At 45.3% G+C, this 144,179-nt stretch overlaps 1 protein-coding gene across 1 annotated transcript; it reads right to left on the reverse strand.

Moving 5' to 3' along the window:
• Positions 1-21,472: 21,472 nt before the first annotated feature.
• On the reverse strand, positions 21,473-93,183 carry PELI2 (pellino E3 ubiquitin protein ligase family member 2). Its single transcript, XM_050975330.1, has 6 exons — positions 92,988-93,183; positions 68,144-68,273; positions 36,897-36,998; positions 31,807-32,004; positions 31,320-31,508; positions 21,473-27,558 (listed from the first exon to the last, which is right to left on the reverse strand). Exons 1-6 carry the CDS (start codon positions 93,062-93,064, stop codon positions 26,983-26,985), a joined length of 1,272 nt encoding a protein of 423 aa, XP_050831287.1. The 5' UTR covers positions 93,065-93,183; the 3' UTR covers positions 21,473-26,982.
• Positions 93,184-144,179: the final 50,996 nt, after the last annotated feature.

The following is a 144,179-nucleotide window of genomic DNA, read 5'->3' on the forward strand; positions in this document are numbered from 1 at the left end:
AAAGGGGGAAAAGGATTTAGAAAAAAAAGGGAGGGGAGATAAAAAAAGAGTGGGGGAAAAAAGGAGGGGAAAAAAGGCACTCAAAATAGTGGGAGAAAAAATACAGAGGGGAAACCAGTGGGGGACTCCAGTTTTTGAGGGATGGAGAGGCTGTAAAATTGCAAACTGCCTTTGGGCAAGAATATTGTAGAAGGTGTGAGGTTAGTTAATCCATACCCCAATCCCAAGGGGCCATCAGGGGGAAGGTGGGATCTGCCCCTCACCCTGGGAGGGAAGGTGAGCCCCAGGTGCTTGGTGCTTTTTTTCAGGATGTTACAGGGAAAAGAGAAGCTGGGGAAGTTTCTCCCCCAGGCCATAAATGAGATTTTTGTGCTCACAGGAACTCCCTCAGAGCAGCACAGGGGTCACCCATGCAGGCCTTTGGGGCTTTGGTCTCCCCAGGTCCTTTCCTTGTGGAAAGAGGCTGATTTGCACATTTCCAGAATTCCTAATAACCATGGCACTGGATATTTTCCTTCCTGAAAGAGAACAGAACCTCAGGTTAATTTGTTTTTCCCTTCTGGCATTTCCCAACCCAATCTGGACATGGAGGATATTGAAGGGGGGTTGGAACTGGATTTTCCTTTAGGTCCTTTCCAGCCCAAACCACTCTGCAGATTCTATCACTCTGCATCCAATAAAATGTTTGGAAATGGCCCTGGTGAAAATCCAGGGCACTGAGCTGAGGATCTGTCCCCCAACAAAGCTGAATTTTACACGGACAAAGTAAATTAACCAGGAAGAAAAAGAATTGCCCAGAAAATTCCTTTGCCTCGTTGTGGCAACTGAAACCAGCATGAATGTTGATTTATTGATTAGGAGAGGTATTTCCATTGATAAAACAGCAAGGGCTTGTCTGCAGGGCCAGTAATGCAGCACACACCTGATGGCTCCAGGCTGGCAAGTCCCTTATCAGCACCTGAAATTCAGGAGGGAAGGATGCAAAGGGGGAAAGAAACCAGAAAACTTTCTTTTTTCTGCAAAAAATAAGCAGGTTAAACCTTCCAGCAAAACTGGGATGTCATGAGCCAACCTTGCAAAGAGCCAAGGAGTGAACCAGGCTGGACTCAGAGCGGGGACCAGGGGGAGCAGTGGGGTCTTGGGCACATCTGAGGCTCAGGGATCAACACCAACACCATAAATCCCTCACACATCCCCAGAAGCAAAGCAATTTTCCCCAGGGATCCAGGTGAGCAGCTGGAATCAGGCAGAATTTCCCAGCAGGAAAGGTGGGAGCAAATTGTAGGGAGAAGGGGTGATGCTTTAGGGCTGGAGAGGAAAAGCACAGAGGGTGTGTGAATAAACTTGGAATGCCCTTCCCTAGATCCAGTGGGTTTGTGGGTGTGTTTTGTGGCAAAATTTGGTTTCTGGAAGGCCCTGAGGGTGTTAGGTCAGAGCTCCTCAGTGAGGAGATGCTTTTCAGTGAGGAGAAGCAGGGTTTGCTCTGGGCAGCTCAAAGTGGGATGCCAAAAAGAAAAAAAATAAAAAGGGTCAGGAGGCAAAAATTTGGGAGCTGCCAAAAGCCTGGGACAGACATCCCATGGGACAGAGCCTGCCAGAGATTTATCCCAGGTCCCTGCAGCTCCCTCTGCTCTGTGGCTTGTCCAGAAGATCCATCACTGGATCAGAGGAGGAGGAAAATCCCCTTGCAAGGCAAAGGCAAACCCATAACCTGCTCAAGGCTCACTCTTAAGACAGGTGAGGGAATAAAAGTATTTTTTCAGAATAGGATGCAGAAAATAAATAATTTCTGAAATTAATTCAGAAAAATTCTGAATTAATTCAGAAAATAAATAATTTCCATCATGGCCCAGGTCAAGCAGGCAGTGTAGAAAGGACGTGCCTGGCCAGGGAAATCCACAGAACCTCCCCACAGTTTGATCCAACTCCTCACCAGATTTTCAAAGTAAGGAGGGAACTGAGCTTCTTGCACAAAATCTGCCCCTGGGATTATTCCAGGCTGGACCAGCCCAGAGAGCAGAGGAAAGCAAGAAAACCAGTCAGTTTTCTCAGCCCTGTGCATCCTGTGGAGCTCCTGGCTGGAGTCCTGGATGGACTCTCATTCCCAAATGGATCCCTGGAGGATGGGGTACCCTGTCTGCCACGGAAAAAGGGGATGCTGTTGTCTCAGCAGGCAAATCACCCACAAACTGTACAAGCCACAGTTAGTAAAGGATTAAAACATCTGATCTATGCAACGGTGATGGTGAAAATGGTTTGAAAAACGGGATATTTGGGCAGGGGGAGAGAGCTCCTGCAGCATCTCTGGGGGCTGGGCTGTAGGAGCCCTCCAGAGGAGCCCCAGAGAAGTAAGACATCATTAATAAATCAATGACAGGGAAATGAAAATGGAAGTGGATGAATCAGCGAGCTGATGGGGTCAGGGATGCAAACCAGCGCATCTGCCGCGCTCGCTCTCGCTGCATTAACAAACAAGGCCAGCGGCTCAGACACGCTAATGCTGGGAATAATGAACCTTCAAGACCGATTAGAGCATAAATCACTTTTTTTTTAAAGCTTGGCCAGGCCCTCCCCGGCTGCGGGGAGACAAGGTTCTCTGAATCCCGGGAGCTTCCCGGCAGTGCCGCTCCCGCTTCCAACCTGCTCGGGGACACGGAGCCGCCTTCATCCCTCCGTTCATCCCCAGGCAGGGAATGCCTGAGCCCTCCACACTGCCTGGGTGGGATCATCCTCGTCCTTCCACACTCACATCCTGTGAAAAACGCCAATCGCTTGTACTTAGCATTTTAAAAGTTTAATAGTAATATAATGGTTATAAAAATAATAATATAGTTAGAGTAGTAAAAATTTGGGCAATTGGGATTTAGGACAATACGAGACAATAAAAACAAAGAGTGACAGACAGTCCGGGCACCTTTTCTGGGCAAAATAAGCCCGAAAAAGGACCCACATTAACAGAGGATTAACCCTTAAAAACAACAGCCTGTTGTATATTCATACATCTCATACATGATGCAGAAATTCCATTCAAACACAGGATTCTGTCTGGGCAGTGTCAGCTTCTTCCTCTGAATCCTCACAGCGTCTTCAGGGCTGAGCAGGGTGGGAAGAATTTAATTTCTTCTGATAAGAGAGCAATAAACTCTTTTTATCAGAAAGATTTAGGTGTCCTGTGGCTGCTATCTCAGTGTGAGTCCTTTCTTTAAAAAAAGTATCCTACATAGCATAGTTTCTATTTTAACATTATTTTATAACCTAAAACTATATTTAACACACTACTTAAGAAAATTAATACAGCATCACTTTCTAACATAACACATCTAATATTCGTTTTAATATTTGCCAAAAGCCAATCATAAAATAGGCATTTTTCACACATCCCTTGGGGGTTTATTTGGACCAGAGAGCAAAATAACCTGCTCGTGTAGAATTTTGGATATTCAGGGAAAGGAATTATGCAAGACTCCATGGGAAGTCCTTTCTGCCCACCTAGGTGGGGAAAACTCTATGGTAAGTCTTTCCAATGCCCTGGGGATTTCCCTGAGGGGAAAATATTCAGATTCCACATGCTCCGTGGATTTTGGGGAGGAAGACAAAGCAGCTTTTCCTTGGAGGGAGCAGCCCCAGCCTTACCCCACAGGGTGTCCCTGGGGACCTTGGGGCTGGGAGCAGGGACACAGGGGTGGCACACAGGGCATCCACAGCACTCAGCTGGCACTGAACAGCCCCAGATCCTGAATTCCTGCATTTGCCATCCCTCTCCTGGCCCCGTGTCCCCCGTGTCTCACTGCCATCCATCACGGTGTGCTCGCAGCTCCCACTCCTCCATCAGCTCCAAAACCAGCCAAAAACCCACCCTCCCAGGGCCTTTTGGGGACAAAAACCACCAGACACCCCACAAAAACCACCCTCCCAGGGCATTTTGGTGTGGAAACCCAGGAAATTCCTCTGGCTGTCCTGGATGGCTCAAACCCCTGCCCAGGGGGCTCAGAGACCTTGGCACAGAGCCCAAGACCCCTGTGCCTTTGATTTAGCCCTTGGAAAAAACAATTTCCAGCCTTTATATGAAGAATTACAAGTCAAAAGAGTTTAAGTAGAATAATAGTTAGTTTGTCACAGGGTGAAAAATAGATTTTTGGGGTTTTTAGAATGAGGGCTTGGGGTCCCAAGATGGAGGAATTTGGGCATGCCTTGTCCTTTTTTCTTCTTCTTCCCAGCCTCCATCTTCTGGGTGATGTTGGCACTTTTGGATTGGTTTAGAGTAGAAGCTCACTGTCTAACAGAGGTGATAGGTATTGAGAAATTATTGTAAATAATATACATGTAGTTTTTAGTATGAAAGATAACACTGCCCTAAGGATGGACAACCCAACCTGCCAGAGAGACCAGGGGGTTGGAGAAAGAATTTTATAGGTAAGAAACAATAAACAACCTGGAGAACAAGAATAGAAAAGTTCTGACTCCTTCTTCGACTGCCAGGCTGGGGAAAGAGACTTCCTAACTCATCTCAGGGTCACTCTGGCCAGCAAAAGTCCCGAGATTTTGGGGACAAAACCACGGGGTCACCCAACACCCCACAGCCCATGGATGTGCCCAGGGGGTCTCCCCTCTTGGATGCTCCCTGGTTTCCCCCTGCAGATCCCCACCTCCTCCATCCCCTTCCCTGGGCACAGCAGTCACTCCTGGGCAAACAGGAGATCCATAAGCTCATCCAGCTCCTTCCCCCCAGGGCTGGATGGAGACACAGATCGGATCGTTGTTGCTGCTGCTATTTTTGAATGCCTGGGAAGTGCTGGGATATGGCAGCAATGGGGTCACTCTGCAATCCCTGCATCCCTGAGCTCTGCTGGGAGGGAAGGAGAGGCACAGCCTGCCCGTGGAAACCCAGCACCCAAAACATCCCTGGGAAGGAGCTCTTTGTGACCCTGCAGAACTCGCCTGGAAGGAAAAAGAGAGGAAGGAAAAAGAGGAAGCTCCAGCTGTTGGGATGGGGATTGAGGCATCCATCCCAGCTGGGAATACTCTGGAGCTGACCCTGGGCTCATCCAGACACTCAGCTCCTCTGCTCAGCCCCAAAACAACATTTCCCCCCAGTTATGGTTATGGCCACACCACCTGCCTGCACAACCCAGAGCAGTCAGAGCTCCTCCAGCCTGGCTAAATCACATTTAAATGAGGGCAGGCCCCAGCCCGGGGCTCTGCAGCTCTGGGATTACTGCAGGACAGATTACAGAGCCATCACCATCCCACACCCACCACCAGCCCGGGGTTTAAGCACAAAGGCTCTGAACTGCAGCCCTGGTCCTAGATTCCACGGGCTGGTGTCTGCCAGGGAAAAGCACTGGGAATTCTCCGTGGGCAGGGAAGGCTGGCAGGGCCACTGCCACTGCCAGATGGTGACAGGAGGGTGCTGGGCTGGGCACCAGCAAGGGGATGGTGTCAGATGAGGCAGAGGCCAGGAGCTGCTGGGGGATATCAGTCTCTGATCCTGAAGGAAGAGCTTTGCTTTCCCTGTTACAGCCTCTCTTTATTCCCAGTGTTTGTGTATTGTATTCCCTGGGTGCCCCTATGAAGGCAGGAATGATGAATCTGACTCCATGTTCTCAGAAGGTTAATTTATTGGCTTATGATACTGTATTATATTAAAGAATACTAAACTATACTATACTAAAGAATACAGAAAGGATGCTTACAGAATGCTAAAAAGATAATAAAAAAAACTCCTGACGAGAGAGAGAGAGAGAGAGAGAGAGAGAGAGAGAGAGAGAGACAGCTTGGCCCTGACTGGCCAAAGAGTCAAAATAATTTACAGCAGAACCCAATGGAACAATCACCTGTGGGTGAACAATCTCCAAACACATTCCACATGTGAGCACAACACAGGAGAAGCAAATGAGATAAGAATTGTTTTCCTTTTTCTCTGAAGCTTCTCAGCTTCCCAGGAGAAACATCCTGGGTGAAGGGATTTTTCATAAAATGTGAATGTGAGATGTGTGTTCCCTTTGAAAGGCAAAGGAGCAGCCAGCCACGCTGGTTCATGAGGAGGAACATCTTGGAAGAGCCTGCTCGGGCTGTGATTACCTGTTTGCAAGTGATATTAATCACTGAATCAAAAACTAATTATGTGGTTCACCAGTTTTCCCTTCTCCTTCGACAGCTCTGCTGTGAAACCCTTGGACTTGACAAACAGGGAGCCACAATCTGCCACTGCTGTGACACAAAATTCCTCCTCCTCCCAAAAAGGGACGGACCAAGGGATTTAGGACAGGCCTGGAGGAGTTGTGGGAGCATTCCAGGGTTTCTGTGTCAAACACAAACCTCTCTGTGATGCCTGGGATGTGATGGGAAGTGTTTAAAAATGCATATTCTGACCTAAAAAGAGCTCTTTGGGTGTGCTTTCTAAAAAATGTCCATCTCTGGAATCTAAAGGACCCCTCTGCTTTCCTGGCGTGGCAGGGCAGGTGATCCCAAAGGATCTGGGGGCTGCTAGAGGGGAGCCCCAGCAAAGCAACAGAAAGGGAAAAATGGGAGAGAAAAATGAGAAAAGGGGAAAATAAGAAGGAGGAGGTTAAAGGTAAAGAGAGGGAGGAGGAGAGGGAGGAGGAGAATGGAGAAAGAGAAGGGAGAAGGAGAAAAGATGAAAAGGACAAGAGGAGAAAAGGAGAAAAGGGGAAGGGAAAGAAGAATGGGAAGGAGAAAAAGAAAAGGAAAAGGGGGAAAAAGGAAGGCTCAAACATTTTGCAATCCTGGAAGCAAGGCAAGGGTGGGAGCAGCCAGAGGGACCACTGGGGCCCAGCAGGGTCTGAGCACCTCGAGTCACCTCTGAGCACTCACCGAGGAGCAAGCCCAGAGCAGCTCTGATTAAGTGGGTTAATTCCCATCCCTAAATGATTATTTTATCACAGCAGCAGCAGCATTCCATGGCAAGACACAGGCCCTGCCTCCTCTGGCTGCTCCCCAGCCTTCCCCCCAAGAGCTCCAATCTAGGTCAGAGCCACGCTTTGTACATCTTTCAATATTAAACAAAACTCAGGCGCTGCGAATAACTCATCTGCAGGGGGGTGGGGGTGGCTCCTGCTCCCATCCATCAGCTCTCTGGGAAAGGCAGCCTGGAAAAAACCTGGAGAAAAGGTTGTGGTGCTAGCAGGGTCTCAAAGCTGGCAGAAGCTGAAGGAGTAACGCTCTGCCCTGTGAATATTTGGGGTAACAGAGTCATTAAGGTTGGAAAATACCTCTGAGATGGAGTCCAACCATTCCCCCAGCACTGCCAAGCCCACCCCTGACCCATGGCCCCAAGTGCCTCATCCACAGCTTTTAAATCCCTCCAGGGATGGGGATTCAATTGTGCTCAACCTGGTGCCATAGGATGCTGGTTTTGTGGCAGGAAAAACCCAAGAGTTCATTTTCTGCCTGAGCTCCAGGGGCTGCACCAGGGGCAGAACCACCTCCCCAGGCAAAGCTTTCCCCATGGCACCAGAGTGGTGCTTCCAGCAGAGCCAAACCTCCAGGGATCACATCCCCAGAGCACAGGGAGCTTTGGGAGCACTGAGCACAGGGAAAAGCACCAGTTCCCTGTTTCCATGAGCAGTGACACTGGAATTGCCATGACAGGGCTGCTGGTGAGTGTCAGGGTGCCCAAGGTGTGGCTTTGCTGCTCCCTGCCCATTCCAGCACCTGTCCAAAGGGGTTCCAGACTAGATCAATCCAGCCTCAATTTTGTGCCTGTTGCAGGGAGAAGGACTCTCCTGTCGAGGAAAATGCACTGGCTGCTTTTCATCCTGTTGATTTATGGAGCTCGTGGTTGAAGAGATGTTCCTCTCCTCTCCAAAGGGAGCAGGGCTGACAGCTCCATCCATCACCCAGCCTGTCAGGAGCCCAGTGCTTTAAATGAGCTATTAAAGAGAGATCTAGCTGGTTAACAGTCATACAGAGCAGGAATCAGAGAGTTTACTTACGTCAGGGCCTGCTGAAATTAATTTCCTTTTAATGACCAGGCACCGGAGGGAGAGATCACTGCAGGCTGGAGGTGCAGAGATAGCCTGGCACCGTGTGAAACACCTTCCTGGGCCTGCTCTGGAGGGAGAACCTGCTTTCTTACTCTGGAGGAGGCTAAGGAACAGTCTCAAACACCCACGGTGCTGGGCTGGGAGAGGGAAGTGGTGGCACTTTCACTGTCCCCACCTGGGGACCCTCTGCGACCCAGGATGAGACACAGGGACACACTCAAAGTGGGCACGTGCAATTAATCAGCTTTAAATATCTTCTGTGATGGATCAACAGCACCTGTTTGGCTGCTTCTTTCCCCAAAATAGATGTTCACTGCTTAAAAAAACGAGTGTTGCCACCAGTGTTGGAGATTAAAAGGTTTTTTGCATGATTAACCCTTGAAGTTGCCTCTGTAAGCCCTGAAATTCCAGTGTTACAACAATTAGTGCTGTAATATGAAGTTTATTGAGCATGTACAGCTAAAGAAAGAAACAAGACCTAAGTGTGATTATCTGAGTCCGACAGAAGATTGAAATTTAATGCAGGAACTGTAATTATCCAAAAGGAAGTCTATTGCTCCAGGATAAAACTGTCAAAACAATGATGGGAGCTCCTACAAATCACACAGAAAATCAATAATGTGAATTCTGCATCATAGCTGGAGAATTTGGAAATTGCATTTTGACCTTAATTTATGATGCAGCCATTCAAAACATATTTTAAAAATGGGCTTTAATGCTTCTTCATAATTAAAAATTGAACTGTTCCTGCTGGGTCGGGACCACAGGAGGGCCAAGTGCTGCTGTGCTCTGCCCAGCAAAGCCCATCCCATCACAAAAGCCCCACCAAAACAACCTGGTTTGCCTTTATGGCCTTTTTTACCCCAGAGTGGGCAGGCACCAGTGGTTCCCAGCCATTAAAATGCTGCTTTGCAGCAGCAGACACACTCACTCACTGCTCAGTGAATATTTAATTCCTTCAGAGCAGCAAAGTCCCTTCCAAGCTGGCCCTGTTGGCCACATTGGGATGTTGGGATAGGGATGCCATCACCCCACAGCTAAATGCACAAGTGATGTTGAATCCCCAGCCCCAAACTCCAAAGGTTTGGCTCCACAAAAGCACAGACTCACAAAAGCTCTTGTGGAGATTTTGAGATGCACAGGTGAGTATCAGGATCTGCAGCCTCTGTTCCCAGGGGCTCCAGGAGAGCTGGAGAGGGATTTTGGACAAGGGATGGAGGGACAGGATACAGGGAATGGTTCCCAGTGCCAGAGGACAGGGATGGATTGGATATTGAGAAGGAATTCCTGGCTGGGAGGGTGGAGAAGCCCTGGCACAGGGTGCCCAGAGCAGCTGCAGCTGCCCCTGGATCCCTGGAAGTGTCCAAGGCTGTCACTGTCACATTTCCTGGAAAAATCCTTTTGCCAGGATTTCTTCTCCTGGGCAGCTGAGAAGCCTCAGAGAAAAATGAAAGCAATAATTATCTGATTTGCTTCTCCTGTGTTTTGCTGCTTTGGAATGTGGTCTGGAAATTCTTTATCCAACATGTGAATTGCTTCGTTGGATTCTGCTGTGAGTTGTTTAAACTTAATGACCAATCACCACCAGCTGTGTCAGACTGGAGAGAGAGTCATGAGATTCATTATTATCTTTTAGCCTTCTGGCTGTATCCTTTCTCTGTTCTTCAGTAAAGTTTAGTATAGCATTGTTTAATTTCATATAGATCATAAAATAATAAATCAGCCTTCTAAGAACATGGAGTCAGGTTCATCATTCTTCCCCAAGATGGGGGACCCCAAAAATACCACACAAGGCCAGGCTGGGCAGGGCTTGGAGCACCCTGGGGTAGGGGAAGGTGTCCCTGTCCATGGCAGGGGGTGGAATGAGAGGGGCTTTAAGGTCCCTTCCAACCCAAACAAAATATTAATATTAATAATAGTAATAGTGTTGTAATAAAAACTGTAATAATAATAATATAAAGGACACAACACGAGGGCAAACAGCTCTTTTTGGGAAGAGATGGGGCCAAGTGAGGGGTCATGGGCACAGTGGGGAGCAGTTGGGCAGCGAGGGAAGCTCAGGCAGACAGTGATGAATGGGCAGGGGGATGAAAAGCTACAGCTGTATTTATTACCACTGGTCATTTCTGACAGCAGAATGTTAATAAGAATACTAATAGTCAATATTTCTTCAGGAGAGGCTCCATCCATTTTTAGCAGCTTGCTGCTCCCTGCAGATGAGTTCCTCATGGGCTGCTCCTTGTGGCTGCTGACACGATGTGATGAAATCTGTGCTCCTCCAGAGCAGTGGCACAACTTTATTGGGCTTTCAAAAATCCAATTTTACTGTGTCCAATATTGTGAGTTGATTAAACCTGATTTGAATCGACAAACGTCCGGGAGGGTGGGTGGTAGCTCACTGTGGAAGAAGGGAGAGAGTTTAATAAACAGGCTTGGGAGATAAAAATCTGCTTTTATTCCAATAAAACCCTCATGTCAGAAAGCTGATGGTAGCACGAAGGGTGAGAGAGAGGGGATGAAAAAAAAGACATTTTCAAGCCAGTGAAGACTCAAAGATACTGAAAGTACAGGAGATTAAAATGGAAAATCAGCCAGGATGGCAGGACCTGCTTGCAAGAGCTGGGGAGAAGGTGCAGAGCTGGGGGTGCTGCAGGGCAGCTCAGCAGGATTTCAGTGTGCTCAGGAAAAAGGTGAATCCTGGGAGAGAACAGCTTTGATTGAGCTCAAGGTAAGCTCAACCTCCCTCCCCACCTGCAAAACCCCAGCTGGGCTCAAAAATGGGCTGCAGCTTTGGCTTGGGGGGATGTGGCACAGCAGCCAGAGCTGGGACACAGCCTGGGATGGCCAGAGGGAAATGCAGGCACCCTCTGCTCCTGTCCTGCACCTCCAGCCAGCCTTGCTCAGGGTCGGGGTGCAGCTCCTGGGGTGCTGGGCATCAAATCCCACCCCAAAACCCTCATCATCTCTCCCCTCCTCCCCAGTGCAGCTGCCTGGCATCAGAAAATTCCTTTTCCCCTGGATGTGTCCTCCCTGTGCCCCTGCTCCATCCCTAAAAGCCTTCAATTCTGCAGGTTAAACTGCTTGATCCAGGAATATCCCCTTGTTTTGTACTCCCTCTCCCATAAATCCAGAGATCCTTCACCACTCAGAGCCCTGCCTGAATATTCACTGGCAGCAGTCAGAGCATGATAAATTCCCTCATCCCTCTCTGCAACAGCCACATACAAACCCTCCCTCCATGACTGAGGTGGAGGTTAAACACAAATTTAAATTAAACACAAATTTAAGGGTTAAACACAAACTGAGCTCCCTGTGGGAGATCCTCTTCCCAGAGCTCCCCAAAACCTGCTCAGCAGCACCTCAGGGAGGGGATGGCAGGAATGTGCAGGGCTGAATCCATGGAAAACTATACCTGGAGGTGAGGAAGGAGAAAATCAGAGCCTCAGCTCCTGCCAGAGCCTGGCACAGTTTTACTGCCCTGCAAAAATAAATTTTCCTGCCCTCTGCAGTCATCTCATCCTTATAATTCCACTGGCATCCGTGAGCCCCTGGCTCTCCCAGGCAGCTCAGGACCTCAGCCAGGGATGCTCCACACAGCTGCTGTGCCTTTTACACCAGGAGAACCTACAAAACCTACAGGCCTTTTGCAGAAAGGTTTAAAAGGGTTTTTAAAGGGAGTGAGGATACAATTTGCTGTTCCCAGTGGTCCCAGAGGGATGATGAGTCAGGTGTCACATTCACATTTTCTGGAAAAATCTCTTCACCCAGGATTTTCCTCCTGGGAAGCTGAGAAGCCTCAGAGAAAAAGGAAAACAATTCTTATCTCATTTGCTTCTCCTGTGTTGTGCTCACATGTGGAATGTGTTTGGAGATTGTTCACCCACAGGTGATTGTTCCATTGCATTCTGCTGGGAGTTGTTTTCACTCTTTGGCCAATCGGGGCCAGGCTGTGTCAGGACTCTGGAGAGAGTCAGGAGTTTTCATTATTATCTTTTTAGCATTCAGTAAGTATCCTTTCTGTATTCTTTAGTATAGTATAGTATAGTATAATATTCTTTAATATAACATAGTATCTTAAAATAGAAAGTTAACCTTCTGAGAACATGGAGTCAGGTTCATCATTCCTCCCTTCTTCTGGGCACCCTGTAAATACAATAGTCAGGATGGATGAATCCTCCAGGAGGATGCTCCTGGCTCTTGGGACAAACTGCAACCTGTGGGTCCCTTCAGGCCACCAAACACTTGGCTTTCCCCACATTCCTCTGCCTTGGCACCTGGTTGGGTGAAGGAGGCATTTGGCTGTGTCCTGCCCCTGGATCTGGGCATCCACAGAATTCACAGAATCCCTGGGTTGGGAGAGACCTTCAAGACCATCCAGTCCAACCCAGCCCCAACCCCTCAACTCAGCCCTGGCACCCAGTGCCACATCCAGGCTTTGTTAAACACACCCAGGGATGGGGACTCCACCACCTCCCTGGGCAGCCATTCCAGAACTTTATCACCCTTTCTGTAAAAAACTTTTTCCTGATATCCAACCTGGATTTCCCTTGGTGCAGCTTGAGGCTGCGTGCTCTGGTTGTGTCAGTGCTGCTGGAGACAGAGCCCAGCCCCAGCTGAGCACAGGCACCTTTCAGGAGCTTCAGAGTGATGGGGGCACCCCTGAGTCTCCTTTTCTCCAGGCTGAGCCCCCCTCCAGCTCCCTCAGTCATTCCTCACAGGGTTTGAGTTCCCAGTCCCTCACCAGCTTTGCTGTCTCCTCTGGACATGTTCCACTGTCCCAATGTCCTTCCCAAACGGAGGGCCCAGAGCTGGGAACAGCGCTCCAGGTGCAGGATCAGATTCAAGGAAACCCCCGTGGCAGGGAGAAATGATGAGAAGGACTCCATGATATCAGAAAGCTAATTAATTACTTAATTATGCTATATTATTCTACACTTTATTACATTACATCTAAACTGAATCTGCACAAGCACCCAGCTCCACTGCACTGCCCAGAATCTCGTGAGTGTCTGCTGACCAACAGGATGCACATGCCCTTGGTCCTGCCAGGCCAAGGAAACAAAGCACCATCACTTTGGGTAAACAAAACACCACTTTGGGTAAACAGTCTCCACGTTGCATTCTACTTTGGCACAGCACAGGAGCAGCAAATGAGATAAGAATTGTTTTGATCATTCTTTTCTCTGCTTCTCTCAGGTTCAGAGAATGTGAATCCCACAGTGCAGCCTCAGCAGTGCTGAGTTCAGGGGAGCAATGACCTCCTGCTCCCACCCACATTTCACAGTTCCTCCCTGGGAGGGTGGGCAGGCCCTGGCACAGAGCAGCTGGGGCTGCCCCTGGATCCCTGGAATTGTCCAAGGCCAGGCTGGACAGGGCTTGGAGCAGCCTGGGACAGTGGAATGTGTCCCTGCCATGGCTGGGGGTGGAATTTGATGAACTTCAAGGTCCCTTCCAACCCAAACCCAGCTCTGAGTTTAGAGAGATGCAATTGGCACCAGCATTTCTTTACTGCCCCCTCCCCACCTTTCCCCTTGGCTGGACAGAATCCAGGCCACAGAGCCAGATGGAGGCACCAGCACCTGGGGAAGGAGAGCAGAGCCCCAGGCTCCCTCCCAGCCTCACACTTGTTTTATTGCCCCTGTGGTTATCACAACCTCAACATCCCTCCTTTTCCATCCTCCCCCACCCTTTTCCCTCACCATCATATTTTCCCTGCATCCCTTCCAGCTCCCTCCCCTTCTGCCACAAAGCCAGGAATGTTTCCAAATCCCTCAGCCCAGGAGTCAGCCCTCAATGGGTCTGATGTGCTCAACACCCACTGAAACACATCCAACCCCTCCAGGTACAATCCCAGGGCTCTGGGCACCCACCCCAACAGAAAACAGGAGAAATTCTTGCCAGGAGCTTCACCCCCCAGCCCTGGCAGGGTTAAATGTCCCTGTGCCAACCCTCCTTGGTGCTCTAAGGCACAGGATAGCATGGAAGATCCCACTTTGGTTTATGGTTCCCTTATGGATGAGAGAATCCATCCCCAGAACCCAGCACAGGTGTGCAACAGCTCCAGATCTTTGTGTGGATTTTTAGCACTTTCAAAAAAAAAAACCCCAAAAAAACAACAAACCAAAACATTTGATGCCCATCTCACAATTAGCAAAGGGCATTTTCAACCCCACTTTTCAAACTACCCAATCTTTCCTTGGTGGGGCACAGATGAGGGGTGTAAATCTCAAAACTTCCCTCTGCTGTTTTCTGTAAGAAGAGGCTTGAGCAAAGCTTTTGATTTCTCAGGGATAAAGTTTCATGTTGGAATCATTTTGCTGCTTTAAGTGTTGCATTTTGGAGGGTCCATAATCAAATCCCTGGCAGGGAAGGGGGAAAATTAAATGAATCCCCTCCGATTTTGACCACAAATGCTCCAGGGCTCAGATTTTTCACCTCATCTGAGAGCCAGCCCCTGCCCAAACACATCAGGTTTTCCTGGGAAAGCTGCATTTTTACACCCACCATTGAGCCAACAGCCCTGGGTCCATCACAGCAATCCCAAATCCCTGCAGAAAACACTGATTTTTTATTTTTATTAATTTTTTTTTTTTTTTTTTGGTCTGGCAGGGAGGATAAAGAGGGAAATGACACAATTAGTAACTCTTCTGGTGAGAAGGAGCTGTGGTTTTTTTTAGGGAACCAAACAGCATCCCTGGCTCCAGCATGGGCATGGGACAAATCCCTGCCCTGATAAGGAGATCCCCTGTCCCCCCACATCCCTTTTCCCCCCAGCACTCCCCTCTCTGCCAAGTCCCATCTGCACAGAAGGTCACTCAGCTCATACTTTTTTGTTGTTTATTCCCCTATTCCATTTTCCTGTCCCCAAATCCCTCAGCATTTTGGAGCCAAACCAAAGCCCTGCTATAGGTTGGGTTATTTTTTTCAATTACTCATAATTAAGTGATTCTTGGCAGGGAGGATCATGGAAAGAGCATTATCCCACAGACAGGAATTCAGCTAGGAATTTCCTCTTAGCCTCCTAACCCTGAATACATCTGGAAAAACCTATAATCACTTTATTGCAGCAGTATTTCCTTGGGAATTGAGCCCCCCCAGGACCTTTATCACAAAACCAACCTCGAGCTGCACCTCTGGCTCATTATTTGCTCAGCTCCACTTTTTCTCCAGGAAAAACCCTCCAGATTCTTTTTGGGAGGGGGTTTGAGCAGCCTGGGACGGTGGGAGGTGTCCCAGCCCAAGGCAGAGGGTTTGGAAGGAGATAAATGAGATTTAAGGTCCCTTCCAACCCAAACCATTCTGGGATTTTGGGGAAATGAACCCCAAATTGCTGCTCACATCTCCTGACATCTCACAGCATTTTAGGAAGATCAGGTGGGTCTGCTAAGGATGCAGGAGGCTAAACCAGCTCCCATTTTGGACCACAACCCAAACTGCTCAGAGGAGCAGTTTACCTGGGGTGGGCTTCTTCCCAACCCTCAGTGCCTCTGGGTGGGGAGCACAGGATGCCCAGAGAGGCTGTGGAGGTCTCATCCTTGGAAGTGCCCAAGGCCAGGTTGGATGGGGCTTGGAGCAACCTGGAAGAGTGGAACTGGATGATCTTTAAGGTCCCTTCCAACCCAAAGCATTCCATGATTCCATGGAATGGTCAAACATCACCCTCCCTTTAAACCCCCCAAGCCCAAAGGAGCAGAGTTCACACAGCTCTGACTCCCTGAGCTGCTCTGAGCCCATCACTCACTGGAGTTTAGCACCACATTCCCAAATAAGCCAAGGAAAAGCCTCTATCCAGGACTGTCAGCTCTAAATATTCATAAGTCATGAGACTGCCTTCAAAGTTGGTGGATTTTCAAAAAAACCTCACTCATACATTGCTATTATTCAAAATTGTCTTAATTTTTTTTTTAATGTTCTATATTTGGCTTTCTTTTGATGTGTGCTCTCTTTGGGGTTGTGTTTCCCCCTGCAACCAAGTGGGCTTTAAAAAATGGAAAATAAAAGATAGCTGCAATTCTGATACATTCACACAGCTCTAGATGTTAATCCTTGAAACAAAGCAGGACAGGAGAGGGGTAAAAAAATCAGGGTGATGGCATAATAGCTGGTGGGGAGCTCCAGGAATCAGCCCCCACATCCAACATCCTGCCTGGAATCCAGGGTGCTCTGGGGTCCATGTCCTGTGCCAAGGGCAAGGACAGGGACCAAGGTGGGGGCTCTGCCAGGTTCCTTTTTGTTCTGACAGATTTGGATTTGCTAGAAAATCAGGAGCTGGCCATAAACCTGCAGGTAAAACTCTAGGAACAAATTGCTTGGGGTGGCAGGGATGTGTGTGGAATGAGCCAGGAAAGAATGAGTATCCCAGGAAGTGGAAAACAGGGACAGGGACAGGGTAACAAGGACAGGGACAGGGAGAACCCCCCTGTCCTGGACTGCAAAGCACTGTGTGTCCTATGTCCATCTGTCAGAGCTGGGGCAGTTCTCTGCTGTTCATTGGCAGGTTTCTTTATCCCTGCCACAGCCAACCCTCCCTCCAGGAGATCTCTGCTGTCCATGGCCACTGAGTGTCCCTGCAGGGCTGATCACATTCCACCATCCCATGGGGAGATGCTCCACCCAGGGGAGGAGCCAAGCATTCCTACCTGGATCCAATCTGCCCTGGGAACAGCCCAGCAGCCTTTGCCCACTGCATTCCCAGAGGAGCAGCTTTCTGCTGCCCTGCATTCCCAGAGGGAGAGCAGGCCCATCTCCAGCAGCCCTGGAGCTGCAGAGGAAAACTCCCCCCTTGTGCAGGATCCCTGCTCCAGCAGAACCACAGCTGGCACTGCAGGAGGGCTGAGCCCCCCTGGGATGGGACTGTGCCACCACCCTGAGACCCCTGGGATGGGACTGTGCCACCACCCTGAGCCCCCCTGGGATGGGACTGTGCCACCAGCCTGAGCCCCCCTGGGATGGGACTGTGCCACCACCCTGAGCCCCTCTGGGATGGGACTGTGCCACCACCCTGAGCCCCCCTGGGATGGGACTGTGCCACCACCCTGAGCCCCCCTGGGATGGGACTGTGCCACCACCCTGAGCCCCCTGGGATGGGACTGTGCCACCACCCTGAGCCATCCTGGGATGGGACTGTGCCACCACCCTGACCCACAGGGTGCCAGCTCCTGTTCTCAGTCTGGCAGTGCTGGTTTGTATCACTGCATTGTTTATTTTGTTTTTATTTTCTTCCCTATTAAAGAACTGTTATTCCTGCTCCCGTATCTTTCCCTGAGAGCCCCTTAATTTCAGAATTACAACAATTCAGAGGGAGGGGGTTCACATTTTCCATCTCAGGGGAGGCTCCTGCCCTCCTTAGCACACACCTGGCTTTACAAACCAAGACACCCCATTTTCCCCAGCAGCTTCCTCCAGCCAGGATAAGAAAAAGAAAAACTGCTCTGGATCCTGCTCTGATCCCTGCTCCCTTTGCTGAGGGAATTAAAGGAAATCCCCAGGCATCCCAGGGAAGGCAGCAGTGCCCCCCTCCCACCACATCCACATCTCCATCCCCAAATTTGAGCTCATCCCAGGTCTCTGCCTCGTCCTCACTGCAAAACACTTTGCATAATCTGATGAAATAGGATGGGTGAGTTGCCTGGCAGGGCAGGGGAGCACCCAGCTAATCACCAGGGAATAAAAACCTCCAGGACTGGTGGATTCTCCATGGAGAGGCTTTACCTTGTAAATCCTGGAATAGAGTAAAAAAAAAAAAAAAAAAAGACAGAAAAGTGAAAAGCAAATGTTGGGTGCAGAGTGAGAAACCTCCCAGAGCCAACACAGTGCTGTTAATGACATCTAATTAATTAATTAATTAATTGTGGATAGCAGGCAAGTTCTGGAAAAGAAGAAAGGTGGTTTAGTGTGGATCCAGGATTGAATAAAGCAAAAGGAATCACCCAGGTTTTTCCCCACCAAATGTTTGTTCCAGGTGGAAAAGCAGAGGTATTAGTGCAGGACTCAGCTCAAAGGATAAAGAAATGCAAAAACCAACTGGCTCCACTGGGAGGATGTGCAGGAATAAGCACCAAACACGAGTGTTCTCCTTCCTCATGAGCTCTACCAACAGCAGGGAATTCCAGAGAGGAATTCCAGGAGGATTTTGAATAGGAAAAACCCTGACATTGGAAAGCAGAGCTGCAAAATCCTTACACTCAATGAAGCTGAAGGTGTTTTCCAGCCTTAGTGATTCCATGAGGGAATGGGGCCACCAGCCCCAAATTTCCAGGAGGGGGAATTTGGCAGGTGGGAAAGGATTCCAGCCACATGGGAATCCAGGGGAGCCTCAATCCCACCAGGATCAGCTCAGCTCAGCTCAGCAGCAACTCCCAAGAGTTCCCAGGTGCCTCGTGGGTGGGAAGAGGGGGATTGCAAGGCTGGGATGTGACCCCACACTCCAGTGTCCCACTGAGCAGCTCAGCAGAGCCACATGCCCAGATCCAGCAAGGGGACCTGAAAAGGCACAGAAAAAGAACAGAAATGGTCTCAAGGGCAGAGGAAAAGCTGAGTGGGAAGAACCATAAGGATCTCATCCTGCTTAAGGGAAAGACTGACAGGGGCTGGGCTCTGTTTATGGGCAGACACAGGCTCAGCCCAGAGCAGCTGTGGCTGCCCCTGCATCCCTGGAAGAGTCTAAGGCCAGGCTGGACAGGGCTTGGAGCAGTGGAAGGTGTCCCTGCCATGGCAGGGGTGGGATGAGATGATCCTTGAGGTCCCTTCCAAGCCAAACCATCCCAGGATCCCTCCAGGCCCACTCACGGGTGAGGTTTGCTGAACCACATCTAAAGCCAAAACACTCCCTGTGTACAGACCCAGCCTGGACAAAGCTCAGCTTAATCCTCAGCTGGGCCCTCTCAGGGAATTACTCTGGCCTGTTCTCCCTTCCTCCAGCCCTTCCCTGGCTCCTCACTCCATTTAATCAGGGAGAAATAAAGAGGGGAGGGGATGCTCCACAGCCCCCAGATGTGCCAGATGTTGCTCCCTGCTCTCCCTGCCCAGCTGAGCTGGATTTGGGATCTTGGCTCAACAGGCACCTCAGCCCAAATCCTGTCCCCCTTGGAGCTGAGGCTGTGCCCCCTGTCCCTGCTCACACAGCTGGCACACAGCTGGCACTGCAGAGCCACAGCTGGGTCCCAGCAGCCTGGCAGGGACAGACACCATCCCTGAGGAAACCCAGAAAGCCACACAGCACCTCCCATTTCTGCTCCCTGGCTCCCTTTCTGTTCCCATTCTTGTCTTGCAGAGGACAGTTCCTACCAGAATTGGCAGATTTGGGCTCAGTTCAAAGGTCAGGCTCCTTTAAAAATCCAGCATTTAAGGGCAATACTCCCCCAAGAGTATTTCTTTGCATTTATAATTATTTAATTATTTACAGGCACATCTAGGATTTTAAGCCTTGATGTAACTGGGCTTCTACTGAATTCCCTTCTGCTGTGAAGTCTTTTCTCATCTCCTGTCTTCAGACAGGAGTTTTCAGTGAGTGGAAAAGAAAAGAACTATCAGGCTCAGACTCCTCTGTCAAACTTCTGTCTGCCTCAGTTTTACATGAAAGAGATTTCTTAAGTTTCTTCCTAAAAATATGCATCCATGCCTTGAAAGGCAAAGAAAAGCAGGAGCCACAGATGCCCTGGAAAGCTCTGTCAAAGATGATTTCCCAGCAGCACAAGCTGCAGTGAGTGAGCAGTGAGATTTTACAGCCAGGTAACACAGACAGGAATCGATGCTCCCTTCAGAGAGGAGTGAAAAAAGAGACCACAACATCTTTAATCAGGGAGCTGGAGGGATGAGGAGAGAAAAGCAGCCAGGGAATGGGATCATTAGGATGATGTGTGGTCCTGTTGTCTTGCATAAATTGAATGGAGAATAGGCTGAAAGCTGAAGGTTTCAATAAAAAACAAACCTGTGACAGAACTGATACAAAATCCACACAAACTGCACAACAAGCTCAGGTCAGTGCTGAGGGTGCTGAGGTTGCTTTAGGGGAGCTGGGACACTTCTGCTGCTCTGGAGCCAGGCTGGAGAGCTGGGGGAGCTCACCTGGAGAGGAGAAGGCTCCAGGGAGAGCTCAGAGCCCCTGGCAGGGCCTGAAGGGGCTCCAGGAGAGCTGGAGAGGGACTGGAGACAAGGGATGGAGGGACAGGACCCAGGGAATGGCTCCCAGTGCCAGAGGGCAGGGATGGATGGGAGATTGGAATTGGGAATTCCTGGCTGGGAGGGTGGGAGGCCCTGGCACAGGGTGCCCAGAGAAGCTGTGGCTGCTCCTGGATCCCTGGAGTGTCCAAGGCCAGGTTGGATGGGGCTTGGAGCAGCCTGGGATGGTGGAAGGTGTCCCTGCCCATGAGATGAGTGATTCCCTCAGCCCCCTCCCCAGGCTGGGGCTGCAGCAGCAGCAGCAGCTCAGCTCTGAACTCTCCTTGTTCCTCCCTCTCAGCCTTTGCTCCTGCCTTGAGGCTTTTCCCCTCCCCTGAGGAGCAGCAGAAACTTCTCCCTCACCCAGGCTCTCATCAGAACTGCCCCAAGGCTGCCTTGGAACCCTGGGGTGGTTTGGGTTGCAGAGGACCTCAAAGATCATCTCCAACCCCCAGCCTTCAACTGCTTTGAAGCAGCAGGGCCCTGCCTGTCTGCTCCCCTGGGCACTGCCTCTCTCCCAGCCCAGAATTCCTGCCCAGGAATGCCCCAGGAGCACACCCCTGCCCTCAGGAGTGCATCTCCAGTGTCCTGGGGTGAAGCTGCACAGAGCAATCCCACAGGAAAGGGTTCACTGCTCTGCTGGGAGGGGAGCACAGTTACACCCAAATATCCCAAACTCACCCAGAGCACTGCCCTGGAAAGGATTCAGCACTCTTGACTTCCATGGAAGCACAAGAGCCAGCTGGCAGCTGACCACATCTAGAAAACACTGCAGATATCCTTATTTCCCTTCCTTGTGCTCACACCAACACTTATTTTTCCAAGCCCAAAAAAGCTGACAATTCATTTTAGCTCCTTTAAAAAAAAATGAAGCTTCTGTACTCACAGGGACCACCTGCAAAAAGGGGATGCAGAATACACAGATGGAAAACAAACCACTGAATTCCCATTATGGAAATTAATTTTAAGAGTCACAAAGCATATTATTCCTGGAAATTGCTTTTATTTAGCAATTATGTCAACACTGCAAGGAGGCAGCTGGCACTGAAAACAAACAGTTCAATTTAAAAATCAGGGAAGGGAATTAACTGAAATTCCAGGGCACTCACACCTGAACACGCTCCACTACCTCCAATATTGAACAATCCTCAATCAAAGGCTTCAGGTTTTGTTTGCTGAGTAGAAAGGGGATAAAAGAGTAAAAGAAAGCATTTATTTTTGAAGTTGTTTATATGGTTTTTTGCAAATCAAAGTCAAGCTCTGACAACCAACCAGCAGGGAAAATAAACTGAAGGAGTCAGTGACAATACTGAGATAATATTTTAATTTGTTTTATAATTTTTTTTTCCTGTAAAATGGCTTGTACTTCCACAGGTACAACAGCAAAAGAAATTATTCCAGTCCATTTCACACGGTGTATAAAAAGACCAATTTTACAAATATACCCAGAAGTTGAACAGCTGCTCACACTGCTTTGAAGGTAAACATCACCCTCCATCACACAGGGCTCGCTGGGGGAGAGGCTTTTCCTACAGCTGTGCTGCCTTCCAAGGGCTCTCCATGGTGGATCCAAGAGCCACTCCCATCCCTAATCCCCAGGACAGCAGCAGGAGGGACTCCAGGTGACTTGGAGACTGGCTTGCCCACCAGGAAAACATAAATATGCCCCCAGTGAGGGAATCTGGACAGACACTGGGGTTTGTTTCTGGTGTTTGGGTGTCCAAGCAGCTCCAATTTTTGTTCTGCTGCCAATAAATGAACACTGAGCAGCACAGACAGTGAAGGTCTGTCTCTACTGCCTGCCCAGGGTCACTCCACTGCACTCAGTGGGACAGCAGAGCCACTGTGACTCCATCCTAGACACTATCCCCTCTCCTCCCCCCACCCCCCAAAACCAGCCTTACCTTCTACATTTGTCCTTTCACCTCACAACACTGAGTGTGCAGACTTGGGACCAGTGCTTAGAAAACCCAGAGTAATGAGAATAATCTGTCAAAAGACACTGCAAAACCACCTGACTTGTGTTTTCCTTGTTTTCCTTCCAAGCTGTATTTATTTGTGTACCTGCAACTGTGTGGAGAAATAGAAAATGAAGAGCCAAGGACTCACAGGAGGGTGAAAACTGAGGAAATGAGGAGGAAGAGTCAGGTCAGTTTTCCTACCAGGCTAAAAATGGATTTAAATGCCTGTCAGTCCTCACCACAGCCACATCCCTACCAATGGTTCTCTAACCACAGGAAAGTGTCAAGACTGGGATGGAGGAACAGACACATGATGCTCTTGGAGAAGTTTCCTTCCACTCCCAGAAGAATGAAAAATGGTGAGGAATCCACCAGCTACTGCAAGAGCACTAAACAGAGAATGACCACAGCCCTAAAATGTAATTAAGCACTAAACCATAATTAAGTTCTGTTATTGCAGTTTCTCACTATGACACACTCAGCAGCTCTGGCTCCTCTCTCAGGCTCTGAAGCCAAATTCCAGGAACTGCCACTAAAACACCAAGGAGTGTCCACTGGAAGGTCACAGAGCATCCCAGAACTTCCTAACAAACTCAGGAGAATCCTTTGCAGGGCATGGATGAGGTCTGAAAGCAGGAACAGCTGCAGTCAGATTTCCAAGCAGTTCCTTTGCTTCTGTCCCTACTGGAACCAGCTCAACCATGGCTTTCTTCTCTTCTGATCCCCATTCCCACCCTCACAATGGAAAAAAAAGATTCCTCTTTAATTACTTGACCTGTACAGTGCTATGGCTGTAGCTTGATGCACAAAATTTGAACAAAAATTACTGAGTAAAACACAGTCTCATGTGAACTCTCCTGTACAACTGGACAGCAACTCCCAGTAAGAACAGTGTTCACCACTCATTTTATTTAGACTTCATCACTCTCCCAGAAAGCTGCCAGGGAAAAGGGAAGGGTTCCAGCTCCAGTGTGCATGGATTTGACAAATATCATCTTTTTAAAAAAAATCAGACTAGAAAAATACTTTTAGTTCTAAGTTATGCAGTCAAAGCTGCTTTTGAGGCATTCAGATAGAATCAACAGTAAGAGGAGATAAAAAAATCCTTATGGAATACACTGCCAGCATTGGGAATGGGATGCAGGGAACATCATAACACTGAAATACTGAATAAACCTGAGGGTGCTTCTCAAGTACACTGACTCGAATTTTATCTATCCACAAACTCCTTTTACTAGAGAGGTACCAGAGCAGAGGAGGTGTTTATGGAGCTGGGGAAGGTGAGGGCTAAGAGCTGAATGCTCCATCATTCCATCAGAGCAGGGTTTGAGGAAAATCATGTCACAAACTTTTCTGCCTCCCCAGCAAATCCAACTCTGCAGGACTGACCCTGGATTTGAACAGCAAGGTCCCTGAATTCCACACAAACCTTGGGAAATTGCTGCCCAGGGAAGAATCCTGTCCCTCTGCTCAGCCCTGCTGAGGCACACCCAGAGGGCTGTGCCCAGTTCTGGGCTCCTCAGGACAGGGGGGACACGGAGATGCTGGAGGAGGAACAGCAGAGGCAAATCCTCCCACGAGGGTGAAGGGAGTGGAGCCTCTCTCAGGAGGAAAGGCTGAAGGAGCTGGGAATGCTCAGCCCCAAGAAGAGACAACAGAGGGGACCTCATCAATGTGTATAAATATCCAAAGGGAGTGCCAAGAGGATGGAGCAGGCCCTGCTCTGTGGACAGGAGGAACAAGCAGGAACTGATGCCCACAAGTTCCACCTGAACACGAGGAAGAACTTCCCTGTGCAGTGACTGAGCCCTGAGCAGAGACCAGAGAGGGTTTGGAGTCTCCCTCACTGGGGATATTCCAGAACCCTCTGGACACAATTCCATGCCCTGTGCTGCAGGATGGCCCTTCTTGAGCAGGGAGGTGGGACCAGATGAGTCCCTGTGGTCGCTTCCAGCCTTGCCCATTCTGGGATTCTCAAAGTTTTCCTTGTGTTATACAGAACTGCCAACAGCAAAAGGAAAAAAAAAAAAATCTTGTTTAAACAATTTCAAAGAGCCACTTCCCTTGGATACAAACCATCATCCAGTGTACTGCTTCACACAAGGCAAACAAAGCAAGCCTGATGGTGTGCTGTGTTTCCAGAGAGGATTCTTCCAACACCTCACATTCACCTTCCACAGGGAGCAGAAGGGAGATGAAGCCCTGAAGCAGCAATTCAACTGCACGGTGAAGGGAAGGGGTGAAGCAGCTGGGGGAGGGAGGGAGGGAGGGAGGGAGGTGGTGCCTGGGTGTTTCCAGTCTGTGGGGGCTCAGAGGAGACAAGCCCATGTGCAGACCCTGCTGAGCTCAGCCTCAGGGAATGCTGCACAGGGAGGGAGCAGCAGGGCCTGGACGCAGCCAGGAGCATCTCCTGGGTGTGAGTCCAGCAGGGAGGGAGGGAGGGAGGAGTGAGGCTGCCTCTCCCAAATGAGGTATCTGCTAACCAGGAATGACTGTGGCACCTGAGGAACCTGCAGGGGGGCTCAGGGGTGAGGAAGAGGCACCTCTGGGGCTGGGTTTCTCCCCCACCTGGCTGGGCTGCTGCTCTCCGTGGAGATGAGCCACAAGACTGGGAGAAAGGACTTGGAATATGGAATCACAAGAGGATCTCTTTGAAAAGGCACTAGGAAGAAGCATATAGTTGTAGGTTAACAAGGTTTATCCTGTTTCCAATCACTGAGTGGGACAAAAACTGTACAGAGTTTGGGGCTTTTAGAGAAAAAAAAATGCTGCAGAGTTGTATTTTTTTTAACAGCAAAAGCATAAAAAAAAGTAAAGCTATTTTCAAATTATTAAAATGCTGAACACGTATACAGCAAAATTATACTAAAAACAGCAGCAGACAAAATCTATCCCCATTGTCAAGGGACATGTAAAATGTTTATAAGGTTAACTATAAAACAATTTTACAACCAAAATATGAACAGGCCAATTCAAGTATATATATATACAGAATATATTAAAATCATATAAATTATATATTTATACAAAGGGCACAAATATAGCAAAAAGCTATAGTTGATTAAACAGAACTGAGCTTGAATGATCAATTTCATCTAGAGACGTTATAGATTTCTCCCAAATTATTTTTTTAAAACCTGGATAGATTGATACCTCAGATACCAAGAGTACAGAAAGCATAAAGGAAAAAAAAAAAACCCACAAATCAGAGAGTTATCATTCTGCATGAAATGAGCCTAGCAGTGGGCAGGGTACACCTCATATGAAATTCTGATTTAATTATTTCCATAGTAAACATTTATCAGCTCTCTTAAAAAGTCACGAATTTCAAGTGATCCACTTCAGATGTACCACCCCAGTGCATATATTTGATTACATTTGAATGTTGTTTGATTTGCAAACATTTGGGGGAAAAAAGAGATACAAACACAACTCAATCTGCAAAAGAAAAGGTGACAGATGGCAGCAAGTTGAAAAGTGAACAAAAATGCTCAGCTGAACTGGAAATGATGCTCTCCCTTCTAGTGAAAATGCCTTAAAGTGAGCTTAAAAAAATTATTTATTTTAAATTGCTTTTTTTCTTTATTTCAAAACATAACAGCAAATAACCACAATGCACTGAAGCTCTTGAGAATCTCAACAGTCCCAACCATGGGCTCAGATTTAAAGACAGACTAAGTGCTCCCCTGAATTCAGGTTTATGGAAATAAATTCTGTACCAGCTGTACCTGAACCTCCTGCTGTGGCACCACCCTTCATCACTGCAGCAAGGCCTGGACACACCTCTGGCTCCATCAGGGTGCCCAGAGAAGCTGTGGCTGCCCATGGATCCCTGGAAGTGTCCAAGGCCAAGCTGGACAGGGCTTGGAGCACTCTGGGACAGTGGAAGATGTCCCTGCCATGGCAGGGAGTGGGACTGATGAGCTTTAAGGTCCCTTCCAACCCAAACCATTTTGGGAATCTGTGGCCTCCACTCACCCAAAGGTCCTGGGGAAGGAGCACTGAGGGCAAGCAAAGCAGAAATACAAAGGCCAGACCACACACACAGAGAACATCAGCTTAAACCCCAGAGCTAAGTATGGAAAAGAGCAAAGTGGTTTCACCAGATGCAGGTTAAATGGGAAAAAAAAAAAACCAAAGCAGAAAATAATGAGCCATCTCCCATACCTAATAGCCAGTGGATATCTACTAGACTGAAAGGAAATCAATGCAAACAGGATTTCCTCAGTTTCAAGTAATCTTTGATGCCTTTTTGGCCAGCTGTGTTATACCATAATAGATATTTTAATAGCTTTTATCCTCTACACTTTAGGCAGCTAATTTTTCTCTTACATATCCAATTATCTCTAGTGAACATTCACCTATGGTTGTCCACACATTCTGTATTTGCTCCTTGAGAAACTATTCAAGTTAAATTATATTGCAAATTAAAGACAGATACATTCTGTATGTTCCTTCTAGATTTGAAAAATAGGTTTTAAAGGCTTGTCAAAGTTTAGAAGAAAAAACCTTTCCATTAAAAAATCTTAGCTTAAAAAAATCATTTTAAGACACCTTTTTCTGATCCGGGGTACTAATAAAAAGATTACAAATATACTACAATTTGACCAAGAAGACTCCAAGAATATGCTGCTTTCGAGCATGCACCACCACTGATATCTGTCGAGTTCCAGGTATCAATGTATCCCAATCCCACCACGGTCCCTCCATCTCCTCATCGCTTCCCCCATCCCCACCCTACCTCCCCCTGTATTAACAACATTATAAAAAAAGGTAAAATCTAGAATTAGTGGCAAAAAATCTTCACAGTAAACCGTTCAAAAAAACTTTTATTGTGGTCGTTTCCTTGCGGTTCCTCAGTCGATGGGGCCCTGAAAGATGAGCTTGACGCAGTTGTCGCCGGTGAGCTGCGTGGCGCAGAAGGGGCAGGCGGCGTGGAAGGCGTGAGTGCCGTGAGGCAGAGGGATCTGAGCCCAGTATTTGGCAGTTTTCTCGGAGCACACGTGTCCACAGGGGGTGAAGGCGTGCGTGGGGGGCCCGGCGTCCACGTAGAAGCCGGCCTCGCAGCCCAGCCACAGAGGCACGTAGCGGCCAACGGTTCTGCACATGGGGCACTCGCGCTCGTTCACCTCCGTGTCGCTGCGGTGGCCCCAGTTGTGGTAGCCGTGCACGTGGCCGCAGCTGAGGTAGGCCCAGGGCTGCTTCTCCTCCACGTCCTTCTTCACCACGTCCTTGCGGGTCATGCTGGGGAAGGCCAAGGTGTTGAAGCCCACGGGGCACTGGGGCCGGGCGGCGTTGATCTCCTGCCGCAGCGCCTCGATGTGTTTCTGCGTCGGCGAGTGCAGGAGCCCGTCCGCCGTCCGCCACAGCAGGGTGGCCCCGCACAGGTCGATCAGGGAGCCGTCCTGCAGGACGTTGGTCTCGTTTTCTACCTGGTGGCAGGACACAAAGAGCTTTTACAGACACTGTCACCGAGATATTTTTTGAAAAATCCCTTCGTCACCGTGATATTTTTTGAAAAAAAATCCCTTGGCCATGGTTTCTTCTCCTGGAAAGCTGAGAAGTCTCCAAGAGAAATGTAAGCAATTATCTGATTGCTTTTCCTTGTGTTTTGCTGCTTTGGAATGTGGTTGGAGATTGTTTGATGGGTCTCATGTGAATTTTTTTAATTTAATGACCAATCGCGGTACAGATGTGTCAAGGCTCTGAGGAGTCACAGGTTTTTATTATTCATTCTTGTTAAGCCTTCTGATGTATCCTTTATTTCTTTAGTTTAGTTTTAGTATGGCATTCTTTAAATACAATATAATATCATCAAATAATAAATCAGCCTTCTGATGTATCTTTTCTCTATTTCTTTAGTTTAGTTTTAGTATAGCATTCTTTTAATACAATATCATCAAATAATAAATCAGCCTTCTGATGTATCCTTTCTCTATTTCTTTAGTTTAGTTTTAGTATAGCATTCTTTTAATACAATATAATATCATCAAATAATAAATCAGCCTTCTGATGTATCCTTTCTCTATTTCTTTAGTTTAGTTTTAGTATGGCATTCTTTTAATATAATATCATCAAATAATAAATCAGCCTTCTCAGAAGATGAAGTCAGATTCTCATCTCTTCCCTCATCCTGGGGACCTCACATAGACCACACAGACACCACATAACTTTTCTCAGCATTAACCTGCTTAATTTTGTCTTACTGTTGTCCTGAATCCACCTCACCTCCTAACCTACATCTAGGATTATAACGAGCACTGCTCTCTTATTCTGTGCTTGTACAGGGGATTTGCATTTGCAGCTGCAATATAAATTATTATACAGTCCTTGGGCCCCTGAGCACGCATTTTTTTCCTCCAATATTGATTCTCTGTGCCTTTGTCATATTTCAGTAAGTCCTGATAGACTGAAGAAAAGACGTGCCATTCCCTGAGGGCTGCATTAGCAGATTCTCTCCTGGAATTCTTTGCCTACATAACACTGACAGAAGCTGCTCACACACTAAAAAAAAATACTGGACTAAAAACTGCCACCCAGGACAGGCCAGCTGTCCTGCCTCTCAGAAGCCATTTTTTCAGGGGTTGTGGCAAGGGTCAAGCATTTTGCAGAAGCATGAGCTGCCAGAGTGGGTCTCAGCAGCAGCACAGGTACCTGCATGGCTTAGCACTGCAGCAGACAGAACTACCAGTTGAATTTCTCAGGTGACAAATGTGAAGTCACACAGGCTCAGTTTATGAACAATTACCCACCCCACTCATTAGCCCTCTTATTTAATGAGGTATTCCAAGCAAACACAGCCCCAGCATGCACTGCCTGAAGGCTTCTCTCTGATTAAAAGCAGGTACTTACAACATTTTCAAGGGATTATGCCAAACACACATTGTACTTGACTGAAATATTCTTTATTTTAATGTCACAAACATATAAGCAATCCATGCTTTTGCTATCAGTTCATTAATGATGAATATATATTAAAAAGGCTCTTTATAAAATTAAAGAGAAAAACACCTACTTCCAGGCTTTATGCACAGAAAGTATGCAGAAAATACCACTAAAGCAGAACAAACAGCCAAATACAAACAAATCCATGAAGTAGGTCACATGAAATCATCACATCTGCCTAAGAATACTATGAATGACAACCAATTTAGCATTTACATTTTAATCCAGTTTAAATTCACAGATTAACTATGGATCATCCTTGCACAAAACACCTCAGTGGTACAATACAGACTACAGATGAGAGGTCAGCAGTGCCAAGTAATCCCAGCAGAAAAATGTAGTGGTTCAAGTAGAGATGAGAGAAGCCTTGATCTGATGCTCTTTTCAGATAATTCCTTCACAAACAGTAAAACAAAAAGCTCCCTCATATGCAACGTGTTCAATTCATTATACAGCCTGCATTTGGTTTTATGAACCCAATCAAGGAATACTGATCACATCAATACCAGTGTGCCATGCAATTTTATTTAGATGAGAATTCAACTCCTTTTGGATGCAGGGAGGGGGATTCATTTGTTTTGCTGTGCCTCTCTTCAGCAGCACTAAAAAGGTATTTTGCTAACCACGTACAAGGCTGCAATTGCCACATCATCTGTCCAGGTCCCCAGGCAATGTCTGCCTGCCACCATCAGTGTGACAAAGCAATTTATGTCCTGAAGGGTGTCTGCTGAAAGCAGAGCAGCCCAGCTCTATTCCCCTAACTCTTTCTGTAGTCAGTTTTCTGCAAAGCCAATGGCAGAGTTGCAAAGTCAGTTCACTGAACTTCACTCCTGGTTTTATGTGTCACAGGTCCCTGGCAGCTGAAATCTCTCACTTCTGGCAAAGCTCATCCTGCCTCACAGGAGAAAACAGAAATACACTTCCAGGGCTTCTCTCATCTTCCCAGTGGCAGGTAAATCAAACAGAAGCTGCCTTACCTAAACTGCTTTTGCACAAAAGTGGACTCTTCTGACAGTACTGCAAAGGAAAGCTCCCCATGCAGCAACTTCCAGACATCCCCATGTCCCAGGAGAACATTCCAGAGATAGGGATTCCAGAGCAGAATTTATTTTGCTTTTACACTCTGCTATTTCTGTTGGAAAAGTGGCATTAGCAGAAAGCTCTGAGTGTTCTCCCACACACTCAGTGCAAAATCTGCTGTAACACACAGATTTACACACTTGCAGTGCCACAGCCACCCTGTACCTGCCTGCATTCAAAGCCAGGAAAACAAATACCCTGTCACTGTTGAGTCAGAAGTGACACTGATAAAGAGTGACACACTCCATGCATTTTCAGAAGGCCAATAATTTTATTAGGAACTCATTCCTTTTTATACTCTGGGTCTCTACAGCTGGACCTGACTGGTCCTTTAATCAGAACACCATCACTATTGGCTAATTATGAAGACACCCATTTGTAAACAACCTTATAGGAAAACAGCTTGTCACAAAACACCACCTTTGGATTGTTTGCTTTTGATTATCATCCTTTCTCTGCAGCTCCCTGAAACTTCCAAGACTGATTCATGGGAAAGCTGATCTAGCTTTCTGCCTCTCTGACCAGACTGTCACATCCACAGCACCCCTCCATTAATTTCAGTCACTTCCTGTTGGAGTTCTGGACATTGGAAATTTTAGACTTTCTGTACAAACAGACCCTGACTTCCTGGAGAACACCACATTTGACCTGAAGCTGTGGAACAGGCTTCCAAAATTGATTGATAGCACTGAGATTATGGGTATGTAGTTGGTTAGAAGTGTGTAATATCACTGGGTGGAAAACTCAGAGTTTGGAGTTTTAGAATATAATAATAAATAGGAAGCAAGATAGAAGTTTTAGGGCAGAAGCAGGTTGCTCTTCCTTACCTTCTTTCTTCTCCGTGGGTTTGGGTGGTATTTTGTAGTTGGACAGAAAAGTCCAGAGTGGGGACTTTGAGAGATTAGTTATCAAGTTAAAAATGAAAATAATTTAGGTATAATTTCTTAATTAGATAGTAAGACCTTATAGCAAGAGACAGTTAACCATTTTTGTGCCTTGTTAATGAAAAACTACAGAACACACTGCTGTAAGACTGTGACATTGATAAAAAATAATAAACACCTGAGTGTTTAATGAGTCTGAACGTGAACTATCATCTCAAGTACCTTCAATCCCAACCTCAACAAAAATAAAAATTAAAAAAGACCCAAACCAGCTCCCCACTCACCAGTTTGCCCCTGTGCTGAGCAGACCTGGTCTCCCGAAGCGTGTAGACATCCCCACAGACAGAGATCTCCCTCCACACCCCAGGCTTGGACTCCTCTGTGAAGCCTCCCTTGGGGTGCATCACCAGCACCCCGTTGGTTGTCAATCCATCCATGTGGCCATCAGGGTTTTTCCACTTGGCTGCTTTCTCCTACATGTGACAGTGACAGTGACTATCAGAAATACATCAAACCAACCTAAAGAAAATCCTCTACCAGTTCCTGAAGTGCAGCTTCATTGTTAAAGACAATTATGAGCACAAGTCTCTGCTGGTGATAACTCAGGCACATAAAACTGCAGTTTCTACTTAACACTGCAGCTGGTGCAGTGGAGTAATAAAAGTCTAATGACAGTACAAGTTATCAACAAGTACAAGGAGATTTGGGGGCTTGAAAGTAACAGAATATAAACAAGAGCTTGCTTGTAACATCGTTATTAGAAGTACTTACACCAAGAAATATATTTTTAGACGAGTCAAAGCCAGCTGCAAAGATCCTTGCTGTGTATGGGGGGTTCCTGTCACAAACAATCCTGCAGGCAAATCGGGAGATGGTGCTCTGGGTAATCTGGGTTTCATCACTGTTCTGATTTCCTGAAATAGTGTCTGTTACTACAAAGTCTATGGGGCTTTCTGTAGACCTCCCAACCTGCAAAAAAAAAAAAAAATAAATAGAAATTAAGATAATGGTATAAATAGAAATACCCACAGAAATATGAAGCATTGAGAACACAGTTTTGCCAGGTTAATACTGATGACATCAGCAAACTTCTGTCTACTGAATTTTTGGATGTTAAGATCCAGCCAGAGACTAACTTGTATTTCCACATTTGTCCTAGGCTGAAATACATCACAGACATGGAATGACAAATTTTCACTTACCACAAGTGATGTTCAGGTTTGCTTGAAACAGATCAACACAACTATCTGTTTCATAAGAGTACTGTCACCAAAAAATGTATTATCACCTTGCTATTTCCTCATCCAACCACAGCAAATTACTTACCACTACATTCTGTCAGTTAGGAAAGCACTATCCTGGATTGACAACTTTTATTCACATTTTCCAGTTCCAAATACATTTGCCAAGAAAATAAAGGACTTTTTTTAGACCCAGAACTTGGTTATTTTGATATGTCATAACAAAGAGCTACCCACCTTCATGTTTTCAGGATCTGTAGTCCTAGAAAAGAAGAGTTGTCAGGCAAAACTCACCCTATGTTGAAATTTATTCTTAATCATGCACATGTGTGACTAACAGGATTTAAAAACTTTCTTGAGTTGAGCAGAAATGAAACACACCCAGCAGTGTGTAGACAGGAAGACTCAGTAGACTCAGTAGTAGGCATCAAGATTTTTCTGTCTTGTCAGCTAAAAATTTTAATTCTAAATCTGGAAACATTTGGGACAGAAAACTTCATGACTACATGGATGGAAGTATCTGTCTGCCAGACAGACAGTGAGGCTTTATCAATATTTCTACTAATTAATGTTACACCAACTTTGAGCTTAACTGGGAAGGTGGAGCTGAGGAACAAGAAGTGGAACAGAATATTAATTTTACAGACACCTTGTGATCAAACAGAATTAGGAATACTCTTCACATGAAACTACCTTCAGTTATCAGGAATCTACACTGATATTAAATAACCTCCTCACTAAACATGATCTCCCTGTCCCCCAAGAAGCTCCATTCTGCTCAGATCTTGATGGGGAGTGGGGAGCCATGTATGGTTCTACCATTAACAAACATGTCTGCAAACTAAACCTGCTGTAAAGAAACATTGCTCAAGAGTCAAGGAAATGAATATTATCCACACCTAAGCCCTGTGACAACTGGATTGATAGGAATAGTGCAGGGAACTCTGCTGTGCTTCTCCTTCAAGCTCTGTTTGCAGGCTTGCAGTCTAACAGATGTCAGAATTCCTGTCTCCAGTGACACATCCAGTTACTGTCTCCACATCACAGGGCTCAGCACAGGCAGAAAATGGGATCAGCTCCCTACACAGGAAATACTCAACAAGGCCTAATCAAAAGTCTACATTTCAATTTCTCACAGAAAGTGTCTACTAGAATACCCAGGAGAGAGAGTTTAGAAACTATTTAATATGGGATATTCCTGATTTATATAACTTGACAACTTGAAGCTAAATCTTATAAAGCAATATTCTTCTTCCTTTTACAGTATTATTTCTACCAGGCTTTTATTTCCCATCCAAAGCAATTCCTGTTAAGAGTCAGAACTGAGCAGCAGCAGGAACCTCATGAATAACTTTGGACTATTCTCCATCTGTATGTGGAGTCTCTTAAAGGATAATCAATAACAAATATGAAATTAATTTGTTCATAACAAGTTTCTGCCTCTTGCAGTCTCTGAAATAGATCATTCTCTCAAAGCTTTTAGATGCAATTAGAGAAAAATCTGCCTCATTTTTCTTTAAAGGATGACAAAGCACACAAGTGTATGCTCCCAGCCTTACATCACACTAATCATTCACCATGAAATTCCAATTTCTTTAGCTAGAACCATTAAGATCTATAAACAATGCATCTGTGTGCTTTTTTAAATCTCTAGAATGATGTGTAGTATTTTATATAAACACTTCAGTACTTATCTCATTTGTGTCACAAGTATGTCTATGCAAAATCAAATCTTTTCAATATTTGGTTTTCTTCCCTTTTCCACTTGAGAAAGCCTTCTAGAGGATCAGTCTCATGTATTGTGCTACTTTTCAGCTTTTGAATTTATTTGAAAAAGTGGCCTTCAAAATCTAGCAATTTTCCCAAGCTCTGTATTAAATCATGAATTTGGGTTTGAGATCACCTGAAAAGCAAATGCTAAGGAATAAATGAAAAACTTGATGCCATCAACATCCCCCCTCATCTGCTGTTTGCAGCCAGACCACAGTCACTGCAGACCCACTCCATTATTCAGAGCTGCTCTTTACACACTTCATTACTCAATTTTCTCCCATTTTCCACCACAGCATAGCAGACTTTCTTCTTTCTGGCAACTTCAGGCTGTACTTTGGGACCCTTCTTGTTAACTGTGTCATCTGATTTCCCCAAGTTACTTCCAATAAGAACCCATAAATGTGCCAGGTGCTGCAGAGGCAGCAGGAGTTGTGTCCTCTGCAGGTGATTGTTAAAGCTGTGTCAGAGGCAGGCAGTGCCTCTGCTGCTGTCAGTAAAACCCTGCTCCTGACAAGGCAAACTGCCAGCACAGAATTTAACAGCTGCAGGTTCTTGGGCTTCAACAGAATTTCACTCTGGTGAGAGTGAGAATTGGATTCTGCATCTTCTGAAGGGTCATTTTTCAGAAAAAAATCAATGCTTTGTATTGAATGTACCTACTTCTTGTATAAACTTGTGGTTATTTAAGGTAGGAGCTACACATTTTGGGTTTTGTAGTGGCATGAGCAGATATAATCAACCCATTTTCACCCCATCAAACCATGGAGGAACAGGTTCAACTTCACTTAATACATCATCAACAGAATGGTTAAACTCTCAGGAAAATCTTCATTTATAGCAGCACAAGGATGCTGGAGCATATAGAGCCTGGGAGATGCTAGAAGAAAACATTTGGACATTGTTTTTGTAATTAAATGAAGAAATCTGACCTGGATGTCACTGAGACAAAGGTGCACAGCAGCATTTGCACATAGATGTCATAATATAGTTACATTTAAAAACCCAAAAACCAAAACTACAAACAACACAGCAGAGCAACAGCTCAAGAAGCAGACTGGGAACAAAGAACAAAAAGCCAAGTGATCTGCCCAGGATAATACATGTTAACTGCAGTCAAAGTGGGGCCTCAAGGCTCAGGATAATTCTGTGGTCCAGGAATTATCCTTCCCTTTTCAACTTCCACATCCTACACAAGCCAAGAACACACATTTAAAAAGGAACATCAAACTCCAAGCATGTCTAAGTGATGTCTGACCAACAATGAACCTCTACTGTGTGGATCAACAGACATGAATTTTGTCATCATGTACCACAGGGCTGCACTAAACATCCTCAAGGAACTTTTCTCCAACAGATTCATGAGAACAGTTACAATCTAATGGCTCATATAAATAATGGAAACCTCTCCAGCTGCTCTGGCACTGCTTCAGGGGGGAATTATTGCCACAGTCCAGCAGACCACTCTTGCAGGCCAATGCATGGAATGCAATCCTCAGGAAAGAGCCAGAGAGCAGAAACCTGAATCAGGACACAGCACTCGAGGTCACACTGAGATCAAGTCACAGCAGGACCCCCCACACACCCCAAGACTGAAATGGGGTCTTATTCCCCCCTAAAAAGCTGTACCCACCACTAGGACACTGTGCAATAGATGTCTATACAGTGTGCCCAGAAATAGCAGCTGTTCTGCAACTCTTTATTCATTATTTACTGTACTCAAGAAGAGGAAAAATCCAGCTTTCAAAAATGGCTTTTCAAAATTTATATACAGGGGAAAATTGTGCTGTAGCTACTCAAGAGCTGAACAAGCATCACACAGTAACCCCAAAGGATAGGTTTCATTTTTCTTTCACTAGTCAACACAGAAAAACCTATTTCAGTTCATCCTGGCTGTTCAATCCTTCATTCTGCAGCAAATGAATAAGACTGGGTTTTAATCAATTCCTATTTGGACCTAATAGTTTCAGACACACTGGAAAATTTAATATAGAGCACAACACAGAAGTCAAGAGAAGCAACAACATCTCCAAAGAGTTATTTCCTCTCTGTCAACAGCACTCAGCTGCTGACCCTTTTAAATATGAAAGGCTGAAGGAGGAGGGATAACAATTCCTGGTGAGATGCTTGAAACAACACAGACCTGACCAGTCTAGAATGAAAAAGGTTGTTTGGCATGTTGGGGTTCCCCAAGTTTGAAGTCTAAGTACACACAGAATTTCTGCTCTCTCTTATTATACGTAAAAATATGGCACAGGAAAGTCACTTAGGTTACTAGATTGGTAAATGATGCAGAAAAACACAAATGCAGACAAGAGACACTGAGCACGTGCTGGACAGTAGATGGGAGCTTAGAGAAACTCAGCCCACACCATCTGAGGGATCTGCACACCCCTCAGGAACTCACCACAATGAGTTGAAATGATAAATATCATTTATCACTGGTTTGTCTCCCCTACTGCTCAGCTCCTTTTACTTTCCTCCTTCCCCATCCCATGTCCTACTCCTTCCACTTCCTTTTTACTCCAGCTACCTGATTATCTGGAGGGGTTGGCTGTCATTCTGTGCTCACTCATGAATCCAAACACAGCACTTTTCTCTCCAGTACTGTTTGCCTTTGGAGAAAAGGCAGAGTACAATTAAAGGAGTAAGGCAGTAAGAATATTAACAGATGCTGCTGAGGGTTTGCAAAGAGCAGAATAATGCAAAATTTCCAAGTGCTCCCATATGAATGCAGCTGGGTCAGGCTGTGCAAATCCCACAGGTCACAGAGAATACCCAGAGGATAAGGCAGAACTGGGGTTTCTTATGTTACTTTTAAAAAACAATCCAAGTATTTTAGAGCCTTACCTGAAACATGTCTGTATCTCTGTCATGAATATATTCCACTACAACTGTCTGGGTCCTGGATAATGTGTAAGAGATGCTGTGGTGGCCTTTTGAGCTGATTGCCTGTAGATAAAAAAAAAATATGTCTATTACACACAAAAATATTGTAATCAAATCATTTTTCTACATAAACACCTTTGCTGTGATCAGGAAAAGCAGTGTATTGTAACATGTTATTACAAGGTTGGGTAAGCACATACAATAGTATTTCTTTTGTTTGTTTTTAAAGGAAAACCCCAAGCTGCAGTTGTTTGTTTCTAGTTCAGAAGCACCCAATACTTTTTTTACATTTTTATATACATTTGTACATAGAGAATATCATTTTTATACGGTATTTTGTATGTAAAAAATATTACCTTTTTTTCCAAACACCTTTTTTCTCTGAAATTATATTCAATTCCTAACCCTTGCAGCAACTTGTACCCTAGCAAAGACCTGGAGCAGAGGGAGCTTTGACTTGTTTATTTTTGAAGTGAGTGAACAATAGAACTGATTTCCAGTTAAAAGCCAGGACTTCAGGTTAAGTAAATTTCTGGTTATATCAGAAAGAGCCCAGCAATTTTATATAACTGGTGACAACATCCAGACTTTCAGTGTGGTTTTCCTCATTAAAGGGTACTTCTTACTACCTGTCAAAGTAGACTGGTGACTACAGATATGGATTTAACATCCAAGATTAAAAAGGGTTTCAGTATTTAAAAGAAGACAGGAAGAGGACAGCTCCTGTTTATCTCACCCACACTGAGGGAAACGAGCTGAGAAACTGAATCTCCTGGCTACCAGGGAAATAGATGTAAATATAAAGGTCCATATAACCACACACAATTCTGGAAGGTAATGACTGTTACTGCTCAGAAAACACTTTGCAGACACTTAAACAATGAATTAATAAGTTAATTAAGGCTTTCTCCTGGTTCCAGTTCAGGGGATAATTTCCTCCAAGAAGTTCTCTGAGTTGCTCCTTTCCTTTGTTCTGCTTTTCACCTAAAGAATTCACGGATAGGGATGGTTAAACTAAACAACTAAATATATTCTTCTCATCTGCCTGCCATTCCTCACAAAAGCCTAAATTATGCCAAAGCTCCATCAATTATTGAACAAATCATTAAAAATCCTTCTGAATGCTGGAGGTATTAAAAACATCTATGTGCATACTAAAAGCCTACTAAGGGTTAGCAAGAGTATTTGACACAGAATTATTGAAAACACGTAATGGAAGAATTGTTTCTTGCAAACCTCATGCATTTACAACCACACAATGCTTTTACAATGTGCCTCTTGCTGGAAGTTCTAGCACCTGTTCTAGTGGAAAATGTCCTTGCCAATGGCAGAGGGGAGGAACTGGAATATCTTTAAGGTCCCTTCCCACCCAACCATTCTATGATTAGGCAAGATGCCCTTTCCCAGTACTTTTCTGCAATAAAGCTTTTAACAAAACTAGACAAAGTCTAGGCATTGTAACAGCTGAAAAGTGATGTAAACACACTTGGTAATCAGTCATAGCCACATTCTGATTATTTATAGTGTTTTGTAATAACCACTACAGTGGCACACAGTTCCAAGAACAAATGGCACCAAAATGCAGTTTGGATTAAGCCACTAACATTCTGTGACCTGCCAGGACACTGAGCTGTGCTCTCCAAACTTTTTCCTCTGTGCCTGTTTGACCATTAAGAAAGGGATCTCAAACCCTAAGCAGGTCTCAGGTGTTCCAAGGATACAAAAGAAATAAACTGATCGACAGGAGATCCTCACACCTAAAGATTTAAGCTTAATATATCAATAATCAGCTCATACTCATTCTCACCTATCAGCATTTCAAAGATCAGAAAGCAAGAGCTTTCCTACACAAGATTTCACTCATTTCCACAAATCTCAGTTTAAGCTGGAATAGAGCAGAGGACAGACTGTAAAAGTGACAGTCCTGACTGCAGCTCCAGCCACCAGCACCCAGACAAAACTCCCAGGCAGGGACGTGTGCCCCAAGCTCATCCTCGTGTCAGATAAGCTCCTGCATCACTTGGAAGCTCTGCTGAGAACCCAAGTTGAAAGTTTTAAAGTTTTAAAGTCTGATGGAAAAAACACAGAGGGAAACACACAAAAAGGACTTCCTGAATTACTGAGTCAGGTCGTGCCCTACGCCTACAGAGCTCAGGGCTCAGATATATTAATAATCCTGACCAGGGTCAGTGTGTCCTCTGAAATTCCAGGGTAGGACATAATCTTCTTTTCTCTGTGTGCTCCTTTCCCCTCCCAACTTTTCTTTCCCATCTACTCCCCCTCCTCTTTGTTTTCCATTATTTATACCCAGTTCTTTTCAGTGAAGAAATGCTACATTTAATTTCCTGGAATTGTGTAATCATTTTTGGAAAAAGCCAAGAACGTTATGAGAAATGTTTCAACTTGTGTGCTTTCACAGCTTGCTCAGCACCAATAGTTACTCCAATTCAGACACTTTACAGATATTTTAAGTGCTGGTCTCAAAGCAATTGGCAACTCCAAGTCAAGAAATAAAAAAAAAAAAGTGACAAGTAACAGTATTTTAGGAACTACACAAAACAGTGGAAGTTAAGACTCCTAATAAAACACTATTGCAAGTGGAATGCAGACACAGGCAAAATCATGAAGGATTTTAACTGCTTGAGGAAATATAGAACCACACTACTACAAGTCCCAAAAGAGTCTGGAGATGATTGCACAAATCTGGGTTTTTTGCAACCAAAATAGTGAGTTTGCCTTTTTACTGCTTTTAGCATTCAAATTTTCAGACTGTTTTTCCTGTCAGCAGGATTCCCTCCTCAAAACCCCTCAATGCTGTCACATAATTGCCCTGGTGTAGCAACTGCAGGGTGAGAAAAGCCCTGACTCCCACACAAATTACAGCAGCTTCACAAGCTCTGACTGAGAAATTCAGAGTTTCAGGCTGGACAATATCACGTCCACCTTCCAGGCAGGAAAAAGAACAAGAAAAAACAAGAACCTGGCACTAAACTTCACCTCTGCCTCTTATCCTCCACTCCAAGGCTGCCAAGATCCACCAGAGCAACACTGGGTATTTTCAAAGCTTTTTCTTAGAATCCACTAAGCTTTTGAATGAGTGCAATTGTAGAATCATTTTAGTTTTAAAACACTTTTAAGATCATCAAATCCAACCCTAAATCCCAGGATTGTGATTTCACCTGAGTAGTGAGGGAAGGGAAATCTTTCTTCAGGCACTTCCAGCATTTGGGGCTCCTTTACTGGAGCAGTTTGTTCCTATTTTTCAGGTTCTTAAAAGTTTAATGAAAATTATAAATTGAACAGGAAAAAAAAAAAAAAAAACCAAAAGAAACCAAAATCCATGAATTAGTTTCCAGCAGATACAAATGCTGGAAGAACCTCACTAACATCCATAGCCTGAGCCTACCAAGCCAATCCAAGCCATGTGGCTCCAGGCTGGCCACAGAAAATCCCACTCCTGGTCCAGCAGGAATGTTGGGGAAACACAGGCTGGGTGAATTCAGCTGCTACACAACACTTGGTTTCCTACATTTAACTGTCTCAAAGTGCTGAGTTCAAGTAATTTCCTTTGGAGGAAACAGAGAGCAAAGAGAAGATGAACTGACAATAACCCTGTGGAGGAACAGGGGGAATAAACAGCAGCAAGAGATTTTTCCAGAATAATTCCACTGCTAGTGACTATGTCCACAGTGGGGCTGAGGGATTTTTAAAAGTCCAAATGCCAAAGAAAAGCAGGAAGGGAACCCAGAGTGCCATATTCTACGTGGCATGAAGGGACAGATTTGGCCAGCACTTCTCCAAGACAGGGCTCGTGTTTGCACAGCAATCCATCCACCCATGGGATTTTCCCAGATGGAGGCTCCAAGCCTCACTGGATGCTGAGCCTGCTCTTAAGGTGAGCAGGAAGATTCCTCCCTATTGCTCCAGGCAAACCCCACAGCTCCCCCCATTACCTCAAGATTTGTGTTCTGGTGATTTTGGATCAAAACTGCCTGATTTTAACAGAGACTGAAAGGAGAAGGCCCATGACCTCACAACAACAAGGCCCAAGCAAATGTTCCTTTTTACTTTTTATTTTTCATTTTTCAACTTTGCTAGTAGCTCAAGTTTCCAGTTATATCCTTCCTGCTGGCTGGAATTACACCTGGCCTTGTTTTTTTCCCTGCCTCCTTACACACACTTCTTCATTCTTGCTCCTTTCTCTCCGTTTTGAGAACAAAACCTCGTTCCAGCACTTTGCCCTCACAATCAAAGCAGCAGCTAAAGGCTATGACTTACAAATCTCTCAGGTCTCAGAGGAGCCAAGATCAAATAGAGATCAAACAGAGTCTGCTTTCCCAGCAGCAACACTGCAACTCTGGCAGCCCCTGGAATATCTCAGTCTATCTGAATTCTTTGCTCTCCACTCACTCCCCTGGAAAGGGGATGCTATCAGTTTTATCATCATTTCAAGAAGGGAGAAAATCAAATTGCCTCACCCCATGTAAAGGCACCTCGTTGATAAAGGGAATAAGAATGTATAAAGGTTATATTTAAAACCAGTGTTTCTTAGTGCTCTGCTTTTTTAGCCAAGATACAGGAAAAAAAGGAGGGAAGAAAACTAGAACTTAACAAATCTTCAACAGATTATCCCCAAGAGCAGAAATAGCTCTTTAGTCAGAATTTCCACCTTTTTCTCCTACACTGAATTTATATCTGTGCTCAGCCAGATGTTCCCTGCCTGGGATCATGTCCTGGTGTGCCACAGCAAAGCCCTGCACACTGACAGAGCTGCTCATTCCCCTGAGTCACCTCCAGCCCCAGAGTTCAAGAACAGGTCAGGAGCTCATGGCACGATTACATCAACTTAACACTGTTAAGTCAAACCTTCCATGTCAGTAGCCTGTCAATGAACTACTAAAGCAGATCCCAAAATTCTCAGAGCCTTTACTTGCAAAGCTTGCAGGGAACAAGTCTAATCCACGTCTAGAAATAGAGATTTTATTGCTTCCTCCTGGCTTGCAAACCATGTTTCCAAGGAATGAAAAAAAAAAACCTCTGCATTTGGAAAGTTAAAATTAATTCCCTTGTGGCAGGTGAGCCCCCCAAAGAGTGCAAGAAGGACTTAACGTTATTATGGTCACTAACTCTTGTGCACTACAGCAGAAATAAAAGCTAAAATCCATTAAGAAAGAGGCAGATGTCTCACAGGAAGGGCTGCTTCATCAGAATAGGATTTTTAGTTTAGTTAATTAGGTTGGATTAGGACAATAAAATGATTTATGGGAACACTTTAGTTTTCTTTGTTGGGAGTCGAGCTGACCGACACTGCAGTGACGTGTTTAAAATTAATGACAGCAGAGCCTTCAGGAGTTAAATGCTTTCAGACTTGGCTGCCAGCCTTCCATTGCTTTTATAAAAAGAGAACACAAGAAACACTCAGGGATGTCAGACAAAAGATCTTGCAACTTAAAAGGAAGCTTTAGCCAGCAAGGAAGGAAGCCTTCAAAAGTGAAGAACACATCCCATTTCCACTGGATTTTTGGACAGACTGGCTGCCAGAGCCAGCAGACTCTGAGTTATAGTAAGAAAACGTAACAAAAGCTCCTGAGCATGAGCCACTGATATTTTACCCACATCAGAAAAGTATGTCCACCACTTGGGAAGTTTCCCAGCAAATTAAGACAAATGGCAATTCATAGAACATTAGCTAAAGATTGTTTGCAATTTTACTCTGTCTCAAACCTAACAGTAATTGCCCAGAATTGCTGCTTCTCTAACACAGCATTTCAATAAATTTACACTGACCTCTGCCTACTGATACAGCTATTATATATATACTGCAATTTTCCTACAGCCTTCTGCAAAGAAAGACACATTATTATGGAAAACTTAAGAATTTATTTAATGTGCCTGTAGGAGAGACTGAAATATCTGAATCAACCAGAACCACTGGCCAGCTCTTTTAACTCTGCATCTGCTTCCTGCACAGCTCCATACAATCCCATTCTTCCAGGATTTTCCCTTTCCTTATAAACATTGCAACTGCAGCAACATCTATGCAGTCATTTTTGAAATATCAATGTTAACACCTTGTCTGTCTCTAATACTTCAGCTGTCAATATTCTCTTGACAACTAAATGAGTGTTAGGAAATGGCCAAAAAAAAGACCAAGAGGCAGTAACTCCCTGTAGGGAAGGAAATGTGCCACCCCAAAGAAATTAAATTTTGTCACTTTGAAATGACCTAAGTGAGGCACTGTCTGCAATCCCTGTCACAATGAAGGAGCTGAAGCGTGAAAAGAGCAGGTCACCCACCCCACTTCCCTTTCCTGAATGCAGATCACCCCCCAAAACTCAAAGTCAGTGACTACACAAAAACAAAGTCAGCACAGTGTGGTTTATTTACACTTCACGTTTTTATGGCTTTTGAAGCACTCCCAGGTTTGTTCTGTGCACCCTTTCCTGCTGAGGCTGGAGGGGACAGAAGGGACAGCACATTTGTCTGGAGCACACATCAAAGCCATCTGCTCCAAGTGCACATGTGGGGTTGTGTGTTGCCACTGGAGCACTTCACCATTTATCAACTCAACAGGCAGATGTTAAACCCTTTTCTCCATTTGCTGAATCTGTGTTGTTCTAGACAACCAGCCAATACCACACACAGCACCCTCTCCAGAGAGGCAGCATCAAAGCATGCCATTCCCTAATTCTCTGGTTGGGTCCTGCAGCAAGGAAGGAGACAGAAAGGGAAAAGTTTCCTAGATAGGAAACTTTCTAGTTTTCCTAGATAAGCTACTGCAAAGCTAAGTCAGGGCTGATAAGACACTTGGCTATACTCTGCTTTTCAGAAGAATGTAGAGTAGGCTGCTCCTCAAACAAAAGGGAGTACTCAAAACATCTTCAAAATGCACAGGAGGTGTTGGTGAAACTGCACAGATTGAAGTTAGGGGTCCAAACCATCATTTTTGCAGCCACTGACCAGACCAGAGTCCCTCCTCATTCCTAGGACTCCTGAGCAGCTCTGCAAGCCCAGTTGTTCCCCCTAATAAGTAAAAGCAGCTCAAAGCAGACACCAGTTTGTACCAACACACACCAACTTCATGACACAGTAGCTCAGGAGCTGCTTTGTAAATCACCAACTTTTGGTGGTTGTGAACCAACACTTTACAGAACCAACCTATGAATCATATTCCTCCCAATCTCACCTTTTCCCTTTTCCAGCCCTTAAGATCTTTATTCCCTCCTTCCATTTTCTTCTGTAACACTATATTACAAGCGATCTTTCATCCATCTTTGGAATTACCTGTGTTTTTCCTCCTTCAGTCAGTTTGCTGAATTTCCTGCCCCAAACAGACCAGAGCCAGAGACAGCTCAGAGGCATCACACAAAACTACAGCAGTGTCAGATACATCAAACTACCCAAAGCATAAATCATCCTTCCCAAAATCCAGAATGCTCCTCTGGACACATCAGAGCCTGCATATTGCTGTGACACTTTATCACAGCTGCTCTAGAGTTGCCTGCTGGGAATCCTGTGTTGAGGACAATTTCAGCTGCTTTGGAGCCTCAGGAGACATTTCTGTTTATCACTGTCCTATGCAGAGCTTCATCTGTTTCATAGGAGACCTTCAGTGGTGTTTATTAAACTGTCACATGCAGATTTTCTGGAAGTTTTGCTTTTTTTTCATATTTGCAGTCAACAATAATTTAGCCATACTTTAAAAAAAAAAAAAAAACTCACACTACTTCTTAATTACTCCAGCAGGGATTCTCTTTTCATTGTCTTAACTGATCACTACAGACTATATGGGGATCTTCCACTGTATTATAGATTAGATTTCCATATTCCTCTCAGTACAGATTACACTGAAATTATTAACATCATTTTTTGGACACCAGTGAGACCTTCCCTCACATGTGACATTTTGGAAAGCAAAACTTCTGACTTCAAAACTCCTGGCATTAATTTCCTAAGAGTAGGATTTCTCCAGGAAGACTACAAGACTATAGATTTAAACATGAAGGCATAAACATGATTTTATCACTGCAGCTGGATCACATCCCCAAAACTCTTGACACACCCACAAAAATATCAGTAATTAGAGAAGGATGCAACAGTGTTTGTAACTGAACATTCTGGTGCCAACAGTCTACAATTCATTTATACACATCAGAACAAAAGCAGCAGATGCCTGGCTACACTCATGTATTTGGGTATGCCAAGCACACAAAATAGCCACAAATTAGAATCCTTAACTAAAAGCCAGACCAAATAAAAAAAAAAAATTAGTAATAAAGTCCCCTCAAGGGCTTCTATCAATCCACAGCCTGAAAGATTTGTACACTCAGCTCATCAGCAGTGAATGCTTCTGTGAATCAAAGCACCCCTGAGCACCAAGCTGTACCTGCCTGCCAAGGAGAGCACACAATAACACCAGGAGAAGCTGCAGATCATTCCAGCTCCCAGAAACCATAAACTGCATCTGACATGAGTCAGTTTTACATTAAGACAGCCAAAGACTCTCCAGACAGTTACCTTAACAGACCTGTTAAGCAGCTGCACAAAACTCTCTCAAGGGGGGGGGGAAGCAAATTCATCCTGCCAAAAAGCCACTCAGTGCTTCTAGAAAGCAGTTACATTTTATAGAGCCCATCAAGGGAGAGAAGCTGCTTTCTAGAAATCACACTATGGAATATTGTCCTGATAGAAAACACTCTGACAAAACAAACCCAAAAGCAATCAGGTTCTTTTTTACTGGTCTGGGATTGCTGCAGGAACTGCAACAAATCATTGCAAACTGGACTTTGTGGCAATTTCCTCTGTGGAGACTTTCAGTAATATAAAAATATCCTGTAGAATAGTTCAACTGGTGCTTGAACCAAGTAGGGCAAACTTGACAGTAGCTCTGGGCAAAAGTATGTTAAGCCCACTTTTCAAACAGAGCATCCTTACTGCAAGGGATTTCTGGGGGCAGAAGTCACAAACCAGGTAAATCTGTAGGATCTGGCTCCTACAGGGATTAAAGGGATGATCTGACCTCTCAGTTCACTAACAAGTTAACAGCCCACATCTTGCATGTTGGAAAAAAAAATTCATTTTGGGTTTCTTCAGCCCTACAAGTGCACAGTGAACACAGTATTTGTAACCTTTCCAGTTCTCGTTTATACACATTACCAACCATCTTCCTGGGCAAAGTTCAGAGCTTACTCACATTCCTTACACACAACTTAGTGTATTTAAAAACACTCACTCACTCTGAACTGTGTTTAACTGAGCTACTTAAGTGATTTAAGTCAACAAGATAATACATTAAACAGCAGTCAGAATTAAACCCTGATTTACGTGCTGCACTGGAGTTGAAAAATCAGTTGCTACCAAGTGGGAAGCAAGGAGCTTTCCTCTCCACACGTGCAGTTGCAAAGCTCATTCCTGAACATAAGTGACTGCAAACCCCTTTGGTGCTGTCTCTGAATCTGTGCCAAACTGAAAACAAGGCTGGCCCTGATTCCCAAACCTTTCTAAATTATACAAGGGAGGAGAAAAAAAGACCATCTCTGCAGCCAGGAGGTGTCAGGGCTCTGGAGGATGTGGGACCAGCACTGCCTCCTCACCCTGCAAACTGAGAAACTCTGTGAGAAAGCAAATCCCATTCTCAGTCACTCACCAGAACCACAACAAAGTGCTCACAACCAAATTTAGGATTCGTTTATCCCAGAAGGTTTTGTCCCTGAGTGTTACTCCAGAATTTATCTAAGACACCAGCAAGGTGCACAAAACACAAGCAACACCAGCAGAGGGAGGTTCAGCTGACAGCCACATATTTAATTTCAGCATCTCTGTGTGTTTACTGAACTTCAGTGTGGAATGAGGGATTGGGGAAAATATCAATACCAACAGCACACTAGTGAGCAAAGCAAGCCAAGCACAAAAGAACTGGCTGAGAGCACTTGAGCCAAAATACAGGTCACATCTGCCACTAAACAGCTTTGATAGCAGTGTGCAGCCAAAAGGAATTTATAGGAGAACCCAACAGTCACTTCCTAATACAGGCTGGATATTAGGAAGAAGTTTCTTACAGAAAGGGGATGATAAAGTTCTGGAAATTGTCTGCCCAGGGAGGTGGTGGGGTCACCATCCCTGGGTGTGTTTAAAACAGACAGGATGTGGCACTCAGTGCCAGGGTTTAGTTGAGCTGTTGAGGCTGAGTTGGACTTGATGATCTTTAAGGTCTCTTCTAACCTGGTCATTCTGTGAATTCTGTTGTAAATATGCCACATCTTCAGCCACCATGCCCATGGTTTATAAAATCTGCCCCATGGTTTATAAAATCATGGAATTGTTTAGCTCCATTTCAAACCCCAGGGTGTGAAAGGGTGAGCACAGGGCAATTAAGAGGCAGGAAAAATCCCAATCTGCAGACAGGCTGCTCACAGAGCAGCCACATCTGCTTCTCTCCCATCAGATAAAGACCACCACAGCCCATTACTATTCTGAGTTGGTAGCAAAATCCTTCCCTTTACAGCTTTGGAATGGAATAAATTTAGCTTACTCTAGATTGTACTGAAGGATATTCTGCAGCCCAATTCCCAGTGTTCAGAGAAAGTAATTAGAGGATTAGTGGCCTCTATTGCTCTCCCTTCCTGTTATTTTCATTGTGTTCTCAAATTTGAATCTTCTGTCGTTTTTCAGTGAGATTGATACAGACAGAGGAGAGGAAGGGAAATTTATTTCCCTAAAATTTAAATCTATCATGCCAGCTTAAAAATTCAAGCCACAAAGATTCGTTTTAAAATTTATGATCCTGGAATTTGGGTTTAGCAGGCTCTACTAGATGCATCCACATCAGGAAATTACCACTTATCTTTTCTACAGTTTATTAAAATTTAAAGCAAGCTTTACAGGCAACTTGCTTTCTATTCATATGTAATGTCAGATAAGAGAACAGCTCATCAGAAGCTCTGCACTTCACACAACATGATTTCAGCATTGATATGACCTGCTTTGCCCCTCTCCAAAGCAGGCTGGCTCACACACAAGTGAGGCACAACTCCATCCCATATTAACACTTTTTTCCCAGATGTATCTTTAGTAATAAGACCCAAATTATCTGAACACACACACAGACAGAAAGATTATAATATTTAAAATTATACTTTTAAATTTTTTTTATTTAAAATAATGAGGTAGAGCACAAATCTAGTGTTGCAGAAGTAAAATTATGGGATATGTCACTATTTCTATGAAAAATACAATTTTCCCAGTGGCAGGTGGGATTTGGGGCTTTATAGTGAATGAAACAAACACCGAGTAACAGTCTTAAATAATGACACAATGCACTTAGCAGGCCCACAGTGTTAATAAGGCACAGTTTTAATTAGGGTTATAGAATATCCAGTGCTTCCTAGGATAAAGCAGCCCACATTTATGTGGAGAACAGGTTCATGAAATTACATACAGCAAAAAGCACTTCAAAGACCTTTTTTTTCCCCCCTCAGCATGCCTGGATAGAAGTTCTTGACATAAAAATTAATTGTGTTTCCCAGTATTAACTGATTTAAAGCATGGTTTTAATTTGGTGTCTTAAACTACTTGATTTCTTAAATCAGTTGTTTAAGCTCAGTTTTAGCAAGGAGGAAGGAAAATCTTTGCTGTGTTGATTCCTCTCCTGGCAGAGTTCTGAATCCCAATCTCATGCCAGTTAAGGGTACTTAGCACATAGCACTAACAGGCTGCCCATAATAAAAATGATAAATGTGTTCAATGTTATTGGTTAATTTAAGAAAAAATCATGAATGTATACCCATGTTCCTGAGAGCTTTAAGAGCAGCATTTGACATGTTTCAAACCACTTCACTATCCACAATTTTATAGGTTTACTGAGAGCAGGACTTGGAACAGCCATTACACATTTCACACACAGCTCAAGAGATCACTGCTTACTCACCCATCATTTTTATGCTGGAGATTAGAAGAAAAAAGTTTCCCTTCTGCAACCCTCTGCCAACAACCCCATTTTGAATTTCCAGAGAGCTGTCCCATAAATCCCAGAATCATTTAAATCATTTCCCCTGTCCCTTTCCTCTGCACCAACCTCCATTTCCAGACCTACCTGCCCTTTACAGTCTCTTGACTAAACACCTACTGACAGCTGTTACATGATTTGAAAAACATCTATATATTCCTATTTATATAATTAAAACCACCGAAATCACATGCTTTGGGTGGAATTTTAGTCACATTCCTGTGCACTTCTGGAATATTTGGATGGCATCCAAAGGAAGCCCCAAAACACTGTGGATAAGTGAATTAAGAAGCAGCTCTGGTGACTCCTTGGAGCAAACACTGCCTACAAATAAATTATCAAATCATCTCATGCAGGCTGTAGAAAAAATCATGAGTAATCTGCTTTTTCAAATAAACAGCAGTGGCTGCAAAGATCAAATTGCAAGAACTCTGCCACCAGTCTGCTGAGCTAAGAAAGCAATTGAAGAATAGTAACCGTGGGAATCTGCACTGAAATCAATTGATTCTTTCACAAGGTATGAACTGTAAAGCTACAAAACCCAGCAGGAAGCCTAATTAAAGACAACAGATGAAAATGGCAATCCAGATCAAATGCCAGATTAAAAAAAAAATAATTAAGAGCTTACATATTTTTAGAGCAAATATAATAAATGGAAATCCAAAAAGATAATCTCTTCAAAGTCAATATAAATGAAGAGTATATTTAAATTCACATTTAATATAATTATAACTGAAAAAGAAATTATCCATTTTTCTAACAACCACCCAGCAAGCTGGTACAGATTCACTGATCCTTAAAAACAAGAAGTTAATAGCACAGCAATGCTGCAGAAATGCAGACCACAGAGTGCAGTGCCAACACAAAAATTCTTTTTACCTACAAATTGTACACCTATAGTTGGCTTCACTTAAAGAATTACTGTCAGAAAACTGCAGCAAACCTCTCTGGGGTTCCACAAACATTGAAGGAGAGGTTGGAGTGTCTCAATAACTGAATGCACTCCCCACTTGCAGCATGACTTCCAACTACCTCTGTCTCAGTGTTATCTTCTCCTATCAAAACATTCATTTTTGCATTGACCTTCCAATGTTTTATTAAATCTCTGGGATAATGGCATGTGTTCTTTAACAAGCAAGGTAATGTGTAGAAAATATTTCACACCTAAAAGGTGTTTTATTCAGCTACATTAACCCATCCTGCTCTCTCAACCTCTACTATTATTATTAATACAGCTATTACAAGTAATAGGTAATTCAGAACACCTTTCATTACAGTATCTCATTCTGACCTTTTCATTTCTGTATGTGGCAACTGATGTAAAGTTATTTCCACTCAGGAGATTTGCCCTCTGACTGTTAAGTCAGGTCAGGGAGTGTGGATAACAGGGATTTTAAATGATGGCACAGAAGCCATAAACCAAAATTTGTGGTTGATTATAAACTACATTTTACACTTCATACAGCATCATTCCAAATTTACAATTCCCCAGATGAAACAGAAACTCGAGTTTGAGGTCTTTTGCTATTGGATTTTGTTGTTGAGCCTCTGTAGGAGTAGCAAATAATCCCCTTAAATCTCACATCTGCTTTGCCTAATGAAGCACCAGGAACAAAAGGCCCCAAGAGCTGGGAGGGTTTCCCTGCATCCATCAAGGCTCAGGGCTCTCACCCCCTTCCCTGATGTCTCTGCAGACAGATCTGGAGCTACAAATCACATATGGGCTCTAAAGATGGGATCTTCCTTTAATCTTCCCACACTAATGCTTCCCAGGTTTGTTTTTTCCCCACATTATGTACACAGAGACTTTCACTACAAGCATCATCATTTTCTACACCTTCAAAAAAAAAAAAAGGTTCCATTTTAGCACTTACTGACAAACAGCTCTAATTTATTTTTACAACAGCCATTACCCTCCCATTCCAAACACTGCCTGCTACAACACACAGGAATATTTCCCATCATTTTCAAAACCCTGCAGTTACTGGGATACAACTCACTCCACCCTCCACCCAGACCCTGAAGACAACAGTGAACACCTGCTTCAGAATAACCAAATACTTTTGCACACTTAATATTTTCTCCAAAGAAGCACAAAGAAATTATAATTTAGATTTTTAAACAGATTTACCTAATCAGGTTAAATTTTCCCCCTACCAGCTATTTTCCAAAGTCACCCTCTTGTCCCCCACATTGGTGTAAGTGCATCACATTTGGCTAAAATATGTCAATCTGCTTCATGCTAATTTGATTTCACCAATGAAGTGTAAAATACATTAAATTAAAAGAAAACCAGATTTCTTCAAAGAAATCAGTTTTCATACAGCAGCATGTGGAAATTCCTAGGCAGCTGCTGGAGTTCAGAATCAAATTGAGGTACTTTGTGCCAGGTTTCTTGGGCAGTTGTGGTGAGTAACTTGTGCAATAGCTCATTTCAGCTGCCAGTTTTCATTTGCTGCTATACCAGGCAGAGTCTCTCCATTCCCTCCTTCAAATCAGTTTTGCTACTCCTGTTTGAATCCTCTCCAGTATTTCAGAATCCTTCTGAACACCTGACAGCAGATCTGTACTGGATAAAGCAGCCTCATCAACACAGACTCTTCAATTCCACAATTCCCTGCTCATCCCAGTCCAGAAATCCGATTTTACAGAATTACATTTTTACCAGTTGGAGAGAACTCTCATTTCCAAGGCACAGTCCCTGTTACAATACCCACAGGCTGGTACTGAAATCCTCCAAATATTTCACTTTGCTAGTATTTTGGTTATAGTTAATTCTAGCTAATGTGGTTTAAAAAAAAGCCCATTTTTAAATGAACAAGCAACTCCATGCAGCTGTTTCATTTTATTTACCCTTTTAACACTTGAACTGCTACCAGTTTTATCAAATGAAATTTATGGGGTTTGTTATTTGGTGTTTGTTGTTTTTCAAAGGTTTTCTTTCATGTGATGCATTTAATGTTGGAAAATTACTTACTTCTATGGAAATCTCATTAATAACCAGCTCAGGAATTCCAATTTCACAAATAATTTACTGGGATTTAAATTCATTAATAGCCAGCTGATAACAGTGAAGATAATATCACCTAAAGCTCCTTTCCATTTCTCTTTTTGACTTTCCATTCCAGTGTTCAGTGGTGCCCTATTCCCATCCTGCACAGGGACCTGCTCTCTCCTTATCCCTTTCCAGCTCTTAGAGGACCATTAAAGCTCTTCAGGAATTCCCCACTGTTCTCACTCCAGCAATCAATTACCAAGCCAGCAGGTGCTCTCTCCCTCTCTCTTTAGCCACTTAGGATCCTTGGGAACACACTCATTTGGAAAATGGTATTTCTAGGAAGTCCTCAATAAACCAGGACTCACCTTCTAACCCTGCAGTGAACAGACACCTGCTGTTCTGCTGTTTTCCCCAAACACAGGGAGAAAATGTGTGCAGAGGGATGAAAAGGCAGCAGGGAGGTGCTGTGCAAGCTTTGGGAAAGGCACAGCCAGGCTCTCTCCTGCTCCCAGCCAACGTAGAATGCCTCATTACAGAAAAGGGAACCAATCTAACCCAAATGGATGAGGAACTGATCCCTCCCTCATGAACGCGAGGATAAATAGTTTGGAATTCCTCATTCCTCTCTACTGCATCCTCATACACTTTCTCAAAGCGTCTTTTATTATACCAACATCTCATTTACACCCAGCAAGTCACAGAAATGTCAGATTCCTCACATTATGATGTAGGCAGGCAAGGAATTTTTGGGACTTGAGCCTGCTAAATGAGTTTCTCCCATTTACTGCTTACCACAGACTTTTCACCTGGGTACTGTACCTTGTCTTTAACCTCAGTGACAAATCCCACCCCTGACCTGCTGGGGTCATCCCTCATATAATTCATCTTCCATTGAAATGCAACAAAATAATGCACAACACCAGAGCATTTAATTTTCACTGGTTTTTATGCATTTTTCCCCCCTCTCCTTGCTGAGAGCATCTGAGAAAGCCAGGATTTGCATCCTGCCAAATCTATATATTGACATCTTCTCTTTTAAGTAAAATATTTTGAATAGAACTCTCCACATTACCAAAAATTCTAAAAATAAATATTGAACAGTAGCTAAAGCTCACTTTCCAGGCAGAGAGCTCTGTGAATTGCAGGTAGCTACTTAAGTACATTATTCTCAAAATATTATAGACATTCCCTTTACAAGGAGTTATAAATGCATGAATAAACTATTCAGTTCCCCTGATTCGCACTCAATACATAAATGCTGGTAAAGATATCACTATGAAAAAAAGAACTATGTCCTACTAAAATCTATGAGCCAAAAAAGCATTTATTTGTTAAAAAAAAAGATTTAAAGTGTCTTGAAACAACAGGTGAACAACAGAGACAATTTTCTGCAGAGGAAAGTATAAATGTAAGACAGTTTTTGTGTCTGTAACCAAATGTATCCTGATTACAGTTTCCTGCTATCACTCAAGCCTCAGCTTTGATAGATAAAATAGTCAAATTAAAGGAGGTTTAAGTGTTATGAAAAGACAAAGTACTACCTGAAGAAGGAAATATTAACTATGAAGTGTAACTTACAGTCTGGAGGGTCTGAAATATTAAGTACTTGCCCTCAGGGTTGGATCAGCAAATCTAAAACTTCAGGAAAGCCTGCTTAAAACCACACTACTACTCCATCATGAAATTGTTGTTAGAGGCTTTAAGAGTTAGAGCATTATGTGCCTGTCAAATTGCATTAAGCAATACTAGAAACAGAGCAGTTTAAAGCCATTCTGGGGCTGAAGTGTCCCTGACTTTGGCTGACAGCAGTGGAGGAGCTGATGCAGCAGAACTGTCAATACTTCTGCCACATCACTACTGTCTCAGGCTGGAAATGGGGGTGTGCATTCTATTCCCATCTGTGGGGCAGCTATCCTCTGTTCATGGGGCAGTTTTCTTTATCCCTGCCACAGCCAACCCTCCCTCCAGGAGATCTCTGCTCTCCATGGCCACTGAGTGTCCCTGCAGGGCTGATCCAATTCCACCATCCCATGGGGAGATGCTCCACCCAGGGGAGGAGCCAAGCATTCCTACCTGGATCCAATCTGCCCTGGGAACAGCCCAGCAGCCTTTGCCCACTGCATTCCCAGAGGAGCAGCTTTCTGCTGCCCTGCATTCCCAGAGGGAGAGCAGGCCCATCTCCAGCAGCCCTGGAGCTGCAGAGGAAAAGTCCCCCCTTGTGCAGGATCCCTGCTCCAGCAGAGCCACAGCTGGCACTGCAGGAGGGCTGAGCCCCCCTGGGATGGGACTGTGCCACCACCCTGAGACCCCTGGGATGGGACTGTGCCACCACCCTGAGCCACTCTGGGATGGGACTGTGCCACCACCCTGAGCCCCCTGGGATGGGACTGTGCCACCACCCTGAGACCCCTGGGATGGGACTGTGCCACCACCCTGAGCCCCTCTGGGATGGGACTGGGCCACCACCCTGAGCCCCCCTGGGATGGGACTGTGCCACCACCCTGAGCCCCTCTGGGATGGGACTGGGCCACCACCCTGAGCCCCCTGGGATGGGACTGGGCCACCACCCTGAGCCCCCTGGGATGGGACTGGGCCACCACCCTGACACACAGGGTGCCAGCTCCTGTTCCCACTCTAGCAGTGTTGGTTTGTATCACTGAATTGTTTCTTTTATTTATTTGTTTATTTTCTTCCCTAAAAAAGAACTGTTATTCCTGCTCCAGTATCTTTCCCTGAGAGCTCCTTAATTTCAAATTTACAACAATTCAGAGGGAGGGGGTTTGCATTTTCCATCTCAGGGGAGGCTCCTGCCTTCCTTAGCACACACCTGGCTTTACAAACCAAGACAACTACCAGACAAGTATCCAATAATACAAAGTCTGTCTGAACTCGCACAGATTCTCCTGTTACTACAACAATAGCAAGAAAAAAACCTAAAAACAAACCCCCAGTTAAATGTTCCATCAGCAGGGATGAAATAGTACACATACAGAGAGAAAATAATAATTTGTTGTGTCTGTTGAATCCTGAACCTCACCTTGCCAGGACACGGCAGCGGGGAGAGAGGAGCTGCTGTAATGAAGCCCCTTGGGAGTACAAAAATAGAAATAATTGCAGCTTTGTCTCACTGCACATCAACCTGACTAACTTCTGTTAGGAAGTTCAAACATCATTTCACAAATTAATTCAAGATTTTTAGTTTTAGAGAAAAACAAACAAAAAACCCACACGGCACTCATGGGGAAGGCATTCAGAAAAGAACAATGAGTTGTAAGAACAAAAGGCAGACATTCCTCCTGGAGGGAAAAAAAAGCTGAGTTGTTACTATGAGGCTTCTCCAGTGCAAACACTCCGGGAGAAATGAGCTGAAATTCATTCCTGACCTGGAAAGATTCATTTATTTGTGACACCAGGAGACGACACATCAGTGCTGTGCCACCAGACACACAGAACCATGACTGACACTTTCTGCTCAGACTGGCTTCAGGAAAATAATAATAGTTTTGAGGAAATGAGAACTATGAAAGAACAGCATGTATCCTACATTTTTCCCTTCAGCAGCAAAAGGCCTCAGTACCAAGGAAAATATCAAGACAGAGGAAGAGTTTGAAGTGTAACATGTAATTTTTAGTGCTTGTCTCTGGGCATCTCACTTAGCAAAGCGTGAAAAGCACTGATTTTCACTAAGGCTGCAAGAGGTGATCTAGTGTAACTAATATTCTAATTACAGAATCATGTCTCTCAGGCCAGGATTCCCCTTCACAGAAACGTGAAAAAACAGCAATGCAACAAAATCCTATCATTTCCTGCTTTCCAAAGTTCAGATCTGTTTATTCATGAAAATTTAATCCTAGGGCTCAGTGAAGATTTTAGGATTTAAGCCAGAACCATCAGGGCTCTGTACTACTTTTATGAATACAGGCATTCAAAACAAATGATGAAGAGGTGGATTTGTAGTTTTGTATTTTTAGATTATCAACAATCTTTTCTGGCTCTAATAGTATATGGAATATAGCATAATATTATGAGGAATACCCTGTCAAGACATCCCCACTATTCTGCTGGTGCACTGCTGCAATTTGTGTTCAGAGACCAGCAAAGAAACTCATTATGGCAAAAACAAGGTTCTCCTTTTGCCAGCTCAAGAGAAAAGAAATAAAAATCAAAATATTACCAACATGGAGTGACAGACCAACACAGTGCAAGTGTTGTCACAAAGGAAAACTCGGACACATCAAATCTCACAATTCCTGAGCATACCAGCCTGTTTTTACTTGATGTGTATTCCAGTAGGAGCAAGGCTCTACACCAGTAGTGAGTGCTAAGCACAGTGTATACATGTTTTATATATTAAATGCAAAATGAGAAGGAAAATTCTCTTTTAAAGTCCCAGGAGTACAGTTTTAACATTTTTCTTTCCAAAAAGAAAATGTTCAGCAATGTTTTCCTAAAAAGCTCCAAGGCATCTCACTGCTAGGCCAAGCAGAAAAAGCAAAATCCAACATCTAGAGTCCTGGTGTCCCTCACTTCCCAGGGACAAAGGAGCGGAAAGGAGCAGCACAGGACAGATCAGTGGCAGGAGAGGGGAGGTTTGATGGGAGGGAAAATAACTGCAGGACTTTAACCCAGGCTTACAAACCAATTCATGAAGTCTATTTCTTCTTTACACTCTGTATTGTGTCTGCATTTATAAGATGCAGAGGAGGTGATGCATAAGGGGAAGGAGACAAAGCACAAGTTTCAGTGTCAGTTTATTTCCACATTAAATGTCATCCTCTCATAAGAAGTTCATACTACACATCCTTCCACAACCAGATTCTTCTGTCTATTATCAAAGAGCTCATCTCAACCCCTTCAGCACCAATTCTTGATGCTTTAAAATCCTGGTAAAGTTGGAATTAAGTCCCAGCCCAACAATTCTGCAGCAAGAACACCACATCAGAGAACAAGTCTCACTGTTTACACAGACAACCAACCCATCTGCCACTTGACAAGGAGACACAACCTGCCTCAGACAGGTATTAATCTTAGTTTCTGCCAAAAGCACTTTAATAGAACCACAACCCCTATTTTCAAGGCAAGGTGTTTTCCCCCCCGTGTAGAGCAAAACATACTTTTGGTATAAGAAACTATTAATAGAGAACTAGTACAGCAAGGCACAATCAGAAATTAGATTAATACAGTACTGATGATGCCAAAACATTCAGCACATTCTTGGCCTTTCCACTTTGCATGCAATTTCTTGCTGTTGACAAAGTTATCTCAGTGAATTCCAAAGGTGAATCTTATTCCATTTCAAGTCTCCATGAGCCTGCATGAAAAAGCATTCAATCATCATCATACTGCCTATAGTTAGCAGGCACTAAATAAATAGATTTTAAAGTAGTGAATGCTTCATGACAAAGAATTATAATTGTAAATTACATTCTCCCTCCCAATAAGTCTTCTTTAACACTGCTCATCTATTTCAGTAATAAGAGGAACACTGTATCTAGATTCAAGCATAAACAAAGAAAGAAAAACAAAATAAAGAAAGCACATAAACAGCAAACCATGTCTGGAGACAGTGAATACATAATATTTGAATAAGGAGGCCTTCTGTTTCAAAGAAAATCTCCTTTTTATCTTCAATGTTCTTCAAATACACATTGATACACAACAGGAAAAAAAGTTATAAGTGATAAAGAAGAGACATCATGTACCTGTAACAAGTGTCCTAAGTGCTCTCTCCTTCCTGTTCATCAGACCTGAGAAACACAATACTGAGATAATCCTGGAACACTGGACAGGGGGATTAGATACACAGATTCTGTGATTTATGAACTTCTGCTGGTGCTGGCAACACATTTCACAAGCTGGCAAGTGAAAGCTGGGAAAGTACTGCTAAAAGACAGCCCATGCACTATTTATGCACAATTAACAAATGATTCTGGATATGACATTTCCTTGAAGACAACTTCCTTGACTTCAAAACAGAGAGCACCAAAATCTTGGCTGGAGTTCAGAAAATGACTCTGCAGACACTCAAGGTTTTGGCAGAAAAATGACTGAAGGACAATGGATTCCAAGCTGTCAAACATCCCATGTACACAAACTGGCTACAGTTCCTTCTGGAGTGACCTTCAGCCAGGCTTGTATCAGCAACTAAGATACCAAAATTGGTATGGCCTTCTGGACACAGCTGAGTCACTGCAGCCTTGACCTAATCCATGTGCTCTAAAGCAGCACGTGCTGCTCAGCTGAGCTCCCCTGAGCCTGCAGAGACCAAACCTGCCCAGCCAAGCCTTCAGCATCTTCCCACCCAGAGCAAATGTTCCAACACAGGCTCCAGCCTCAGCCTCCATGACCCTGACACTGCTTTCTCCACTGGGCTGCCACAGGGATGGATGCTCTCCACTGCTGGACCTTGAGCATTGCTGGGGGTTTTTTCCTAATGCAAAGTGCATTATTCAGAATAAATGTAGGCAGAATTGTTACCCTTGAGCTGGGAGCAAGACTCTTTGGGTATCAGAAATCATCCAGTTCACATTACTGTTCCACCACCAGTGCTGCAGCCAAACATTGCCTGGTAAACACGGAACAGAATGGATTACAGTTCCATGGAAACTCTTACAGCATCCATTTGTGGAGGCAACTATCACCTCTCAGCCTTTGCATAGCCCCAGTCCAACCTGAAGCAGAAGCATCAGTTGTTACATTTCAAAATCTTCTCCTTTTCACAGATGTGTTTGAAGCCATCAAAGCCTTGGACTGAGGAAGGTGCCTCCACACTCCTGTTTCAAAGTAGGTAACTCACTGCCACCAAGTAAAAAGCAATTATTACTTCAGCCTGGAATAACCTCAGTGCATTCACAGAGCCACACTGTATGATGGTGTTCCCCCTTGGCATGCTGTGTTTGGAATGCACATATAGATTTTTATTTAGCATTATGGCTCAATTTTAATCAGAGGATTCCTACACAGAATTTCTCAGCAGCCAGAAAAATCAGAGCCCTACCTCTAAATTTAGCAAGTGCATCTTCATCTGGAGATGAAAAAAAGGTTCCTCAGAAAGAGCCTTGTTTTTATATGCATCACATAATGGCACAGTGATACTTTCAAGCCCAGCAGTATTTGCTACCAGAATGCAAAGATACCAAGAGACATCATTAAATAACCAAGGTATTTTTAACCAAAGCAAAGGAGAGTTGGAGAGAGCGTTTCTAGTAACAGGAAGATCATAACACAGGGATATTTTAAGACATTCAACATGGGCTGTCTCTCCAACAAAATTGCAAACATTTTGTTTTGACTTCTGCAGTTTATTTATTATACTTAAGTAGCAACAGAGTCAATTTTTGTGACAAAACACCTAACAAAGATTTGAGAAAGCTTGGAGGAGGAGGAGAGATGAGTTAGGGAGAACACTTTATGTGCTTTATTGCAAGTTTCACAATCCAGCTTTCCAAGGCCAGCTCTTCCTTGGGAACAATCTGGGAGCAGCTGCCCATGCTGAAGCAAGGTCAACTTTGTCCTCCCTGCCTCCCACCTGGACCACCAAGGCACTGCCTCATTCCTGACCTTCAGCACTGGAAGATTCTTTGGTGGGCTGAAGAAGAGACAGAGGGTGTGGAAAACCAAATGCTAATGCAGAGATAACAGGAGGAAAAATTTCTGCATGTTTTACACTGTAGCCTCTTGTCCAAAGTTAATAAAGGTAAATGCCATTATAGGAAGGCTAAAAGTCAAAAGTAATCCATAAAGCCTCCCCAAAATTTCTTTCAGACCCCCTTCCAGCTTTTGTGCATTTGCTCTCACTGTCTTATTCAACATTCCCTCCAAACCTCTGTAGAAAATTCAAAACTAGTTAAGCTTGTATATTTACATCCATTGCCTCCAAGGTACAAACTAGAGAAATCAGTCCATAGCCACTGAAAGGTTTCTTGATCATTGACACAATTTTATTGGCATTTATGAAGTACAGAAGTAGTTCTGCTTTAGTAATAATCGCAAACTCCTTAAAACCTCAAGCACAAAAAAGCACCTCTCCCTCACCTTCTCTAAATATGATTTCTTTAATTGCCTCTTCTGGAATTCTGGACTCACACAGCCGAAATAAAGCTGAAAGAAACAGCAGCAGTACTGTCAGGAAGAGAATTGTCTGGGGAAGGAAAGAGAAGCTCTGATCCTCAGAGGCTCCAACTCACTACTCAAAGAACAGCTTCCACTGAATTTCCCAAAGACTTGGAGAACAAGCAAGCTGCTGCAGGTTCAGAAATTCCCAGGTCACCAGGGTGTAAATGTGTATGCTCTGGTCCCATGAAGCCCTGTTTTTCAGAGGTCATCTGATACTTCAAAACAAAGCATCTTCTCTGTTAAACTTCCCTGGGCTTTGAGGTTAGCAGTAAAACCTAGAAATCTGCATTGCTGTAGTGCAAATATAAAATGTGGTTTATCTCACCAGGGAAGTTCCATATTCTTTTCAGATTCCCCTGCTCAAGAACACCTCTGACCAATGCTGAACAGAACTGTTTTAGGCACAAGAGTTTTCCAAGCTGCAAACTGGGAGTGCTTTGTCATCTAAGCATTCCATCAGTTGTGAAGTCTGGGAGGAGAAACAGAGCTCCTTCAGCTTCATGAAAGAAAACTAAATCTGTAGAAATCAAACCTTACTTGCTTCCCCTTTTCTTATCCTGGGTTAGGGCAAAAGAGAAAGGAACATGTCTCTCAGTATCTTAAACCTACAATGAGAGGTTCCCAGGAAAACCTCTGGGACCACGAAAGTGGTACTTGTTGTCAACATCCAAGGCTTAGAGTGCAACAATTCAGGATGACCCCAGTTTGAGACAGATCCCTGCTCGGACACTGGCCTCGTTCTCAGGCCACAGTACCCAGAGTGAGAGTCCCAGGATATGTGCAATGCTCAGCTTGGTGCACCAAGTCCAGAGTTGTTCAGGTGGCCAGGGAGTGATACCCCTCCCTGGAACCAAAAAGCAGAGAAGAAAGCATCCATCATTCCCTGGCTGTGGTGAACTCAGTGGAAGGGAGATCTCTCAGAGCTGGGGGAAGACTGAACAGAGCAAGCTGAGAATGCTGGGCCTTTAATGAGCTTCCTCAAGTCAAAGCGATAGACATCTGCTGCTACTGAAATTAGAAGCCCAAAGTATAGATTACCACAAGCATTATCTCACAGCAGGCATCTGCAGAGTCCAGAACTTCTTGAAGAACTGGCAGAATCACTGTGGACAAGAGACATGCAGAATTTCAAGGCAAGTCTGTACAGAACACACTCAGTCTGACACAGAGGTCACCTAAGTACAAGCTCTGATGTAGGTCCAGTGGCTGGACTCGTTTATTTTCATGGAAGGACACCTCAGGGATAATCAAAAAAAGAAGATAATCATCTTGTAGAAGCAAAGCCACAGTGCTGAAGAATTCTGGATTGCTTTATGACTGCCAGAGAATTTCTGCAAGCAGAGCTGAAGGACTTGGAGCATCCAGCCAATAAGCACTTTGCTGGGGATACATCCCTTCTAAAGAGATTATCTGGATAAAGTACTCCCTGCTTTCTCCTAAAATATTTGTGAGGTCTTTGGTGTTGAATAGGAGCAAACCAGCAGGATCTCAAAACAAAGTAAATCTACACCCAGAAGAAAGCATAAACATGTCTCAGACAAGAGACCTACAGAGTAGAAAGAGGAATCTTTGAATGTCACAAGAGAGTCACCCCTCTTAGTTCTTCTCTTGGCAAACAGCTAACATTACTCACTTTACAGATGGAGTCATAAGAGACTCCCAAAAAGAAATATTTAGATTTTGTTCTTTCCATCAACAAAATCTCTAAGCACTCTGGAAAACAAGTATTTTCTAATTTGTAAAACAGGAGTAGCAGCTGTTTGTTTCTTTGGAAAGTTGCTGTTGGCCCATGATGCTTCAATTGCTTTCTGTGTTTTCAAAATAATTGCCCCTCTCAACAAAGCCTTGGAGCAGAGAAGTCTCATCTCCTCTTTGATGCAGTTCCAACTCCCCTGTTCCAGGAGAGCAATTCCATACTCTGACTGAGTATACACTACCTGACTTTTCCAAACCACAGTGTTCCATCCATTTAAGACAATTTAGTTTGAGATAACAGGAAAAGCATATCCATCATCAGCTGCCACTTTCCCTTTGTCACAGCACTTTCTTCTGAGCATGAAACAACCTTTACAGAGAAGAGGAATTCCTGTATTACAGCTGCTGACAGTCCCAGGCTCTCACAGTTGGATACAAGGCTCTGCAGTCATGAGGCTGTTCCCAGCTGTGCTCCAGCCCACCCAACCCCTGAAAACCACAGAAGATCCCCACCACTTTAATAATCCAAAGAGAATCTCAGGGCTGCCACCTTGCAGGGTGAGTTATCCCCAACAAGTCCCAAAGACAGTACCAGCACACAGGCAGAAATACTGTGCTCAGGCCATCCAGCTTCATTTGAGCCACACCAGACTGGGGAGTTTTCCTGACCTTTAGGAAGCTCAGAGCAGCCCAGCTCTCAGGAGACATGTAATTCTAAGATCAGGTTCATTCTAGCCAATTGAGAGTCCAAACACAATAAACATGAAACAGGGCAGAGCTTCACCACAACAGCAGGTGGTCCAAAATTTCCACTCTAAATTCTGGGGAACGGTGGGGAAGCATGCAGGAACCAGTCAAACTGGAACAAGACAGTTTTAAACAAGTCATGCTACATTAAGCTCAAGCTGTGAAATGTTCATCTTCCAGTGAAACAAGTGGCTCTGCCATCTCCAGTACAATCCTGCTCATTACTTTTCCCGTGGCATAAAGAAACCCAGGACATTCCATGATGGGCAGCAGGGTTTGTAGTATCTGACCTTACACTACAGCATTTAAACCTCAGCTGAGATGCAGCCTCTCCTTTTCTTGGTTCTGCATTCTCACAAGCCCAAACCCCCCAGGTTATTTCTGACATGGTCAAGGAAGCTGCAAAGTGACAGGTCCTGCACAGCAGTGCTCCCACAGCCTGGCTCCCTGTGGGAAGCCAAGGAAGCGTATGGGGAAATGAAATGTTCCCCAGTTTCCTGATACCAGCCTGGTGATCACTGCATCTTCCTCTGCTTTCAAAGGGCACCACATTCAAGTAGAATCTGCTCTAAAATATTGATTTAGAGCAGATGTAGTTTAAAGAGAGTTTACAAGGAAAGCATTTTTTGATCTTTTTTTTATCCTCTGAAGGGAGAGCATGAAAACAAAAAGCAACGTTAAGTCATAAAAAAATAATTGTTGTAGACCTCAGCAATTTTTAATTCCCTTCCTTCACTAAACATCTGGGTTTTGTTAGAAAACACTATAAAATGATTTTCCAAAACCTTTGACACAGACCCAAAAGCTCAGGAGGGAGGGTTTCAAATCAAATACTGGTTGTTATTTATTCAGCCCTACCAGTGAAACTGGTGTAACCATTTTCTCCTGCCCAAGCATTCCCTGATATTTGCAAGGGTACAGGGGCTGAGAGTTAGCATGTTAAGAAGCTCACTTAATAGAAAGAAAGGACATTACACCAAGGAAACTATTATTCAAGCAGACTTAGTCTGATGAGCCAAGAAAAAGCTGCTTCTGCACAAGCCAGGGCTCTTGAGACACCTATGCGATTAAGTTACTTCAGAACAAATTAGTGCTCCATGAACTGATTAGACCATAAATAAGCCCAACAGGAAAGAGAGAAGCCACTGACAGACACAGCATCCTCCTGACAGCAGCTGAGCTCTACAGCTCTCATTCAGCATGAACACCAAAAAGCTGTCAGTGCCAAAAGGATTTGTGGCCTTTTTACTCCCAATTCAAAGGACGTCAAAGCAGATGCAATATCTACAGTAGATAACTAATCACAAGAATCCTATACTTTCATTTTCTCTCGTCACTCAAAGCACAAATTGCAGCTCTCCCCGACCTAATAATTATTCGTATGGCTGTGTTTTGTTCTTCTCCAGCAGCAGCAGGAAACTTGATTAGAGCTGCAGGAACCCAGCCAGTGACTATCCAAGCTGCTGTTGTGATAGCACAAAGCAGAAGCCAACTCGGCAGGTAATTGGACTTGGAAGTCAAGAGAGATCTTCCTCAGTCAGCTTGAAATAGTAATTTATAGGGGAGAAAATAGGTTGCCTTTATCTACCACAGGTTACCAAAGGAAAACTTTGATCCTAAGAAAGACAGACATGATAAATACCAAGACACACCACCATAAAGAGGTTTTAAAGGTGGAGTTTTTTAAGTCTTCAGCAATTCAAAAAGCATTTGGAATCTTCTCTGGAGTCACTATAGACATGCAATCACTTAGGAAAACCCAACATTCCCTTGTTAAAAAGGAATACTCCAATGCTCAGCAGTTATACTCTTCTGCCCACTGACTCAGTACTTTGGAAAGTCTAAATTACCATCCACGCTGTAACAAGGAAATTCAGTCATGTTTCCAGAGTAATCCTGGGAATCCTGGAGGGCTACTGTCAACAATTCCTGCTTCCTATTACCATGCTTCAGGTAATTCAAATGTACATAAAGCCCCTTCTTGATTTCTCTAAACTTCAAGCCCATGGAAATAATTCTGAAACATCAGAAGCCAACAGAGAAATCCAAATGCTCACAGAGCCAAAGTCATAGGGGATTCCAAGACCAGAGTTCCCAGTAACACCAGTGAGCTCAGTGCTCACACCAGCTGCCAGCACCCCTCTCACATGGGACTGGGGCAGTTCTCTCCCACTGTTCCACAAAAAGAATTCCAGCTAAAAACACCCAGCAAGAAGCCAGGGCTGGTCATGAAGAGGAGCACTGAGGAGTGAAGGTTCACCTGTGCTTGGACAGGGTAAAGTGTTAATTTAGTGACGCACTGAATCAAGAGACTGGAAGTGTAATGGAACAGGAACATCCACACTCTGCAGGAATTGAGATCATACAGTTTTATTTCCACAGCATATTATCGATCTGCTTAAGATCTGCTAGAAAAACAAAGTGTCCTCAAATATTATTCCACAGTGGTATTAAACCAGTTTCATTTTCAGACACCTCTTTCCCTGTTAGACTCAAATATCCCCAACCAAAAAAAAAAAGTCACAAACCCCCAAAACACAAAAAAACCCTTATGAAAGTCTCCCTTATTCCTCCCAAAACCCAGTGAAGTCCAGTTCAGCATCCCATCATTCCCAGGTGATTTTCTAAAGACAACCTTTTATCCCACTCTCACCTGAAGTTCAGCACTTACTGGAGAATTTCTGTCCAAGTAAATCCTGAAATCATTTCAGACACCAGCAGACAATGACTGGAGTTTCACAGCATTAAATATTCTACATGAAAACAATAGTTAACACAACTCAACTAAATGAAATAAACATTACAATTGACCTCTGACTTTGTTAAACAGCTCCAGTAGCTTGAAAACAAAATCACCAACCCTAACTATGTTATGATGAGCCAACAGCAAACTTACACCTGTGAGTTTGGTAGTCAGAGGAAGATCTTCACTAATTCTACTATCATGACTGATAAACCCTCCTCTTCATCATGAGACCCACATCAAGAGGCAAGGAATGGCCTCTCCTGTGATGAGATCATTTTGAAAGAAACTCTCTAATTCAGCAAAGGGGATTATTAAAATCTTGAGGAAGATCCATACTCAGTTAATGAAGACTCAGTCCCCCATTCCCCAAACCCCTATCCCAGACATGCCCACACAGACAAGCTTAGGAGAGCAGAAGAGTTTTACAGTAAAAACAATTTTGACAATGCTGGGGGGAAAAAAAAAATCAAACAGGGGAAACCACAAAGTTTCCTGAATGGTGCCTAAGCACAGAGTTAATAAAATAGGTTTTAAAGTCCAGTGCATAATGTTGAAGAGATTCCTCTGTATTTTAACAATGACAACAACTCTAAAAAAACTTGAGACTTAATACCCTATGCACTGCTTTTCCCCTAAAAATACCCATATACCCTCAGAAGGCCAAATATTTCTGAATTTTCTTCAGCACCTCTGAAAACAGATTGGCAAAAAACAAATGCTCAGTGGAAAAAACAAAAGGCAGTGATTCATATGCAATTAGCTCAGCTAAATTTACTACTGAAGCCATTGCTACTCCAGCTGTCCTTGACACCTGCACAGCAGGGACAATGGAACATGACAAGCATCCTCTTTCCATCTATTGCAGTGTTCAGGCTGACACACGAACTTAAAATTGGTGACAGCTACAGTTCTTGAGCTGCTGCATTAATGCAATCAGCACAAAACCAGCCATGAACCTTATTCAAGCCTCTGTTTGTCACAGACAAAACCAATGGAGGCAGTCAGGGATTCTCCCTCCTCTGCTAAATCCACCTCCCAAAAAGCATCAGTGCCCTACACTTGTCTGTTTACTCACAGGTTCAGTTTACAGTGATAGACAAGCAGAACAAAACAGAAAATTGGTAGCTGGAAAGTTAAAATGAAGGATGTAAAGGGAGGAAACTTGTTAACTTCCTATGCAGCACAAGTTTCTGCTGATTTATCTTTCTTAAATACAAAACTGAAAGACTGAGAGCACAACTAAACTTTTGAGGTCAAGTTGCCCACTATTTTCTAAGAACTAAGCAGCTCACTCTTTATTAGCCCATATTTCTTCAGGCATTTACACAAGTTACATGCAGAAACAATTCTCAGTAAAACAATTCAGGCTCTGGTACCTAAGATGTGAGAAAAGCTGATGACAGCATCTTTAAAATCTAAGTGTTCTCTCTGTGCATGGGAAGAGTACTCACTGAGAGCCACTGCACCACTGTTCTGGCACACATCCACCAGCCCTGCCCCAGACAGCAGCACAAATACACAAAAGCTCTTTTCTAAGAGTTCAGAGAAAGTGCAAAATACATTTAACTTGACACATCTACCCGAATTCAAATGCTCAGAGGAAAGGCTTTAATGTCCCAGATCCTCTGCTATCTTTATAAGGGCACTAATTTGTACAGCACACATATTTTATCTGCACTACAATAACACCACAGATGAACATTAACCAGATTCCTTGTGGTGTCTGCCAGGTGTTTAAACATTTTGGAACTCAAATGCTGAAATACTATCTGGAGTCCAAATGCTTAAGATCCAGTGAGAACATGTGTATATTTTCATCCACCATGTAAAACACATTTTCCCCCATTTGTTACCTTTTAAGCAACAAACTAGAATTACCAACATATACTACAGCTCTATTCTGAAGGCTGATTTCACCAGGACGATTTAACTCACAAAAGCTTTCATTTTGATAACAAAAACACTGCAAAATATTTCCTGTAACTTTTAATCCAAAAGACTCCACATTTATCTGCAGCAGGCAAGCCCTATACTGTGTTTAAAGAAAACAGGCTCTGATATTGTATATTTTGATAAGTTCAGGCATATACTGTGTATTAGAAAATAAAACAATCCCATACTATGTATTAAACAACATTCTTCTCTTGGTGCAAGTCAGAAAATACATTTTTGAGCATGGTGTAGGTTCTCTCGCTCTGTCCCAAGACATATTTAAGTGAAGTACATTTCTTACAAACCATCCTTTTGTGTGAGTGCCACCACTTCACTCCTCCTCCAGTTTAGCATAAACTCTACTCACTTCTTGCTTTAAGAAAAAGGCTCTGAGAAGAGAGATAGGAAGAGCTTTTTTGCAGCCTGAAATACAGTCCACCACCAGAATTCTGACCTGAACAGCTCTATACATTAATACATTGCTGTGTTAATATATTAACTTTGCTGCTTTTCCTTCCTCACCCACACTCAACTTCAGGTAAAAATTTGTACAGTATCATTATTAGCAAGGAAAATGAAAGGCCCAAAGGGATCAGGACATTTTTATAGCATGTCAATTACCTCCCTGAAGAGGAAAGAAATATCACTCTACTGAGAAAGAAACTAAAATACTTTGTGTGTTTTTATCCCATGTACTCTATGGCTCAGATGAAAGAGCCAGCACTGACAGCCAGCTTTCTGAACATGGGCAGGAAGGCCAGATTATCTCATACCTGAGCTTACAGACTATTCTGAACAGGTAACTGGATTAAAGTTATATACCCCAGAAAGCAAATCCACTGCAGAATCTTCATTAAACAGAAGTATCCTCCAAGCACAGAATAAACTGGCAGCAAGGTAAATCAGCAGCAATACCTGAGCTGCTCTCCACTCAGGATCATCAAAAACCAGGATTTGCCAGTGTCACATACCTTTGAAGTTTGAGGAGTAGAGATGACATGGACAGAGCTGGGTTTAACTCCACTTGCTCTAGATCGTTTATAAAGGGCAAATCTGCTTTTCCTGCGCCCCCTGTCACCATTAGGGAGGGATCCATTGTACCTGGAAATAAAGGAAAAAAGTTTAGCATAAAACACCACGAGTCTGGAAAGCAGCAAAGGAGAAAGAGATGTAATTTGGCCACAATATTCTTGTATCATCAAATGCACAGGGAAGAACAAAAAAGTAACAGGCTAAGTTTTTGCTTCCTGAATTGAGCATTCAAACCTTCTTTACCTACCAGTAGTTGAAATTTAATTCTCATTTAAAAGGTAATTAACTACAAATGAAAGACTCAGTTTTTCAGCCACAGAGACACTTCTTCACCTCTAAAATCAAAGGAATGTAGAAGAACAAATTCTACCTCTTCACTACCATTTATCCTACCACCCATCTGCCCACATCTCATGCAGGACTGGAGGAAGAACAGGGGCAACAAGGAAAACCAAAGTAATTTATGGGCAAGTAAAACTATGAGAAAGGATTTGTACTCAGAATGCTTTTCTAGTTGTGTCTCACCCATTTTTTTTACAAAACTTTAATCCTAAAGGCTTCATCTATTAATTATTAAGGAAAGAGGATGCAAGTGTTTTTAATTTATGTGACTATCTGAAGCCTCACTAATGACTTTCTGTATCAGGTGTAACACAGGAGCCCTTGACAGTTCTTTCATCTCTCCCTGAGGACACAGACCCAATGGATTAATTATTCAGAGAAGTCTGAAGCCTCAAGGGGACAGAGCTCCTTCCCCAGGGAAGGGATCAACTGGAAATTTCTTTACAGGGCACAAGCATGGAATTCACCATCACCTCACCCCCAAGATTTAGGTCAGGTAGAGGCTCTTCACACCATCCCTGGCAGCTCTCAGCTGCAAGAGCTTTCAGGACTTTATTGAATCTTCCATTCCTGATCCTCAGAGATTTCAGACTTTTCCCAAGAAACTACAGATGTTATTCCACTGATAAATGTGGATAAATCTCCTCTATCTTACTGGTGAGGTCTGTCCTACACTGATCTCATGTATCCCCCTCCTACAGTCTTTATGATTACAGGTTAACACTGCAGGCAGAAAAAGAATATGAAAAGGAAAGAGGCAGCAATGCAGAAACCCAGAATATTTTTTTTTATCATTACATCTTGTGTATGTAATGATAATGATACAAATACTACATCCTGTGTATTTGTGTAACAGGAGAATGCACTTAGAGAGCCTCCTACCCTTCTAGGAATCCCAAAGGCAGGACTGCTGAATGACTGAGCACAAGCCAGAACAGATTTAAGATAAAAATTCTCTCAAATCTCACTGCTCTAGAACTTAAAACCCAGATATTAAAAAAATGCACATTTAATACATGATGCTAAAGCCACAGAGAGCTGAGAGACTTGCAGCTGAACTTGTCCTCTCACTCCCATTTTCATAGGGAAGACTAATGGGTCTTTCTGGAATATTAAAGGAGACTCCCTAACACAGCGCAAAACCAACAGGAGTAAATCACTACTATTTCATGCCAGGCCTACTTCCACCTTGGAAATTTGTTATTAACTCTACTCCAGAGAAGTGCAGCCTGTGGATCCTCATCACAAGAAACCAATCTCTAGAAAGATACATCAAAATGTTCCAGAGGCAGCTTAAACACCAGCACTTCAAATGGGAGTTATTTGATTCTGCACTAGAATCTCCCTGGGTATATGCACATGCTTTCTTTCAAAGACACTACTATCAGGGATATGCCAGCAAGTTTTAACTTGTTGAAGACAACATTCTTTCTACAAGTATTTTTATCTGGAAACCTAAAAAAGTAACAATTCCCTCAGAAATAATATATAACTACTATAGATTACCACTGCTAGCTTTATATCCTGTAATTATCGATTTTTCTTATACTTGTGTAACTGCTGAATTAAAATAGTACTGAATTAAAGCAGTTCCACTGGAAGTTAAAACCAGGAAAGTGGGGTTTTATTATTTGGGGGGGGGGGGGTTCCCTTCATTTTTAGAATACAATTTCAACTGGGGAAGCCCACTCCATTTCAGTTCTCTGTGGGGTTTAATTACTTTTAAAATACATAAATAAAGAAGCTCAAGGTTAAAAGACCTCTTGGAGTCTTCAAATAGGAAGGAAATACAAGCAAACTGAACTCATTCCTCCTAATTAGCACTGATAAATTCTCAGGAAGGTTTTCCTTATGCCCATTCTACAAAGGGCAGGAGGAGCTGAGTGGTAGTTTTATGATTTGTTATGCTTCAATTACAGACCTTCAAGTTTGATTTTGATCCTACAGTGGTAGAAAAAGCTGGGACAATTCCTAGGGACACAGACATGTTTTAAAAGGGGTAAAAAAAAAAAGGAGGGTGTGAGAAGTTGCCTCTTTCCACAACCAGCAGACACCTTCATTCTTCCTAGGCCAGGCCTCTCAAGTTGTTCCCCAGAAATTAACCCTCCCCATGGCACTGCAGCCACACCTTTGCTTCCCACCCCTGAACAAGCTGCATCCATGCCCAGTGACCTGGCAGGGGTGCCCTGGGATCCTGCCAGCCATGGCAGCTCCCTCCCACCTTCCATGGAGCCTTGCCTGTCCCTGCCTTCCTGCCCAACAGGAGCTGGCCCACAGGACACAGCTGGATTCAGCACCCTGGAGGAGGAATAGCTGCCCACACCTTGCTGAATCAGCTTTTCCAAGCACAGGCACAAAGAACTACCACAAAACCTGCCCTGCCCTCTCCTCTCCATCGCTCTCTGCTCTTCCACTGAGCAGAGCCTGGGCCAGCACCAAGCACCTCCCTCTGAGCAGCAACAGGATGGAATCACCTATGGAGAAGGGACAAGGATTGAGGACACAAATTCCCTATCATCAAACACTTCCTCTACACAAAGCCACTCCACAAGAAGGAGCCAATTCCCTTTTCCTCTGCACTCTTCCAATTGCTCCAGGATCAGCTGAGGGACCAGCAGATCAGCACACAACTTTTTGCTTCACAAGGAGGCCAAAAGAAGCTGCAGCTGCAACTCTCCTTCATGACCCAAAAACCCTGGAACAAATGTTATTTCCAGCTAATAAACAAACTAGGAAAAAAATCTATTTCACAGCAACAGAACAATCATTTCTGAGAGCACCCTGCTCACACCCAGATCCGTGGGGCACTTTGGAAGTTCTCCAGATGTTCATCAGACCAACACACGTGGAAGGAGCAGTCCTGCACTTCTCCAAATGCTTCTCAGTGACAGCAGCACTGGGACAAGCTGCATCATGAAACCTCCTGGGATAATTATCTCAGTTGATAGCACTATTCCTTGCAAATAAGGGAGTGGTGCTGGCATGGGCTATGGGCACCATAATTACCAAAGCCAGTTTCCTACAGATTTACATCAAACACTTGAAGAGTTTGGTATACAATGAGCTGTAAACTCCAATTAAGCTTTTCCCATGGCTGGGATGTGTAATGAAAGCCTCTCCTCCTGGATTCAGGGCTGTCTGGAGAGCAAGACTACACTTGCTCTCTCCCACAGTCCACTCTGGCAAGCTCCTACTTTCTACAAGTCTTGTACTACTTGTACTACTACAAGGACTTGTCTACTTCAGAGATTAGCAACAAGCTTTGAACTATTTGTCAGAAAGCTTGTTATACAAGCTTTTTTGGTTTATGTTTATTTTGATTTTGTTTTTTAAAGAAAATCCAGCCTAGACAGTGGTAAAGAATAAATGACAGTTCTGTTACTTGGTACAACAGCTCCAAATCATGACCTGCACCTTGGAACGTTTGACTTCAACTCAAGGAAGTCATCCTTAGAATTAAGGTATCTACTAGCTGACATTGAAGGTGCTGCATGTAGCTGATTCTTTTTTACAATGCTATCAAAATAAAAGCCATCATAAACTTAAATACTTCTGCATACCTATGCAAACTACCTCCCAAAAGATCAAAACTGAACAATTCCTGATTTTCACTGGTAATATTTCCCCAGAGAAAAAAAGAATAATTTTACTTTGCTTTCCTTGTCTATCACTAACAGATCAACAGCACACCTCATCATTTTTGGATGAAAACCATCCCAAATTACAGACTTGGCTATAAACAGATGAGATGCTGCAGTTCAGGTGTTTCCATAGTTCTAGTGAGTCAAACAGCACATCTCTGCTCACTAAACAATAAGGCTGCAGAAGCAAAGTCAGACTTGAGTAAATCTTCCCTTGTAAGTACATTCTGATCCCATATTTGGTAGAATCCTGTAGAACATACTCCACACATAGTAAAATCCAGTTTGTGCTTACATTGTATTTTCACCTTCCCTGAACCAGTGTGGTCCCACAGTGCTGCCAAAAGCAGCAGTCTCACCTTTCATTTATTAATTCGTTCCCACTACTTCTCTCCTTGGTTCACATGGAGGGGACACAAAACTAGATTTATGTTTTAAGTTCAGTTTTAAAACCACATTCCTCACTCTCCAGCCCACTGCAAAGCCACAGAAGCACTTGTATCAGCAACATGGAAAACAGCATGGAGCAGGAGAGAGTCCCTTGTAAGTGCTACAAGTCTACAGCTTTCATGACATCCACCACATATGAAGGCTAAAGCTTTTCACAGCTCCACACTCAAGTCCTGACTAACTGGAAAACCCTCTGCTGCTGAAGCATCCAGCACTCCACTCCCTCCCTTGAACACACATTGAAAGGGAAAAAGTCACATTTTTATAGCAAAACACAAACAGAAAGCTTCAACATACACCAAGCTGACAACAAAATAGGTGTATTTGTGTCTCCCTTTATATAATATCACTGCCAGTTCTTCACAGTCTTTACGCCCTCTTCTCTTGTATCAACCTCAACAATTCATTTTGTGTCTAGTAATATTTCAGCAAAAGAATGGCTAAGGATTTCCTTTTAAAAAAAGGGCAAGAATTATTTCAAACACATTTTTCTGCATCACAGCTTCAGAAAACAAGCAGCTGCTGTCTGCAACTGGCAATTTATCTGAGAATTTCAGTGAAACAGAACAGTGAAGTTATTCTCAAACTCAATCTCATGGGGAAGAGTTGCCAAATAGCAAAAGCAAAGCTAAGGAGTACTTCTGTACCAACAGGATACTCCTGGTTCATTTCCTCCTTTGAACTGTGTTCTCTGGTGCTCTATCAGTGTCACAGATATTAACTCAATATGAATTTAGGTCTCAGCTTGTCTCCAGCTGATGGCATGCACCAATGTGTCCCAGAAGCAGCTCCACCATCAGAGCTTTGCTAATCCCTTTCCTGTTGGGGAGTTCTGGCAGTGAACACATGGCTGCTCCTTCAACAGTCAGGGCTTCACAGATCTCTACAGCAGATTGCAGGGAACACCTTTAATGCTGAGGTTTCTTAGAGGCTGGAAAGAAGATACTGTTTTATTTATACTGTTTTATCCTTGTTGCCCTCACTCCCAGGAACTCAACAAGCCCTGAATGACCAGAAGGTTCCCTTTCCCCACTGCACATTTGGAAAAGTGTACAGCTGCTTTCTGAGGGACAGAAAACAGAGCTGGCAGAGTCACCTGCTCCATCCCCAACCCAAAGGTTTGATCCAGTCAATCCATGACACCCCTGTTTGACTAAGTCTGGAAGATCCAGGCCTCCCCACTGTGTTACAACATCTTTAGAGTTAAAACTTTCCCCATGCACACAGCAAGGGAGATCCAGGTCAAGCAAGGGAGATCCAGGTCAAGCAAGTCTCCTGCACTTCCTGCCAAATCCACCAAAGAGCTTAAACAACCTGTTCTCTCTTCCTTCTCACAGCAGGCTCATGTGCTAGAAGATTAATTCCCACCAGATTTTGCTTTCTTTCTGAAGAGAAATGTTTTAAGCAGTTACAAACACAAAACCGAAGTAGAATTAAGTAGAACGGCTACAGCAACAAACAACTCATGGATAACCAAAGGGCTTCCATCCTCTGATTAACAAAAGACACTGATCCAAGCCCTTGGCTTTATGCAACCTGGGAGGAAGTTCTGAGTGAAAGACACAGTCCCACCTCAGACTCTGCTGGCTAAGACATCTCCATAGGCATAAATGCTTTCTAATCACTACCAGTTGCACAGCTTAACAAAGCCAGTCTTCCTGCAGAGCAAGAAAATCCAAACCAACAAGTTCCAAAGTCCCAAATAATCTCATCTCTTCACCCAATTAAAAGCAATGTTTTTGCATCTGTGAACTTGATTATCCATAAGAAAGGTATGTTGGAGTTATTATTTGTGGCTATAATCAGTTTGGGGTGGTTTTTTTCCTTTGCTCCTGAGACAAGTGTTTGTTCTTAAAACTTGCATTTGTGAAGTCATTTTACTATCATAAAACACTTCAGGAAGCATTCCCTTCTCCAGCACTTCTGGAACACTCCTTGGCACAGTAATCAGCCCTGTGTACTCACCACAAGCCTTCTCCTCCCCAGCACCAAATGTTAGTACTCCCTGCTTTGTTACCTGCTCCCTGTACTGCCCTCCAGCCTTCAAAGGGGCTGCAGTGATTCAGTGAAATGCAGCCTGGCCTGATCTGTGCCATGACCCCATATTGTTTCAGAGAAAAGGCTGATTTGCATCACTGGCTCATGATTAGGAGCTACTTTGAATTACTTTTTTTAGCTACCATTCTAAAGTTGCTCCTACCATCAGGAAACCAGCACTGAGCCACCCCAAAGCCTCACACTACACTCACAAAACTTTTATGTTCACATCCACCCAGCCAGCCCCATGGATTAGCTGAGCACACAGGAAAAGGTTATGTACACCACAAAAAAAAAGCCTTCAGAGGCACCTACTGCAGATCAGATAAGCTAGAACCTACTTTCCTCCTTCCCAGAGTATACAAATTAAGTAGAACCTTATCTGCTGGAAACACCACAAGAAGTCACATGTGCAGTAGCTGAGATTCTCCAGGGTGACCTTAATTATTCCCTGGTGTTCTGGAGCAGAACTGGTCACTCTTCTGGTTTGGGGAGGAAAGGCTATTCCTGGCTGCTTGTGGCCTCCTCCTGTTCCCCCCACCTCCACCCACCAAGAGATGAAAGGATCTGGTAGCCTAGAGATCAGGTTGACTCATATTTTTTTAATTATTCCACTCCACACATCCCCCTCCAGCACCAGCAGGACTGCCCTGCTATTATAACAGCTGTAACATAAGAGTAATAAAAAATCAAGTTTGGTTCAGGAGAATATTTATAGAAAATACAGCTGACTAATCCTCATGCATGTTTAGCTTACGTAATAAAGGCGCTTGAAGAAAAACCCACCTGATCTGTGTTAATTTCACTCTACACAGAAAATTAAAGGATGCTCTTGGCTTACAAATACCAAATGGATTGTGTAAGAACTGCTTTGAAACAGCTTTATTTACACCACACATCCAGCTTCCTCCAAGATTCCCAAAACTCTTGGCTATTTGATACTCTTCTTCTCACTGAGGAGCAAAGGAAGAAATTCTGGAGTAAAATAGAAGCAACCAGTCCCAAAAGTGAGTGGAACAGGAGTCAGGGCTTTATTATTGCAGCTATTGGTACAGAAGACCAGGAAGGTGCAGTCAGGAATACAGAAGAGCTGGTGTTTCTCCTGGGCTGGGAGAAGCTTTCTGCAGAAACTTCTTCCTACACAACTTGAGTTTTCTTAGCAAGTGGCTTGTTACTTGTCCCAGATCATTTTTCTGGAAAATAATTTGTTACATAGCTGTCTTTGATTTCACAAAAACAAAAGTAAGTAGCACAAGAGTTTGATTAAAAGCTGACACTCTGGAAGAACCCAAGAACATGCTGATGCAGAATGCTAGAGCATCAGGATAAGCTTCTATTAAAGCAGTCAAATAACCTGAAGTTCCAAACAACTTAATAGCTAAAAACTCTCTAGGCAGGGATGACCTGAGCCTCTCAACATGAAACACAGATAACCATGATATGATCAGGGAAAAAGAAAAGTAGCAACTTTAACAGGAAAAAACCCCACATTTAAGATATTATTATATAATTCCAATAGAAGTAATAGGCCAGCAGAGCATTAGAATGCAAGATGTTTCCCCTTCAGAAAGCAAAGGGTAAGGGGTAAGGAAACCTCTTCTTTCACATAATGATTTCCTTAACAATCCTTATTTTCAACATTTTACTGCTCCCCCCAGCATTCATTTAACAAGGAGGCAATTTTATTGAGTGCTTTAAGCCCATCTCCAAAGCTGCCAGCTAAAACCATTCACCACTACAGAAAACCAGCAATGTTAGTGCACAGCAAAATACAGGGTATAATCCAATCAGGTTCATTTCAAAGCATGCTTTTTATTCCAGCTAAAAGAGCACAAGAGGTGGGCAAAGCACCACGTTTAGAGAATCCTCTTTCCAACCCTAAACCTCTCATAGCACAGAGGAAATGCTACTCATCTGAGAAGGATCCATAATCCACCAAATGCCACCAGAACTGTTGGATAGGGTGTTCGGTTAAATAAACACAGATACAGCAGAAAGCGAGACTTGACTTTCACTGCACTCAAAACAAGTCAGAAAATCCCTCTCAAAGCAAAGTACTACACACAGCTGGGTTTCAGTGCACAGGAGGAAAGAAGGGAAGGAGGAATCCTGTTGATCCACATCACCAGAGGCTTAGGAACCACACAGCTTTGTTGGGAAACTATTTACAATCTGCTCTTACACATCACATCAAGAAAAGACTGCAAGTTTCAAAATTGAGACAAATTAGACTTCATAACATGCAAGGGGATGAGAGACCTCAAAACCCACCTGCCCTGACATTCTGAACATTTCCCCAATCTAGCTGTACTTCCCACATGCTCCAAGGTGCAAAACCAAGCTGCTCAAATTTTAGCCTGAGGAATGAACAGTAATAACACCACGTTACAGCTGAAACTGCACTACATTAAACATTATGGAGAAACTACATTTCACTCAAAGGACCATTTGAGCCTTTTGAAAATAAAAGCACAGTCCCAACAGTCATTTCCTAAGAAATCAAGTGCTTTCCCTAAAACCCTACCAAGGACTATTTGATAGCTCACATTTTCATAAGAAAAGGTGATAGCTTCCTCATAACTTCAGTTCACTTCCAAATACAAGCAGTGGCAATGTCATTTTTGTGATTTCACAGGCAGTGGAAGAAGTTCCAGGATGTCTGTTACAGCTTTTTCAAACACTCAAGCATAACAAGAATAGTCTTAGGTTGATTTCAGTACCATTTAGCACAGAGGAAGAGAGAAAATTTGCATCCATTTTGTGAACATAGGTGATCTCACCAGCAGCGCACTGAATAGAAAGTGAGGCACTCAACTACTGCATCCTGACATGCAACATCCGAGTCCAATTCCATCTATTTTACCATTCCTTTTAATTTCCCAGGGAAAAAGACACCCTTACAAATGCACAGCTCCCAGTTCAACCCCAACTGCTGAAGAGAATCCCAAATATTTGCCTCAGAAACAGAAAATAAAAACTGGGTTTCCCTCTTTGCAGCACTTGCAAGCATTGCTGCCTCTGAACACAGCAGCTTCCTTAATATCACTGATTCTACACTATATCAAGTGCTCCATGGCACAAGCTGTCAAAGGGAAGATAATCTACTGCACTGCCTGCTCCTAGCATGTTTAGAGTGGGTAAGTAAAGAGAAAAAGCAAAGAATTACCTTTCTGCCTGTTCTTGGTTAGCAACTGTGTTATGTGCCTTAAAATCCACACAGGATAAATTATTCTTCATACCCTGTCTGAAAGAACTACCTGAAACCTACTGGTACAGAGGTATCACAGCACTGCTATAACTGTGGGGGTTATTAAAAAAAAAGTCTTAATAAACCATAAATTAACAGTGCAGCAGTGCAGAGAGCTAGACTTCAATATATCTTCTTCAGACTTAAAACACGCTGACAGCTTACTAATTCCCAGCAACCTTGGGTGTTTGCTTTTATCATCATCTATAACAAAGTTAATCAGACATCTCTAGCCAGGAAAAGATTTCTGCAAAGCTATTAGGTGTTTACTGCTGATCAGCAGAATGAATTCTGATCTATGTACCTCCATGACAGTAAAATCTTTCAGGTTCACATTTTCACTGACAGAATTTTGAGATTTTGCTTCCTTTAAGAGGGCTTCCCAAAATGCTACATAAAATAAACATTGACTTTTCACAGGCCTCAGAAAACACCACTTACTAAGAATGAATCAAAGCAACAGAACCCATGAATTCCTAATGTTTCTCCAGGTCCAAATGCTCAGAGATTCTGATCTCTGAAGAATCTCACTACAGAGCTTCGTGCAGCAGTGCCTGAACAGGAGATCTTGCACTGCTGTGCTCTGCAGATGGGAAGACACCTCCTCCTCACTGAAACAGCCAAGACTTTTGTGCAAAACAACCTCACAAGACTGTGTGCACACACAGATGCAGGCTCTGAAACTCTAAAGCCACACTGAAGGCTCTAAAGCAGAGCAAAACTCTCATTCATCTCCTCTGCAGGGCTATTCCAGCCTGCCTACTTCTGGTTAAACTCTGCAAGCTGAAGTTTCATTCCAACAGATATTAAGTAATGTGCACAAGTGGCACAATGGCTTGTAGAAAAGAAAATAAGTTTAAAACCACAGATAGTTTTCTCTCAAATTATTTCCTTTGGAAATCCAGCTCTTTTTCTCTGCCAACACCCACAAAGACAGACAGCATACTATTACTATTTTTGTTCACCAACTTTCAAGAAAACAAGCCACCCCATATGTTTCTCTCTATTTCTCTAGACTCCTTTGATTTTAAAGGCAAGGACGCCCTATGGGGCAAACCAGACCAAGAAAACAGAGGATCTGTTTAAAGCAATGTTTCCCCAAGTACAGGCCATAATATCAAACAGCATTACAGGACTCAGAAGAAGCTTTTGCAAGCCAAGTGGAAATTCAGCTGTGGAAATAAAGCTTATGAGCCCAAGACTGAAATTGGAAGTGCATTGCCCAGCAAAGCATGACTGCAGGAGCTAGTTCAGAGACACAGAAATCAAGTAATTGATTACAGCTGCCTGGCTCCAGAGATTCCCTGTTGCCCTCAAGTTTTTATACCTGACATCACTCTCCATAAGGGCACCTTGGCCATGCTGCACTGTTTTCAGCTAAAGAGGGGAGTGGTACAATGTTGAAGAGCTCTACAGCCACTGCAGTGCATGAGGATGTGCAAGACTCAGATTATGCCTGTACTATCACATTTTTATGTATGTTTTGCAGATACCAAATTCTTTCCTGTCCTCCCTTGCCCAGCTTAAGGTGCTGCATGTGCATTTCAGAACATAAACCCTTGCTACTCTGGCAATTCTTTGGCATTATACTCATAGGAATATCTCTATGGGTGTCTCACAACTGTTTTCCTTTCCTCCTACAGCCCTGTCAAAAATAAGCATTTGTAGAAATCTCTCAGGCTGCACCACCTTGAGGGGGAGCAGGAGATAAGAATGACATCCAGAAATATTCACACCCCATCAGTTTGTTTCAGTACCTCTGTGAAACTCGGCAGCAAATCTCCTGGAACTGCCCATTAGAAAGGAACAAGCCTGAAATCTACTGGAGAGGCATTCATGTCTGGACAAATCCCAAATTTTTACTTTTAGAGTTTCAGCCAAGGACAAAAATCCTCCACTAGGCTATTTTACAACCACTAGGAAAAGAGGACTTTCCACATCCAGAAAATTTAAATGTTTGAGTAACACAGAATACTATTCTTAGCTCTGAACTGAGCTCATCCATGAGGCAAAAATATGAGGCTGCTAAACTACATGAGACATTGTTGACAATTCTCAAAGCAGTTTCAGGTTGTGTTCAAAATAACTCCAAAAAGCTGGTTTTCCAAGAAAAGACAACACTCAGAGTTATTCTCTTCTACACTCAAACCTCCCCTACAGCCATCCCTCAGTTACCTAGGGTAGCAGAACATTTGTGTCCATTCCCACTCACTCAAACTCAACATCCCAACACTGTTATTACTACTGCAGGCAGCAGAGGTGAAGCACTGGTAGTGACAAGGAGAACAATGAAAAAACAAGGAGTTTGATAAGCCAGGGAACCAGCAAAGCATGATTTCCTCTGGGTACATGTCTTGCAGTTGGATTCCTTCTTTGTCTACTGAGGTGACAGCTCCAATTGAAGCTTTTTCTCAGAGGTGAGAAGCAGTCACATGGATTCCCTGATGTCTAACAAGGAGGGGGGTAGGAAGCTCATTCATCTTTACTCAGCCTCTTCTCACCAGAGCTCAAATAGCATCGGGAGGCTGTGGAATAAAATCAGTTCAGTGACATCCTTCATTTCCAGTTACAGACTACAACCTCACCTGTCACTACACCTCTCAGTAAATCACAGCATATTCACCAGAGGCAGATGGAAAATGACTGGGAGAGGGAGCCCGTGGTGCCAGCAGAGCTGAGGCTTCAGTGTCCTGCAAGAAAACTGCCTGGGCAGCCAGGAGCAGAGAGGAGCAGTGACTGCTTCTCTCCAGCTGTGGCATCACCAGCCCAAAACTGACACCTTGTTCTGTCCCAACACCAGATTCCTTAGACAGCTTATCCCACATCACAAACAGCAGCAGTTCCAGAGGCTACTAATGCCTTGTCAAAGTTGACCTATAACAGAGACTGGACTGAGCTAAAGAATAAAGTAGGGATTTATTAGGAGGGCTCAATGGATCCACCTTGGGCAGCACAAGAGCCCAGCCAGGGCTGCACCCAAGATGAACCAAAATGGTCCCAAAATGGACAACTGGTCACAGGGTCTCTCACTTTGATCAGTTCTGCTCCATTTGCATCTTGCAGTTCATTGTCCAATTACAGCTTTAGCCTATGAAGTGTCATCTTTCTTGTTTTTCTCTCTTCAGCCCACATTGTTTGTGCTCTTGGGCCTGAGATTTGGAGCATGTGTCCTTGGTCCCCAGCTAGAGAAGGAACTGTTTTGTCTCCCTACTCTGTGAAGAGAGCTTACCATCCTCTAATATGAAGCCCAGATCCACACACTAAAGCAGCACAGAATCTGAAAAATAGAAAAGCTAAAACCTGAAGCATCACTACAAGCAGTTATGACCATCAGTGAAAGAAGCACCTGGTTCAGAACTTCTCCAGATTTCAACCAGGATTCATTTATGCCAAGACAAACTGCCCATCTAAGCAGTCATTATGTGGACTTTTGTTCTTCCAAAACAAACAACAAATAAAAGGTTCTGTCAAGTTCTGCTTCTATACCATATTTTCCAAATTTTGACAGTAACTGTCAAAATGCATAGGTCTGTACATCAAATAAACTGTCTTTCTCCAAATACAGAGAAAAGTCTAGGAGGAAAATGAACTGTGTATTATCCCTACCCAGACCAGCCTTTAGATTTAATAATGACTAAGTAAACCAAAGGCTGCTCACAATCACTTACACGAGCACCACTTAGTTCTTGCACAAGTAAGAATGGTGCAGGAGGTGGGAGAACATCCCTTTGGACTCATGGTTACAATAAATGACTTGTTTTTACAAATGAATACACTTATTTTCTGGATATTAAAGAGCATCATACATTCTTATCTCTCTTAGTTTAACTCAGCTAAATGTTCTGGTCTCTTGACTCAGGCGTGACAAACTGATCTTCAATGCATTTCTCAGTCTCTGCACAGCACAAAGTATCCCACTTTTACCACCTGACATATTCATAACTAATTTCATCAGCTCACAAAAGTGAGACAGCCGGTTTTTCTCAACTGTCATCTCTGCCCAAAACTTACAAATAAGACCATACTCCTTCTGGCTTGGGTCTGAAGAGTGTCTGCAACTGGACCCCAGCCAACCCCAAATCCAGTTCCTTCCTTCCCGCCTGCACTGGCCACAGAATGCTCAGGGGTGAAAGAGTAAATCACTTTTGCCTCAATCTGCTTACCCTTTCACAAAGCATCATTTTACCATTTTTCTCTCTACACCAAGAGATTGCCAGTAGGTAAAGCCATAACATAAACCAGCCTCCTTCAAAGAGTTGAAGGTGCAAACCAGCAATACGTGATCAGAGGCCAATTCCTGAGCTGAATGTGAAGTCACATTGCACATAATAAACTAGGAGGGTACACAAAGCTTGACTTGACCCTGCTAATCACTTAAACCCTGGCTTTGCTTACAGAGGGAGGTGTACTTTCTGTAGTCTCCCTGCATCCTTACATGGAGAGCTATTTGCTGGATAACACCAGTCTCTGCATGCTGGAAACTCTGAACTTGCAATAAAACTGGATATATGCACTCAGTTTTGCAGCTGGAAGTGGAATTGCACAACCAGAGATAAGGCACAGCTAAGTGAGCAATGGAACTCCAGCATTTTGTGTTCAAACATGGAAAAAGGCACCAAACCCAAGTCAAAAGTTAAAGCTCTTTTGCTCTGACAGCAAGCAGACTGAAACTACTGGAAAAAACCCAGCTTAGTTATCTTTCATAGTCAAAAGAAGGAACATATCCAGAGATCTTGGGAAAGCTTCATCCAAGTCTTAAATGGGCACAGGGACTCATCACCAAAAAGGGCAGAAAAAAACATTTTGGTATTAAAAAAATATTTATGGAAATTACAGGAAAAATTTGCAGTGTACATCTCTAAAAGCAAACAAGCAGCTTGCAGTCTCTACCCTGGCACCTTGAGCAAGGCATCTCACCTAGGGAACAAATCCCAGCACAGTCAGTAAGAACAAAGCACTGCAGCTTTCATGGCCACTGCCCATGGAGGCAGATCCTGTAACTTCTCAGATTGCCAGCACCCTCCAAGGGCAGCTGCACCACCAGTTCTGTTCTGAGGCATCTCTCATTTTTCATTTTCATTCCTCCAGTGAAGCCCAGCCTAAAACTAAAGTGGAGTAAAAAAACCACTCAAGGCTTGTCCATTTAGCTGTTGCCCAACTTCCTTCTCCAGTTTTTGCTCTGATGGAAGAAGTTACTCAGCTGCCCATATGAATCAGGACCTGCCTCCTCACAGATCTGCCCCAACACCAAATCATTCCATTTGCTTAATTTGCCAATAGTCTTTTGGCAAAAGCCACCAAGGTAATGACAGCCCATTTAATTAAATCTTCTGGCAGATGAGGGAACACTTAAGAAGAATTCCTCCGAATTCTTCAGACCTGCAGCAGGGTACTGCCACCACTCCCATGCCACATGGCTCTGGAATGGGACTTCTGCCCACTGCCCAGCAGAGAAAGCCACACACCAAACTCATGAATCAAAACTCACTCCCTGATGCACTGAGAAACTACTCCAGCAAATTTTAAGATTCAGAATGCAATTCAAATTAAGTATTGCATGCATGTTAGCAGGAAGGTTAGGGCAAGCACAAGGTAACGAATCCTATCAAGTCTGAAAGATTCGTCTTCAACACCAAAATGATTTTGAATCCAAGTATTGAGCTGCACAGCTATTTGCTTTCAGAGGTCAAGCGTGCACTAGGGGGAAGGCAACTTGAAAGTACAGCAACATTTTGGTATATTAGCCAATGCTCCATTAAAAACACAGTCAGCCTGTGAGGTGCTGAACCCTGGCACAGGATGTGCTGGGAAGCAGGAACCTCTCAGCCCTCGCTATCTTTCACCAGCACCGCGTCTCCTGTGAAAGGGGGACACACACAAACTCTACTCCTGTTTCAAAGGCTGTGCCTCCACCAGCACTAAATCAGACACCAACAATCAAAATCAATTCATGCTGTTGCACATGAAGAAATACAGCTGTGCTTATATCAAAGTTTCAGCCCATTAACTTCTGTGTCCAGACTAAACAGTTCTTTCACTCCTGCTAGGGGGACATGCTCCAGGGTTTGCACGTTTGGGCTCCAGTTTATTTGTAACAGGCAAGCAGAGATTTAAGCTTTTATTCACTTCAATTTGTTTACTTTCAGACAGTGACTAATTGTCTTTACTGTCAGTCCCACTCTGTCCTTACCCAGGACATTTCCATGCCTTAAGAGGATACACCTTAGAAGTTTGAAGCCTCCCTGTTTGCTGAGGCATTGCTAAAGTCAGCCAGTTTGAAGAACAAAATTCTTTCATGACAGCTTATGAACTGGATTCTAAATTAAAGACAGCACACACATTTCTGGGTGAAGAGTAATGTGAAAGCCCACTAAACACATCATTATAGTTCAGTAAGTGCTTCAAAAAGTTAAAAAGCCTTCCTCAGAAACAAACACTGAGAACTTTTTGTCCTCTATTCCTTGAATGTACAGAGAGAAAAAAAAATCTGCAACAGGGCTCAGTTAACATTACAGTACTCAAGGAGAAGACCACAATGATTCTTGGCCTTCTCCTTTTAACCTACTATGTGCCAGCTGTCTCGTAACTTTTCCTGCCTGTCCCCACTCCTTTGGGGAGGCAGCACAACAGACATTTTACACAGTACTTGACTCACTGCACAGCTGCCTGCTGGCACCTCTAGTAAACATAATCAGTTGCTACACAGCAATGTAGCTGTATCGTAGTTAATACAAACAATAAATATGACAGAAGAACACCAGGTCTTTATTGACAAACACTCCGTGAGGGCATGTGTGACCTTTGTACCAATTCCCTAGAACAGGAAGCCTTGTGCTACCCAGATTAGGTGCAGCCCACATCTACTCCATCCTCCTTGAAACGCGAGTTGTATCTACAGTGAGGTCAGCATGAAATATTGAAAATTATACTGTTAAATGACCTGAAGAAAATCACTTCCAGAAACACAAAACAGAGCCTGCTTGCTTTCCCTCTCTCCTGCATAAACAAGCTGCTATTGAAAGCAAGATGCCTAAACAGGTCCTTCAGCTATCAGCACCTTCACATCATTCCTCATCAAACAGAGCTCATCTCCAAACCACTTTGCTTTTAACACAACAAACCCTTAAGCTTTGCAGACGTGGTCTGTATCCATTTTCACAACTGCTGTTTATAATGTGCTCCTCCAGATGACATTTCTGTTGTGAAACAGAGGAAAGCTTTTAGCTGAATTACTCTCACTTCTCCATGAGCCAATAACTGCTGTACTACCCAGCTGTGGGCGTGCTTCCCAGTGACCTCACACGAGGACTTCCAAGGCTAGAATATGAAGGACTGAGTGAAATTTCATTGCCAACCAGCTGATAGTTGCTATTTTTAGGAACAGAGGTTACACTAATCAGAAGCAGTAATTGTAGAAGCATTGTCTAGATGAAGACAATGCAAGTCCAGAGTCACCTTGTTCACACATCACTCATAACCCCATCACACTAAAATGCTGCATCCTCCCACTACACAGCCCCTCAGTGACAAGTCATCAAATACTAAATATTTAAAACTGCTGAAGTTTCACCATACAGGGATTTCCTACAAGGACTGTCTTCCTGAATCCTAAGACCTTTTAACTCCAGCCAACAAGTGCTGTTTGTGGGAAGGGCAGGAGAGATGTTTATTCCTAGGCAAACCCAAAGACAGGTTACTCCTAGTGCTGAACTCCCAGCACCACGATGCCTACTCAGACTTTATGAAAACCCTACAAACAGTTTACTGCCCACTGTCCTCTCCTGCTCTTTGTCTGGTTTTAAATTATTCAGTCATGGGCACTGCAGAGACCCAGGGAGAGTGTTTGCACAGGAGGTGACATCACAAGGTCGAACAGAGGAGTCAGCACAGAGGGGGCACAGCTGGTGGGACAGCACCTCCTGCTCAGCCCTCAGAGCTCACTGATCTCTGCTCTGGAACCCCCACTGCTCTCAACTGTACTCTTTGCTTAACATGAGCACCAAGACTATTCCAGGCTAGCAAGTAATAGAATTAAAGCACTCTAATCCCAGATGTTACTTACAGTTTGTCAGACAAGGCACGAATTGGTCCCCCAAAGTATGGGGATGTCACTATGAACTCAAGACTCAGGACTAACCTGCATAAAGCTACACCAGGAGATGCCTAAAAACAAATATGATGCAAAAATAAGGGAGGCATAAAATTCTGAAGTGCACTTTATCAGGAGGGAAACAAGCCCTCTGAAGGAGGTCTATGCAGGTGAAGTGAAAAATGCAAGGGCACCATTTAGTGATGTCTTTACCAAACAAACAGAATGAGCAGCTTTGCCTCAGAAGTCTCTGGAAGCAGGCACAGTCCCTATGCCAGCATCCTCATTCCTGTCCCTCAAGGTTTAAACTCGTGACAAGTCACATGCAAGCTTCCAGTGGTGACCTTGGGACGGAGCAAGAATAAACATAAGGATTTCTGTTGATAAAGGAAAAAGCATCCCCAACACAAATGAGATTTAGGGTATCAAACAGTAAAGGCAAAAAAGGATTTGACAGCACATAGTACACTGGAAACCAGTTCGAGATCCTGCTTCAAGCTGGGAGCTTAGACCAAATCCTCCTCTACTTCACTTGCCTTGCTGACCACAGGACAAATAAGCCACAAGTAAGACAGTGCAGAATAACCAGACTGAGATGACACCACAAGAAGCACTAAAACACTGCAACTAACACACCAGAGGAGTCATCTGTGCAAGGTTTCACAGCCACACATGCTCAGGACAAACTGGGAACGTGCAGACAATACCAACAGGAAACAAGACACTTCTGCAGGACTTCACAAGCAGTTGTAAAACTTCTCTGCTGGCACCCTGAACCAACAAACCCCACCTAGAGCAAGGCACAGGCTCAGCACTACACTCACTCACCTTCTCATTAGGGCACAGAAGGAGGAGTTTGTTATCTTAAAGTATCAAGTTTATATCTTCTATCACTACTGAGCAAGTTAGAGAGCAGCATTAGTTCTCTAAGTATAAACCAGCCACAATTTTAGTTTGAACTGGATAATAAGTTCCTGACTTCTTAGGAAAAATCTGTTCTCAAGCAACCTTGTAATCACAGTAAAGGAACAGCCTGCTGTTCAGAAGGAACATGAAATAACTTAAGTAAGATACTGCTTTCAGCAACAAAAACCAAACCTTAACAGCCTAGAAAGTAATTTCTTGGTTTATATGCATATTTTTGAGTAACCAAGTGGACTGTTACAGTATTTACCCATTTACAAATTTCAGCTGAAAATGGAAAACTATTCATCCCTGATTCTGCCAGGGCTGAAGAGGAACAGCTACTTGGTTCTACACAAGAAGTGCATCAAAGTCCTACACTTCCCTGACTTGTTTATTCAGAGTAAACTGTTTTCCATATTTTAAGAAAAAACCCTGAGTCTTTCACTTCCACATGTGTGACCTCCTGCCTGTACACACCAAGGGGATTACTTAAACTTCGAGAATGCACTCAGTTTCCTTTTTATAACAAACATTAAACATGCAGACATTTGATGCTGTGATTTGCTTCAATAAACATAGATTTTAGAGTCTGACGTTTCTGCTCTCTGATTTTACATCAGTACTGAGATGTTGTGAATAAAGCCTACAGCTGGATACAAATCTGCACTGAGAAAGTCAAAAGTACTCCAAGGAATAGGATAGCTGCAAAAAACCAACTCAAGTATGTTTTCTTTCTTAGCTTAAATTAAGCAAAACATTTGCTCTATCCAGCCATACACAAGCTTTCCAAAAATATCCACAGACCTTTCCTTAGATATAATCCTTTCCACTGTTTTCCTACACTGCAGTTAATGTTCTATTCAGACACAATTCTTCTGGTGTTTGATTAATCTCCTTGCAAGTTCTGAACTGACCCTGATCACACATTTGCAATATGCACATATAAAATCCGCCATAAACCCAGCACAAGACATAAAGGTCACCAAGAAGCCACAGTCAATATCAAAGGGAAAAAAAAAACCAAAAAAACCAAAATCTATTTCTCCAGAACAGCAGCCTTCCAGCTATGACTGCTAGAGCCAATGATTCTCAGAAAATCATGACCTTGAACACATTTAACTGGTAGTTCCCATTATGTGCTACAGTCATTCCTTTAAATGAAACCTAAAGTACATTTTCAAATAAGGCTTAAAAGCAGAACTTGAATCACCTAAGCAGTTTCACCAATATATCTATAGCAGATAGTGCAGGAAATCACCAAGTCATTAAACCAAGCCTCAGCCTGGCATCAGCTAATCCATCTATGTGCAAACTAAGTCCCAGTTTAATTCCACAGCCAGGATGACTCTCCCTCCTCCTTCAGTCCATGCACAGCAGCAAACAGCACTCAAGGACAAGCAGAAATCCCACACTGCTTCTGCGTTTGTCAACACCACTGGAAACCTGCACTGGCTTCTTCCTGAACTGCACAGCAAGAGATGAACAAGAGTGACGTGAAAAGCCAGACAGGTAAGTTTAAAAAAACAGAAATGTGTTTATAAGCAGAAGACACTTCAGAAACTTTATTCACTCAGCAAGAAGGTAATGGTAGTGGGAACTCTGATCAGTCAGAAAAAGACAGTATGAAAAACAGGAGTTTAAAAATGCATGTTCCTTCAGAATAACACAAAAAGAATGTTTCAGATCTAAAGTTGCTTTAACTATAAAGTGGTCCATCAATAAGAAGAGCTTCCCAAAAAATTATTGCAAAATGTATGACTGAACACAAATGAGAATTTTTGTAGAATCCCAGAATGGTTGGGTTGTAAGAGACCTTAAAGGCCACTCAGTTCCAACCCCCTACTATGGGTAGGGACATCTTCCACCAGACCAGGCTACTACTCCAAGACCTATCCATTTATTCTACTTTCTCAAAAGTTTACATTTAAGCAGAAATACAGCCTGTTTATTCAAGGCTGTCCAAGAATCCACATTAAACAATGCTCACATAACTCACAGGGTCTAATTTCAGCACTGAAGCCTCCAAATTAACCAATTCATTTATTTTAATGGTAGCCAATGCAAAATTTACATGTAAAATGTTGGCAGCTATTTCAAAATTACTACTGTAACAACACTGAGGGACAGCCCTTAGAGTTTTGTTGGGTTAAATTTAAAAAATGCAATAGATACTGCAAAATCCAGTAAGTCTGTACAACAAAACCTTACTCAGCTGAGGATGCACCAGGCTGTACCTCCTTGCTAAGGAGTAGCAAACACCAAGAAAGCCCTTGGTTAATAAGATATATTCCATTTACACGTACACAACTCCCTGAAACTCCATCCAAAAAAAGCATTCAATGTCAGGTACAGATCTTTCACTACTTCAGAACTCAGCCACTGACTACAGCTCATGTCTCTTTGCTGTTCCTCCTTCAATTTACACCATTTTAATCAAGTGACTTTCCTAGGAGGTCACAGCTGCCCATCCCCACCATGCAGTCCCGAAGGATTTAAGGGCACCAGGCCACTGACACCTGCCTTCAGTGACAGCCACCCCCTGCAGCCAGGGACTGGCTCGGCTCCTCCAGCATTTAGCAGAAGTGACACTGCTGGAATAAAGGCTTCAGGGCACAATTCAAAGTTAGGGGACAAAGGGGCCAGGACATGCACCTCAAAACATTAAGGCACCAGAGAAGTCAAACAAAAGCTACTGACAAAGGCAGTAACAAACACCCTGACACTATTCAGGTACTTGGTACTGCATTCAGCATCTCCTTAACTCCCCCCAGCCCCACTTCCAAGAAATATATAATGAGCCATTACTTTGACAGGACTTCAAACAAAGCTGCTTTCTTTTTTTTCTTCAAAAAGAATTAGAATATGAATGTTTCTGCTTCACCAAGAAATCCAGAGCCTTTTGTGAGCAGATGATGCTACGAGCAGATGTACACAAGCAGATTCACAATAAAGCAGATGATCTCTTCTTTACCAGCCATCTTGACCTGTCTGGCTCGATTTACATAAACTGTTTCTATTCACTACAACATTGATTATGTAAACCTCGGCAAAACCTTAACCAAACACACGCTGCCACATCACTGCCAGCACAGACACAGCACAGAGCTGGGAGAAGGTTATCAGAACCGTGTTTGCTGCACACACCAAACGCCTCGGGCTTTACTGGGGCTCACTGAGGTGCAGACTGAGCAATCCCAACTATTGAGACAAAAGGAACGTGCCCTGCTGGGAGAGCCACCTCCTGCCAAAAAAACACCTTTCCCTCGATTTAAAGGTCAAGGTACAGCAACCCCACTTTAAAAGTGCTAAGGCAGAGTGAGAGCAAAAGATAAAGGGAAAGTTTTGTCATCTTAAAAACAGGAGCTCAGCAGTTTGCCAGGTATGCCAATTCCTTTGTTCATCATCCTTTTCACCACCTAATTTAAAAGTCTCACAGTTCAAGACACAAGTTATTCATCAACATCACAATCAAGGCTTTTTAAAAAAAAAAGCAACAACCCACACGGTGTCTCAAAACAGCTTTTTTTTTTTTTTTTTTTTTTTAACCTAGCTGCGAGGCTGCTCTATCAATTTTAATCAGGCAGTTGTAACAGGAGCTGCAACAGAACGCTTCTGCTGGTCTCCAGGTTTCAGTTTCACTGCAGGGAGGAGAGCAGATTTACACTGTCTTATTTAAATGAAACTCCAGATTACAAGATTTTAATACAAAACAGGTATTAAGTGTTGTTTTTTTTTTAGCATACTGAACAGCTTAAGCTGTTCCAAGAGTTCCTAGTCACAAATGTTGAGTCACCAAAGAGAGGGATGTTTGCATTATTTATGGCACTACAAATATTTAAGACACCTCTGATAGGACACGCAGTAACGAACTCCTGAAGTGGCAAAAGGCTCTTAAAACAACAATCTTCGGTCTACTGAAGTCTTGAGATTTCCTGGATTGTTTCCATCATGTCTACCTATCCCTACATCCCATTGTGTGAGCAGTGACAGCCAATGCCCCATTGTCTGAGTGCAGCCACAGGGACACTCAGCTCCCTTGCACAGACTTCTTGTCCCTGGCTGCACTGCAAGGACAACAGCATCTGTTTGCATTTTCAGTACATCTTACACCTACAAGATGCAGCCTCAGTAGTTTTAGAGAACGGCTGAAACTCAAACAGCACCCAAACTCAGCAGCCATGTACATTTTTTTTCGATTTTATTGGCATGTTTCAACACACACAGTGAAGATCAAGAGCCCAGCAGAACCGATAAGCCGAGATCAATGAGTCCCCATATTAAAGGCAAAGCGCACCAGACTTTGCCAGGTTAAGATCAGAGCCAAAACATTTCATACTTCTGCACTTTCAACTGCTACTAAAAATAGTAAAGCAGCAGAAAGGAAAATGCTTCCAGCTGTGCACAAAGAGCCTCTGCAGCACAACATCAATTTATGCACTCTAATTTAATTAAAGATTCTGCATTATACTACGACTTTATTGTCAGAGACAGTGTTGCACAGCTGAGCTCACCCTCCATCGCCACAAATGAAACAGTAAGAACATTTCTTTATTAAATTCAGCGTGATATGGGTATTCCTCACGAATCAAGGGACTTAAATTCAAGGAATTCAAGTACCAGCTACACCACGTTCATGATAGCAGCTGTGTTTTATTCCACGGTAACTGCATCTTGACCCAGTCTCGTGACAGGAAACATTCAGCATCCCTTAAGGAAAAAAGGTGCACTACTGGATACGAGTACCAAGCCTAGACTGCTCTTTTTCAAACAGTTCTTCTGCAAAGGTAAACATGGCTCTTTAGGAAATCACCGAAACAGAACAAAAACCCCGAAGAAACCAGAACAGGGTTTTCTACGACCTTGCAGCAAATATGTACCAGATTCTGGGGGAGGCTGAGTAACGCAGCGAGACTGTGACCGTGCTGCTTCGCGGCTGGCTCCAAACCTTTCCGTTGTGTTTAGCGCTGAAAAATTACACTATTAACCACACGTTACCACGTACTGAACTACCAAAATTAAGCGTCTCTTCTGAGGTTGGCGAGGGCTCTCAGCAAGCTCGGCTTAGACGCTTCTCTCTCATCTGCCTCCGCGGCGCTCAGCAGAGCGGCTGCGAGCTTTAACAGCAGGGCAACAGCGTAATGCCAAGCGGATTACTTTAAGATCCATATCAAGCCGAGAAAATAAACATTTCCACGGCAAATCTGAATATAAGCGCTTCACCCTCCTCGTTCCAAAGTCATCTCCCTGCCATCTGCAAGGAGGACGCCGCCGTCTCCCGCAGCCAGCGGCCGAGGGACGGCGGCACCGGCGGAGGGAACGGGGCCCGCAGCGCGGAGCGGGGGGGTTTGTGTGCCATAACCCCGCACCCCCGGGCCCCGCAAGAAGTTTCTTCCCCAAGCCCCGCCGTGACCTCGATACCCGGGAGCGGCCGGACCCCGCTCCACCCGCCCGTCCGGCACCGGGACCCCGCAAGGGCCGAGCCGCGCGGGCGCCTCCGGAACTGGGACCATCCCCCATCCATCCCGGCACCGGGTCCCTACCCCATCCCTCCCCGTTCCCCTCCGCCGCCGGGTCCCCGTCCCCGTTCCAACCCTCCCAGCTCCCCTCCACCACCGTGTCCCCATCCCCATTCCAACCCTCCCCGCTCCCCTCCGCCGCCGGCAGCCCGCAACGGCCGCACCGCGCGCCCCGTCACGCACCGGGATCTCGCCCCCCTTCACTCCTCCATCCCTTCCCGCTCCTCTCAGGCACTGCGACCCCCCCCCCTTCATCCCTCCGTACTCCGCTCAGGCAACGGGACCCCCCCCATCCATCCCTCCCTGCTCCCCTCGGGCACCGGGATCACCCCCCCGCCTCCAGCGGCCGCGCCGCGCACTCGGCCGGGGAGAAGGCGGGAAGCGCCACGCGCCCCCTCGCGCCCCCCTCCAGCTCCGAGCGCTCCCTCGCAGCGTGGAGACGCGGCCGGCGCTGAGCCGGAGGCCGGGAGGGAGCAGTCCCCGCCGCTCCCGCCGCCGCGGGACCGCCGCGCTTCTCCCCCCCGCCGCTCCCCGGAGTCCCTGCCCAGCACTCACCCCAGCACCACCAGCTCCCCATACTTGACGGGCTCCTTGTTCAGCGCGCACAGCTCCTCCTGGCTGGAGGAAAACATGGGGCCGCCGCTGTGGTAGCACCGGCCGCCCCGTCCCGGCAGCCGGTGCGGGAGAGCGTCCCGAGCGGGCTCCGCTCCGCTCTGCGCCGCCGGCCAGCGGCAACGGCCACTACACCGCGGGGGGCGCGGGGGGCGGGGCCACACGGGGGACGGACCAACCCGCCGCCGCGGGGGGGCGGGAGGAGCGACCAGGCGCCGTCCCCCCCCGCGAGGCTGCGAGTGGCCCCGCCCTCCCCGCGCTCATTAACGGCCGGCGGACGGGGCGGGGCTGGGCGAGGGTGCGCCCCGCCCCCTCCCGCGCGCCGCGCTCCCCCCGCACAGGCGGCAGTGGTACGGCCCGGCCGTGTTATGTAAACATAGAGTAAAGGGGACCCGGCCGCTCTTAAAGGGGCCGTGCACCGGTGGCCGCGGCTCGGGATCACCGAGGGGTTCCGAGCGGGGGCTCTGGGTCACCTCAGCCCGGGTTCTACATCACTTGGGGGGCTCTAGATCCCCTCCTGCCCCCGGGATCCAGGTCTCTAGACCCGCGCTGCCCCAGGTTTGGGTCACTGCGTGGCCGTTTCGCCTCCTGTCTGGGCTGGGGGTTCTGAGGGAGCTCCCGAGATCCCCGCAGAGCTCCCGGGGCTGCTCCGGCCCCTGAGGGAGCGGCGCCGCCGCCGCTGCCCAGCCCCTGCCCCTTCCCTGGGCTCCCGCCGTCAGACCCTGCCCTTGCCGTGCTCCCCTGTCCCACCTCCTGTCCCTCATCCCTGGAGCCCAATTCCAGCCTCTTCTGCCTCCTTCTGAGGGGACAGAAATTTCCGTCTGAGGGGACGGAAATGCCCTCACCCCCTTTGTTCTTTACTGGTCTTTCAGGTCCTTCCCAACCCAACCCATTCGATGACTTCCAAGGATATTTTTCTGCCTCGGTGTTTGCCCCACCACCCTTCTCTCCTCCTTTGTCCTCTGCACCTGACTAAAGCCCAAAACCAGCAAAGATTGACTTGATGTTAATCTGTGCTGAAGATAGAAATTCTCATTAGCTGATATTTGTGGTTTCCAACCCATTATCAAAGACAAAAGCAATGGGAGCATCCACCTTTGCTGAAGAGCATCCTTGGGGCCGGCACAGTCCCAGCTGCTCCTGCTGAAAGCTTTCCCTCTGCCAGAAATTGTATTTAGCTATTAATTTTACTGGTAATATTATTTTTCTGTCATTCCGGTGAAGAGGTGAAATGGAAAAACACAACCAATCTCGAAGGGCTGCAAAATGGAGATCTTCCCAGGGGCTCTGTGAAGAAGACAAGATTTTATTGAAGACAGGAAGCTGAATTATTATAGATTTATCTTCTTTATTGCTCTAACAAAATAGAAAAGAAAGCTGGGCTGTAAGTCACTGTCAAAGGAAACAAATAAATTCCCAAAAACAGTGTGGAAAACAAAGCTCCTGGCTGAATCCTCTTCAATTTCTGCATTTCTTCCCTGAAAGCAAGACCTTCCCAGCAGCCTGGCTTTCCCATGACATTAACAAACTCCAATAATCTTCCAAAAAATGCTCCCGAGCAGCTCAGCTCAGATGGGCTTCCACAAGTCAGTGATGGGTCTGGACTTGGAGCATCTTTTACTGCTCCCACCTGGGGATGGAGGGATGAGGAAGGACCTTGGAGGTCTGAGTTTGCCCCTCTTTTCCACTTCCTCATTTTCTAGCACTGCTCTTTTTGGAAAACAGGGGGGAAGTTGGGCAGCTCTGCCCCCTTTTCCCAAACCTGCAGGTTTCTTTCCTAGCAGACAAACCAGGGGATTTGCTGTGATTAAACAGAGAAGTGACTCCCATTCCATTACTCCAGAAAATGCACTGGTTTGCACTGCTGAAAAAAATTATTAAATACAGAAATTGCTCTTCTTGGCATTGCTGAAAAATGAATGTTCAGGGAGGGAAAAAGATCCCAGTGGGATTCACAGAGGAATATTTACATCTGTGCTGGGGTGAGGGGCACTCACCTGCCATGGACCTGTGGTGGGACACTGTAACATAAACCCTGAGCTTGGGCTGGTACATTATTTTTTTTTCCTTGGAAATGTGCTTCATTTGTCCATGTCCAATCTCTTCATTCTGCCCACAGGGTTTTTTAAGCCTGAGAGAAGTCAGCCCCAGCCCCACAAGGTGTTCTGAGGGCTGTTGAGTCTTTTCTTGCCAAATTTTAGGTTTTCTCATTTCAATTCCCAAAGACCAATAGCTGCCAGCACTGGAAACCTGCTTAGAATTGTTTAATATTTAAAATTTCTATGTTTTGGCTAATGAAGCAGAGCCAGGAGGAGGCAGCAGCTCTGCCACACACTACACAGCCCCCTGTCCCACACAGATCCCAACCCCAAATCCCAGCCCCTCTATTTCCCCCAGCTCCAAAAAATTCCTTTTGCAACTGGTACGAGCAACACTTGGCTGGCATTTTTCCCCAAACCCATTGAAATAATTGGGAAATAATCCCACAGCTGCACTCTGCTACTTTTCAGCTCAAAACATCCTTCCTTTTTGGATTTGGGGTGTCTCAGGGTGGCTTTTCAGAGCAGTGAAGGGAGGTTTGGTTGTTTTCCAACCAAAAAAAAACCTAAAAGTGGAGTCACAGATAACTTGGAGCTCCTTCTAGGCTGCATCAACACTGAAAGAGGGATTTTGCTCCCAGGTTTAGCACGAGCAGCTGCTTGGCTGGGTGAAGGAATATCCAGCCAAGCCAGGCAAGCATTAAAAATCAATGTTTGGAAAAAAAAAAGTCCCAAACATGAAGAAATAGCACATGCCCATTTATTTTTAAAATGTAATAAAAAGTTATTTTAAATGCAGGAAGATTAATAAGTCTCTAATTTAGCAAAGTACTTCCAGATGTGCTGGACTCTGAGTGTACTTCAGTGCTTTTATGAATTGGGGCTTGGGGAATGGGCTCCAAAAGTACTGAAAGAGGTTTTTAAAGTAAAAGAGGGGAGGTTTAGATGGGATATTGGGATGAAATTCTTGGCTGTGAGGGTGAGGAGGGTGCCCAGAGCAGCTGTGGCTGCCCCTGGATCCCTGGAAGTGTCCACAGCCAGGTTGGAGCACCCTGGGAGAGTGGAAGGTGCCCCTGCCATGGCAGGGGTGGGATGGAGTGGGATTTAAGGTCCCTTCCAACCCAACCCATTCTGGGATCCTCTGAACAGCCCCTGGATCACACCTGCAGCTTCCACTGCACGTGGAACTCATGGCACATGGGATCAGAGCATAAATAAGGATAAAAGTATCCACTCCCAGTCCTGGTTCATAGAGAGGTTTCCAGGCCTGGGATCAGGTTTATGTCCAGCCATCAGTGGGGATGGTTTGGGCTGGGAAAATTAAACTCTGGGATGGCAACAGCCTGGATTTGGTGCTCCAGAGAGGGGAATAAACCCCAGGAAAGGAGAAGAACTCTCTCAGCTCTGAGGTTAGGATCAAGCAGGTATCTCCTGGGTGGGTGATTCCTTTCAGGCTGGAAAGTCTCCAGCTGGCAGGTGAGTGAGGCTCTCAAGCAGCCACCAAGTAGAAATAGCAGCAGGTGTTTTAAAAGTAGATTTGATAAGTAAATTACAGGGAAAATAAGATGTGATTGCTCATATTGATGCACCACCAAGATTAGCATGTTTGGGGGAGCCTCTCAGGCCATGTTTCAGGGGTTCAGTGCCTAACTTAGTTCAGGCTAAAACAGATTTCCTTTTCCTTACTCTATTTGAGAATCTCTTCTATTGCCTTAATTTTCCACCATGGTGTGTAATGGTCTTGACTCATAGTACCACCTAAAATTTAGACAGAAGAATTGCATTAAAAAATAAGTGGAAAAGCTAAAAGGATAAAATGCTTTCAAATACCCTGGCAGCAGCTTACAGATATGGTACAGGCTCCAGCTTAATATGTAACACTGCTTAATAAAGACCCTAAAGGAATTTTTAAAAGCAAAGAAGTTAAGTAGCAGAGTGGGGAAGGCTATTAGGAACAAAAAAGATAGCTGTCAAAAATGAGGGAAATGGAATATAGCACAAACACTGGCAAATATAAAACCACAGCAAGGCAAGTAGAGAAGATATTTCAAAGCAGTTTACCAGAGGCATAAAAGTGCTCATAAAAAAAGCAGAGACAGAAATTCAACCAGGGACTCACTGGGACCAGCAAGCAGTGAAAGTGAGAACTTTTGGGTGAAATAAAACACTGGTGGGCTGAGTAAATGAGCTCCCCATGTGTTTGGGCATGAGACTCCCAGAGAAAAACCCTCCTTTCTGCAGTGGCTTTGATGAGCTTCTTAAATATAAATATCACCAAGAAAATTTTGGAATAAAAAGGTAAATTGGCAGAGGAGCAAATTTCCAGAGTGAGATATCACTGGCCCAAGACTTGAAAAGAAATTCAAATACAATTATATGAATAATTCTATAATTATATTCCAGAAAACATTGTAAAAATATATTATTATATATATTTGCATTTGTACAATTCTGTGAAAGGTTGCATTTGTCTGCAGGATAAGAAGTAACAAACTGACCACTGATGAAGCAAGTTTAAAAAATTAAACTTTACTGAAGAAGCAAGTTAAAAAATTAAACTTTAAGAGTCGAAGTCTGACCTGCACTACACAAATGAAAATCCAATGGAGTTCAGGTAAATATGGATACCTGGGATGCACTGGGAAGATCTGATACACCAGGGAAAGGGCAATAGGAAGTTTTTGCAGAAACAAGTCAAAGTTTATAATGCATTCACACCCCTTAAAGCAGTCAATGAATATGTTGGAGGAGGTGATTGCATGTGTATCACATACCTGGGGTTCAGCAAAGCTTTGGCACCACAAGAGCTGTCAAAGAGATAAAAGTTGCATGAGATAAAGAAAGGGCTGCACGGATTAGCAGCTGAGACAAGAGAAACCAAAGGCTGGAAATCAGTTTTCATTTTCACAGTGGGGAGAGGTTATTGCTGGGATTTTGTGGGGCCCTGGCCAGGCTGCTGACTCCTAATGGGAAAGTCTGCTGACAAGCCATAAAAATTTTAAGCTGACTGCAAGGAGTTCTAGAAGGACCCAGCAAAAAAATGTCCAAGTAAAGGAGATAGACAGATACGGCTAAGGTCATCTTCTAATGGCTGGCTCTGATTGAGCTATTGTTATTCCAGAAAGGCATCCCCAGGACTACAGGTCCTTCTCTTGAAAGAGAATGATCTAAAACACAAAACGTGCCCAGATGGTTCTGTAGGTCTTTAACAGCAACCTGGGTTATGCCAAAGAGATGCTCTGAGTCCCTTTTCCTGTGCCCCACAGCTCCCCCCCTTCCTGAGGAGACTCCTGACTCCTAATGGGAAAGTTTGCTGACAAGCCAAAAAAATTTTAAGCTGACTGCAAGGAGTTCTAGAAGGACCCAGGAAGAAAATGTCCAAGTAAAGCAGATAGAAGATGACCTTAGCCATATCTGTCTAATGGCTGGCTCTAATTGAGCTATTGTCATTCCAGAAAGGCATCCCCAGGTGTGACAGGCATTACAGGTCCTTCTCTTGAAAAAGAATGATCTAAGTCACAAAATGTGTGCCCAGATGGTTCTGTAGGTCTTTTACAGGAACCTGAGTTATTCCAGAGGGATGTTCTGAGTCCCTTTTCCTGTGCCCCACGGCTCCCTCCTCTCCTGGAACACCAGCACTTTGCACTCACTTTGCAGCTCAGTTCCTGAAGGACTTGTGTTAGCTAAGGGGCAGTGAAAATAAACACCTTTTGTGTGTGCCTGCCAAAATCAGAACACTGGCATCCCAAATCTCGGTGTTGCCTTTATTGCACTTTTCCCAGGAGGATTCAGGTCCAGCCACAGCTCCAACTCCTGCTGAGGGCCCTGCAGCCCAGAGCCAAATCCCCTCTCAAATCACCACATCCCTCTATCCTGTCCCAGCTGCTGGTTTGGGAATGGACTTTTGCTCTTCAAGATTTCACCCCTTTTTCTTTTTTAATTTTGCCTCCATTGCAAATTTAACACAAATACAATGGTAGGATGCAAAAGATGGGCACAGTTTCCCTATAATTTACTTTTACCTAATTTAGGGGAAATTCTGCTACTCTGACCTTTATCCCAGCAATCAAAGCTGGTGAATATGGATCCCTGGGCTTGGACTACATCATCCTCCTGCAGGAGCCATCCCTGGCAGTGATGGTCCCCATCCCCCAGGGGAGCAGCTTCCAGAGCAGATGGCTGGGTCCCCATGCACAAAGAGAAATTCAGCCATTCTATAAATCAACCAGGCTTCCCCCAGTCAGACATGATGAGAGCACCCAAATCATTGCAGGATATGGGGTAGGAAAGGAGCTCTGCCTTCCAAGCACTGGAGCTCTGGCACAGCACAGATCTATGGCCTCAGCCTGGTGTGAAAGGCTCCCTTAGTGAGGGTTTGTCATCCTATTGCACTGACCCCTGAAAACCCTCTCTAGCTGCTGGTATCATCCAACCAATTTTTATCAGCCAAGAAATCCCCTTTGCAGGGGATGCTCAAGGAGTTTCAGGATGATGGGAGCCATCAGTACCAGCACTATGAATCTCAGACCCAAAACTTCCCCAGTCTGCAGATGCCAAAATATTTCACCCACCAGCAAAGCATGAACACCCACAAAGACACTTTAAAATCAAACATCACTTCCATATATTTCTGCTACAGAGAATGAAATGCATTTTAGAAATTATTGCATATTAGAAAGGAGAGACATTCCCCCAGCTCCCATTCAGCCAGCAGATAATCAGCAGGTTACAGAAACCTCCTCCACATCTCCAGTGAGATCCAGCCCAGGCTGTTCCCCAGCAGGATTCAGCTCCAGAGCCAAAAGGAATGAGCCCGTGGGAGCCCATGCCCTTGTCTCCCCAAATTCCTCATCACTGCCTTTGGCAATCTTTCAGCAAGATTTTGGAAAAGGAAAACACTCTGGGACTTGGTGGGACAGAAAGGACTGTGGGATCTTGGTGGGACCTCGTGTTCTTTGAGGAAGGTTTTATGGTGGGGGTGGTGGAGCACTGAACAGGTTAACCAAAGAGGTGGTGGGTGACTAGCACAGAAAACATTCAAGGCAGAGGTAGGACAGGGCTCTGAGCAACCTGCTCTAGTTGAAGGTGACAAGATGACCTTAAAGGGTCCCTCCCAGCCCAAACTATTCTGTGAGTCCATTCTGTGGTTAACAGCAACTTGGGAGTTCTGTCTTCGTGGGCAGCAAGATCTGGCAATTCATCATTTCCTCCTCTACATCTTGTTAGGGTAAAGAGATGCCAGGTCATACCTGAATATGTAATAAAAGCAGCATTTGGCTTCCAAAATGTATACACCAGTAAAGCCTTATAACTCCCTCCGAGCATCTGACATTCTTTTCACTGCTGTAATTTACTGAGTGCATTGCCAGGTGCCCCTGGCAGGCTTCCAGGCTGCCTTCAGCCAGCCAGTGCATAAACTCAGGGAAAAAAGGAAAAAAAAAAAAAAAAAAGAAAAAAAAAGGACGCTGCAGCCTCCAAACCCCTTGAAATCTGAGCAAGAGGGGGGAAAATCGGAAAAAAAAAAAAAACCACAACAAACACACCACCAAAAAGCAGCGACCACCATCGGCGCGCAGATGTCGGGAGGATGTGGCAGAAGGAGCGACATCCTGCAGCATCCTGGAAAATCAACGTGCAGCGGCAGCTCCCAAAATCCGGAGCGCTGCCTTCCTGCCGGCTGTGGGAGCTTGCAGGGGTGGTTTTAGATGGTCACTTCTCCTCCGTCTGGGTAATTAGTCAGTCATTATCTTTCCAAGCTGAAAGGCTCGCTATTGTCGGCAGCGGCTGGGATTCCGGTCGAGTTGTCTTTATTCTGGGCTCTTTAGGAGATGGACGGGCTGGAACGGTGCTTCACAGCAATCAGGTAATGGCTGAGAAACACCATCCTGGTGAGCTCCGATTGCTCCTGGAATGGCTGGGAGATGGAGATGCCTTGTACCTCATCAGATAATGCTTTCCTTAACAAAGGAGCCGAGTTATCATGGAAAAGACTGAGAGCTCCTGCCTTTAGGGCAGGGAAAAGGCAATCTGTGGCTAAGATTTACCGGCTCTGTTCCATTTTGTATGGAAACACCAGAAGAATCTGTGAAAAGTGTGTGATACATTTTTTTGGTACAAAAAGAGCGCAGACATACCTGCTGTTGCCATTAAGAGAGAGAAGATGAATGAGGAAAGCCTTTGAGCTGAAAGAAAATCAACATGAATTCATTGCTAAGGGTTAGCAATCATATAGAGGGAGTACATCCAACCCCAGCAACAGAAAATACATTATTGAAGGAATCAAAAGAACAGGAAACCACTTGCTAATAAAAATCACCATCTGCCTTCTGGAGTGAAGGAGTCCTTGGGTCAGATGTTTTAGTCAAATCCAAGGATCCAGGAAAGCAAAAGAACCTTATAAATCCCAATCTGGTGGTGGCAAAATCACAGGGTTGTGGAATGGCTTGAGTTGGAAGGGATCTTAGAGCCCAACTTGTTCCAACCTTCTGCCATGGGCAGGGACACCTTCCACTAGACCAGGTTGCTCCAAGCCCCATCCAGCCTGGCCTTGCCCCAAAAGTTTTCATTTCACAAGATTCATTTTATGTATTATCTTATTTATTTCATGTTTTGTTCACCTGATTTTGGGGAAGAGATGGGAACAGAGCCATAGGAAGCCTCCTCATCCTAAAGCTGACCCAACCTGCAACTCATTAGTGAGGCCCTAGGCAGCCAAACCCTCTGCTCGTCCCATCTGCAGCAGCCAAAGACTCGGTGACCTCAACCCCCCCAGCTGGGATCCCCAACCCTGCCAGGCTGCTTATAAATCTTTACATTTGAGACATAGGGCAATCGATAATTCCAGGATGCAAATGGAGCATATGGAGACTATAGCAGGCAGCACAAAGGCAGAAGCCACAGGCCATTTCCATGATCAGAAAGAGAAAGAGCTGCTAATTATGCAAAGGTCATTGACTGAGCATGGAGCTACATTTAAATATTTCAGCGTGTCTGTGCCTGGATCATCTCACAAATGTTGTGTTCATGCTCCTCTGTTTTTGGGAAGATAAGGAAGCACAGAAAAAGTGCAGATGTCTCTGTTTTGTGCCACATGAGAACTCTAAAGCAGACTGAAGCGTCCTGAGGGCTTTGGGGTTCTTTTTTTTTAATTTTTTTTTCTTTTCTTCTCTCCCTGTAGTTAGCTATTCATGCTCTGACTCCTGGTTACTCCGTGAAGTCAAGATAAACATTTCTACCTCCCAAAATTCGCATGGTCTCTGTGCCTTGCTGATGGATGCAGCGATGGCAGCTTGGTGCTGCGGGGTGTCACCTCCACCCCAGCCACCCTGTCACCTCCTCTATGCCCACAGGGCACGGCTGGCACGGGCAAGGCGAAGGAAACAAAGTTTGACTTTTATTCTTTCCCCTCCTCCTCTTTGCAAATGTGTAACAGTGAGAAGGGACATTGTCCGCAGGTCGTGGGAAGCACAAAGCCACGGCTGTGCTGACCTCCTTATAAAAATTCAAGCCTGTCCTCATTTTTCCTGGAGGTTTTGGTGGTTTGCACACACGTATCTTTGTCCTTCCCCCCACCCCCAGCACTGACCAGTCCAGCAGCCTCCAGTGCAGCCCAGCCCTGCTGCCCACACCAGCAGATCCTCACAGACCCAGCCAAAACTTCAACAATCAGGGAGAAATTATGAAAAAAAAAACCCAACCCTGCTTTTATTTCCAGTGATGCTGCCAGTTCAGTTCAGTGAAGCTCTGCTGTTAGTGCTGACAACTCAGCTTTTCCCAAAATCAAGCCCTTGAAGCCTCTCTGGCCGGTCTCTCATTGCTGCAAGCACAGGGAAGGGTGCAATGCTGGGTGTGTAATTTGGAGATTTTCACTCTAAATTGATCCTCTGTGACCACTGAGGTCCCTGGCTGGAGTTTGTGAATTTTAAAAAGGATTAATGCTGTGGGAGCCTTCATCCAGATGCCCCCCAAAGAGGTTTTGACCTGGTTGTGTGCTGAGTACTTTGCTCTCCTAAACCTACTGCTTCAAATCCCTTTTTCTTTCCCATTTCCAACCCCATTGTTTGGGGGGATTTACCCCTTTTAGGCATTTAAATATTGAGCTCTCTACTGGTATTAAAAAAATTTTAGAAGTTTTTGATTTAACAACCTCACACAAATATTTTTACGTATCATATTTTTGTACCTATTTAAATATTATATTTTTTAATTTATTGTGAAGTTTATATATTATTCTGAGAGGATGGATGCCCACAGTTACACAGGGGAATTCCTGTTCTTGGGGTAGGCTGAGCTTCACCCTGGGATGGGCATGAAGGGTCCTCACTTCTCTCTGCCTCCTGGCAGCATTTTTGGATTGATGCAGGGTCATTTTGCTCTGCTCCTCTCTGAAAATTTGGGATTTAAGCAATGTTTGGGAGTTCCACCATTGGTAAATACATGGCATGTGCTGGGTTTCTTCCCTCAGCCACAAGCAGGATTAAGGCCAAAGAGCTGCTTCCTGCCAAAAACAGGGAGAATAATCTTGTCATAAGCCATTAATATGGAGCTGTATTGGCACTTGGCAGCAAACCACCAAACCCACAAAGTTGTGTTTAATTTGCTGTTAGAGGACAGGCTGAGTCTTCTTCACTCAATTATACCAAGACAACATTTCAGCACCAAGCCCTGGAAACAGGCCACCACATGGCTCCACATCTCCATCCCAGGATCACTGGCATTGCCCATCCACTGCTGCTCTAATGGAAATTCCAAGAGCTCCTGCTTGCTGGGATGGCCTTGGAGCAATAAATCCCAGGGGTTTCTGTTTATGCTGATGCTGCCTGGGAAGCTGAAGGTGTTTTGTCCCCCCAAGAGCCAACCCAGCCCTGGTACCCATCTCATTTTGGCCCTATGCACATGGCAGAGTAGCAAGAACAAGCAGAAAACACCCCATTTCCCCCCCAAAATAATGGCCAGGTGGGATTTTTGACTTTCCACAAGGTTTGTTCCCAATCCTCCCATCCCAGCCCACAGGTCCCCATGAAATCTGGGTTCCCTGTTGGTGCTGGGCTTTGCCTGGTGACTTCCTGCCTTCCCTGGCTTCCCACCGGACACAAAGCCTTCCCCCATCATCCAGGATGTCGTTTTCTATTTTTACTCAAATCCCTTTAACTTTTTGACATTTTTAAGGCAGCAGCCTGGAGGAAATAGATTATCCTGCCGGTGGTACTGTACGGCTCCAGTCCTTGGTTAAGAAGATAAAACTTCTTCTCAGGGTTCATCACATTCCTGAACTGTCTGTGACTCCTAAGTCACAAAAAGCGAATAAAATGCCCGTGAGCTTTTGTTCCATAAAATTTTATGGAACTCATCATATCCTTCATGTGGATGGGGAACAACAAGCAAGGAACGTCTCTCATTTTAATGCAGACAGCCTGGGAGAAAACTGCAGCCTTTTATCTCAGCTCCTTGGATGTCTCCTGGCTTCCCCAAGTGCCATCTGAGTCTGGAGGCTCTTTAGCTGTCCTGACATTGTGTGGGGACATGAAAAGTGGGGCAAAATGATGTGCTGAGGGTCTCTCACAAACTGCAGTCACCAACACAGGGACCACTGCTCATATTCTGTCACAGAGTCACAGAATGGTTTGGGCTGGGAAAGGTCATTAAAGATCAACTCATTCCTCCCCCTGCCATGGGCAGGGACACCTTCCACTACCTCAGGTTGCTCCAAGCCCCATCCAGCCTGGCCTGGAACACTTCCAGGGTTGGAGCATTCACAATTTCTCAGGGGAACTTGTTCCATCGTTATCCTCACTTATGGTTCAGAATCGGACTTTGATATTTCCTTCTTTTGGTTCTGTAACTGCAGGAGCAAATCCTGCTTTTAATTTTGGCCTGAATTTTTTGCCAGACAAACTTGCTGTAAGGTCTCATGTCTCCTTTGTTTCCAGCACCTGGAGATGTGCAGAACAACCACCGCCTTAGGAATATTTTGAAGCAACAAGAGGAGAAACTCAAGAGCGGCTCCAGGGAGAACGCTCCCACGTTCCTGAGATTCCTCTTCCAACGCTCTCAGACAGACTCACAGTTTTATTTGCAAAAACTGGGAATGCTTCCAAATCCCAGCCTGTAAAGCCTTTCACCAAAAAAAAACCCCAAAAAAACTACAAACCATCAGAGGAAAACCACGTTTTCCCCTGCTGTAGAGCAGGAGACCCTTGCAAGCAGCAAAGCCCCTGCAGACATGCCCCTGTGAAGGGCAGCGTGCTGTGAGTGTTCACCACTGATCTGATGCTTCCCAGGAAGCATGCAGGGCCCAGGATTTCAATTTGCAAGCATAGCTCTGGGTTGTGTCTCCAAGGATAACATGCTTTTCATCCACAGGAGAAATTCAAGGCAGGAATAAACAAGGTTTGCTGGGAGCCCTGACAGAGCAGGGTCCCTTGGCTGAGCTCTTGAGCACGTTCTGCTTGTGTTGGTGCCCCCAGTGTGGAGCAGCTGCTGAATCCCATGCACCTGGATGACAGACTCTTGGATTTGCCCCCATTTTCCCAGCAAGTGGAAAAAATAAGATAGAAGAAGAGGGTGTTTCTGCTTGTCAAGGGTAGGACACAGGTAACTCCTCACACCTGCAGCCAAGCCAGCTGGGCAAGCACAGGTGTGATGCCAACACTTGGACTGATGTGAGCAGCAGTAGAGGAACCCCTTTTAGAGGTGTTAATTTGCCACGTGGGCTTGGGGTTTTGGGGCAGAGGTCTGACTTTTTGCTTTTTATTTTCCCACTATAGCTTAGAAAAGACACTGACCTTGAGCACACAGTTTTCCTTCTCTCCCAGATCTCCTCTCTCTCTCAGTTACTGCCAGTGACACAAAGGGAAGAGGGGGAAAAAAGCTGGAACAATATATATTACATTGTTTTAACCTCATTTTGCATATCCTGAGCACTCAATCTGCTGGTCAGGGAGACAAATGAGCTCTGCCTTTTCAGATCTGATCTCCAGCTTGCTGCAGCCATTCCTGGAGCTGCAACCTCTCAGGCCCAGGGGTGACAGCTCCCCACCCAAAGGAGGGCAGATGGGTGGCACCAATGGACAACCTGTTTTTCAAGGACAGGCTGATCACAGAGGAGCTGAGACAGGTCCAGAGGCACCTGGATTTGTCCCCTGAGCTGAGCAGCCTCACCACTAAAAGCAATTAGCGTTCGTGCAGAGAGGTCTGACAGACCCTGCTCTGCAAATGCTGAAGTGTTGACACTTCCCAGCAAGGTGCATCTTGTGTTACTGGCAAAGAGGAAACTACTCTGTTAGATTTGCAGGGTTTTCCTGCTACATCTTCCTGTTGCTCTTGATGCCTCAGCTTTTCTATTTTTCAGATTCTGTGCTGCTTTAGTGTGTGGGTCTGGGCTTCATATTAAGGGATAATAAGCTCTCTTCCCAGAGCAGGGAGACAAAACAATTCCTTCTCTAGCTGAGGACCAAGCACAACCCATCCAGATCTCAGTCCCAAGAGCATAAAGAACGATGGACTGAAGAGAGAAAAACAAGGATGGGACTGCATGGGCTAAAGCTGTAATTAGACCATTAACTCCAATGTGCAAATGGAGCAGAACTTATAAAAGTGAGAGAGCCCGTGACCAGTCGTGCATTTTGTGACCATTTTGGGTTCACAATTTTGGGTGCAGCCCTGGCTGGGCTCTTGTGCTGCCCAAGGTGGATCCATTGAGGCCTTTTAATAAACCCCTATTTTATTCTTTAACCCTGTCTAGTCTCTGTTCTAGGTCAACCTTCACAAGGCATCTCTCTAACTCAGGAGCAGCCCAGTGCTGATGCCCATGCTCAGATCTGCAATCACAGGATTATGGAATGGTTTGGGTTGGAAGAGACCTTAAAGATCATCCAGTTGCACCCCCCATTACTGGAGAATGGACTCGTGCCTCGCAGCTATTGGGCTGCACAATTATGTGGAGTGCTGCTGATAATTCACTGAGGGAAATCTGGAAAACAGAATCTGCAAAGAAATAATTCTGCTTGTAGTCTCCTATTTTATGTATTTCTGTTTCCTTCCTTCTGCTCCCCCCTGCTTTCCCCTCTCCTCCCCCAATTCCATTTACATCTAAATAGGGTCTTTGTTTTTTCTGAGTTAATATTTAGTCACTGGTTCCCATTCAAGGCTCCTAGCTCAGCTTCTCAGAGCAGAGGCATTCCCAGGGGAGAGCAGGGTCCGAGCAGGACGTGGATCCGGTGCCACGCAGCTCCTCCAGGACCACACTGGAAATGGATTTTACATATGGATTTTACATATGGATTTGTGACTGCATGATGCAAACTTGCTTATTACCAGCACTCAGACATAAATAGCACATCCTATATCACAGAATATTTAGGTTGGAAAAGACATCTGAAGTCATCGAGTCCAACCTGTGACTGTCACCTCCTTGTCACCCAGACCAGAGCAATGAATGCCACATCCAGTAATTCCTTGGGCATCTCTAGGGATAGGGACTCCACCACCTCCCCAGGCACTCCATTCCAATGCTTAACAACCTGAAATTCCTCCAGATTTGGTATAACAGAAACCCAGGACTGAGCCCACTTTAGAGGTGATTTATCTGCTGTCAGACTGCAAGTTCACACAACTTAAGCTAAAGAGGCACTTCCCAAAGACCCTGCTCAAACAAGGATGTATTCCAGCTAATCATTTTAGATCCTCCCAGAGACTTGCATCAACTCCAGGAACTGACAAGGGAACTGTCCATTAAGGGATTGATTTCCACTGAGCTATCAGCTCCTCTTTGTTCAACTCCTGTCAGATCAGCCAATGGTGCTCTGTTGATTTACAAGGCTCCAGCTCTCCTCATCATCACTTTTTCTTGCCTTTTGCACTGAAGCTACAAGAATATATGTTTGCTTCAGGCTTGTCTCTGTGCAGTAGTATTATGGTCTTATCTGCCAGCTGAGCTACACCAGCTGGAACCCAAAGCTTGTCGTTATTTCAGTGTAAGACCCTGTTACATCATATCCTCTAAACTGGATTTAATTTCTGTTTGTAAATAAGCAGATACTTTAAGCAGGGAAAAAAAGAGATATTTATAGGCTTAAGTAAAGCATCTGCTTAGACTGACACTGAAATAAGTGCAGGTGGGGTTACAACCTATAAACACAGCAGTTTTTCTAACCAGGGACTGTAAGGTGAGACCTCAGACTGATTCCATCCAACTTAATTCACACAGCTGCACAGACTTTTGGGGTTTGTTTTGTTTGCTCCGAGTGTTTCCTGCTTTTGCTCAAGTTAGCTGGGAATGGGACTTGGCCGAACAGCAGGATCCAACTTCCCATGGAGCAGCAAAGGTTGAAAATGCAGGGATGCAGAGTTGGGTGCAGCTCTCAGGTGAAGGCAAGAAGGCATCAGGCACCATCTGACTGCCTTGCCTGGCTTGGCAGAATTGCCTGCACCTGATGCCAAGAATTGCCAAGAAAATGGAAATACTGGAGAGGTTATGCAGAAAAAATAGATTCATCTTTGGTATGGGAGCACCAAGAGTTGCCCATGCCACAGATGGTCCCAAATTATCAGCCCACATAGCACCAGGATGGAGGTGGGCTCCATTGTGACCAGGAGAAAAGCAGGGAAGAGCTTGAGAGGAGAAAGGGAGGGGAAGACACCACACAAGGAGCCATTGGGTGCAGGATACACACAGAGACCAAGGAGCTCAGGAAGATTGTGAGGATTTACAACCATGGAATGGGCTGGGCTGGGCTGGGCTGGGCTGGGAGGGACCTTAGAAGATCATCCAGCTCCAACCAGTCCCAACACCATCCCTTGAGGGACAGCACTGGATTATCTCCTTTGGGACACTGAGGCAGGGCTGAATTTGTGCTTGTCTCAGAGACAAGGTGTGATCAAAGAGCAGAGACCCATGGTCAGAGCTCTCTTGCTTAAATAGCTGGTGGAAAGAGGGTTTTCCAGGCATGTTCTTCACTGGCATCCAGCCCATTCTCCAGACACCCACCAGGCCCTGCTTCCCTCCCTGGGCCCCCTCTCTGATGGCCAATGCCAGCAGAGCAATGCTCTCTTCTCCCTCTTTTCAGCATGGCTACATTTCCTTGCCACATCATCATTTTTCAAAGGGAAATACCAGAAAAACCCACTCCTACATCCCTTTCTGTGGGGAGATTTAGGACAGACCACCATGAAATGCACCCATGTCCTTCAGCTGAGCCCTGCTGGGCACTCACAGACTTAGAGACCCACATATTTAATTCTGACCAGAAGAAAGCTGAACTCAAGATTTAAGAACATGGGGCTGGCACTTGCCTCCAAACCCCTCCTGCCTCCTCAGCTGTTGACCACAGCAGGATGATTCCACAGGCAGGCTCAGTGTAATTATTCTGCTTTCTGTCTTGAAGCCACGCAGAGATGGAGTTACATAACAACACTGCTGAAGCACTTGCAAAATGCACAATTTGATTAATCTCAGCAATGAGCCGGCTCCAGGATCTAAAAAGACAGCCATGTGCATTTTAACCAAGTTAAAGCCCAAAGCTTTTCATTTCATCCTAATGGATAGCAAAGGTCATTTTCCATTTGATAGATGATGATAGCACTGCTGCATTTGTCTTGTGGCTGGCAGGGCTGGATCCTCTGAAGTTCCTGTTAATGAGATTCCTCCCACCACCACAGGCACGAAATCCTCCAGTGAGGCACTGGCACTGGATTTATCTTGGAGGTGCCCGTTCTGCATCCACACAACAGGAAAAATGCAACTTCCCATCATGCTGATGAGGTGCCCACAGCAGCTACATCCTGATGGAATGGTGTTTTCCACGGCATAGATCCCAGGTGGTGGCAACTGACTCTGCACCTAGATGCATTCTTCTCCTCCTAACTCAGTTCAACAACATTTTTCAGGAGGAACAGGTACCAGAGAAGAATTAAAGTGTAGATTCTATGCTTTCCCATTGGGAAAAACACCTACAATAAAGCTATCAGCTGGAATCCTGAAGGGATGATATTTATTTCACTTGCAGAACCACTTAGCAGCATCCAGAAGCCACGGAGTTCCCAAGCTGGACCATAAATTATCAGAGATGTGTTCATGTGCTTAATGGTGCTCCCGTGTCTCTCACGGTGAGAGGTGGATGAATTAAAGCCACAGGAGATGTAGAGCCTCCCTTCCAAGAGTGAGGTGGGAGCTGTGGTGGGGAAATGGGACCAGACAGCAGCACAGAACATGAGACCCTTCTGCAGGGGAGAAGGATGTGGTGAGAAGCTCAGGAGCAGATATGGGTGCTGTAAAATCCTCAGAAGAGCAAGTGCTGTGTGACAGCCTTCTTCCTTCTCCTCCTCCTCCTGGTGTTGAAGGAGCCCAGCAGACTATCAGGGAGGCAGTGGAAGGAAGAGCCCAGGGGATGAAATCTTGGAGAAGAATTCCTAGCTGGAGCATCAGCTGCTGAGCTGGGCATGACTACCCTGTCCCAACAATTTATCCCAGAACTGTAGGGTTTGAGGGCTGTTCCAAGAAGGAGACAGACCTTCCCAAAGACATTCCATGTCTTCACAGAATCACAGAATGGTTTGGTTTGGAAGGGAATTTAAAGCTCATCTCATTCCAACCCCCTGCCATGGGTAGGGACACCTTCCACTATCCCAGGCTGCTCCAAGCCCTGTCCAACCTGGCCTTGGATACTCCAGGGATGGGGCAAGAACAGATCCCTGATATCCTGGGCACTCACAGGTACATGTACAGTACCCTTTCTTGGAGTGGAGAAATCCACCTGCAGTTTGCCTCTGGAGGCCCCTGTGTTTTCCATCTGCCTCCTTCTGCAAAGGCAGGAAAGTCCTGAGTGCTGATGAGGGACTTGAAGTGATTGGGAATGCTTCAAACACAGGGGTTTGTCCTTAAATTACACGGCCCATTAACAAGCCTAAATTAAAACAACACTATTAGCAGGAGATCTGAGGGAGAAGGTGGCTTCAATTTTCATACAAATGACACATAACTAAATACCAGAAATTCAATATACCAATAATAGCCCTTTAAATCCAGTCTTACCAACTGCAATTATTAAAGTCTACCCCAAGGCCCCCAAAATCTTAAGACTGACACTGGAAAGATCAGCAAATCACAGAAAGCATTCACCTTTTCCTTTTTTTTTTCCTTTTTTTTTTCTTTTATATTTGACATTGGTGTTTTGAGATTTCATCTTTTGAAACTGCTCAGTACCTATGAGAAATTAATAATACAATTAAATACCCCATGCAGGACTCTTTTGCAGGTAGTGGAGGAATTTAATTAGCCCAGGTGCCCAAAAGGCTTCATACAGAATCACAGAATCATGGAATATCCTGATTTGGAAAGGACCCACAAGGATCAACAAGTCCAGCTCCTGGCCCTGCACAGGATGACCCCAAAAGTCACACCATGTGTCTGAGAGAACTGACCAAACACTTCCAGAACTCTGACAGGCTTCATGCCACAACCTCTGCCCTGGGGAGCCTGTTCCAGTTCTCAACCACACTCTGGATGAAGAATCTTTCCCTAATTTCCAACCTAAACCTCCCCTGACCCAGGCCTTGTGCTGCCTTGAATGATCACAAACTTCTGCCAAAACCCACGACTTCAAACCCTGATCCTCCCTGGGCTGTTGGATGGGCTGAGCATCACCCCTGGGATCAAACAAACCCCTTGGCCCCAAATCAAGGGTCAGCAACTGTGCTCAGAGCTGACACATGATGAGCCCTGCTGAACACCATGCCCTCCACGTGCTGGGCAGCAGACAAGCCCCCACAATGGTCCCTTTCATCCTGACCTCCAAATTCCACCTCATTTTGGGCCACCACAGAGCCCTCTCCCTCCATGTGACTTTGCCGCCTGCCTTTGCCTCGGGACAGACAAAGAAATCCCTACAGAGGAGTTTAAAGAGCTGCCAGCACCAAAATTCCTGCTTATTAGACATAATCATAATCCTATAATGATAACAGAGTACGTTATAATTTGCAAGAGAGGGGAAATCTTGACAGAAATTGCTTGCCTCTGATTCACCAACCTGAGTGCAATTCTGGCACTCTGGTTATGGGTAAGAGATTCTTTATCACAGATTCCCAGAATATCCTGAGTTGCAAGGGACCCAGAAGGATCATCAAATCCAGCTCCTGGCTCAGGACAACCCTAAAAATCACACCGTGCAATTTAGTAGTAATCCTGAAAGGGAGAGGGCTTGGTATGAGCGCCTCTCCCACAGTAAAGGATTTATTTATGGAAATTTCAGCACCCACCAGACTCAGCCCATCATGCTTGAGGTCATTATTTGCATCCCAGAAGGTAAAAATGTCCCACTTACAGGCCAGGACTCACCTCTTCAAGCCATTGTACAAACAAATGGAGCCAGAAACATGACACTTGGGGTCATGGCTGAGTGGTGGGGTTGGCAGTGCTGGGTGAACAATGGGCTGGATGACCTTAAGGGTCTTTTCCTACCTAAATGATTCTGTGCTTCTAACTGTGAAGCACCGAGAAAAGCAAGGGGCCAGTTTTGAGCCAGAAAGGTGCCTTTTGGTCCTCACTCTGGCTGAATTCCTGCTGCCTTTGGGTTGCTCCAAGGCCAGGCTGCAGGCAGCCACCCTATTCCAGGCACAGCTCCGGCACCACAAGGATCAGCTGGGCAGAGGCTCCCTCCAGGTGCTGCAATGCTGCAGAGCTGCTGGAGCTTTTAAGGCTTAAAACACAAATAAGATTTACTGGGGGTTGCTGCAGGAAAACTGAGTTATGGGGCTCCCTCCCCATGGAATGTGGATGCTGCTGTAGGAACTGGGTGCATTTCCTGGGGAATCTCCTTGGAACCCCCAGCAGACACCTCCACATTTCACCTTAACTCCATCCCGATCCCTGCTAATAAAACACTTCAAATAAGGAGCTGGGAGAGTCCCCAGGACACCTTAGAGGTTATCCCAGCTCCATTACTCATCCTGGAGGGGAAGGCAGAGGGAAGGACCTGACTCACATCACGGCACCACGGAGGGAGGAGCTGGAGGCACCGGAGCCTTGGGGCTGCTCCATGAGCACAGACCGGGATTTTCCTCCACAGCTGCTCCTTTTCCTGACTGCTCTCCCCAAAGGATGATCTGACAAACACCAGAGAACCTTCATTTCCCCTCTCTGTGTGTTAGAGCCCTGGTTACTGAGAATTTTAAACATTCTGTGCTGACAGACACTAACCCCCAAGAAAACACTGCATTTAACCTGAGGCTGTAAAGAAGGCTTCCAAAACTGAGTGATAGAACTAAGATTGTGAGTATGTAGTTTAAATAGAAGTGTATAATATCACACAGTAAAAACCTTAAAGTTTGAAGTTTTAGAATATAGTAATATATATAAAACAAGATTAAAGTTTTAGAGCAGAGACTAGTCCTTCTTCACCTTCTTCTTCATGAGTTTAAGTAATATTGTGTAATTAAATTTAAAAGTCCACATTACACACCACAAGTAGTTAGCTATTAAGTTAAAAATAAAAATAATGTAAGTATCATTTCTTAATTAGAAAGTTTATCCTTAAAAAACATCACAGAGGAAAAAATACAGCTCCATTTTTAATTTGTTAAAATAAAGTACCCTAGAACTCACAGTTTGTGAAACTATAATATAGATAAAACCTAAAAAACATCTAAGTCCAAACAAAAAATACCATCTCAGACATTTAATATTTAATCCCAATCTTAACAGAAAAAAAAAAAAAAAACAAAAAACAACCAACCAACCAGAAAGACAACAAAAACTGCACAGGCATGTACCTGCAAGGGGATATTCCCACTTTTCCACCTGAATATCAACAGGCATGTTGACAGTCTCCACATGCCTCCCTCGTGTAGCCCTGGGGTCTGAGCCTCTTTCCAAAACTTCCCCCACACGCTGCACATCCCATCCTAACCCCAGCTCATTTCCTGCTCTTTACTAAGGGAAAAAACAGCTGTCAAGTCTGCACAGAAATTGCCCCAAAGCCATGGAGGCTCTGAGCAGAGCTAGAAAAGCCCGGACACCCTAAAGGCCGTGCCAGAGCTCTCTCCCTGCCATGGGCAGGCTCAGCCCTGCTCCCAGCACGGTCCAGCAGTGGGGAAGGAAGGCTGCAGGCAGGAGGGTTGGGAAAAGGTCATTTCTTGGTTTGGCACTGAGTCAGAGCTGTATTTTTTGCCTTTTGACAGCATTAACCAGAACACTCAGATGTCCAAAGTGCCTCTGGAGAAAGGAACCCATAAAGTCAACCAATTCTTTCTTTGGTTCAGGGCATGGCCAGGGTGTCCAAACAGACTCCTGGGGGCTGTTTGTACCCAAGCCTGACCTTTCAACCTTTATTGCTTTATAGCAGCCATTTAAAATCATCCCCCATGTCCATGCAAACACCATGGGTAACACCTCCTGGGAATGGCATGGCTGATGAGGAGCTGGGAGAGGGCTGCAAAATAAATATTTCTTGCCTTCCCCATGAAACAGAGCAAACTCCTCTCCCAGCAAAGCAGCCCTTCCTTTTTCTTTCCAGCCGTCTGTGTTATTTTTGTGTCATGTTGCTGGTTAAAAATACCCCTTGCCAGCAAGAACAGAGTTATTTGGAGCTCCCTTCTTTATCTTTGTTTGGGAAGAGCACACACCACCATCAGCTGCTTCCTTCCTCCTAAAAATCATCTTCTGCAAAAAAAAAAAAACAAACCCAGTGATCCTGTGCCTACTCTGTGGCCTTGGAGAGATTGTGGCCATGAGGGAATCTCCAGGCCTAAACTCTCCAATAAAGGGAACAAGGACACAAGTGCCTGTCACGTGTAGGGTATGGGGGAGACCTTCCAGTGTCACCCCTGGATGTCAAAGCTCGTGGCTTCTGAAGGGGATCCTGCCAGTACATTCCTGGCTGCAGAAAAAAAGAAATAAATATATGAATCTGGACATTAAGATGAGCTCACTGGCAGGTTTTTGCCGGTGGAGCATCTCCATGACACCAAGAATGAGAAGGCAGCAATGAACATAAATAATTTGTGAGTGAAGCTGGAGTCACTGATGGAGCCAGCGCAGCCCCAGAGCCTCCCCTGCCCTCCCACAGCTGCCACTTCAGAGGAACAAAAAACATGGGAAGAGTCCTCACAGCCCCACTCTCCATGGGGGTGTCAGGAAACCCAAAGTCCCTTCAGGATCCTGAACAAAACCAATCTGATGGTGCCAAAAGCCCAGGATATTCATTAATAACCACAACTGTTAATAGAGTCCGTGGAGCATCTCCCAAACTTCATTCTTCCAGAAGGCATCCTCTAACTTGTTAAGATGGGCAAAACTATCTCCCTCATCTTTAGCAATCTTTGGTTGTTTTTATTTACTGCAGGGCATTCTGAGACCCAAAAGAATTCCTGGGGAAACTGTAGCACCCTGTGCTCGCAGTGCCATGCCCTCATCACTGAATTGGGCCTTTCTTTTCACCCTTTTTTTTCCAGGCTAAAGTAATCAGGGAGTAAAAGTCTGGAATCCAACCACAAGGAGCATGAAAATATTTGAACAAGTTGGCTTAAATCAAGGCTTTGACTTGCCTCTTTGGTCAAGGCTTGAGCATGCTGCTGCACTTTGGAGTGCAAAGCAGAGGATGGGTTTGCTCCATCTGCTCTCAGAGTGAGCACAGAGGCAGAAGCATGGCCTGTGGTCTCCAATATTCCAGAGAGAGAAAGGAAATTCTTTAATCCTCTTTGGATTTTTGGTTTGTTTTTCTTTTGTAGTTAATCTGAGCGGGGTGGTTTTAAACCAGCCTATGGCCAGCTGGGCTCACACTGCTCATCCCTCTCCATCATGCAGCTCCCACTGAACACGGGACAGTGTGGAGGAAATCCAGAGCACCAGAGGTGACACTGACCCTCCCAGTCATTCCAATTTCTTCATTTCATGGTTTTTTTCCTGTCTCCATGCACCCAAAGGAACCATGTGCTTCCATTTCCCACTGTCCTCCATAGAAAACCCCTCAAAGCCCAGCCCTGCACTCAGCGAAGGCTGGAGCAGCCCAGTCTCCTGCTTTCCAAGGTAAATAATGACTTTGATTAGGAACTATGCCTAATTAACCATGTGGAGTTGATGACTCAGCTGACTGTCAAAATCTTTTTTGCTCTGGTTTCCAGTTTTCACAGCCTGACCCAGCGTCTGCCGCTGTGTGCATCAGCACAGACCCCAAAGCTCGGGGAAATCCCAGTGACACCAACCAGGCTGTGACACCTCTTCGAGTGAGTTTGGCAAAAACCCTTCCTGCAGGGGCCTGCTGGCCTCCTGAAAAGGAGATTATTTTTGTCTTCATTTGAATTTTGAAAAGCAAACAGGCTCTGTTGATTCAGACATCACACTTAGGCTCGGGGCGGTAAATACTGCAAGGTTTGCTCTTTTTATCAGCTTGCTCGGCAAATCAATAGAAGGACTCAAAAACGTATTGTCATCATAAACGAAGGAATTCATTAATGCCCCTTGTTTGCCTCCATGTTTTAATGGAATACAGAGCAAATACATCCAGAGGGTGTTCACTGAAGCCAGCAGCACCAGCCAGGATCTCCAGCCACTTGGAATGTACCTGGGAGAAGGAAGTGACAGAGGTGAAGAGGTGGCAGACGTGGAGGCCTGGGATTTGCATCCCTCTTCCTGTGCATATCCTGAGGGAAAGAAATTCATCTTTTGGATGTGCCCTCCAACACCTCCACTCCCTGGGAGGCATTTTGGGAGTGGAGGGATGTGTCTGGCTAACTCTCACCCCTCGCAGAGCCTGTTATCTCACCTGTGGGAGAGATCTCATCTCGTTTAACGCCTCTGGACAAAACATGTGAAAACTGCATTGCTTTAAATATTCTGTGCATCCTCCAGCAGCCCTGTTCCCTTTCCATTAATCACCAGGACCCAGCCAGAGCAGCTGTCCTGGAGGTTATATGTGCTCAGCAAATACGTTTTTTGGCACTGAGATGAGCATTTCCCCTGCAGCACTTTTGAAGTGTAAAAGGGGAAAGATGCAAAGTGTCAGCTCCGCTGCCATCACACGGCTCCAGGAGCTCTAAACCATGATCCCATCCAGTCCCACGAGCCTCTGTCAGCATCAGGCAGGAGTGTGGGCATGCCAAGAGGTTCATGTGTCCCATTTCTCAAACAAACCCTCCTTCCAGGCATACTGGGGAGCAGGGTCAGATCCAGATACAGTGTGGGATCCAGCTCTTGTACCTTTGCCCATGTCCCATGGATCCTCCTGGGACTTCAGCAGCAGCAGGAACAAGGGAAATCCATGGCATTTGCCCAGCATCCAGGTACCTGCAACTATGGATGGCTGGAAGGCATTGCAGGTATGTTAGCAGATTTCAAAATCTTTAAAAAAGATTTAAAAAAATCTTTGCTCAGCAGCAGAAGTGCAAGGACCAAGTGCAAGGTTCTCCACCTGGATTGGGGCAACCCTTGGTGTTACAAGCTGGGGGTTGAAGGGACTGAAAGCAGCTCTGCCAAAAAAGATTTGGGGTGCTGGTGGATGAAAGGCTGGACATCACCTGGCAATGTGCACTGGCAGCCCAGAAAGCCAAACGTGTCCTGGGCTGCATCCAAAGCAGCTCAGGCAGCAGGTGAGGGAGGGGATCCTTCCCCTCTGTTTCATTCTCATGAGACCCCACCTGCAGTGCTGCATCCAGCTCTGGGACCCCCCACAGAAGGACATGGACCTGCTGGAGCCAGTCCAGAGGAAGCCACGGAGATGCTCCAAGGGCTGGAGACCCTGTGCTCTGGAGCCAGGCTGGGAGAGCTGGGGGATGCTCACCTGGAGAGGAGAAGGCTCCTGGGAGAGCTCAGAGCCTCTTCCAGGGCCTAAAGGGGCTCCAGAAGAGCTGGAGAGGGACTTGGGACAAGGGATGGAAGGACAGGACACAGGGAATGGCTTCCCACTGCCAGAGGGCAGGGATGGATTGGAGATTGGGAAGGAATTCCTGGCTGGGAGGGTGGGGAGGCCCTGGCACAGGGTGCCCAGAGAAGCTGTGGCTGGCCCTGAATCCCTGGAAGTTCCAAGGCCAGGCTGGACAGGGCTTGGAGCAACCTGCTCTAGGGGAAGGTATCTCTGCTGATTGCAGTAATTTTGGAAAAGAGATGGCCTTTAACCCAAACTTTTCCATGATTCTGTGACCCTTCTGCTGTCCCCATGGTAAATCATCCTGGCACATCCCCTGCACGCTCACTTAGGGATTAATGTGGCCCCATCCAGTGCCTGCCTCAAATGGAGCCACTGCCAAAAACAAGCTCATTTGCACATATTTGTCATCAGGAAAAAAATAGCCGCTCACTGATCCAGAACATTCATCTCTAAATATTTACAAAGCATTATTTCTCTGAATAAAAGAGACATTTTTCACTCAACACACCAGGCATATGGTAGCGGCGTGCGGCAGGAGACGAATTGCGCTGAGTAATTCTGAACAGATTTAATGCCAGCAATAATTATTTTTAATCAGACAGAAAGTTCCCTGGGTGATAACTGAACATGCAGCATTTGAAAGCAATTCTGTCGACCTGTGTTGTTGGATATTATTTGTTCAATTGTGCTTGTTGTGCCTTTTGGTACTTCAGTGCAACTTCCACCCGCCTTCCTATCTCCCTTGGGGAAGGGAAAAAAAAATGGGAGGGAAAAAAACCACAAACCCCAAGCCCTCTGTCATTTATTTCAAGCATGTCTTTTAATTACAGCTCTGCATTTAGATAGTGTACAAAATATTCCGGGCTGGATGCCTGTTTAACAGACTCCCCAGTTGCTGCTTGAAGCTGCTCAGCAGAACACAGTGTGAATCATTATGAAATCTCTCACTTCAGTACCAGGGAAAATGGAGAACCAAATGTACTGGTGGCAAACATTTAAGAAAGAATGGCACAGGAGGAGGGATTTTGCCAGGCTTTGGTTTTTTGGGGAGTTTTGATAGAAGCTGCAGGTGAATGCAGCAGGTTCCCAGCCCCAAATCGCTCCCTGCTGTGCTGCAGGCCGAGGAGTTTTGTGTCACCCACCTGTCCCCATGTCAGCATGCTCACAAACACCCTCCCCAGGGGTTTTTGTACCATTGGGAGAGCACATCTGGAGAAGATACAGAAGCCTTTGGTATCTCTTGCAGTCAAATCATAGAATGGTTTGGGTTGGAAGGGACCTTAAATCCCATCTCATTCCAAACCCTGCCATGGGCAGGGACACTATCCCAGGTTGCTCCAAGCCTTATCCAACCTGGCCTTGGACACTCCCAGGGATCCAGGGACAGCCACAGCTGCTCTGGGCACCCTGTGCCAGGGCCTCCCCACCCTCACAGGGAAGATTTTTTTCCTAATATCCCACCTAGACCAGCCCTCCTTGAGCTTAAAGCCACTTCCCATCATCCTGTCACTCCATCCCTCCATCCCAGGGATGGGACATCATTCCTCCACAGCCTTGGGACTGTGACCCAGTGCCACACTGGGGACATCCCTCAAGCCCCAGGACTGGGTATGGCTATATCCAGGTCTCTGACCAGTTATTGCCATCTGGGAAGGCGAGGAAACAATGGGAATAGGATTCCAGGGACAGGCTGGGCTGGAAACACAATCCCTGCACCACACGAGGATACAGCCAGAGGTGAGCAGGGCACACAAATGAGGCCAATGGCATATTAATGAGCAATGAGATCTACCTGGCAACAGCTCGTCCATCTGCTGAATAAGCCCCTGTAACGAGCTTACCTGGGCTCCTTGTCATGCCCTGGGAGGGAGCAGCAGCACCCAGACCCTCCCTGCCAGCTCTGGGATCAGGACTGATCCCCTGCCACCACGAGAAGAGCAAATCCCCACGCTCAGCCCTCAAAAGCAACAGCTCAGGAAAGATTAAGCTATGTTTCTGGCAGGGCTCAGGGTTTCCAAGTCCCCTGCAATTACAGTGACAATTACAGGGCTGCCAATGGCTGCAGTTGGAGTCAGGGGAGCAGCGTGGGAGCTGCTGCAATTTGAGGGTTGGTTCCTGTAGTTTCCAGCACTGGGGAATGTCAGTTCCTGCTGAGGGGTGTAACCAACACCAGGACCTCATTGCCTAAACCTGCCCTGGCTGTGGAGTTAATCCTGGCCCTGACAAACCCTCAGTTAGAGGGTAGAGATGCAGGAGAGATGAGGAAAAGCAGCCTGGAGGGAGCATGAGACAGCTTTCATTTCTAACCCAGAAGAACACAGGCCCAGAAGGAAAATATTTGATCTGATGGTCTCCCAGATGCTTGGGGCATCAATCTCCCTGTCTCAAAGGAAAGTTATCCAGGAGAACCATGAGCACCTACATCACCTGGGGATATCTGACTGGACATGTGTCTCAGAGCTTAAAATCTCCTCCAGCAGTGCTGAGGAGCTCAGAAAATCCTTTTCAGCCTCACTTGGAGGATCCAGCAGAGATTCCATAAGGACAGCTCCACTCCATTAATCCCCAAGGCTCTCCCCATGTCTGTCAGCCTATTTCCAATAAACCAAAGGAGGTGATCACCAAATTCAGGAAGGCAGCTGATGAGAAGGAAGATTTTCATCTTCAGTTGAAGGAGAGGTAACAAAAAAACACCTTGTTCAGCAAAATACATTCCCTGCACCTAAAAATTTCCTCAACCTGCTTCTAAATGGGATGGAGATGTCTGATCCTCCAACTGTTTGCAGTCAGGAAAGACAAATTGGATTTTGCTTTCATCCCTGGAGCCTTTGCACTCAGCTGGGCTGGAGCACAGAGCCTGCACACACAAGTTGTTTCAGCAAGGAGGGAGCTCAAGGGGAATCATCTTGAAGTGCTCTTGTCAGGCTGAGAAGGTCTAGGGCTCAAGGCTCAATAGTCAATATTATTTTAGGCAGGAAAAAACGAGCACTGCTTCATCCCAAGTGCAGGAGGTAACTCTGGCATTGTTCTCCCCCATGGCTTGTGGCAGGCCTGGGTGCTGAGATGCTCCTGGGGAGAATTTTGGGAGATGTTGGGAAGAACTTCCCATGCAACCCTGGGCTTGAACATAAGCACACTCAGAAGAGACTCACCTGCCCATGCCAGCCCCAGCAGGGCCCTACCAGAAAACTCCACCAACACTGACCATAACTTCCAGCCAAACCTCAGCCCCTGATGGTGCTTTTGCCATACTCCCAAGCAGATTAATTTGGAGATGAGGCTCAGATTTACCAGTGCTGGGCTCAGAGGTGAAATGACTGCTCCTTATTACCAGCATCAAAGCTGTGCTCTCCCAGTGTTCCCAGCAGTTCATTATCCCTCCTACCCTCCCAGCCTCCTTGTCCTGCCATAATAAGGCAGGAGGCAGAAGTCAAAGGCATCATTCCAGGGAAAGCTCTCAGGAACTGTTCATCAAACTTGCCCTTTTCTAATGAGAGTCATCTCATTTACATCCTCATTTAATGCTACACTCCACATCTAACAGCACATTCCAGCCACCTCCTTCCTCTACCTAAAAACCCATTTACAAAAAAACACCATTTCCCCTAAATCCTAATTAGGCCACTGTGACCCCACATAAGCTTCAGCAAACCCCTTTTGTGCCCAACCAGCACAGCCTCCCAAAGGCTTTATCCAAACACCCTCATCACGAGGTTAATTCCAGCCCAACAAATTAACAGTTCCTCTGATTAACAAAACTGAAATGCCTAGGGGAAAAAAAATAGGGAAATCACTCCTGGGTCTGTTCCTGCTGCAGAACAAACACCCTCCTGCCCCAGGGGAGCCTCTCCCACCTCCCTCACACGACCCTTTCCAAAATCTCAAGTGTGGCTGGCAGCCCACAAACCTCCCAGTGAGGGTCTATCCCAAAAAAACACCAAGAGCTTTATGACCCATCTGTCTGGAGGCTCTCAGGTTGCAGGAAATGCTCAGATTAACTGAGAAAAAAGTAAATTTTTGCCCACTTCTGGTCTGCTGCCATAAGGTGCTAATGCAGTATTGTGGTTCCCATGAGAGGAGCAATATGCAGCAGCTCAGAGTGGGTTTGTGCCCACATATCCTTGTCTCAGGCAGGGCTGAGCATCCCCCAACATGAGCATCTACTGCTCATCAGCACAGGACCCTCACAAGCTCCTTTGTACCTCCAGCAGGGACCTTGTGCTAATCCTGACATCCATCCAGCCCTGGGGCAAGGAGGCATTTTCAGATATTCCTGTATTAATTCCAAATATTCCTTTTTTTTTTTTTCCCTTACAAATAGCATGGGATAGGCGTGGAAAATACAACTAAAGAACCCTGTAGTGCTATGAATAGTCCCTACTCCTATTACCATAGACTCAGGGTCACTGGGATGCTGTGGATGCAAGTCAGGGAGCTCACAGTAATTCACCCCCAAAGGGATTTCCCAGCTCAGCCTCCACTCTGCTGCCAGCAGAGAACAGCCCTGTCAGATCTTTCATCAGTTTAACAAGCTCTGCCTCAAAATTAGTTTTGAGGTCTTTCACCCTCAGCAATCCTATTAGCTCCAGCCACCCCAGGATCCCACAGCCATGTGCTGATCCCCTCTCAGATTTATTCCTGCCTGCTTCAGAGCCATTTGTTTTTCTGCTGACACAGCCCTTCCAGTTAAATCAGTTTGCTTCCCTCCCTGGTGTTTACATTCCCTCTGTATTTATAGACAGGCATGGTGTCCTCTCCCAACATCTTTGGACAAACACAGATGATATTTTTCAGCTCCTTGCCTAAAATAGGCCCTTTTCCCCTGCCCTTCCCAACGCCCCTGTGCTGCACCTGTTGTGATTTCAACTCACCCTTTTTGGGGGTAACCACCAGAACTCTGTGGCACATTCACAAAAAGGCTTCCCCAGCATTTAGCAGAGTCCTTAAATATTTTCTCATCTTTATTTTGCTTTATTTCCTTTTCCCCCAGCAGCATCCCATATCAATAGCACACAGGGAATGCACCAAGGTCTTTGTTCTCCTTTTAATTTCCACTCACCAGCCCTCAGTTTAGCAGAAAATCTCTTTCACACCCCAGAGGTCACCCTTTGCAATATGGCATTTGCCCTGTTTGACACCAGCCCTAACCCACCCCCTTGCTTTCACAGCCCTTCCCCAGACCTCAATAGCAGCACTGACCCTCAGACTCTGCACCCTCCTGCCAGCACAGGTCAGTGCTTTAGGGAAGGCAGGCAGACTCCAGACTCTGCATTTGCCTTGCCTAGAAACTCTGCTCCCTTTCCAAGAAAGAAATCTGGTGACAGCAGGTTGGCTGCTGGCATCATCTATGGCAAAATCCCATTTTCTAGTACCTGCTGGCAGCCAGCAGGGGAAAAAAAAAAAACCAAGGGGAAGCATCCTCATAGTGAGTTTTCATGCTGGGGATTTAATTTTCATAGAGCTCATTAACTTCCCCAGCAGCAAGCTCGCTGCCCACACTCCATAACTCCAATTATTCCCTCCATCCCCTTTCATCCCACGGCCTCCCAAGCCTTGCAAGCTCAAGAAAATGAAATCATCTCAATGACTAGCTCTTTTTATCCCCCTATTTCAAGTCTTTTCTGTTCTCCAGTCAGATGATACCACCTCTGACTCCTCTGTCCACAAAAGGCTACCATAAGTATTTGATGTAAGTGCTGCAGGGAGAAAACCTCACTCACTCCATTTGGGGTTATTATCTCACCAGAATGCCATATATTATCCAGCAATCTCCAGCCAAGCAGGGGGTCTGCTGCATCTCTGCATTATCTTGTTTGGAGCACACAGATTGCTCACTACGTGGTTCTCACCACAAAGAATACACACACACAAAAAAAATAAATAGAAAGCATCCACTTAGGCTGCTGATGTTATCCTGGTGGGAAAAAAAAAAAAAAGGAGCTGTTGCTAATGGCCCAATATTCATCCTAATAATGGCTCAGGATTCATCCTAAATACAAAGAATATCCCCAAGTCTGGCTTTGTAACACTTGGTGCCTGTAATTCTCCATGTGGCTCTGCACAGGTGTGTGTGTCAGAAAGGGATGCTGAGGCTCCCAGCAGAAGGCAGAGTTGAAACATCAGAGCTGCCTGAATACACCAGGGGATGATGATCTCTCACTGTATTTCCTCCTGGAGCTCAGAAACCACAAGGAGCCCATGAAGGGGATCACAGGGCTGGAGCCCCTCTGCTCTGCAGGCAGGCTGGGAGAGCTGGGGCTCTGCAGCCTGGAGAAGGTTCCAGAGTGGCTTCAGAGCCCCTTCCAGGGCCTAAAGGGGCTCCAAGAGGGCTGGAGAGGGACTGGGGACAAGGGATGGAGGGACAGGACAATGGGGAGTGGCTTGAAGCTCAAGGAGGGCAGGTCCAGGTGGGATATTAGGAAAAAATTCTTCCCTGTGAGGGTGGGGAGGCCCTGGCACAGGGGGCCCAGAGAAGCTGGGGCTGCCCCTGGATCCCTGGGAGTGTCCAAGGCCAGGCTGGACAGGGCTTGGAGCACCCTGGGACAGTGGAAGGTGTCCCTGGCCATGGCAGGGGGTGGAACTGGATGAGCTTTAGGAGATGCTTTCCAAACCAAACCATTCTGTGACTCTGTGAATTGAGTGTCTCAGTATCTCAGTGCTTCCAGCATGGTTAGGATTGGCAAGTCCCACATTTCCAGGCCAAGGGGTAGAGGTGAAGCCAGGATAACCAGCACTGCTGAGATGAGACACACCAGCATCAGCCTCATCCTAGCAATTTAAAAGCTGCCTCCGTGTTCTCTACCACTATGGACAAGGACAAGTCCTGTGATTGGAGCAACATGAAGCCACTTGAGACAGAAATCACAGCTCCCTGCTGGAGAGGCAGCAGGCAATGGGCAGAGCTGCCTGGATTTTGTGTTTCTCAAGGGAAGGGACCCCACCAGCAGCTCTGGTCTCTGGCAGAACACACCTCAGGGACTTCACAGGTATTTCATAACTACAGCAGCGTGAGTCCTTTCTAGACTTAAAGAGATAAGACATTTTTCATGGCCATGGTAATCAATTCCTCTGCTCAATTAGCCTTGCCGATCTAAGAAAATATGAATCTCTTTTCTAGGGAAAAAAATCCCAGCATTTCTACAGCAAAGCTGCAGTCAAGGAGGCTCAGCAGCAGCAGCAGCAGCAGCAGCGTGATGGGCACCAGCCCTTTGCCCTGCAGAGAGTGGCAGGGTCCAGGTGCCAAGGAGGACAATAAGGTGGGAGCAGGGGCAGATGGAGCCACAATCCTGCCCTGGGGCTGGGAAGGTGCTCAGGTTATCCCTGGAGGCAGGAGCACACAGTGCAGACCCCGTGCCTGTCCCCAGCCTGAGCTGCACCCATCGTTTGCCTTTGCTGGAGGGAAGGACTCGGAAAAATCCATGTCCATGTCCTCTGAGACCATGGCAGGGGACAGAGCTGGGGCTGCAGCTCTGCCTCCAGTGGGCTTAGTGCCAAGAGAAAAAGGAAAAGGGCTTTAACCTGTCAAGTATGAGCTGCCACGGAGAATTTCAAATACCAAAAAATGCAGAAAAGTGCTTCTGTTCCCTGCCTTGATCCCTTCCTTGAGCTGGCTGGACTTTGTAAGTCTGTGTCCATGCTCCTGGACAAGAGGTTGGGCCAGTGTGGTGTCCCCAGGAGTGAGCAGCACAGCCAAGGTCTCAGAGCCCACTGTCCCCACCATGTCCCCACCGTTGTGGGTCACATTGCAACCTCAGCCAGCAGCCCCAAATGCAGATCTTCTGGTGCCTGCAACTCAGAACCAAAAAGAAGCAATGAAAGCCTCCAGCCCAGAGCACAGCACCCATCACAGTCCCCTTTGCATGGCAGAGAAATAGGGCAGAGGAGGGAAAACACTGGGGGTAGGGGGCTGTCTGCCTGCTCCCAGACTTCTTCCACCTTCCCCAGCAACATCTGGCTGTGGCCAGGATCAGTGCAAGGTGCTGGAGGAGACAGACAGGGGATGAATCCTGCCCTGCTGAACATCCCCACCGGGGCTGATGTGATCCCTGTGGATGTGTGCACCCTGATTTCATTAATCACAGATGAGTCCTTACTGCTCTCCCTCTCTCCCCATCTCCAGGAGCAGCTCTCTGGAGAACAAAACCCAACCTGTCGGGTGTTCCTGCAGAGCAGAGCATCTGTGCTCCCCCCCTGAATTCCCTGCAGGAGCTGCACAGGGTCAGGGATTAGCAGAGGGCTGGCTCTGCAGGCACCAGGCAGCTCAGGGGTTTCTGTCCCTATTCCACAGCCCAGCTCAGTGCTCTCCTAATGCCCTGCAGCCCCTCAGAGCAGTGTTTCCCCTGGATCGAGGATATTTTACAGCCTCTGCTCTGCAGCTTCCACTCCTCTGTGCCAACCTGGAGAGATGCTGGCCAACCAAATTCTTCTCTCCTCTATGCATTAGTGACTTTACCATTTGCACTCAGTGATCCCAGTTTGGGAGGGGCTGACTGGGCAGGCTGGAAAAAATCCCCATTGCTTTTGGGGCTGGAAAGCAGAAACTCTCAGGTCCTCCAGCCCTCCTGAGAGGTTTCATCCTAACATCTAACAGAGAGATGTAATTAAGCTTAACCTTACACTTAATTCCATGGCCTCAAAAATAAGAGGGATGTGGATCTGCTGGAGTGAGTCCAGAGGAGGCCATAGAGATGCTGCAAGGGCTGGAGGTAGGCTGGGAGAGCTGGGATGCTCACCTGGAGAGAAGAAGGCTCCAGGGAGAGCTCAGAGCCTCTTCCAGGGCCTAAAGGGGCTCCAGGAGAGCTGGAGAGGGACTGGGGACAAGGCATGGAGGGACAGGACACAGGGAATGGCTTCCACTGCCAGAGGGCAGGGATGGATGGGAGATTGGGTAGGAATTCCTGGCTGGGAGGGTGGGAAGGCCCTGGCACAGGGTGCCCAGAGAAGCTGTGGCTGCCCCTGAATCCCTGGAAGTGTCCAAGGCCAGGCTGGACAGGGCTTGGAGCAGCCTGGGCTAGTGGAAGGTGTCCCTGCCCGTGGCAGAGGGGTGGAACTGGATGAGCTTTAAGGTCTTCCTTAACCATTCCACAATTCTATGATTCTGTGAAAGCAGGGATATTAATCCCCCCACCAGCTCTCCCATTACCTATAACCATTGCAGGTTCTGTCATTTTCCACTACAGACTCACACAGGTTTGAACAGGTCATACCTCAGCCTCAGGAAATCTTGACAGTGGCTGGATTCTGCAGCAAGTCACCTTTCATCAAATCTGACATTTCCTCAACCCCCAAAATCCTACTTGAAAAGCATTCAGTGCCCTGCCTATGTCCCTCTCTCAGATAATTATCACCATCCCTGTGACTCCACAGCCAGGCCAGTGGGACATCCCCATCCCTCTGTGTCATTGCCTTCAAAATCCAGCCCTGGATTAAATAATCCTGCAGTTGGTTGGGAAATAATTGGTGCCACTCTGTGAGCTATTGCTTTTGGTAATGAAAGCCTCTGTTCCAACCCAATTAGCATGATACTCCAAAAAGGCAAAGGACAAAGCTATGATAGCTCAGGGATAAAAATAGTTAGTGGGTTTGGATTGGAGGGGAAAAAAAGGAGAAAAAAAAGTCCCACAAACATCATAACCTTACAGCAGACCTTGTCCCAGCTGTGTCATTCTGGACTGAGCAGAGAGAGGATTCACCAAGGACCTGAGGATGCTGTAAAAGGACTTTGCACCCCATGGCAGGGATGTATCCCCCATCATTCCTGCTGGGATGTGCACCAGGAGCTGAAACACCAACTGAGGGGAGATCTCATTGCAGCCTCCAAAATCCTCCCAAGAGGAAGCAGAGGGGTGAAATTTGGGTCTCCTCAAACCAGGTGTCCCAAGCTCTTGGAGATCTATTTCACACCCAAGATAGCTCAGCTACCTTAGAAGGAAGGCATAAAATCAGCAGGATGGCTTCTGTGGCAGTGTTGGAAACAAAAGAATTTTAATAAAAGGCAAAATAACAAAACTCTTTACAGAGAAAAACCAAGCCAGGTGCAAGAGGTCCTCCTGCCCCTGGTAAAACACCTCACAAAGTGATTTGTTTCTTTGTTCTCTTCTTTTTCTAGTAAATTGCTCAGGCAGGACTTTTTGGGTCCTGTCCAATTGTCTGTCCTTAAGTTTGAGGTGAAGTCCCCCAGGTCCTGTGAGATGTCTTTTCACCTCATTGAGGAGAGAAAACTTCTGGGCTTATTTCCTTTTTGAGGGGACAGAGGATAGTTTTGTCACTCTGTCAACAGGGGGAACATTCCTATATGGGGCCAGCACCAACTCTTCACTCTCGCAAGTGACAGGACCTGAGGGAACGGCTGGAGCTGAGTCAGGGGAGGTTTAGGTTGGATGTTAGGAAAATATTCTTCATCCAGAGGGTGGTGGGGCTCTGAAAAGGCTCCTCAGTGTGAAAAACACCAATCGCTTGTTTTTAAAATTTTAAAACTTTAATAGTAATAAAATGGTTATAAACATATTAACACAATTAGAGTAATAATAATTTGGACAATTTGGATTAGGACAATATGAGACAAGAGAAACAAAGAGTTATGGATGGTCCGGGTACCTTTTCTGGGCAAAATAAGCCTGAAAAAGGACCCACGTTAACAGAGGATTAACCCTTAAAAACAACAGCCTGTTGTATATTCATACATCTCATACATGATGCATAAATTCCATTCAAACACAGGATTCTGTCTGGGCAGTGTCAGCTTCTTCCTCTGAATCCTGATGGCATCTTCAGACCTGAGCAAGGCAGGAAGAATTTCATTTCTTCTGATAATGGGGCAATAAATTCTCTTTCTCTGAAAGATTTAGGTGTCCTGTGACTGCTATCTCAGTGTGAGTCCTTTCTTTAGAAAAAGTATCTTACATAGCACAGTTTCTATTTTAACATTTTGTTATAACCTAAACCTATATTTAACACACTACTTAAGAGAATTATTACAGCATCACTTTCTAACACAACACATCTAATATTCATTTTAATATTTGCAAAAAGCCAAACATAAAATACACATTTTTCACAGCAGGGAATGGGCACAGCCCCGAGGCTGCCAAAGTTGGGACAACGAGCTCAGGAATCACTCTGTGGGATTTTTGGGGTGTCTGTGCAGGGCCAGGAATCGCACTCTGATCCTTGTGGGTCCCTTGCAGCTCAGGATATTTTGTGATTCCATGAAATGCTCTGAGGGGTATCCCTGGGGAGGGAATGCTGGAGGCTCAGCTCAGCTCAGCTCAGCTCAGCTCAGCTCTGCTCCCTCCTCTCTGAGCACCGGGAGCGGCCTCAGGGCCCAGCGCTGCTAAACCCGCATTTCCAGGGGGTTTTCCAGCTGTAATCCCGGCTGCCTTGCAGAATGGGTTGCATTACACATAATCCACACACTAATACTCTCTGAGCAGGAGCCAGAGGTGATTTTGGAGAGTTTTCCTCGGAAAAACCGCTCGGCCTGCAAAAACCGCCCGGCCTGCAGCAGGCAGGGGCTGGGGTGGGCCTCAGGACAGGCCCGGGGGCTGCCTCTGTAAAATAAACCAAACCTGGGGGGTTCTGAGCAAAAATTGTCATCCCTGGGAGTGTTCAAGGCTAAATGGGATGAGTTTTGGAGCAGCCTGTTCTGGTGGGAAGTGTCCCTGCCCATGGCAAGGGTGTTGGAACGAGATGGGCTTTAAATTCCCTTCCAAGCCAAACCATTGTAGGAGTCTATATAACAATTATGGAATGAAAATGTATTTGGGATGTTAATATATGGCCAGAAAGCACACAGGCCATGTACAGCAGACAGAGCATATATAACACAGTGGCAATATACAGCACAAAACCAATATATAGCACAAAACCAATATATAGCACAAAATATATAGCACATAATATACAGCAATAATATATAGCACATAATATATAGCACATTTCTGTGGCTGCGTGGAAGGGTTCACACAGGGAAGGAGTTTGAAGGTTGGAGGGTGAGGGCAGACATTCCCTAGAGCAAACCCCAACCACAGCTCTAAAAGGATTCAGAGCAGAAATCCTGAGGGGGAAAAAAAACAAACCAGCAAAATATAGCTAAAACCCCATCCGTGGCAAAATAAAACTGACCAGAATTATGGATAGCATTTTAAATTAAAGGCTTTGCATAATGCACAGGGTTTTGTTTTATTAGACTTAGACTTGCAGCCAGAAGCAGGAGAAAGTCGTGGCAAGAGGGAAGAAGGAGAGGAGGACACAGCTCAAATTCCCAAACCTGCCCACCTCCCATCCAGGCTGGGAATGTGAGGGTGACCATCCCAGCGTGGAGCTGTGGATGATACAGGAATGAAGAGCAGGAGATTTAACTTGCTTTGAAGAACTTGTTCCAGCTGTGAAAGCTCCCTGTCCGTGCCTTGGGGGGCAAAGTGCTGCTGCCTCCAGACCTCCTCCACAGGCACAGCCTCTGCATCCTCTGCCTTTCCCCGGGCTGAGAGCAGCTCTGTGCCTTCATGGCAAAGGCATTTATAGCCAAAGGAACCCAAACAAACGCTCGGATCATCCCAGGAGGTCATCAGCACTTCACAACCTAAATTATCCCTGCCACCACCCACCCCCAGCTTTCCAATCCTCCAGCGTCAGGTTGATAAAATCAGCCGTGTTGGCTTTTTTCTGCTGATCCAGGACCAAGTGAAAACTTTGAGGCTGAAGAAAAAGTTCTTAATTAAAGAGCTCATTTGAAAATAACATCCCCCACGATTTTTATTGAGGGAAAGTGTTTCACACCATTAAAACTGAAGAATTTCTGACCAGCCAACAGTTTTGGTTGGGAGTATCTGAGGTTTTGCTTATATCTGTGTATCTAATGTTCTGCTTATATCTTACTCCTGTGTGCCAGCTATTGCCATCTGGAAACAGCCTTTTACTACAGTGGATTTATCACACAGAGAAATAAGCTCAGTTGTCAACTCCTCTAATAAAGATGAGAGGCTCAGTGCAGATCTAAAAGCAAAAATGCTGTCCCATATTCCCTATTAGGCTGAATTCTGTCAGGTTTCTCCTGTGTCTCTATTTGTGTTCCCTTCTCCCAGACATAATGAAAAAGAAACTGCAGGGCTCTAGAAAAAAAGGAACAGTGTTGCTTAACCTGGAATGAAAAGTCATTTTTCTTTGCAAGGAAGCCCATTTGGTGAGCAGCTCAAAGATATTAAATTTTGGGGAGGAATTCTTGGCTGTGAGGGTGTGGAGGCCCTGGCACAGGGTGCCCAGAGCAGCTGTGGCTGCCCCTGGATCCCTGGGAATGTCCAAGGCCAGGCTGGACAGGGCTTGGAGCAGCCTGGGACAGTGGAAAGTGTCCTTGCTCATTGAAAAGAAGTTTTCCCTTTTCCCTAAAAATTATCTTTTAGGTCCCAGGTTAGTAAATGCCTAATTTTAAACACATATTTAAGGAAAACATGTTTAGTAAAGCTGAAATCACTGGGACTTCAGCATGTGCTCCAATCCACGCTCTAGAGCCAGAGCTGGCACTGCCACAGAGCTGCAGAGTCCCTGGAAAAGGGGTTGTCTCCCTTCTCTTCACAATGCCTGAGTATTTCATAGCCCCAGGGTGAAGCAGTGAGGGCATCTGTGTTTAAAGAAAACATTTAACACAGAGAGATTTGTAGCTTAGGACAAAAGCAGCAGGAATTTTGCCTATGTCGCTTCCCAGACTCCCCTGAGCTTCCTGCCCGATTTCAGGCTGCTCAGAAAATGCCAATATAACAGAAAATAACTATAATAATAAAATAAAACCTCCCTCTCCTGCTGCACTTTGCATGACTGTGATTGCATGTTTAATAGCCATCATATATATTGAAAATCTTCCAGTGGACAGCTGTGTGTCTTCTGGTTTGCTGCACAGAAGTGTTTTCCTTTCAGCAGTGCTTGTCCTTTGTATTCCCAAAGGCCTGGAATCCTCTCTCCCATTCCCCACAGCTCTGTGCTACAGCCAGCCCAGGTGAGAGAGCCCAGGGTGTGCCACAAACCTGAGAAGCTGTGGCTGCCCCTGGATCCCTGGCAGTGTTCCAGGCCAAGCTGGATGGGGCTTGGAGCAACCTGGGACAGTGGAAGGTGTCCCTGCCATGGCAGGGGGCTGGAATGGGATGGGCTTTAAGAGCATATGGCCAGAGGTGCATTTATTTCATTTATTTGTTTGTATATTCATTTATTTATTTATAAATATTATTTATTATCGTATAGATACAATGTAATTTTATATATAATATTATATACCTTATATAGTCTATATAAGTCTATATAAATATATATTATACAGAATTATAATGTATATAGTATTTCAATATTATTTATTTACAATTATTTATTGATTGATTGATTCATGAATTTATTCATTTATTTAATTTTTTAATTGATTAGTTCATCTGTTTTAAATAGGGGACCTATTTTAGTGGTCCCCTAGTCACAGACTTGTCAAACAGGCATGTTTCCTGTGACTGGTTAGCAGCATGGACAGCAAATTGTCTGCCCTTGTCTAGAAATCTCTGCACAAATTTATGCCAGATAGGCAAATCTTCCTGTGCTCATTTCATTTGTTGAGCTTCTGTGGCTGAAAACACAAGGAATTTTGTGAAATGTAAGCTTTTGGGACAAAGCCACATTGGATGGAGCTTGGATCCACCTGGGATTGTGGAAGGTGTCCCTGTCCCTGGCAGGGGATTGGAACAAGAGGGTCTGTAAGGTACCCTTACAGGTACCTTGGGTTTTGCTTTGATTGGGATATTGGGGTCCTTGAAATAGTTTATAAATTATCTGCTCAGAAAATCATGGTCCAATTTCTCCTGCTGCCTGAGTCAGATAAAATTTAGCCATCTAAATTTTAGTAAATAATGGTACCTTCTAGTTCTGGGATTAAATGATGTGACTCTGCTGGAAGGACTAAAAGGATGGGCATTGTGGGATTTCAGCTTGGCTTCACTCCAGGTTTACCTTGGAGACCTCACCAGAGGCTCCAGGAGAAACCCCAACCCCAGGGCCATGGTCACCAACTCCTCTCCGACCTCAGTAAGGCTGGGATATCATCCCACATCCCATAAAGATGTTTCAGCCCCTTCCCAAATTCTGTATCAGCTTGACTTGGCCCCAGACCTGACCTCCCTGGCCCTGGGAATGGCTGGAAAATATCCCACCTCCAAAACAGCTTGGAAAAGCCACCTGAGACAGAGATCAGGCTGCTGGGGCTGGGTTTGGAGCTGATTCCCCAGGGTTGAGGGGAAAGCTGAGTGTTTGTTGGGGTGTGTGCCCAGCTTTGCCAACCCTGCTCTCTGTAGCTGCAAATGGACAGAGATTTGCAGTAATTGAATGGAATAATACACTGGAAATTTTGAATTTATTTCATTCAGAGATAAATCAGGCTGTAATTAAATGGTGCCAATTAATGTACTGCCCAATGGATGCAGTAATTGGTTTTTTTTAAGGGACAGTGTGGTAATATCTACTCATTCCTAAAGGGATAACAATGCTGATTTAACCTAGTGGAGGAACAAACAGCCACTCTGAGTGCCACAGCCCAGTGCAAAATCCCAAAAGTTCACTTTGATCACAAAATTACACTTCATGCATCCCCTCATCCCTCTCCTGCTCCCATCCAAAGCAGCCAGGAATTAGCACTGGTTCCACAGGAGGAATGAGGATCTTGCTCCTTTCCTGCCCCAAAAGCTGAGGGCATTTCTTACACTTTCTTCAGGGGGTTTTCTTCAAGGATGCAAAAGGGAAAGGGGACACCTCATCCTTAGCTGCCTGCTCTGTATCTGTACAAGACCACGAGCTTAACCAGTAAAACTACTGGAAGTTAATGCCAGAGTTTCTGAAGAGCCTCAAAAATCCCATTTGGATTTGTGGCTTTATGGCACAAAGCTTATCCCAAGTTACTCTCAGGTATCCCTGCACCATGGAAAATCCTGCAGCCAGAGTAAAAAAAGCACTTCCAAAATTTTAAGGGCTGCCCCCCGTGAATGTGCCCTCCCAACCAGCTCCTGGAGTCCCACATGTTGGATTTTCCATCCCCCTCCATCCCTCCCCCTTGCTCCCTGCTGAGTTAATTCCCCTCCCTCTGAGCTGCCCTCTCCTTTCATCCCTCTTTTAATGAGCTAAGTTGTAGTTAACCATTCTCCTCTTTAATGCAGCAGGGGTAGGAGCCAGGTTAAAATTCAGGGCTGTTCCCTCTGGCTCCCTGCAAATTCAGTCTGAGCCAGGAGTGAATTTGCCACAGGTGCTGGAGGTAACTCCTGACATGACTTACACACCAGCAAAGGCAGCCCTGAAAACAAACTGAGTTTCCAGGCAGCATCACTTCCTCCAAGCAACTCCAACTGTCGATTTCCTCTATTTTTTTTTTTTTCTAGTTAGACTGGAAGTTTATTTTGCAAACAGAGCAGCTGAGGACTTGAAAATATGTATATACACGTATTTATTTTTACATGTGTGTGTGTATATTTATATATGTGCATGCACACCCATATAAATGTGTGCCTTCAGGATGGATATTTGAGGAAATCTTTAGGTTTTTGCAGCTCACAGCACCCAGTTCCTCCTACCCAAGGGTGGAAGCTGGCACAAGGCAAACCCAAAACTGAGCCCCTGTTTGGAGAAGAGCCATGGTGTTCCCACAGTGGCTGAGGAGGAAGGATGGGGAGCAGCCCTCACCAGTTAATTTTAACAAAGCACACATTTTCCTTGCTCCATCATGGACTTGCATATTTTAACTCCTATCTTCTGTTCAGCAGCTAAAAAGAGACTTTCATTCCCATTTTGGCTGCTGTGCCTTGTTTCCCATCCCCAGGCTGTTACACTGGCTCCATTCTTGCAGCCACCCAGGGCTGATAACAGGGGAAGGATGAGACACCCCAGAGCTGCTCTCTCCAACAGGTGGGGGTTTTCTGCAAGCACCAACTTCCACAAGCCCAGCACTGTTATGTCTGAGGCAAGCAAGGAATATGAATCAGCACAGAGGCTGAATTAGCTTTCTGCCCACAGCTCTTCCCAAGGAATTCTTACAGAGATATATTTGTATTTAAGAAAAGAGATTTAGAGAGAGCCATATAAATGCAATCCATCATCCACAATTAGGAATAAATGGGGCCAGGGCAAAAGAAGGTTTCTGTCTTTGATGCCTTTTTCAGAACTATATATACATACATACATATATATATATATGTGTGTATGTGTGTATATATATATATATGTAAAATTTATATAAGATATTTATATTTTTGATTTTTATATGTCTTTGTATGTTATATGTATATATAAATATGTATGCTATTATATGCATATATAAATATCTATGCTATTATATGTATATAAAAATATATATGGATTTATGTGCTATTTTTAATATAAATATATAGACACAGGCATACATTTATATAAACACATATATATTCATATATGCAAGAATTTTTGTTACAATTTAAGCCATAACTATACTTATATATTTACATATATAGCATACATAAACATTTTTTAGATATTGATATATAGATTATATAGATACTACCTGCACACTGTACATATGTATAAGCAGCCAAAAGAAGCAGAGAACCTGCTTGCCTTGCCCAGGGCTTGACACATCATCACCCAAATGAAGTTTTATCCCAGAATTTTACTTTTTGTTTTTTCCCTTAAAGACCCAATGCCAGGAATTGAGTGAATATTTTCTAACCACAGTTTTCTTCCAAAAGGCAATTGGAAAAAGCTGTTTAATCAACAATTGTATTTTCATTACCATTATTTCATCATCAATATCCTGGTGCTGCTCTGGGCTCCCAACAGGAGCAGGGGGATTCTCAAGGGACCCCCCTCTATTGAAGGAGGGAACTGATGCATCAGCAAAAACCACACCTCAACTTAACCAAGACATAAATCACTGCAAAACTCAGATTTCCACACCAACACACAGCCACAGCACTCCTCTCACTGCCTCTCCCAGGGGGAACTTTCAGGAGCACTGAACTTACCCAAAACCATTTTTAAAAGACCTTATTTATTTGGGAAGTGTGGGAGGTGAAAGGTTCCTTTAAGGAGATTTAACAGGAACACCATTAGCAGTACATTGTTCATTCAGCCCCTCTATCCATGACATGAGAACAAAATCATCTGATCTAAGCAAAACTTCTGGTTTCATAGCAACAATGAATATAGAAATTTTTTTTGTGGGGAAATATAATGCAAATCAGTGCTTAGGTGCATAACTTGTGACTACTTTATTTCCTGTACTAGAGTCTGTTGAAACACTATTAAAATATAATTTAACCAAATGGTTTCCTGGAAAATAACAATAATAAAAAAAACTCTTTCTAGTTTAAAAGTCAGAAATGTCAAAGTGGTTCATGCATGAAAAATAAAAATGCTGTTTAGCTCTTACATAAGCCTTTCCATGAAATCTCAAAATAATTTTGGAAGAAAATAGTGTGGCTTGCTCTTTCCTAGTACTGGGAATCAAGAGCCATGTCTTGAAGAGTAGAATCTCCACTAAATCTACTAGAGATAGGTTATTTTGTATTTTGGATGCCAGCAGCTCTTTCTGCCTTACAAATTTGGGGTGAAAATGGCCACGGCTCCCACACTGTGCCTGTGCTGGGTGTTCCAGGCACAGAGCAGACCTGAGGGATAAATACCAGTTTTACAGGTAAAAAATAATTTCTTATGCAGATGTTTTCAGCCTTGATCTGGAGGCAATTTGGATTTGTGATCTTCAGTCCTGACAAGAAGTGATGGCTGAATTTTATCTGACTCTGGCAGCAGGAGAAATTGAACCATGATTTTCTGAGCAGTTCATTTATAAGCTACTTCAAGGACCCCAATGTCCCAATCAAAGCAAAATTTGGCCAGTCCAGATCTTGCCTTTAATCTTCTTTGTCTCCTGCAATATAAGGAAATAGTTCCACCAGGAATATCAAATCTGTTGAGTTTTCAGAGCTGTTTTATGATAAATCCACCCCACAAACTGACACTTCTAGAGTTTCCCTTCCCCACTGGGAAAATGGGGCTAAAAGGGTTTTGGGATGATGGTCAGATGGGGACAACCAACTGGTGTGACAACTGAGGTCACACCAAGTTCTCCCCACCCCCAAAAATCTGCCCAAGTGCTTCACTGCCCTTCCCCTAAGAAAAAAAGCTCCAGATGTTTAATCCAAACTCCCTGGCTGCCATTTAGAGCCTTTATTTCTTTTCATGTCCCTGATGAGCAATAACAGAGAAACATTATCACATCATATAAAATATTAAACACCTGTTGTAAATATTAAATTATATACAAATACAACCTGGCAAAGATAATACTTGATACATTGTTTACATGGCTGCTGATTAATATTGGAGATTAAAATTAATACTCACACAACATAAATATCAACATGCTTTTAGCATGCAATTAAGCTGAACAATTTCATCAGCACAGAATGTTCTCGTCCTTTCCAAACGAGACACATGAAAAACAAAGAAAATATCATTGAAATCAAACTCCAAGTGCAAAACATTTGGATCATTAGAGATTTTTTTTTTCCCACTTTGGAAATGCTGTTTTCCATCCTAGAAGGCCATGGCTGGAGACAGAAATGAAGAAGAGGGTGGGGTTAGGTGGATATTGGGAAGAAATTCTTCCCTGTGAGGGTAGGGAGGCCCTGGCACGGAGAAGCTGGGGCTGCCCCACCCCTGGCAGTGTTCCAGGCCAGTTTGGACAGCAACCTGGGATAGGGGAAAGTGTCCCTATCCATGGCAGGGGGCTGGACTGGATGGTCCTAAAGGCTCCTTCCAACCAAACCACTCTGGGATTCCATTCTGGGTTCTGTGAAATCCCACCATGATGGGCAGATCCTTATCTTCTCCATCACAATGTCCATCCCCCTCTTCACTGCTGTGACAGGGTCATGAGAGCCACTGATGTTTTCTTTCCTGAAAAAGCCGTTAAAAAAGGAGTGAGTTGAGACAATTGTTTAATTTAAGGTACATGAGGTCTTCCTTTGGCAAGGCTCACCACTAGAAAGACCCCATAGGCGAAGGTGTCTTGGTTTGAAAAGCCAGGTGTGTGCTAAGGAAGGCAGGAGCCTCCCCTGAAATGGAAGATGGAAACCCCCTCCCTCTGAATTGCTACAATTCTGAAATTAAGGGGCTCTCAGGGAAAGATATGGGAGCAGGAATAACAATTCTTTATTAGGGAAGAAAATAAAAACAAAAGAAACAATGCAGTGATACAAACCAACACTGCCAGACTGAGAACAGGAGCTGGCACCCTGTGGGTCAGGGTGGTGGCACAGTCCCATCCCAGGGGGGCTCAGGGTGGTGGCACAGTCCCATCCCAGGGTGGCTCAGGGTGGTGGCACAGTTCCATCCCAGGGGGGCTCAGGGTGGTGGCACAGTCCCATCCCAGGGGGGCTCAGGGTGGTGGCACAGTCCCATCCCAGGGGGGCTCAGGGTGGTGGCACAGTCCCATCCCAGGGTGGCTCAGGGTGGTGGCACAGTTCCATCCCAGGGGGGCTCAGGGTGGTGGCACAGTCCCATCCCAGGGGGGCTCAGCCCTCCTGCAGTGCCAGCTGTGGCTCTGCTGGAGCAGGGATCCTGCACAAGGGGGGAGTTTTCCTCTGCAGCTCCAGGGCTGCTGGAGATGGGCCTGCTCTCCCTCTGGGAATGCAGGGCAGCAGAAAGCTGCTCCTCTGGGAATGCAGTGGGCAGAGGCTGCTGGGCTGTTCCCAGGGCAGATTGGATCCAGGTAGGAATGCTTGGCTCCTCCCCTGGGTGGAGCATCTCCCCATGGGATGGTGGAGTTTGATCAGCCCTGCAGGGACACTCAGTGGCCATGGACAGCAGAGATCTCCTGGAGGGAGGATGGGTATGGGAGAGATAAAGAAAACTGCCCCAGGAACAGCAGAGAACTGCCCCAGCTCTGACAGATGGGAATAGAATACACACATCTTAGTGTGTATTCTAAACTCCAGGACAGAAGGGTGCAAACAAACTGATCAGAGCCTGAAGGGGTGAGACAAAGGTGATCAGAGGTTGGAAAACCTGAAGTCTGAAGGAAATGGGGGGCAAAAGACAGAGGGAAGAGCTTCCACCAATCCTCAGAGGTCCTTCAGAGACAGTTCTGCATGGCCACTGCAGGCAGGACAAGCAGGGGTGAATTAAAGTGCAGCACATTGGAGGGAGGCTTAAGGAAATCTTTGTGATTACAAGGTTAATTAAGCAGGGGTATAGATTAGCTGGGGAAGCACAGAGTCCACGTCACTGGAAATCTTTAAGAACAAGTTGTACAAGCATGTAGGAATGATGTGGAACAGTGTCACCTTGGACCTGCTGATGTGTTAAACAGACATCTTTGCTCTCACTGCTCTTATCCCCTGCATTTTATCTCCACAGGAGTCTGTCCAGCTGGAGTTTAGCCACATGGGAGCTAAGAAGTGCATTAGCTCCTCAGACATCCACCAGCACAAGAGGAGAGAGAGCCCAGGAGATGCCCAAAGGGACACTGCTGTCCTTGCCCAGGATGTCCCACTTCTCTGATGGAGCAGCCCCAGTGCTCTGCCTAAAAATCCCATGGCTGATGCCTCTGCAGGGAATCAGGCAGAATGTAAAGCAGAGGAGACAAATGTGGGTGTGTAATTAGGTGACAGCACATGTTCTGGCAGATGATTGCAGTGCTAAAGCTTGCCATATGCTCCAGCTCCTATGGAAATCTTCCTCAGCTGACATCATTACGGAGCATTTGGGAACATACGTAGGTCCCTTATGTTTTCTCTGTCCTTCCTAAATGTTGCCAAGCACCAAATACCTAAACACAATTAACCTCTGACATCACACTGAAAGGCTCTGCAACAGCCTCAAAGAACAGGGAATGTCTCTCAAATATCCCTGGAGTGCTCTACCTGGAGAATTGCTCTGCAGGGCTGGGACAAATCCATAGGTGTTGCAGCAGCCAGCACTGGGAGCAGGCAGCTCTTGTGCCAGCCAGCCCTCACCCACCAAAGAACTGGTGAATCAGATGTGCCAAACTGGTCCCAGTTTGGGGTCAGCAATGGCAGGACAGGGCAGAAATGAGGTGGAGTGTCCAGGCAGTGCCCAGGGCCTCCCAGACATGGCCTGGATCTCAGCAGGTGGAAAGCTACGGGTGCAAATTGTTAAGGAATTTAGAAATATTAGATCAGAGGGAGAGCAAGGGAGGAGAAATTGCCAGAGCAAATTCCTGTCAATCCTTCCTGCTCTTTGACTGGAAATCTGGCTGGGAGGATGGAGGGAAGGGAGGAAGGGGAGGATGGATGGAAGGGAGGATGGAGGAAGGAGAGGATGAAGGGAAGGGAGGATGGAGGAAGAGGAAGATGCAGGGAAGCTGTAGCTGTGACAGAGCCTCCCTCAGGGGAGGCTCCTGGCACCATCTTGGATGACAACTTTGCAAACAAACAAAGGAAACCTGATCCAGGTGAGGTTATAAAGGGGGGGCACAGCAGAGGGGAGGAAACTTGCACCCCTCTGCTGTTATCAGGCATTCCTTGCCAGGCTGCAAGGGGCACATAGTCCCCATAGGTTCAAAATTTACATTAGCAACTCAATGATAGACTCAAGAGTGTGTTAGCAAGTGTGTAGATAACCCTGGGCTGTGAGGAGTGCCAGCTTTTTGGAAAGCAGATAATTAGAAACAATAGATTCATGCCATTTCTTTTGAGTGAGCTACACAAAATTCAGTAAGAGCAAAGAGGTAAAGGGGCTCTCTGTGTTTTGGGTGGTTAAATCACACCCAAATCTACACTGGGGAATAGCATTTGGATAGGTCTAAAACACCATAAAAATGGATGAGGAGGTTGTGGTGGGTCCTTGGGATGATGCTCAGGAGGGAAAGGGCAGGGCAAGGGCCACCTTTGGGTGCACCCATGGGAGGTGACAGAGGTGACAGCCCTCCCTGGGCACTAGGCAGTGCTGCACAAGGCTTAGGGATAATACAGATGAGCTGGAGCTGGTCCAGGAAAGAGCAACCTGACATGGTCTGGAAACAACAGCCAACGCAGAAGGGATTAAGGAATTGGGGGCTGCAGACTTTTTCACCATCTGCTCTTAAAAAAAAAAAAAGAGAGAGAGAGAGAAAACAAGCTCAGGTTTTGTCTGCTTTACCCAGAGACAGGGTGATAATTGGATACATTCAGCTGCCTCTTTCACAATAAGCAGCTTCACAGCAGTGGTTGGCTCCCCAAAGTGGGTCTCTGCCTGTTGGGCTGAGGTTTCCCAGGCAGCACCTTCCCTTTGCAGCAATGCAACACAACACACAAAGCCTGGGCACGATTTTCCTCTGTCAAGCTGGTCACCCTTGGCTGCTCCTTAACTCCTGAAGCTCACAGTGATGAGATTCTTTTATTTCTAGTAATTTTTCAAAAGTTGCACTGTGGACACCTGTGTGTGTTTCACTGGACCTGTCCTGGAACAGCCACAAACATTGTTCTTTAAATTTCTGCTTTCCACCATTTTTTGCCAGGCTGTTTCCCAAATCACTTCTTTGCAGTTGAGCTTTTTTGGGGGGGGATTTTTCCCCTCGGGTGGGTTCTCTGAATTTTTTTCATTCCCAGTGGAGGTCTGGGCATCCTAAGGAAGTGGGATAAGAGTCCCTGTCCCACAGAGTGGGCAGAGAACAATGGTACCCATTGTTCTCTGCATCCGCCGTGGCTACCAGAGGAGGAAATTTGCTTTATCTGAAGCAAAGAAAGGCATCCATTAGGAAAATTATTGGGAAAAACTTCCTGGCAGCAGCAGAGCAGTGCATGGGAACAGAGACTGCAGGCAGCAGAGGAAACAGCCTCAGTTTGGAGGAGCAGCCTTGCAGGAGATGCTGTCCATACACAGGGAGAGGACGTTGTCACCTCGTGGGACACACCTGATCCTCCCCAAAGGGTTCCCCTCTCTCCCTACCCCATAATATCACTTTCCTGGGGTGCATCCCCCCTCTGCTGACAGCACCAAGCTCAGGTTCTCACCCTCACCCTCTCACATGGAGCATCCCTTATGGGGCTGAGAAGATTCCACATGTCCTGAAGGGCTGGGAGAAGGGCAGGGTTTTTTACAGGTGGATGGGGGTGAGGGTGGGGTTTCCTCACCCCCCAAGAGCAGAATTTGGCAGGGGGAGGTGCCTGCTGGTACCTCCTGCAGCCCCCTGCCACTGGCACTCTGCAGGAATGTGCTGCAGGCTCTGCTCTGGAGCCCACCCAAGCATCCCCTGCATGGAGGAGGTCCCTGCTAATGGGAAAGCCACCTGTTATTCCCTCAAAAAACACACACACAAAAAAAAAAATCCAGTTTTCTTCTGCCTGCCGAGCAACTAAAAACCCCAAAGAGCTGCAAACTGCAGCTTTAATAATTTTAACCAAATTAACCAAATTATTCCCCCTGAACAATATTCAAGGGGAGAAAATGGAGAAAAATAGAGAAAATAGAGCAGAGCCACAGCCACCATGGCTTAGCACATGGCAGCAGCCAACACCAAAAGCAGAGTAAGCTACTGGCTCATAAATCTCATGTCTAGTTGGTTTTGCTTCTTTTTTTTATTTGTTAGGGGACATTAAAATCAAGCAATGCAATCTGTTGTTCCCTTGGCACTTCTCAGATGTCTCCCTGCCCCTAATCTGGGATAAAAACTGTGGGGTGCTGAGCTGTAGAACACATCTGAGCATGGAAATGTGTGTTGGGGTCGATGTCTCAGGAGGTTCTGCCATAATCCACGGGCACACATTTCCTGAAAAGCCAAAGAACAGACCAAAAAAAAAAAAAAAAAAAAAAAAAAAGGAGAAACAAAAAGCCCTTCCCTTCCACCTGTGTCCTTGCTAATCACCTCAGGGGATGTCTCAGCCCATCAGGTGTGGTGGAGGGAACCTCTCCCTGTCCCAGCAGTCCCCAGGCCTCGTGCTGGGCACCAAAGCCATTTGGATGCCCATGGAATGGCACAAAGCCAGAGGGCTCCCAGCCAGAGCCCAGGCTGGCAGACCTGCAGGCAGGAGGGTGCCACCAGGGCTCTGCCAACAAGCTGTTCCTGGCATCCAAAGCTCCCCAGCATCCCTGTCCTCCCCACAGCCTTTCTGCTCCAATCTATCCCTCTCTCCAAGGGATATATTCCCTCTCACCCGTAGCTGCACTGATGTTGTTGCTATCACAAATGCAATGTTTAGGATCTCTGCCCTGAGTTAATCCCTGATATTCCCTGCTTTGCCTCTACATCTCTCATTTCCAGGCAATAAAATGACACTGCTCAATTCCAGCTAGGAAAAAAAAAAAACAACATTTCAGCCTCTGGGCTGAGGCTCCCTGGGGCCCAGCAGGGTTGGGGCAGCTGGTGTCAGGGAAAAGTCACGACCCACAGAGGAAGGAAGCTCCAGCAAAGAGGTGTATTTTTGTTACTGTGGCTGTGCTCTAAGTTTCTATAGCTACCAGAAGAGACTTGTCAGGAAATGCTGCTGCTCCCTTCTCCACTCTCTGCTTTGGAGTGGAAAAGCAGGAAAGGGGGCCCGTCGGAAATGGTTGTGGCTTCCCATATTGCAGCACCTCTCTTCCTCTGGTCTCCATACCCCCTTTCTGGGCTGAAAGAGCACATTTGGTGATGCTTCACCAAGCTCAGCAATCAGATTGCAGGGCCAGATGCAGCACAGTTTTCCTGCAGAGCTGAGTGCTGGTGGCCAAGAATCCCAAAATCCGCAGGGAAGCAGCGTGCCAGGCTGGGCAGGGGATGCTGCCAGAGGGGGTGGTCCCCAGCCCTCGGGGTTCCAGGCCCTGGGCATGGATGCTGCCTGTTGCTGAGCATCCCTCTGTGCCCTGCAAGGACCCTGCAGAAATGCAAACCTCACTCCATTTAACTCCCTTTCCCTGATCCATCAATCCTTTGGGGTTTACATAAAAATCAACATGGCATGCAGTGGATAAACTTTAAACCACTTGTAATTCTGCTTTCTGTTTTTGAGGGAGTCCAGCCCTCAGAAGAGAAGGAAAAGGGCCAGAGGAGAGTCATAACCTCCCAAAATTCAGAAGCACCCCTTGGAGCCCAAGCTGAATCACAAGGTCACCTTTGCATTCTGGTGCTTGCATCCACAGCTCACTGCTGCAGCAGTAAAATCCACCTTCCTCCTCCAACAACGAGCCTGTCTTCCATGTGTTTTCAGGAATATTGTGCACAGTGGTCCACCTAAATTGCCTAAATTGCTCTGGTGTTCACGGGGGTGCTCAGACATGAG

This window comes from Serinus canaria, chromosome 5 (assembly GCF_022539315.1).
Source record: "Serinus canaria isolate serCan28SL12 chromosome 5, serCan2020, whole genome shotgun sequence".
Classification (NCBI taxonomy): Eukaryota; Metazoa; Chordata; class Aves; order Passeriformes; family Fringillidae; genus Serinus; species Serinus canaria.

Excerpts from the sequence above, each read along its gene's own strand:
- PELI2 (XM_050975330.1), bottom strand. The coding sequence starts at position 93,064 with ATGTTTTCCTCCAGCCAGGAGGAGCTGTGCGCGCTGAACAAGGAGCCC. Across the intron at positions 68,274-92,987 it reads GGGGAGCTGGTGGTGCTGGG|GTACAATGGATCCCTCCCTA; the intron begins GTGAGTGCTGGG and ends CTTTATTTCCAG. Across the intron at positions 36,999-68,143 it reads CTACTCCTCAAACTTCAAAG|GCAATCAGCTCAAAAGGCCA; the intron begins GTATGTGACACT and ends TTTTATCTACAG.